The following is a 101,389-nucleotide window of genomic DNA, read 5'->3' as shown; positions in this document are numbered from 1 at the left end:
TCTGACTGCCCTGGGACAGCCATGCTGTCTGCAACCCAAACATTCTGAAGACCCTGGAGGATGAGAAGTATGTGGAAGTGCTCATTACAGGCGTGAAGAAGCTGTCCTGGAAAGAAATCTTTCAGCTGTAGCTGCTTCCAGCACAGATCAGAACCACCCAACCAAACCCTCTCCTGACTCACAAAATTATGATCAAAATAAAACGGCTATTTACGCCACCAAGTTTTGAGGTACTTTGTTACGTAACAATACATTAACAGAAAAGATTTTTCTTCTCAAAACTTGTGTTTGAAATTGTGTTAAACAGAGAGACAGTGGCATACTTTGCTCTTAGGGTGTCTTGAAGTAGATCTCTGATAAACAGGGTACTTTATTTCAGGCCTCCACCCTCACAGGTGTCAGAGTAGGGCAAGTTCTAGGATGGGACACATGAATCAAGAGCCATCACGCTGAGAGGATCCAAAGGCTAACACTTAGGACCACAGGAGAGCCAGGAAGAGCTTGGGTACAAGGTCAGAAATGAAGCAAGACAGACAAACTCAGACAGCTAACATTTGCTGGACACTGACCATGTCAGGAATATATTATAGCCCCCCCCACTACTATCCCAGGTTACTCTGATTACTCACATTTCATAAATGAAGAAATCAAGGCACAAGGAAGTTAAGTAATTTCACAAAGTCCTACAACAGGTAAATGGCAGAGCCTGGATTCATCTGGCCCAAAGCTGGTACTCCTGCTAGCCACTCACCAGTATGGCTCCCAAGAGCCAGGGCCAGGTCACTCAGAGGGCAAAAACCAGTTCTTGAAGAATGCAGTTTTCATCCGAGAGAGGGTTGGCAATCCTCCAGATGAGGAGCTAGGCGAGGTGACCCCAGCTGACAGGACAAAGGGTGAATCCCCGGTGATGGAGGTGAGTATGGGCCTTTTGGAGACGCCCAGTTGCAGCTGGAGAGGTGAGTGTCCATCGTGAAGCCTGAGCCAGTAGGGCACCCGGGACTGAGGCACACACCTGCCTCATGCATCCCCGCGATCATCCACCAGGCTTAGGCCGCTATCAGCCCTCAAAGTCAGCCTCCCACAGTGGAGAGCTGCAGATACAGGTTCAGCACCTCCTCCACCAACCTCATGTGATCCTAACCCAGTAGAGCTTGTTCGTGGCTCCATTTCTGACCGAAAACCCTCCTGTGGCCTCGCCCGCTTCTGGTGACTTCTCCCTCCTCCCGGCACTCAAACCATGGCTTCCCTCCAGGTTTTCTGGCTAAGCATGCCGTGCCCTGGCCCTGACTCCATGGTCTTCCTATGATTCAGGGCTCTGGCTTCCTGCCCAGGACCCCACCCTCCCTATGTTCTGCTCCTCCCAGCTAAGGCCCAGAGGAGAAAAGAATGGGAATGTTTACCTCAGAACTACTAGCTTACGAAGACCCTGCACCCTTACCACTGAACCAACAACTTGGGCCTTCTGGTTCTGTGAACCCAGCTACTGACCCAACTACACCTGCAGAACATTGTGGATACATAGTGACCCATGAAGCTGCAAGCAGGGGATCAGCCTGAGTAGCTGGTACTCCATCAGGGAATTGGCTCCTCACTGCAGAACACACCCAGCAGGTCATAGCCCACAGCCCTGAAGTCTGCCTGTCCTACCGCATCTCGAGGTTGCGGGTGTTCAAGCAAACAGGCTTGCTCAGAAACAGGCTTGCTCAGCAGATCTGATGCCTAGAGTCCCAAGTCTTTAGCTAACACTTGCTTCCCAAGCTCCAGCACATGAGCTTTAGTTCAGTCCAGAGTCTACGCCCATTTCTACTTACTAGGAGCCCTTCCAGCGTTGTATGACCTCTTCAGCTTCAGTCCCCTCATCTGTGACATAGGGAATAATGCATGGTAAACACCTAGGGCAGTATCAGGAACACAGCTGATGAACAAAAACAGGAGCCATTGATTCAAAAAAGAATCATCAACAGATGCTTAAGTTAATGAGTGAAAGTTTGATGAAGAACAAGATAGCTATATAATCTTAAAGATGTTGTTGTTTCGTCAACTAAACCATGTCTAAATCTTTTACGACCCTGTGGACTGTAGCCCACCAGGCTCCTCTGTCCATGGAATTCTCCAGGCAAGAATACTGGAGTGGGTTGCCATTTCCTTCTCCAGGGGATCTTTCTGATTCAGGGATCAAACTCGCATCTCCTGCATTGGCAGACAGATTCTTTACCACTGAGCCACTTAAGCCCAACTTTAAAGTATCTCTACACAAATTACTTATTAAAGGGAAAATAATCAAGAGAGTGAAAAAACCCACAAATGAGAGTAAATATTCGCAAAGCATACATATGACAAGGAGTTAATATTCAGAATAAAGAACTATATTTCTACAACTCAACAACAACAAATGCAATTCAAAGGACTCAAATAGACATATCTCCAAAGAAGAAATACAAGTGCTCAATAAGTCCATGAGAAGATACTCAACATCACTAATCACTGGGGAAATGCAAATCAAAACTATAATGAGATACCACTTAAAACCCATTAGGGGAGCTATCGTTAAAACAAAAGCAAAACAGAAAACTACGTATGTTGGCCAAGGATGTGGAGAAACTGGAATCCAACTGCATAGCTGGTGGGAATATAAAATGGTGCTGCCACTGTGGAAAGACAGAAAAGTCACTGTGACAGTTCTTCATAAAGTTAAAAATTGAACTGCCATATAAATCCAGCAAATCTACTCCTACATTTATACCCAAAAGAATTGAAAGCAGAGATTCAGATACTTGTACACCAATGTTCAGAGGCAGAAAGAACTGAAGTGTCCATCAATAAGTAAAATGGATCAATAAAATATGATATACATACAATGGAATCTTATTACCTGCTACAACATGGATGTAGTAAACACTATGCTTGGTGGAATAAGGCAGACACTGAAAGACAAATATTTTATGATTCCACTTGCACTAAGTACTCAGAATAGGCAATTTCATAGAGACAGAAAGTAGAATAGAGGTCACCAAGGGCTGCAGAAAGAGGGGTAGTGGGGTGTATTGAGGTAATAAAAAATGTTCTCAAACTAAACGGTGGTGATGGCTGCACAACTGAATATACTGGGTTGTTAAATTTAAAATAATAAACTTTATATGTATATTTTACCATCATTTTTTAAACATAAAAGGTGCTCAGGTCTGAAGCAGTATGAAGTCCCTTTGAACTCTCTAAACTGACTGGTGAGGGCTTGCTTGACAGTGCCCCACACTGAGAAGACACATGTGGGATAGAGTTAAAATTGAGCAGAACAGGAACAACAGACAAAGAAAGAGAGGTCTAAATCAGGGTCTTAAAGGGCTCGGCAGTAACATTTGGGGCTTGTAGGCTATGGAGTCCACGGTGCAACTTCTCAATTTTGCAGGTTTGGCCTGAGAATACCCATAAACATACATAGATGAACGAGCAGGGCTGTGTTCTAATCAAACCTTGTTTATGAAAACAGGAGGCTTCTGCCAATCCTTGGTCTACATAAAAGTGCAGGAGGGGAAGAGGGTTGGCAAGGCATCATGTTTTTGAATATTATATGAACACAACAAAGAGGGAGCCCTGTGAGGTTAGGGAAACCATCCTGAACCACACAACTCCTTCTAAAAGTTCCAGGAAACTAATGTCATATACAAATAAACAGCAGAAAATTACTAAGGTCAAATCTCATTCAAAGTTATTATTTAAAAAAAAAGAAAAAAAAAGAGAAGTATAACATTTCTGTAAGATGAGACCACACCAGAAATATATGCATATAAAATAGCTCTAATTACAATCAACTATTTTAAAACCAGTGCTCGCTTCGGCAGCACATATACTAAAGTATTTTAAAACCAGCTAAACATTAATAAGAAATGATACATGACATGAAAGAACCACGGTAAATGAAATTAGAAAAACTCATAAGAGTTATACTTTACTCAAAGAAACACTTAGAAGTAAAAGGGGGAAAGATTAAGACTAAATTAGAAGAAACACAAGACCAAATAAATGCAATTTTAAAATGCCTTTAGCAAAACAGGAGGAAAATTTTTAAAGAAATCACAGAAGACAGTAAAATGACTTGAATGAAAATGACAATATGGCAGATTAGCAAAGAAGAATTGATACAGAATATAGAAGCTTCTGAAGCAGAGAACTGAAGCAAGTGAACAAAATACAAAAAATCAAGAAAATATATATTAAAAAATCAAGGTATACATATCCTGGTATAAAATCAAGAAAATCTGTAAAAACTTCCAGGAATGTTCTCAAATTGAGGAAAAAATAACTAAAACTATATATACACCATGTATCCATGTATCTAAGAATACTTAAACAACCAATACCAAGACACATTCTAGTAAATTTACCAGACTTTCAGGAGAGAAAAAATCCTTTATGCATCCAGGGGGGCGGAAAAAGAGGCAAGTGGCTTATATGAGAAACAAAAGGAGGATATTGTCAGGCTTTTTAACACCAATGCTTGATGCCAGAAGAAAATAATAGAGTAACTGAGTATCTTAAATCCAAGGGAAGTAAAATGTGACTCAAAAGACTTTGTATCCAACAAAACTGACGTTCATATTTAAAAAGCACATGCTATTATCAACATGCAAGAGCTCAGGGAGGGCCTTCTGGAAAATGGCAGATATGAGCCCAAATCTTGAGTTAGAATCTGCGTACTGGAAGAAGGGGTACAGTATAAGCAGATGGCATAATATAAACAAAAGCATAGAGATGGGGAAACAAAGAATATTTTCAAGGATTGTTCTTTCTTTCACTAACTTACTCATCCTTCAAGTCTAAACATTACTTTCTCAGAGAACCTTTCCTGACCCTACCCGACTAGGTCAGGTTCTCTGTAACATGCTCTCTTAGCTCATTCTTGTTTCTAATTTGAACCACTGTTATAACAAAATAATGAATTGTGAAACTGGTCATTTACCATCTCCTCCCTTAGAACATAAAGCTTTCTGAAGGCAGGGACTCAGGATGACAGAGTCACATCATAACCCCACTGCCCAGCCCAAAGCCTTGCTTCACAGTCACTCAATGTGCTGAGTTAATGAATGGGTGGATCCACTTAGCTGGAACGGAGGGTTGTACACGAGACTACAAAAATTGGAAGTTTTACTGGGAACCAAATTGTGAATGACCTAGAAAGCTAGGGTTAAACACTTGGATTTTTCTTCTTCTTGCTTTTTAAATTTAAAAACAGTGACAATTTAGCAAAGGATATACTGGGGAATTAATTCTCTCATCCCTCACTAGGGTAGAAGCCTTGATAGCTGGTGTGCTCACACAGTGATTGACTGGGAGAACAACACCCATGATTTTATAAACAAGCCCTGAATAAATGGCAAGTTCTCTGAGGTGGGAGTGGGTACCATTTAAGCAAAAAGAGGCAAAGCAATTATTGGGTTGGCCAAAAAGTTTGTTCCATAATGTCTTATGGAAAAACCTGAATGAACTTTTTGGCCAAGCCAATATTTGGCTAAACCTCTAACAGTGAGTCAGCTTCATCTTTCAAGAGCTCAGTAGTACTTTCTTAAAAGATCAACTTCCCTCAGTGCTGTGTCTCCCAGAGTGACTACATTGGGTGTCAGTCTCTACGTCTGGGGACATAATTTAATTATGGACTATACCTTTAATAACTTTCAGAGGCCAAGGACAACAGGCAAATAAGCACAAATTTTTTTTCTTTTTAAAGAATAAAACAGCCACCCAATCAAAAACTGAAGCCGTACGGAAGGATATAAAGTGAAAAGCAAGTCGCACAGACTCTCAGCTCTCCTTCCCAGATGATCCTGGTTAAGTTCCTTGTGTAAATTTTTATTTCTAAAATGTGGATTATTAATGCAACAGGAGTACTACACAGTCCATATTTCTTATGAAGGTTCAATCTTCTAGATCCTGTTTGACTTAATCAGAGGCAAAATTCAGGTCCCAAATAAAGAAACTGAAAATTTTACTGAAATTCAACACAAAATTTAGATCTAAATAGATTCAACTTAAGGAAAAAAACCAAACTTAATAAGTATATATTAGTTTTTAGGTCAGATTTCATTTTATCTCTTACTACCCATGGTAAAATAAACTCTTCTTAGATTTTTTAAAATAGTGTAAGTTGGTAGTCACCTGGAAACCATTTACTAACTAATTAAACCCTAAATCCATGAAGAAAAAGTACCAAATGCACTCAAGGTCAAAATGAAACAAGGACATAAACACCTGTATGCCTTGACAAAACAACAGCTCCTGGTAAAATTCCTGATACTCAAGAGAGATTTAAAAATAAATGTCCTGTTAATTTCAATGTTGCCTGTAAGTAGATCTCAACTGATCCTTAGATGATAAGGTTAAGGTAAACATAACTGCCTACTGTGGGGGCTGAAATAACCTGGGAATTGTAAGAGGTGGGAAGTAATCCAATTAACAGAAGCATTGAAAATATGTGATCTTACAACAAAATGAGTACGAATTTGAAAAATGTCTATGGGCATTTTCTTCTCCAAATAGAGAGCAGAGTGAATATGGGGAATTAATTTTTAACAATACTTCTAGGATCTAAGGCAACCATATGTCTGGGGCTACTAAACTCTCCAAAGCTTGAATATTAACAAATTCCTTGCATGGTAATTATTCTAATATTTTAAATTAAAAAACTAACACAACAGTCAACAAATTCAAATTCTTATTAATCAGTCTCTAGTTCTTCATACTCCAGCCACAAAAAGAGCTACGAAATTGTGCCCTCTTTGTTTAGGGTTTCTTTTTTTTGGGGGGTGGGTGCCACAGCTTGCAGCACATGGGATCTTAGTCCTTACTACAGATGAAACCCACACCCCCTGCAATGAAAGCACTGAATCTTAACCCCTGGACCGCCAGAGAACTGCCCTTTTTAAAAGATGCAAACCATTTGCCCCCCCTGTGCAAATGAAGCTCACCTGGTTGCAACAGGCTGCACCTGTCACAAGGCAGAAAAGTGAAGGTGTTCAGAAAGGCAGGTGACACGGCCATTCAGTCTGCCGCTGCTGCTAAGGCGTTTCAGTCGTGTCCGACTCTGTGCGACCCCACAGACAGCAGCCCACCAGGCTCCTCTGTCCCTGGGATTCTCCAGGCAAGAATACTGGAGTGCCTCTTTCCAACTGCAGGGAGCTAGTGTCCTAACATTGAAGACTAACTAGTGAAACCACTAAACAAAGCCCATGCCAGTTAGAAAAGAAAACAGGGGCCTTTAGGCCTGATGAAGAGTTGTCCAGGCCGTTCTTTTATTTAGTTATTTTTAAAATATTTATTTGGACACGGGATCTTCGATCTTCACTGTAGCATGCAGGAATCTTTTTTTTTTTTTTTTCTGAGTTGCAGCATGTGGGATTTAGTTCCCTGACCAGGGATGGAACCTGGGTCCCATACATTGGGAGTGTGGAATCTTAAGCCACTGGACCACCAAGTTCCTAGGCCAATCTTTTCCTATGTCTATTGTTATTAAGGAAAAGATTCCTCTAAGGTGAGCCAAGCTCAGTGGCTCATTATAACTTAGAGCAACTATTTGCAGCTTCAAGAGTTGTCAGCCATGTAACAGGATTGTCCTAAGTCAGCTCTCATTCCAGCAGTGCTCTGCATCCCTGCTTGGGAAGCTCTGAGGGAAGCAGATGAAATTAATTAGGATACAGCCCATTAAAGCCAAGGCAAGTATTTTACCAGCTGTGTACAGAGACCTTCCCACAACCATGGCAAAGGCCACAGAAGAAATATTTTTACCACTGAGAGTTCCACAGTCCTTGTCCTTTTTGACTCACTCCTCCTCTCTTTAGCTCTCTGCCCTGACCATCTCAGCCAGTACACCATGTTTGTTCTCCCAGAGGCACAAGGATTTCTTTTAAGATTATTTTTGTGGTTTACCCAACTAACCGGGAAATGAGGCCTGTTGGGACAGAAGGTAAAATCAAATAAACAATCCTCTGAATGTCTGGGAAACGGCTGCTGGGCCTTCAACTTCAGGAGACACTTGGGCCAGCTGTGCTCTTCTACGCGGGGTCCTCCTCATCCATCGCCACATCGTCGCTGGTATTCTGCTGCTGCTCGGCCTCTGGCCCCGCGGGGAGGATGCTTGTGACGGTGTGGAGCAGAGCTTCAATCTGCTCCTCTGTCAGCCGTTCCTCACTCTCCTCCACCATCTGCAGAAGGAAAGAAAACCCTCCAGGACTTACAAAGAGCCTCACAGACTGAGCCCACCCTCCCCTCCCCATGTTGTTCCTGGTCTCGGCCCAGCCCCTCAGCACAGCGCTCAGGGGCTGGCTCCTGAGCCGCTCTGGGTCTCCAGGCCCTTTCCGCCTTAACTCCCCAGGAGGGAGAAGCCTGCTCAAATGCCAGGGTAAGCCAATGTGGCTGCTCCACACGAGTCAGTGAAAAAAGCAAGTTGCAGGTTAGCATCTTTTCTTTAAGAAAAAGCAAACCCTAACAGTTCTCTACCCATCCACATACACACAAAATACGCTACATATACAAAGAAAACTCACCTGAGTAAAATGGCATTTTATATACACTTTGGGGTATCACAACCAGCACATCTGTTAACTTATGTACTGTATCAGCAGCTCAGTCGATGGCTGCCCACTATGTGCCAAATGGTTTGTTTACTGTTTCTAATCCTTACTACTATCCCACTGACAACAGCTCCTGGGCCTGGCACTGTGTCTTGCACTTCACACCCATTTTCTCTTTTAAACCTCATGACAAGCTCAGCAAAGGGCAGATCTAGAATCCCAAGCCAGACCTGTCCATCTCTGACTCCTACAATCTAACACGTACCCTGGGCCATGGTCATCTCCTGGGGATACAGAACAGGAGCCTGAGGAGTGATGACTGGGAAACAATCTCTCACTGCCCCATCAAAGATCCACTTATAGCCCAGTTTCTGACAGGCAGTCCTGGACATCTGAATGCACAGATGAGATCCGCACTTTCAAGCCTAACTCTAATCCTCCATGTTAATAAACACAAACACAATGTCATCAACCATCTTGTAAAAGCATCATGCAAGCAGTCCAGTTACTTAATCATGCTCACTTGCAGGCATTAGCCATCTGTCAAAACAGCTTTCTCAACTAAAGGTGTCCAGGGTCCTGTCCGATGGCATTTCCCAGTAACAGTCTCTGAAATCTGGCAACTAAGACCAAAAGGAGTTCCAGAAAGAAATCCTGGCAGATTTAAGTACAGCATGATGACAAGCTAGGCTTACAAGCCTCAAAAGGACTTCAGTCTGACTGCCTAGCTGCACAAACAACAGTGCAGAAGCTAAAGAAGCCAGGTGACATGCCCAAGATCAAAGTTCTGGCAAACCACTACCCTCTTCATTCACCTCAATCCAAAAATGTTTCCACAACTAGAGAGTAACACTGGGTATTCTAGAATAAAGATTCAGAGTGAGAAAAAAAAGATCCAGAGTGAACCAATGGAGCTACTTATCATTACGTTGTGAAGTAAAACAACTACACTTTATAAAGATTCAAAGGCTCCATGTAACTTTTCTACTGAAAAAGAAAAAACCCTCAAAAGCCCACTTTTAAAATCAGCCATGTAAAATTACAGTCTGTAAAAGGAAATATTCTAACATGCACTGCCTCCAAAGAATGAAGGGGGAGGAAGGAGACATATACCTGATTTGATAATTTAATCTTGAGGGAAAAATGATCTCCATTCGGGAGAACAATGTCTCCCAGCTCATGAATAACTGGCACACATAGTTGCTGATGAACTGTTTCCTGCCTCAGGTGAAGAATGTGAAAGAGACTGTTGCGAGACCAGTGACAACCTCCCATCATTATCAGCATTCCTTCTCACAATCACTGCACCAGAGCTTCTCAAGGCCACTGAACGTAAAGCAAGGACAATCAACAGACGGGTACAAGGAGGCTCAGCACCACAAGGAAACGGATCTGATCTCACAGCAAGCCGGGCAAAGTCTCTTGAGACTTCGAATCCCAGCTCCTTCTAGAACTCCATGGCCTCCAGTAGGACGTTTCAATCAACTCCTCTCTTGGAGACACTGGATGGCACACCAGAGTCCACTGGTTTGAAACGGTTTGGTTATATGAGTTCTGAGGGGTCTTTTTAGAAAACCAAACAGGGAGGATTTCCACAGGCCACCTTACTGCATCCAGTCTCCGGGTCTGACAGATCTGGTTTCAGCTAGGTGTATTCTTGGCAATAGGGCTGACAAGCTTTACTAACTTTTGGCCAAATTTGCCAAGAGCAAATGCTTTTATTAGCAAACAACCCTCAGGAACAATTATAGTCAGGAAATTTTCTTTCCCAGTCACAGAAGAAAATATGAGCTGTATTAAGCAAAATGAAATATAGACAAAAAAGAAACTTGCAGGAACGAAAAACTTACTAACCCCCCTTGGATCGCTAGAGTAAAAAATAATAACACTACTCTTCAAATTTTCTCTCTAACACAGAAGTAACAGAGTTCAAATAAAGAAATGCAAAGCAGTGTCTACATTCCAAAATATCAAAGGGTTCAAGTTGTTCAGAACATAAGGGCAAATGAAATGTAAAAAAAACAGTATCTGAGGGGAGTCAACATAAACGATAAATTTTTTATCATACGTGAAGATTATATTAGTTACCAAGGGCTGTCAGACTGGGCTGCTGTACTCCAAAAATGTCTCTCACTCTAAGTTGCCAAGCCTAACTTCCCACTCTGCTCAAAACAACTAAAAACCTAGTAACAACAGGCACTTCTAGCTATTTGACCCAGAACAGTTCACTTTACCTCTATAAATTTCAATTTTCTCTAAAGTAAAATTAAAGTAATGCCTATAATAAGGACCAAAAAAGGACATACATTTCAGTGTTTCATAAAGGAGGAAACTATATGATTCAAGCCTTTTCATAATCACTAAACTACAACAGGCACTGATGGTAGCGCTGATTAGGACCGTGGTCTGTGAGGTCCGGGAGTTCACAGTTCTGTAACTGCGAGGCCAGTGTAACTGTGAGGCCTGACTCTGTCAGGCCAGAGGTCACAAACGGTCCCAAATGAAGACACAAAAGGGCATGGCAGAAGTCTCGGAGCTGGTGGCCTCCCATTTCCTCACACACAGCAGGCAGGCAGCTGTGGATCTGAGGATCACAACAAACCATGGCTGAAGGATTAACCAGGATAATCGAAAAAGAGAAGCTTTTCGGCCTCCAACACCAAATCCTGACAGATGCTGGATGTTGGGATTACTTCTGGACCTAGGGAGAACACACGGCTGTAAAGCTAACATGGGGAAATTCTCAAGTTCTCTGCACCTTCCCATCTAGGGAAAACCTCATTTCTTATCCCTTTCTGGTGAGAAGAGACATTGCTACACACCTTGGTAAATGACTTACTACCCTTTATGGCCAGATCCCTGGCTGGGAAAAATCTGGCCAAAAAATGCTGGGAAACAACATAGACAGCTTTTAACAAGGTCTATCTACCTGTGGAAAGGAGAAGAGGATGAACATAGCCTGAAGAGATGTCAGAGACGTTTCTCCTCACCATGCAGCAGCACAGGGCTTAGAGGAAGGATAGGGCTTCTGAATCAGACAGACCACTGGGGCACTCACTAGCCGAGACTATGGTGAGGGCATTAAAGGTGATACACACAAAGTTTCTGGCACTGAGTCTGGCATAGAGCAGGCCAACTTAATAGCAGCTAATCCTACCAAGTACTAAGAGCCTTCTGCAGGCTCCAGGATGAGGTCACGCTAATCCTCCTCATCTCTTCTCTCCATCTGTCATTAAGCCATGAATAACATATGTTGCTGATTAAAGTTGGAGGAGACATGACATGTGATCTTTAACCCAGAGGGATGGGGATTATTTTCTTGCTGTTTTGTTTTTTTCTCTTTTCTAAGCTGAATTTCCAATATAGTCGAAAGCATCAGAATAATTGAGGGTATTAAAAAAAAAAAAGTATCTCTATTTAGCCTGAAGACCAGTTCCCCCTAAAAGGCACCCTTTATGGAAGGAATTCTTCTAATTTAATTTTGGGTGCATTTTAAAGGGTAGAAACAAAATGTTGAGAGGACAATTAAACTTTTAGTCAAAAAGTAAATATCCCAGGACTCTCTTAAAAAGGGTTTGGTTTTGTTCTTTTTAAGCGACTCTTAAATATCAGAGGTATTTTCTGCCATTTTCTTTCATATTTTTCTAAAGGAAATTTGACAAAGAGCTAAATACTTCTAAAAGTGACTTTGAAAACTGCTTTATTTTCATTTTATTAATTCTCCAGCCAAAGTTTTTCACTCGCAATTGAAGGGCCTGCCTAATATTTAAGAGCTTAACAGTGGCCTCCGCCAGGGACACGGAAGGAAAGTGCACCACACGGCAGGACGGCAACCGCTCAGCCTGCAGCCCTGGGCCTCTGCCTCTCATCCTCCTTCCATCACCTCTGCCATCTGCCCTGGCCTGTGTGCGCGTGCTCACTCACTCAGTGGGGTCTGATTCTTTGCGACCCCATGGACTGTAGCCTGCCAGGCTCCTCTTTCCATGGGATTTTTTAGGCAAGAGTACTGGAGTGGTTGCCATTTCCTCCTTCAGGGTATCCTCCCGACTCAGGGATCAAACCCACATCTCCTGTGTCTCCTGCACTGGCAGGCGGCTTCTTTACCACTGAGCCACCTGGGAAGCCCTACTGTGGCTTCCCCAATCCTAAAACTTAATGCTGTGCTTGTGGTTTAGACTCTCTAAAGTATTGAACGGTTACATGCAAAGGGAAACTAGATGATCACATGTGTGGTTTTAGAAAGCAAACTATGATTGTGGTATGGAAGATGGGCGGGCAGGGGCTGGACTGGAGGGAGGAAAACAGTGAGAAGACGACTGTAAGAGCTAAGCAGAGAAATAACGACAAGAATTACTGCAGTGCAGCACGGGGAGAAGAAAAAGCAAGAGGCGGGAGAAGGAAGAGAAGCCGGGACTGACCGACTAGGAGCTAAAGGGAAACAAATGACTTCCAGGCGTCTAGCTTGGGACACTGGGCCAGGAGGGTGAGAGCGTGAGCCTGCGGAAAGTGCACACATGCTCCATTAATCGAGAGAAGAAACAGAGGAAGAGGAGGTCAAAAGTGTGTGTGGGGCGGGGGCGGCGAAGGGGGAGGATAAACTCCACCAGAGCCATGCTGAATCTAACCCTACAGAGAAGCAATGGCCAGAACGGTGTAGGACATGGGGAGACAAAGAGCTGCCAAGTCAGATCCCCAAATCCTACAGAAGGATGACATTTCTCCAATCCTTCCTTTTCCCTAAGTCCATAGTAACTAGGATCAAACTGCTGAGGTTTCTTTTCACTTATAATATGGATGGTCTAGCAGTCTTTTTAAGTAATGACAGTTTCTGGCTTGTCTGAGGTCAGCCTTTAGAACCCATTTTACATCTCAAACCCAGAAACTAACCCATCCAAGTTCAACCCTCCTTCACTCACCAGCTGGATCTCAACAGCAGTCACAGGCCTGTGATTCAGCAGCTGAAGCTTTTCAGCTCTGTCAAAAGAAAAGTACAGAGCCTTCAAAACTCTTATACTCCTAAGGATTTTGAATCTTCACCAAGCAGTTTAGAGAACACTTTGTCAGATAACACATGGAAGAACAACTTGGAACATGGCCCCCAGTTTCTTTAACTGTGAAATGAAAGAATGAGAATAGGAGAGTCCTGGATCAGTGACTCTTACTCAAGAGCACAAACATGGATTAGAATCCTAAAGGGTCCGGAGGCTTGGGTTATAAGAAATGTAACAGACAGTACCGCTGCAGTTTTAATAAATTGTATTTGGGAAATCAAGTTAATTCAAATTATAGTAAAGATTGACAAAATCATCTTGGTTGTTCATCACTTACAAATGGTTGAAAATTCCTTTTTGAGGTTAAGACTAAATGTTACTCAGACTTGACCTGTTATCTTAGTAAACAAAACCAAAGACTCTAAGGAGGCAGGAGGTAATACACGGTAGTATAAGACAAAGTTTTCTGCCCTCAAAGAGCTTATAATCCAGTTGGGAAAAGAAGACAAATAAAAGCAAATTTTAACAAAAGATTCACAATGAAGACACCAGTTATCTGCCACAAGACAAAATATAGCTCATTGCTGCAGGGGTGATTGAAATGCATGTACTCTCAAAGATGACAGAATTTGTGAGAGGTATGCTCAAGAGGGAGGGGACATATGTATACCTATGGCTGGTCCACGCTGATGTACTGCAGAAACCAACACAACATTGCAATTATCTGTTAACTAAAAGTAAATAATGTTTTTTTTTTTAAAAAGCTAGGACTTGGAAAAAAGTGGCTTCAATGATTGCCACCCCCGTGCAGGTGACAATTTCTGCATTTCTCTCTCTGACCCTGGAGCTCTACAGCTTCCTCTTTTGAATTCAATTCAATAAACATATTCTGGAATAAAGTGATGAATAAGCCACAATTTCCAGAGTCAGGTGTCTGGGGAAGCAGTAGTTACCCAGTTCTCCCTAAGCCTTGGTTTCATCACCTGTCAAACAGGAATGACTACAATACTTACATGTCTCATGAGGAGGTTACAAGAGACAAAAATTTTACCATTTAGAGTGAGAGTGGCAACCACTTATTGCTTACTTTCCATATGGCAAGCACATTTAACCCTCAGACTTGACGCTGAGACGGTAAAGAAATAATTTGTCCATGGCTACCCAGCTAGTAAATGGCAGAGCTGAGACTGCTATCCTAGCTTATGTCCGGAACCATCTGCTTCCAAAAGTATTCAATGTTCATAAAGACGACTCACACAGTCATTTCCCCATAAACGGAAGCAGGATTAAGGCAATGCTGTCAAGTTCTACCCCTCACAAGCCCCCAGACATGCACTCTAGCCTTGAAGGAGGGCATGGCAGCCCACTCCAGTATTCTTGTCCAGAGAATCCCATGGACAGAGGATCCTGGTGGGCTATAGTCCCTAGGATCACAAGAGTTGGACATGACAATGCTTTCTTTCTTTTTCAGAGAGAAGTCTAGGGCTCTTAAGGATTTTCTAGGCAAAAAGGATGAGAGGAATGGGCAGTCAGGGCAGGAACAGCACATGCAAGCATCCAGAAGAACAAACATTCATGGAGTTTTAGGAAATGGCTGCAAGAGAGGCTGTGGGACTCAGGTTGAAAGAGTCAACTGGGACAAGACCACAAAGGGCCTGCACTACCAAGATGCTACTCTAGAGACACTGGAGAGCAACCAAGAAAAGGAGGGGACTTGCTGGGTCTGGAAAGCCTGGGAAAACGGAGGCAGAGACACTGTATAAAACTCCCGGATGAGAGAAAACAGAGCTGAGTACTTAGGTGGTGGCGGCGGCAACAGCAGGGATGGCAATGAGAGTCTTGAGCTGCTCCTGGTCACCCTCAGGCACAGTCAACAGGCCCTGACGACCGCCTGGGCTGGGGGTGTGGGGGGTGAAAGGAAGGGGAGAGCTAAGGGTTCCTGTCAGGTGTTCAGCCTGTCTGGAAATACTGTATTAACTGAAATCTGAATTTGAGTTTGTGGTACTTTGGCAGCCACAATGAAGAACTCACCCAACACTTTCTCTAGTCTTAGTTCTAGTTTGGTCTAGAACTGGAGAAAAAGATCAGAGCCGGCTTTATTATGAAGGAGTTATGTGAAACCAGGAGAGTGGATATCACAGTCCAGAGGCCAGCTGCGGAGGAAGTGAAGCCCCACGGCAGACACTGTAAGGCACCTCTACTCCCGGGGCTGGGAGAGAAGGCCGCACAGGAGAAAGCAAAAGTTCAGGACAGAGGCTATCATCAACAGTGTCAAATGAGGAAGAGAAGAAAGTAGGGTGATGGTAGAGAAGTCACTGGATTTGCCAAAAAGGAGGGCACTGGTGGCCTGGTCAGGTAGCTCAGTGGAACGATAGTTACGGTGACAACTGTACTGTGAGGACTGGGGAGTAACTGTGGAGGAAACTCCTTTTTCTTTGTAAAGCAATTCCATCACTTTATTCAAATCTTCCAAATAGTCTTTGGTCTACACTTTTAGTATAAAAACCCCACAAGATAGATGTACCACAGTACAGCTACAGACATACAACACAAGTTCCGCAACAGTCAAATATAACATGTAGAGAGCACAAAATTTAGGTGAACTGAAATTATAAGATAAAGCAAAATCCAATTTTGGAAAACAAAAATTAAAAGATTAAGGATCCCAAAATATTCTTAGCCCTAATGAGCTTTCACTGGACTCAAGTCATTTTGGAGGGAGGCGTTCACAATGTGACCCCATTAACCCAGCTTAGGAATTCTTGGGAGCCATGAGTGGCCACACCAGGCACTCTGACAATAAATGGTAACCAGTTTGTGATTTGAAAACTCTAAAAATTTGGCTCTAAATTAATTTTTCTCTAAAGTCACCAGGCTTTTGAAAGGCATCCTTCTTGTTGTCCTCATATTTCAAACTGTTTTCAGTATGGTTTATGTTGATATGCTTTGATATCAGACAAAGCTCAGTTTTTCTGGCACCAAAGCAAATCTGGGTTTGGTTCATGGATATGGAGATGGTCTCTGAAGAGGGTCCAAAGGCACTCTCCGCTTCTGTCTAAGGAGATCCAAAGTAGAAGTAGTGGAGTTGGTGCTCAGGGCACAGAGCGGGTCTCGGAGGATCCTTGTGAAAGACTAGGTAAAAGATGACAAAGGAGCTTCCCTGGCACTCCAGTGGTTAAAAATCTGGCCAGTCAATGAGGGGTGCACAGGTTCGAGCCCTGGTCTAGAAAGATTTCACACGACGCAGGGCAACTAAGCCCGTGTTCTGCGAAACGAGAAGCCCAAGCACCTAGAGAGGAGCCCCCACTCAACACAACTAGAGACAGCTAGTGTGCAGCAACGAAGACCCAGTGCAGCCAGAAATAAATAAATTTTAAGAAAGACAAGCGGGGGAAGTGCAAGCAGAGAAGGAAATGGGTCTGACTGCTTTCTGTCCTGCACCACAGAGTCAATGGAGACCGCTGGGAGGGAACACTAGACTAGGGTTAAGGGTGGGATTAGGGCAAAGGGTGGAAAGGAAAGGGCAGACAACCAATGTGTTTCATTCGTAACAAGCAATATAAACAAATATAAATCAAAGACTTAGAGGAGATTAAAGATTAACCAGAATAATCTGGCAACTTTAATTAGAAGATCGAAGTCCTCTGCAAACCTAATGTCATGTGTTATTACTAAAAGCAAAAACCAGTATGGTACAGTATTACTCCACAGGAACTAAAGGAAGATCCCGAGGGCTGCATCAGCCACATTCATTTTATTAACAGGTACCTCCTTCACCTCAACCTTCAGGGAGGTACTGCCACCACAACATACACGCCCCCTTATTAAGTTTGAAAAGTGACTTAATGTTCGGGCACCAGAAAGATACCCCAACAACATGTGTCTAAACCGCAACTGCAGGTTAACGTGACTAAAGAAGTTACATTATAAGAAGCTATGTGATGTCTTTTGCTGGCACAGAGGTGGCCTTGGTTCCTCACCAGATGGTGGAACCACCCTCTGAGCAACCCATGGAGAAACTTCCCGTCTGCTGAATTACAAGGACCCAGGCTCCCTTCAGGACTGCAAGCTGAGCAGCACGGGGCGGACTCTCTGGCAGTGGAGGAGGAACGCTGCCAGCAGTAGCCTCGGTATCGAATCTGGCACCTGAATGATACCCTCCTCTCACTGGCACGAAGCCATGGGGACTGTGGAGCCTAAAGGGCCAACAGTCACAGACTAGGCCACAGGCAGATACCACGAGGTGCCAGGAAAAGCAGCGGGCACAGCGGGGGCTGGGGCAGCCCCTGGTGCATAAAGGTCAGACGACAGACCTCGCAGCAGGCAGGTCAGGCAATCAGACCAACCAAGCAAGTTCTCTGCTCTGCACCCCAGGAGCTGAGCCCAGCTGAAGTCAAGTCATAGGACCACATGAACTGCAGGCACCATTTTCGGGGATGGGGGTTCCAAACATTCCCCAGACTTCAGAGGCTCATTTTTATCATCTCTACTTTCTCTCCTTCATTGAATTCACTGTACTTCAGCCCCTGCCCCAAATGATCACCAAAACTGTTCTCATTTGAGGGCCCAGAGAGCGCCACACCAATCACTCTAGAGGGCTTCTCTGCCCTGCCCTGCCCTGTCTCTGTGGCAGCCAGCACTGCTGGTCACTCCCTCCTTAAAACTACCCGCCCTTGCAGCTTCCACACACCATTCTTCCCTGATTCACCTATCTTTCTATTCCCTCATCTCTGTCCAGGTTTCCTCTTCCGGTTGCCTCTGTGGCATTCCCGTGGTACCATCTTTCATCCTTACTGAGTTCTTTATCCAAACCTCACAATCTCATCTGCTGTTACAGGTTAGAACCAAGAAATTCATGTCTTAATGCAGTGAGAGCTGATCTCCAGACCTTTGTAACCAACTGCCACCTGAACACCCCAGACATACCTCAAACTCAACCTATCCCAAAGCAATCTGACTACCTTTCCCAACAAACCAGTTCTCTCTCCATACCTCTCATCTTGGTGAAGAGCCAAATACACAGGCCAGAATCATCCTCGACTCCTCCCTCTCACCCACGGCCCATATTAAGACACCAAGAATTACTGATTCTGTTCCTTTCAAGGTGTCTGTCCCCAGCCCCACCCTCACCATTTCTACAAGCCACTTCAATTCTTCTTGGCTAAAGGGCAAAGGCCTCTGTCCTCAAGCGTCTGCCACTTTCAGTCTACCTTCATTCTTACAAACAAAGTAGATTTTAAAAGATAAAACTCTGGTCATCTCATCATCCTGCTTCTAATCTTCCCACTGTCCGCACAGTTTTTAAACTTTTTTAGTTCAACCTTCAGAACCCACTGAAATCTGGTGCTTGTCAGTCTCTCTAGGTTCAGATGCCTTCATGTCCCCTATGCATTCATATTCCAATTAAATGAAACTGCAAATATTACATAGGAACTACTTCCTGATTCCAGGCCCTAGCATATCTTGTTCCCTCTGCTCAGAAAGCATGTGCTCACTTATATCTAGCTGACTATTACCTTAAATGAAAACCCAGTGTCACCTCCTACAGGAAAAATGATACACTCAAATTCTGACACTTCAGTGTCTCTCTGCTATGTCCCAACTGCCACAGCACTTACATTGTAGCTATTCATCTTTGAATAGCTAACGAATAAGACAAACCTGGCATGAAATAAATATGAGTTGAAAAACAAAGAGCTAGAGTAGCACTGACTTGCAGGAGACGTTCCAGAGAGGAACTGTTGGGACAGTAGGGAGATGAGGGGAGAGATTCCAGGCTCTCTAAGCAGACAGAGTAACCACATTCCAGATGTTAGTGAAACCTGCACTCATCTATCTACTTTGAGCTTTGCTGCCTCCAGATTACTCTTGGACTTTGACACCCAGAGTCAAATAAAACATGGTTTCTATCAAACCCTCAAGAACTTTAGCAGTGGAGGTTTTTAAGCAAATTAATGGAGCTCCAGTTTGTATTACTAGAACAGGGTCACTGAGGGGCTATTATCTTGAATCTCCTCTTCCTGAGAAAAGGATAAGAGAAATACTCTAGCAGAGGATATTCAGAAAAAAGAATTAAAGAGTATTTCAGCAGTTTCTGTTACACACGTGATTCCTGTCTTAAAATGCACTGGCTAGCACAAGTGATCCAAGTCTTGATAGTACGTGGCAAGCAGCCCCCTGAGTCATAAGGCACTGAGGCCAAATGAATTCCAATGGGCTGCAGTTTGCCTGCTTCCAGAGGAGCCAGACCCAGCTACAGTGAAAGGAGCCTGCAGCCCCCTCTACTGGTTGTTTTCAGAACAACACTGCCTGGAGCTTTTGCAAGGGTATATCTGTTAGAACCCAGGCACGTTCACGAGTCTCAGGAAACAACCTTAAGTGAAAAGCAGGCACTAAAGGGTCAAGAAGGAGTTTACAAATCCGGTGTTCATTCCCCTCTCCACCTTTTTTCTTTTCTTTTCCCCTAAAGCTCATATGTAGGGAAAATCAGAGAGAGGCTGTGCATGCCTAGGGAAAGAGGCACACTCAGAAAAGACCTGAGAAGACCTTGAGTTTATACCTCAAGCTGATTCTCAGCACAGAAACAGCCCACTACAATACAAAAACAGTAAACACTAAACAAAACTCAGAAAGCCTAGGGAAAGGAAGAAAATCTGACTTTGAGCTACGATTTTATTAGATCAAATATCCAGTTTTCAACAAAGAACTCACAAGGTAAACAAAGAAACAGCTAAGTATAGCCCATGCAAATACATAAACAAATTAACAGAAAATGTCTGTGAAAAAAACCTGAAAGTCTACTAGACAAAGGCTTTAAAACAACGTTCTCAAAAATAAATAAAACATTAAAGATGCTCCAAGAATTAAAAGATGTGGAGAAAGTCAAGAAAACAATGCATGAACAAAATGGAAATATCAATAAAGAGACAGAAAGAAACAAAAAGAAATTCTGGAGCTGCAAAGCACAATGACTAACATGAAAATGACTAGAGGGATTCAAACACAGATCTGAACAAGCCAAACAAAAAATCAGTAAGGATTAAAGAGAAGTGAATAAAGCCTAAGGGGTTGGTGGAACACCATGAAATGAACCAACATACACATTTTGGAAGTCCCAAAAGGGACTACGTGACCATCAAGAGACGAATGGTTAACGAAGATATGGTGTGTACACACACACACACACACACACACACACACACACACACTATGGAATATTACTCAGCCATAAAAAGAATGAAATAATACCATTTGCAACAACATGGATGGACCTAGAGATTATCACACTAAGTGAAGTAAGTCAAAGACAAACATTATATCACATGTTATATCACACATTATATCACATGTGGAATCTTAAAACAAAAAAAAATAAACTTATTTACAAAACAGAAAAAGACTCACAGACACAGAAGACAAACTTATGATCACCAAAGGAAGGGAGGGGTAAATTAGGAATTTGGGGTTAAGAGATACACATTCACTATATACAAAACAAATAAACAACAAGGACCTCTTATACAGCACAGGGATCTATATTCAATATATTGCAATAACCTATAATGAAAAAGAATCTAAAAAGAACATTTATATAGATAGATAGATAGATGGATAACTGAATCAATATGCTGTACATCTGAAAGTAACACAACACTGTACATCAACCACACCTCAGTTTAAAACTTACGTTGTCTTTAAAAAACAACAATAAAAACAAAGCCTTAGGAATATGCAGAAAAATTATCAGAGTTCTAATAGCTGCGTCTTTGGAGTTCTGGAATGGAAGGAGGAAGAGACTGGGGCAGAAAAAAACGTTTAAAGAAATAATGGCCTAAAACTTCACAAACTGGGGTAGGAAATAAAAATTTACATAACCAAGAAGTTCAGCAAAGATAAACTTGAAAAAAAAAATCATAATCAAATCATTCAAAGACCAAATATAAAGAAAAGGATTGAAAGCAGTCACAGGACTTCTTTTTTAAACTAACATCTTTCAAGAGCTGAAAGAAAAGATCATTCAACCCCAGATAACTATCCTTCCAAAATGAAATAATATATATAACATTCCCATTTGAAACAAAACTAAGAAAATTGTAGCCAGCAGGCCTGTTCTAAGAGAAGTGAGAGTAGAAGCTCTTTAGGCTGAAGTAAATGCTAAAAACTAAACATGAACAGGAATGAATGATGAGCAAAAGAAATAGTAAAATTCTAGGTAAACATAAAAGACTATTTTTATCCTCTTAATGTTCTTTAAAACATATATTGGGTTGGCCAAAAAGTTTGCTCTGGGTCTCCCATAACATCTTACAAAAAACTGGAACTAACTTTTTGGCCTACCCAATAGTGTTGGTGAGCATGTGAAGAAGTAAGAACCCTGTGCATTGCCGGTGGGAATGTAAAATGGAGCAGCCACTATGGAAAACAGTATGGTAGTTTCTCAAAAAATGAAAAATAGAATTAACCTAAGATCTAGCAATTTGGCTTCTGGGTATATACTCCAAAGAGCTGAATGCTGAATCTCCAAGAGGTATCTGTACACTTGTGTTCAACAGCAGTACCATTATGCCTAACAGCCAAAAGGCAGACACCACCCAAATATATACACTAATGGATAAATGAATAAACAAAATGTCATATATACATAAGACGGAAAAGTATGCAGCCTTCAAAAGGAAGGAAAACCTGACACACACTACAACATTAATGAACCCTAAAGACATTATAAATGAAATCAGCCAGTCACAAAAGAACAAATACTGTATAATTATCCTATGAAGTACTTAAAGTAACCAGAGATACAAAGCAGACTGGTGGTTACCAGAGGCAGAAGGGAGGATGGGGAGTCACTGTTTAATGGGTATACAGTTTTAGTTCTGCATGATGAAAAACCATCCTTTGAATGGACAGCAGAGATGGTTGTACAACTGATTCTATCTAATGCCACTAAACTGCACACTTATAAATGGTTAAAAACAGGGCTTCCCTGGTGGTCCAGTGGTTAAGAATCCACCTGCCAATGCAGAGGACGTGGGTTTGATCCATGAAGCAGAAAGATCCCACATGTCTCAGGGCAACTAAGCACATGTACCACAATTACTGAGCCCACGCACCTAGAGCAACAAGAGAAGCCACCGCGGTGAGAAGCCCACACACCACAACAGAAAGTAGGCCCTGCGCAGAGCAACTCGGAAAACGCCTGTGCACAGCCACAGAGACCCAGCACAGCCAAAAACAAACATGTTTTTTTTAAAATGATTAAAATAAAAATACCACAATATTAAAAAATATTCAGATTTTGTGAAAAGACATACACTGTATGATTCTATTTATATGAGGTATTAAGAGTAGTCAAATTCATACAAACAGTACGGCGGTGTCAGGGGCTAGGTTAAGTAGGAAACGGGGAGTTGTTTAATTGGTATAGTTTGTTTTACAAGATTAAAAAGTTCTGGATGTTGACTGCACAACAGTGTGAATACTATACTTAATATAAATGATTTTTAGACTTAAAAGTGGTTGAAATGGTACATTTTATGCTATGTTTATCACAAAAGTAAAACTATAAATAAACATACATAAACACATACAGGCACACATTTGAAAAACATTTGTCTTCATAGAGAAGAGAAGCAAGGGAGAAGGGCACTCGTTTACTGACAATGCATCAGCTGTGTGCCTGAAACAATACCAAATGTTTCCTCCAAAAGAAAATTTCTGATTATTCTGAATGAATGACAAATGCCTTTTTTGGATTTATCAGCTGTGTTATTAATTCTAAAAGACTAGGGCTAGTTTTTTCTCATGGAAACTCCTGCTCTAATTCTTAATGATGCTTTTAATTTCTACAAACTTAACTTATTCAGGAAAGTCATCAAGAAAGTAACTGGACACAAGAAGAGCAGACAGAATATTATCAAGCCATTTTTGCCCCACAAACACAAATGTCCAATGACTTAATTCACCAACTTGATCAAAACCTCGTAATTTGTAAATCCCATTTTTCAACCAATTTAGTCTGAATGTTGAGAAGAGGTTAAGAGACAGATTTGGAGGAGATTTTTTGAGATTAAAAAGCCCACTGTGTTCTATTTCTGGCTCTAGAAGGATCCCAGGGTAAGCCTCAGTTGTCTTATATACAATCCTAGGATCCTACTATAAAAGTGCACTGTGTATTGATTATTAATTCAAAACCCAACTAAATATAAATACACAGTTGTGAAGGATGACTTTTGCAAGCTATCGTTTTCATTATATGTCAGTCTTTTCCCACTTAAGATTATTTTTACTTACTTGGTCAACTTGTGGCTTTTCATTGCTGTCAGAAATTCTCTCACAATCTCAGGACTCTGGTGCTTACATGGTGTTTTTGATATGTATTTTAATGTCTATGGAAAAAAAGGAAAAAGCAAGCATAAGACAAATAGCTCTGAATGAACCATAGATGAACTAAATAAAGTAAAAGAACATGATTGATAAATGAACTGTAGGATTCTAAACACATAATTAAATGAACAAAATCAGATGGGAAGGAATGGTGACAAAAGTGTTAATTCCCTTATTTTCCTTAAAAGAGATTATGATGACTTAAGGCAAGTTTTTTAATGTCTTTGAAAAGATAAATTAAAAGATAGTTAAATCCAAATCTTTATAAAACAAAATGAAAACTGAAAGCAAATAAATAACAAGAAAAAATATATTAAAATGACAGATACAAAATCAAACATATAACAGCTTAAATGCTCTTTTTTAAGAACAAAGCTTAAGAATGGGAGAGAATGCAACAAACTATCAATTGGATATTAAGATTATAAATTACTTTTGATATTTTCTTTATACATTTTGGTACTTTCTAAGTTTTCTACCATAAAAAAGTATCACTTCCGCTGTAATAAAGAATTTGTCTCTGCCAAAACAGATGATCTGGACTTTGCCCTCTGCTTCCAGGAAGTAGTCTTCATACGCCTGGAACATTACACCTAATAGGAGTATCTTTGTCTGGGAGCCTGACGTCCTACTGCATAGTCTTAATAATAAGACTGAGAGTAGGGGCTTTGGGTCATGCAGTATCAGCCGACCTGGAGGCTGACATGAACTACGCAGGCAATCAATCATTCAATCATGCCTAGGTAATGGAGTCCCAATAAAAACTGGACACCAAAACTTGGTGGAGCTTCCTTGGTTGAAAATGTTCTGAGTGTATTAACACACACCGACTTCGAGAGAGGCATGTTCTAACTCCACATTAGAGAACAATGAAAGCTCTGCCTATGATATTTCTCCTGGCACCTGCCCCAACTGCTTTGTCCCTAGGCCAATTTTAATCTGTATCTTTTCCTTGTGATAACCTATAACTGAATATAATAGCTTTTAGCAAGTTTTATGAGTACTTTCAGTGAATTATTGAACCTGAGGGTTCTCTTGGGGCGCTCTGACTTGCAACTGGTATTAGAAGTGAGGGTAGGTTTTTGATTATTCCCTCCTCTAAACTTTGCAGTTGGCCAACACTTGCCCAACAACTTGGCCAACAATTGCCCAAACTCTTTCCACTTCTATAAACAGAATAAAAACTGAGTTACAGTAAAACTACTCAAATCAGATAATGGATAGTCATGATTCGGTGGCCAGTCAGCAGCAAGATAAACCAACCCCCTTCAATAGTAGTTTGGACAGACCCTCTGGAAACGTAGACTTACTTCATATGTGATAGTATTCAAGTTCTGTTGCCCAGAACTGTGTTTATTCTTTCCACTTTCTTTACGCTGCTCTTTCAAATCAGTTAGTAACTGGAACACCTAGGAAGAGAAATACAAAAAATTTTCATAAATAAATTTGAGAAATGTATCTATTCCAAGGTCAATGATCTTGAAGGATAAATAGAACATCTCTTTCTTCTCATAAACCCTCCCCCAAACTCTTGCATTAGAGCAAATGAATCCGAAAAGCATTTGACTTTTTAAAGATGTTCTTTTATCTAAGTCAAACAGTACAAATTCATTTGTTTACATAAACTATTTCAAGTGTTTCCTATCAATATAAACCATAAAACTCTAAACAAGGTAGGCAGAGTGAGAACATACCTTAACACAGTAAAGGCTGTACATGACAAGCCCAGAGCTAACATTGTACACAACAGTGCAAAGCTAAAAGCTTCTCCTCTAAGATCAGGAATAAGACAAGGATGCCCACTCTTGCCCCTTTTATTCAACTTAGTACTGGAAGACCTAGACAGGGCAATCAGTCAAGATAAGAAATAAAAGGCATCCAAAGGGATGTAAAGAGGAAATAAAGCTGTCATTATTTGTACATTACATGGTATTATTTATAGAAACTCCTAAAGACTCCACCAAAAAACTGTTAGAACTAAGAAGTGAATTCAGTAAAGTTGCAAGATACAAGGCCAACATACAGAAATCTGCTGTGTTTCTATACACTAATATAAAAAAAACCAAACAATTCTAATCATTATAATTGCAACAAAAAGGACAAAACACCTTGGAAAAAATTTAACCAATGAGGCAAAAGACCTGTCCAGTGGAAACTATAAGACACTGATGAAAGAAAAAGTCAAGACACAAATAAATGCTCGTGGATTAGAAGAATATTGTTAAAGTGTTTGTACTAACCAAAGCAAACCAGATTCAGTGTCAGTTCAGTTCAGTTCAGTTCAGTCACTCAGTCGTATCCGACTCTGTGACCCCATGAATCGCAGCACGCCAGGCCTCCCTGTCCATCACCAACTCCCGGGGTTTACTCAAACACATGTCCATCAAGTCGGTGATGCCATCCAACAATCTCATCCTCTGTCATCCCCTTCTTCTCTTGCCCCCAATCCCTCCCAGCATCAGGGTCCTTTCCAATGAGTCAACTCTTCGCATGAGGGGGCCAAAGTACTGGAGTTTCAGCTTCAGCAGATTCAGTGTAATTCCTATCAAAATTCCAATTGCACATTTCACAGAAATAGAACCACCCTAAAATTTGTATGGACCACAAAAGACCCAGAATAGTCAAAGCCATCTTGAAAAAGAACAACAACGCTAGAGGCATCACACTCCCCGATTTCAAACTATATTACATAGCTATAGTAATAAAATCAGTACAGTACTGGCCTAAAAGAAATACAGAGATCAATGGATAGAGTCCAGATATAAATCCACACATTTACAGCTAACTAATTTATGAAAAAAGAGCCAAGAATATACAATGGGGAAAGGACAGTCTCAGTAAATGGTGTTGGGAAAACTGGACAGCCATACAGAAAAGAATGGAACTAGATCACTACATATACCATGCACAAAAATTAACTCAAAATGGATTAAAGACTTGATTGAAGATCTGAAACCACAAACTCCCAGAAGAAAACACAGGCAGCACGTGCCTTGACACTGGTCTTGGCAATGAATCTTGGGATTCAACACCAAAAGCTAAGTCAACAAAGGCAACAATAAACAAGTGGGACTACATCAAATCAAAAAGCTGCTGTGCAGCAAAGGAAATCATCAGCAAAATGCAGGCCACTGAACGGGAGAAAATTTCTGCAAGTTATGTAGCTGATAAGAGGTTAACATTCAAAATATGTAAATTCATACAACTCAAGAGCAAAAAAATAAATAATCCAATTTAAAAATGGGAATTTTCCCAAAGAATATATACAGATGGCCAACAGGTACACAAAAAGATGTTCAACATCACTAATCATCAGGGAAATGCAAACCAAAACCACAATGAGATTACCACCTCACACCTGTTACAACGGCTATTATCAAAAAGTCAAGAAATAAGTATTGGTGAGGATATGAAGAAAAGGAAGCCATTAAAAAAAAAAAAAAAAAAGAAAAGGAAGCCATTGCATATGATGGCTGGGAATGTTAACTGGTGCAGACACTACGGAAAACAGTGAAGGACTATCAAAAAACTAAAAACACAACTACCGTGTGATTCAGCAATTCTACTTCTGGATAACTATCCAAAGAAAACAAAAATACTAATTTGAAAGGATATATGAAGCATTATTTATAAAATCCAAGGTAAGGAAATAACCTAAAGTGCCCGTTTACAGATGAATGGATAAGGAAATGGAAAATGTGGCATATATATGTGTGTGTGTTGGTGTATATATATATAGATATATGCACACATACATACCAACAGAGGAATATTATTCAGTCATAAAAAATGGAATCTTGCCAACTGCAACATGAATGGAATTTGAGGGCATTATGCTAAGTGAAATAAAGCAGAGAAAGATAAATACTCTATGATCTCACTTACATGTAGAATCTTAAAAACAACAACACAAAACCAAAAATCAAGCTCAAAAACACAATGAACAGATGGATGCCAGAGATGGCAGGGAGGGGGACAAAATAGATGAAAGTGGTCAGAAGTTACAAACTTTCAATTATAAAATTAACAAACCATGGGGATATAATGTACAGCATGGCAACTCTAGTTACTACTCTTGCATATTTGAAAGTTGCTAAGAGAGTAAATCTTAAAAAGTTCTCATCACAAGAAAAATGAATTATATAACTATGGTGTTAATTAATTACTTATTGTGAAAATCATTTTGCAACATACACAAATATCAAATCATTATGTCGTATGCTTGAAACTACTATAATATATTTGACTGTAACTGAATTAAAAAATTTTTCCTAAAACTTTTTTTTTAAAGGATCTTGCTTCTTCTCTAGCATGAAAATCTATTTTACTTCTGGAAAAGAAAAATTATGAGGCAAGTGATAAAAGTGGTTTACCAAAAAGAAAAAAGGGAGGGGGCGGGTAGAAATGCTATAGAACTTTTGGTAGAAATGCTATAGAACTTTGCAAGTAAACTTTCCCCACAAGGAAGAAACACATGTGTATTAGTGCTAAGAAGGGTCAGGAGAGGAAATCTATTTTGGAGATTATGCCAGAAAATTGTGAGAAGCATAGTATCACAGACATAGTAATGACTAGATACAATGCAACCTGTCCCCTGCCTGTCGGTCCTTTCAGAAATAGTGGCTTGAGACCCCATTAATGCAATGTTCCCAAATGGATAAAACACTAAACACCTTGTCCAGAGATCTAACTGGACAAGGAGATTTCTAAAAGCCAATGGCTTGACCATTTTCTTCCTGTTATGAGTAGAACCCATTTAAGATGAACCTTTAGGAAGGAAAGAATATGGCCCACTGTGTTAATTCTACTACCTTCTACATATATCACACAATGAAGACTTAAATCTCCTCTAAGTCTTCCTGAGTTTAGACCCTGACATAAAAAAAACTGACGAATATATGAATTGTTCTTTCTGTACCCAGAGTTAACCTATCAGATGGTTTTGCTATTACCCAGGTATAATAGAAAGTAGGCAGAAAGAATGTTCTCTCTCCTCTGACCAATCTTTTTCCTTCCTTCCTTTCTTTCCCCAGCAACCCAACCCTCAAGCCCCCAAATTCCAAATCTGTTAGTTCCTACTAATTACTCATAATGGTGAGTCAACTAAACTCTCACTTCCAAAATGAAGGTGTTAATACATACCTATGAGACCATTATGAGGATCAAATAACTTACAAAAGCATTTTACAGCTAAAGAGTGTTAATTTGGAAAAGGCATACATTTTTTAATGGAAAATTTTTACAAACAGACACAGTTCCAAAACAGATGTTTCCATCCTATGAAGGCAACCCAAATGAAGATCTAAAATCTCTGGCATTTGGAGATGGTTGCCTACATGAACTTAAAGCCTTCTCAGCTTTCCTGAATTACTGTGTGTGATTTACCAAGCTAAGAGTGTTCCAAAGTCCACTAGATGGTGCCACCTCTCTTATTTTAAATGGCAAATCCAAATGAATTCAGTCATTTCTAACCAAAACTAATTGAGCAGCCTTCAGAAGCTGAGGGCAAACAATTAGAGAGGAAAACACAACAGTCTAAAGCAATTTACCTCATAGTTACTGAGCAGCGCAGCATTGGCATCCTTCCTGCAAAACAAAGTAAACTGTCATCAGTCAGGGTTCACGTCCCTTTGTGGGATTTTTTTTTTCCTTTTTTTGTGGGAATTAAATATATAAAATAATCCCTCTGTTAAGATTCAGTAGTCCAGTTCAGAAACCTGGGGACTACAACCCCAAATTGAGAAATGTCCGAAATCTCACTGGTTTAGCTGGCGATGCACAAATTCAGAGCAAATTCTCCTCTTTAAAACTGAGGTATATCACAAATCCATCATCAGGCAGGTTACTAAAATATTCTGCTTATCCATGGTCCAAGTAGGCAGAAGTTAAGAGAAGCCGGACATCTAGAGGAAGTTAGTAGTAGGAAGAAACCGTGGGCCAGACCATAGGAGTAGGGGGATGGCAATAAACAGAGGGTGCTAGAATTCGCTGGAGAAACAGAGGGCCTCCTCACCCCACAGCCCTGTCCTCTCTCCAGCACCATCTGCCTTCCACCAGCTATCGACATTTTGGGCAGCCAAGTTTTCCTGCTGGATCACCAGAAATGAGACCCTTAACAGTAACATCACTCCTGGAAATCCCAGCTGCGTCAGGAATCCTGCCAGATAGGCACAAAACTCCCAAGGTGTTTATCTTCACTGTCGACTCAACAGGCAGAGTTCACGTGTAGGACAGTGGTCAAAACCCTGACCCCTGTGCAACTGTGAATCAAGGCAAAATGTCACTTTCACGTATGAATGAGCACAGCAGTGTGACTCGATTAAATGACCACTGATCCATTCTACAGTATCACATCAAAAAGCACATACTGTTCTTAACAGTATGCACTGTTAAGAATGCAGTTTTTTTTTAATTTAAAATAAAGCTTACTTTACTAAACAGTTGGCAAAAACCTTCCCTAGTGTTTATTTCTTCTTTTTTTTAAAAAAAAAAAAGAATGCAGTTTTATTAGTAACAATTAAGAATTCAGTTTTGATCTACTGTATAGCACAGGGAACTATATTCAATATCTTGTAATAATCTATAATGGAAAAGAATCTGAAAAAGAATATATATGTATGTATAGCTGAATCACTTTGCTGTATACCGGAAACACTGTAAATCAACTCTACTTCAATTTTCAAAAACCACAGTTTTGAAATCAGACACATCTGGGTTCATATTCCAGCCCTGCCACTTACATGAGTTTTAATGAGTTAATTATCACCCCCCTAAGCATCCCCATACAAAACAAAAAGTGAGGATAAACTAGTACCCAGAAGTATAGCCTAGATTCTAAATCCAGCTCCATTGTCCATTAGATATATGAATCTGGGCAAGTTATTTAATCTTTCTACGCTTACATTTCCTCATCTATAAAACGGCAATTATAGTGCCAACCCCGTAAGATTGTTATAGGATTGAGCTGAAACATAAAGTACCTGGAACACAGTAAGTGCTCAATAAAGACTATCTATTACCACTTCTACCTGTGCTACCACCACCACCTCTTCCTACTTCAAAAAGCTGTTCTAAGGATCAAAGTGAAGTCGCTCAATTGTGTCCGATTCTCTGCGACCCCACGGACTGTAGCCCACCAGGCTCCTCAGTCCATGGGATTTTCCAAGCATGAATACTGGAGTGGGTTGCCATTTCCTTCAGAAAACAACAAATTTTAAAAGTGTAACAGTTTGTGGTTTACTAGGATCACCCTAAAGGAAAGCTGTAAGACATCATTTCACTTTAATTCTCATTAAAAAGCCTGTGATGTAGGAGCTATTATGATTCCTTCCTTATGGATGATGAAACAGGTACAAAGATTAAAAACCATGCTCAAGGGCACACAGTTAAAAAAAAAAAAAACTAACTGAAGTGGACAATAACTATGGGATTGTAAAAAATAAAACTGGATGGAAATCAGTAATACAGAATCAATTCACCAAGGAGTTTGTATTTGACATAATGCACAACAAAATATTACTGTCTGTTCTTAAACTAGGAGATGGGCTGTAAGGTGAAAACAAGGACACAAAATTTCAAAAACATGGGACAAATAGATGGGTGGTTTCCCCAGTCAACAAATAAAGCAAAACAAGCAAGAGGTTGACACAGCATTCAGCCGAGACCTCAGGTCATCACACAGCGCTGTCAGCACAGTAATCAAATCAGCACAAGGCTTACCAAAGGTTACCAGTCATTCAGCGGAGCCAGGACTTCATCAAGCGCGGCTTTGCGCAAATGACCACAATGGCATTCATGTCACAAAGAATGTATTTAAAAGGAACCTGACACAGGAAGGATAGTGCATAATTAGGGGCCATGACATGGTTTATTTAAAACTGGAAATGACAAGTCAAGCCACGTGTCATCCTTGACTACTTAATCAGGAAGTCAGTCCAAGAGCCTTCCTATGATCTTTGCTGGAAATTGAATTACAACTCCCTATGTGCCATTCTGGGGTACCAAAACAGCCCTGCCTGGAACAGGGTGGAGAAGAATTACAAATGCTATTCTTCCTCAAGACCAGTGGACCCATCCCAGGTAGCACCGTGACAAGTTCATGTCCAAGCCCCGGCCCCTCCTCGGTCACGCAGACTATTTCAGGCCCTGGGAAATCTGTCCTGGCTCTTCACGTACTGCCCCACTGCCCAAGTCCCTGCTGTTAACTGAGAGAATCCCGAGAACATCTCCTGTCTTCTCTAGAGTCAACATACAAAGGACAGGTGCTCCCTTCCAGGTGTATCGTCATGAACCTGTTTTGGGGCTAGGAGAACAATGGATCTTTAAACAAATACTGCATCTTGCACTCTGGTGGGCACAGCTGATTCATCCATTGATATTTTATTAGGAAGACAGTAATAATTTTTTTTTACCCAGCTAAATACTAATGGAGTAAATGCAAAAAACTTCATTCCTTTAGTCAATAAAATATCGGGCTTCCCTGGTGGTCCATGGTTAACTCTGCAATTCCACTGTAGGAGGCACAAGTTTGATCCCTGCTCAGGGAAGTTTCACATGCCAATCGGTGTGAAAAAACAAAAAAACCCAATGAATATAGTGTCTGTTTTTATTAAGTCCTAAATGAATTGTGTGTATTGGGGAACTTTTTTTTAAATGCAGTTTTTATCCTGAAGAAGTTACTGTAACCACCACTAACTGGCAGGATGCTGAGAACAGGATATGGTGAGATTTGAGAGACATCTTAACCAAGTTATCTAATTTAACAGCACCAATGATGAAGAGGTGATGCACTGAGAAGGAAACAGGCCTCAGAGCAATCCAGTCAAAAAGTGGTTAATTTAAACCTAGTTAAGAGGATATAATCAGACAAATGCAACCTGAGGAACCTTCTTCAAATCCACTGGCCCAGATTCTTCAAATCTCACTATCATTTGTCCTGATACCAATGTCACAAAAAGAGGCTAGGAAACTGTCTTAGAGTGAAAGAGGTTAAAGAACCCTGGCAACAAAGGCAATGTGTGATTCTTGACTGGATCCTAATCGATGTTTTCCTAAATCTAGCTAAAACATTATCAAGACAACTGGTGAAATTTTAATATAGATTGCATTTTAATAACAGTGGTTACATTAGCACTGAATTCCCCCAGTGTGACGATGGTGTTGCAGATACGTAGGAAAATGCCTTTTAAGACTGATAACATGACACAGCTATAATTCTGAAATATTCAGTAGAGAGTGAGAGTGAGTGTGTGTGTGTGTGTGTGTGTGTGTGTGTGTGTGTGTGGAGAGAAAATGCATGCATACGTGGTGACTCTAGGTAAAGGACATACAGGTACTTGTAATGCTCTTTTTTGCTACTGCTACATGGGTTTAAAATTTCATGAGGTAAAAAGTTGATAAAAATGGAGATGTAAAACTAAAACACTCCAGAAGGTTTTTTTAAAAAAGACATCAGTATAAATTGTAATTAAGGACCCTCTCTTCCAATTTTTTTTCCCTTCATACTCTATTGTAGGACTTAGAATAGCACTGATATTACTTATATTTAAAGCAAATATTGCAAGTGAATTTTAAAGACTGTGTGAATCTAGACTTACAGGACGGCAGTCACTTAAGCTCCTTAATGAATTAGCTGACTTGCTATTTGAAATTTAACCTGTAAAATCTGCTTAACTTGCTGAGTCAATTTAATGGACACAAACAACTACTCTGGAAAACCAAATACTGAATAAACAGAACAAAATGATCTATTGACAGATGTTCCTTAGAAGCACACACGCACAAAGAAATCCAAGCAAACAGTGCCCAGTAACTGTCACACACGCTCTTACAGACACAATGACGAACGGAATTGCTCAAATTCTCCTATGTTTAACCTATGTTACTGATTCAAATCCTGTTCTGAAAAACTAAACTCTGCTCCAAGAAAACTAAGCCACCTTCAAAGTCAATGAACAAGTTAAAGCGTAGCATTCACTTGGGAGCTAGCAAACAAATTATCCTCTTTCCAGCCCTGTTAATGGAAAGGACCTCTTAGCTAATGTCTTTAAACATCAGTATTTCCAGTTGAAAGATGAAAGAAATTCTGATACTCTTTCAAAAAGATGATACAAAAGAAAGTCCATTTTCCCTAACTCTGTATCTTAACTTCAAGAATACAAGGATGAATACAAAGTTTTCCAGGCATATAAATAACCCAGAGGCATTAGACAAAGTCAGTCAAACAACAAATACCTATGTATACAAATACTTAATCTTGCTATTAATATTTGGTATCCTTTTATCTGATGTGATGGTGAAAAAGTTTTCATTTTTAAACTCTACCTTTCAACCAAATAAAGCATAAATATTCCTTAACCTTAAAAAACTTCTAGTGTATATTATACGTATCATTCACATACACTAGGTAGTTAGGGAAAAAAAGTAAAAACTCATGGGAGTCTTCCATCCATGCGTCCTCACTGCAGGTCCTAGGACTGCCTGGTAGAGGTACAATACATTTGCCCTCTCAGAAACTCAGGGGTCTCCTGAAGATCCTGAGGACCACACTGTCAGAGATCACACCTCATACTGGAGACCAGGCAAGATCTGAAGTTAGGCTTCCAGACCATCCCATTCCAGGGGCCCTGCCACCCCCAAACCACATGCCTACCTCAGAAAACCACATTTTCCCAAAACTGCTAGCCACAAAATTCTTGACTGATCAATGACTTCTTAGAAGTTGTGGGCAGGTTACTAGAGGAGAAAAAATTCTTGACTGAAATCATTTCACTTAGGAAAATCAGAAAATCGATATGCTAAGCAATCAAGAAACTAGCTAATTAATTTATATTAATTTAACTTCTTAAACTAATGAAGTACTATTAATTACTTCACTCAACAAGTACAGTTAGCCCTCTGTATCTGTGGATGTGAAACCCACAGATACAAAACTAGTAAATGCAGAAGGCCGACTATATTTACTAAAGGCCTACTGTGTGCCAGGTGCGGTGCTAAGTGCTAGGTGAACACACACTGGTCCCTGCCTTCATGGTGCCTACACTCTCACGAGGAAGACAAAACACTAGACAAGTAAACATACATCTATTATTGTAACTTGTAATTATTTAAGGGGAAAATAAACCAAGGTTCTATGAGAGACAAAAAGCAGGACTTATTTCAGAATTACCAAAGAGGAAAAACACTGAAAAAGGATACTCAACCTGAGATGTCAAAGAGGTAAGAAAAGGGCAGAACAGGAGGGAAAGTATACCAGGAAGAAGGAACAGCAAAGCAAAGGCCCGGAGGCAGTAACGGGCTTGGAGGGTTACCCGTTACTTGCCTACCAGTGCAAAGTGTGTGTGTTCAGGGGAGGGCATGTGACAAGAGACCACGCTGGTGAGTGCGTGAGGTTAAACAGGGTCTTGTGGTCCTAGTAAGAAATGCAGATATCCTGTAAGCACAACAGAAAAGCAATGAAGGATTTTTACACAGAGAGTGATTTGATCTAATATTTTAATTCACTTTGGCTGCTGTGTGGAAAGAGAATGGAGGGGACAGGGCAAGGGTGAAAACCAAAGGCTATTGTCTAATCCAAACCAGAGAAGACTGACAACAAAATTAGCAGTGGGGACAGTGAAAAGTTATTGCATTCAAAATTCATTCTGACGTTGGAGAGGACAGGAGTGGCCAATGGGCTGGGTTTAGCGGTGAGGAAACAGGGCTCGATTTCTGGTCAAGGCAAGTGTATGGCTAAGAGAGAAGGGCTGGAAATACATTCTAGGGAATTATTTTCATACTGATGGGTAAAAGGACCAGGGGAGAAAGTATGGAGAGAAAGGGTCCCAGGACTGAGCCCTAAAATGCTTCAACATTTAGAAGCCAAGCAAGGAAGGGGGTTCCAGGATAGAAGACGGAGACGTAGTCCTGGAGGCAGGAGGAAATCCAGGAGAGCATGTCACAAAGCCAAGAGTTTCTGTATCAATTACTGCTAAGGGATGGAGAGAAAGCTGAGGCCAGAAAATCAACTTCTGGGTTTGACAAGATAGGTAAATCTACGTAAGACCCATTTCTGTAGAGCAGTGAGGATGGAAACTCAAAGAATGATGGAAAGAAATAGAGTAAACGATACTTCTAAGAAGCTTTCTGGTGACAGGAAACAGAAAAGGAGCCACAGGCAGACAAGATGTGGGGACGGACAAGGGATTTTTTTCTACTCAGCAACTTTTACCTTTATTCATATGCATACCAAGTATTAATTTGGAAAACTCAGCAGTAGCCACAGAACTGGAAAAGGTCAGTTTTCATTCCAATCCCAAAGAAGGGCAATGCCAAAGAATGTTCAAACTACTGCACAATTACACTCCTTTTACATGCTAGCAAAGTAATGCTCAAAATTCTCCAAGCTAGGCTTCAACAGTACATGAACCCAGAACTCCCAGATGTTCAAGCTGGATTTAGAAAAGGCAGAAGGACCAGAGATCAAATTGCCAACATCCACTGGATCACAGAAAAGGTAAGAGAATTCAAAAAAACCATCTACTTCTCCTTCAGTGACTATGCTAAAGCCTTTGTGTGGATCATAACAAACTGTGGAAAATTCTTAAAGAGATGGGAATGCCAGACCACCTGACCTGCCTCCTGAGAAACCTGTATGAAGGTCAAGAAGCAACAGTTAGAACTGGACATGGAACAACAGACTGGTTCAAAATTGGGAAAGGAGTACGTCAAGGTTGTATATTGTCACCCTGCTTATTTAACTTATAGGCAGAGTACATCCTGTGAAATGCCAGGCTGGATGAAGCACAAGCTGGAATCAAGATTGCTGGGAGAAATATCAATAAACTCAGATAAGCAGACACCACCCTTATGGCAGAAAGCAAAGAAGAACTGAAGAGTCTCTTGACAAAGCTGAAAGAGGTGAGTGAAAAAGCTGACTTGAAACTCAACATTCTAAAAACTAAGATCATGGCATCTGGTCCCACCACTCCACGGCCATTTTTATAGCTCTTGATACAGATGAGTCTTCAAAAGAACTGAATCAAGTTATATTATCATCAGTAGTGTATGAGAATGACTGCCCCTGCCCCCTGGTCTGGCCATACTTTTAGCATTTTTAAAAATGTGTATGTGTGAAATGAAGTCTCAGTGTCACCCACTCATAAATTACTCCAGGTCACCATCCAGCCCTTTTCACCTGTCCATGCCTGCCTTGGCTTCCCAAGTGAGTCACAGCGAGAGGACCAGGACTGCCTCCATCCATGGGGAGAGTTTGGTAAGACAAGGGATCTTTCTTAAGACAGATAAATTAAAACAGGTTTGTATGCTGACAGGAAACGCTTAGTGAAAAGGGAAAAACTGATAATGGGTTGGACTAGAGTAATATACTTGCATGTTTTTTCAAGTTTCATATTAAATCCCATTAGTGGACTGCAAAATCAATTTAGTGGGTTAAGATTCTATTTTAATAAAAGAGAAGACAGTATCAGAGTGTATGGTATTGTTTTAGGAAGCTTTCATTTACATAGACCTACTGTGCTTTTTTTTTAAGCCTGAAAAACACTAGTACATGTAGACATTAAACATGAGGCACAAAAACAAAAAGGAAAATATAAGTATTAATCAGTGCCAAAGAACACACAATATGGGGATGACTATAAGCTAACATAAAGGAAATCGACCCTGACTATTCACTGGAAGGGCTGAAGCTGAAGCTCCAATACTTCGGCCACCTGATGTGAAGAGCCGACTCCTTCGAAAAGATCTTGATATTGCAAAAGACTGAAGGCAGGAGAAGGGGACGACAGAGGAGGAAGTCGTAGGATAGCATCACCGACTCAATGGACATGAGTTTGAGCAAACGCCGGGAGATGGTGAAGGGCAGGGAAACCCGGCGTGCTGCAGTCCATGGCGTTGCAAAGAGTCGGATACGACCGAGCGTCTAAACAACAAAATAAATTAATGTCAACCATGGAAAAATTCATTACACAATAGGCGTAAAAACTACCATTTGCACGCGGAACAATGAGCAGACACGGAAAAGGCTATGCGGAGTTAAAATTGTTAGAATGGCTTTTACCCTCGAGACACACACACACACAGGGCTAAACACACAAACTTCCCATCAAACTCGGAGAGCACTTCTTCTGACTAAGGCTTCCCCAGGAGCCCACGGCCCCTAAACAAAGCTCCCCCCCAGGATTTACCCATCTTTCCTCCTGGTACCTCCAGGCCGGACCCGGGGCTTTATACCTCAGTCTCGGTTCCGACACTGATCCTGGCTCCCCACGGTGACCCTTGCAACAAGAGTGAGTGGATGAGGGAGGGAATAGGCACTTAAAGGCAGCTGAGCCAACTGACTCGCGACCCCGCGACCTGGGCACGCGGTGGGAGTGGGCGCGAAGATCAGCGAGCCAGAGCGAGAGCCCCTTCCTCACGGCGCGCCGCGACGAGAGGTCGCCCCAGGCCCACGTCTCCCGGCTCCCAGGACCGAGACGTCCCGAGCTGTGAACGTCGGTCCAAAGCCGGCTACGCGCCCGCGAACCACTTACACTTCCATATCGCCTCCGCCTCTTCTCCTCGGGTCATCAGCACACGCCAAGCTCCCGGCCGCCTCGCCGCGGCTCCCGGCTCCACGCCGAACACCCTGGAGCCGGCTCCGCGCGCCGCGATGCACGCCGGGATCGCCGCGATGCACGCCGGGAGCCTGGAGGACCCCCGCGGGGCCGCGAGCTGGGCGGGCCCCTCTTAGCCGTTTGAATCCCTGCGCTCTTCGCGTGGCTCGGAATCAGAATGTTAAGCGTTTGCGAGAACATTAAGCTCACGTTTTCGTTGTCTAGTTTGTACAGAAATAGTATTAACTTACTTTAGTAAGTTACCAAAGACATAATCGGATTAGCAGGTCTTTCCGGCGTTAAAGACCCCTCGGATGGTAGCGATGGCGCGGGGCGAGGCGGTCCGGGGCTGCTGGAAACGCAGTATTTCAGGACCTGGGTGCTGGGTACGCGGTGTGTTCCGAACGAACCGTTTATGAAAATCCAGTGAGCTGCATGCATAGGTGCACTTTTCTGTATGTGTGTTATACTTGAATAAAACATTCTGAAAGGGGGGGGGGCGGGAACAAACCTCAGCCTCCTTCTATTTCCCATTCATCGGAATTACTTAGCAGGGAAGTGTAAAGAACCTTAATGAGAAGCACAGTCTCCGACCTTTCGGCCTTTCTAGGCATTTGCTGAAAGGGAATTATCCGATACTTGAAGAAGGATCAATGTGTAACGATAATGTTCCTGAGATAGAGCGTAAATACTCAGCAATGAGGAATTGATCAATCTTGTTTCACGCATACAGTATAATATATGTAACATGAGAAATCATGTAGCATAATTTATATGCTGGGGAAATGCTCAAGATAGGATTTTTAAAAGATGGAAAATGATGTGGTATGACTAGTAACTTAAGGAAAAATAAGCATGGGGGAAAAATATCTAAGAGTATTGGCGCTAGAACCACCTAATCTACTAAGTTTTGTGCTCTTAAAAAAAGACATCAACAGAACCATCAGTGTCTATTATCTTCTGGATTTTTGCTATGTTTGAAATATTCCTTTAAGACTGGAAGGAAATATGCCAAAAATGAGAATGACAGGTGTCTTTTGTTTTTTTAAGATGCTATCTTTTTAAATTTTATTCATTCATTCATTCATTCCGCCTCTCTGGGTGTTTGTTGCGACATGCCGGATCTAGTTTCCAAACTAGGGATGAAACAAGAGCCCTCTGCACCGGGAACATGGAGTTTTAGCCACTGGACCACCAGGGAAGTGGGCGGTTGGTGTCTTTAGACAATGAGTCAATTGCTAATCTTTTCCCACTTTTTTATAGTTATAGCAATTACCATTTACTAAACATTCTCTTTGCAAGGTTCTTGGTAAGTGCTTTGCTATTCCATGATTTTAACAGTTAACAGTGCAGGCTTTCCAAGCAGCCTGTGATTCTATTTACCTCCATCACTTTCTTAGGGGTAACCTTGGGAGTAACCTTGGTAGTTTATGTAACTTCTTCTAATCTTAATTCCCTAGTGTATAAGTCATGGATCTGTTAGATATCTAAGGTGCCTAGCACATACTGAGTGCTCAACAAATAATAATTACTGTGACAGTACAGTCATGACACTCTATTATGTAGTTTCCTTTGTTATCCAAATTTTACTGCTGAGGAAACTGAACCAAGCTTGGAGAGATTATAATTTACCCAGAGTCACTCGTCTAGGCCTGTAGGGACTTAAACCCAGGCAAATCTGAACAAATACATGAAGGGTATTAAATTGCTAATAGTGATTAATGACTGGATAAATGTAACACACAGTATTAATACAATGGAATACTATTTAACAATAAAAAGGAATGGAGTACTTATACATGCTACAACATGGATGACCCTCAAATACATGCTAAGTGAAAGAAGCCAGACACAAAAGACAACATATTATATAATTCCATTTATATGATATGTCCAAGAAAAGGCAAAAAAAAAACATTTAGAGAGGAAGTGGATTGGTAATTGCTGCTTAGGGTTGGGAGAGGCTAGAGGTGGTGATGGGAAGCTGATGAGTACTGAGTTTCTTTGGAGAGATACAAAAATGTCCTAAAACTAGATTGTGGTAATGGTTGCACGTCCCTGTGAATTTACTAAAAAAACAAAGTTTTTTAAATAGGTGAATTGTAAGATATTTGGATTATATATCAATAAAGTTGTTAAAATGGTTTTTACTGGTATTTGCCTGTGACACCTGCATTGGAAGGGAAGTGAGGGGAATTTTTAACACTTAACTTTACATATTTGCAATTTTTAAAATGTCAATATACATGTTATTTTATTTTACTTTTTTACATGTTATTATAAAAACTACAAAATAGAAAAAAAAATTTTTTTGGCCAAGTCACATGGCTTGTGGAATCTTAGTTCCCTGACTGAAGATTGAACCCAGGGCCACAGCAATGAAAGCACTGAGTCCTAACCACCGGACCACCAGGGAACTCCCTACAAAAGTATTTTTAAAACAATTAATTTACTTTAAAAATCAACAAGTAAATAAAATGTCAACCCAAACCCAGATAGCCTAATTCATATGGAGAGTCCCCATTGTGTTATTCACTCAACAAACATGTACTGATGGCCCACTGGGTAGTGATTATACAAATATGAATGATACACACCTCCTGCCCTGGCTGGCTGCCAGCCTAGTTGGGAACGAGCTCTGGACATCAATAACTACAATACCCTGTGTTTAGACGCTATGGAACAGAGGAGGGGATGACTAATGAGGTGGAGAGGCGTCCCAAAGCCAGGGGTGTTTGAACTGGGAGCTGGGAAGAACACACAAGTCCAAGGCTTCAAGGATGGGCTTCCACAGAAGAGGCCTCTGAGGGCCCCATGATAAGATGGCTAAACTTGTTTCTCCAACAGATGCTCCTCTAAGACTTTGGGGGCCATATGCAGCCACCCAATCTATCCCATGGGGACAGCCAAGTAGTCAGGAGAGAGGCCCAATCCCAAGGGAAGACTGCCCAGAAGGAGACTGCATGAAAAGGTAACCCAGGCAACATAGCTGAAATTCCTGCCTGGCCTGTCCCCACTCAGAGCCTCCCTGCAACATTCCTAATTTGACGCTGCCTATGTTCTCTCCCCCCGCCGCCAAAGCACGTTACCCTAGAAAATAGTTTTTGTTTTATTTTCTTAACAACTCACTTTTTAGGCAGAGGTATTAAGTACTGGATATACAAAGGGCTAGAACATGAGCTAAGCTTCATGTATGTCCTCCAAGGAGAAATATCCTGTTGAATATTAAAGCGTTCAGGTTTAGAGCTCAGAAGAAAATCAGAGATAGAGTTAGTGAAGGTTTGAGTAGAAATTGAAGGCTTTAAAGTGAAGTCACCCAGGGAGAGTCTAGAATACTAAGATTTGCTAGCTGCCAGATTTACAAGCTGCCAGAGAGCTGATCTGAGCCTTTCACAACTGTACACTCATCAAATCCTCACTAAATCTCCTTCAGGATATGTACCAGGTGTTAGGTACCTATCATTAGATACCTATCATTAGGTACATATGTAGGTGTTACCATACCAGGTATGGTGTTAGCATGGTCTTGTTAGGTAGTTAGAATACGGAAAAGGAGTCCAAAATGGCGGTGGCTAAAAGACCTGGAAGGGAAAGCCTGTGAAAATAGAACAAAGGAAGGTCGGAGAACCTGAGTGAGAACCTCAGGTAAAACAAACAACGCTCCTGCCTAAGCCCAATTTGCATAGGACAGGCCCAGGGGGGAAAAAAAAAAAACATATAAAAAGAGGAGCCAAAGCCCTCTTCTCTCTCTCTCTCTCTCCCACTCGATGGGGCGCTCTTCTCTTCCCGTCTTTGAATTGACGTGCCCTCATGCCTCGAAGATGGATTTTCCTGCTATCATCTAAATAAATAGAGCTGTAACACTGATTTATTTAAGAGCTATAACACAGTCTGTCCTCCGAGAGCTGTGACCCTCCAAGGGGCTTTAATGTCCGTCACTCCAAATCTTTGTTGTGACGAGACAAAGAACCGAGGAGCTTACACTCGCCTGACAGTCTCATTCACTTCTCTCAGGAATTTCTGAGAATTAAGCACTATGATCGGCCCGACTCACAGAGAGGACAGTGAAGCTCACAGAGTGGTCAGGAAGTGTCCGAGCCAGGATTCTCACTCTTCTCTGGTCAACTCCAACCCCGCCTGTCTCCTGCCAACATTAGGGATTTCTCCCTGTTCTACACTAAATTCTTCCAGACCCTTTTGCTGTACCAATGTGGACATTTCAGGGGAGAGAGATCAGACGAAGTTTTCACTCTCCCAAGGACGGTAAATTCCATATGGCACTCAGCTCTCAGCTGAAAATGGGTATGATTCATTGTCTGAACAGTCCTGGACCACCCAGCTGGCAAAAAAAAATGAACACAGATTTGCTTGGGGTCAAGGCTCCCCAGATGGATGCTGCCTGCACAGAACACAGGCTTTGTGGTCATACTCCTGAAGGTCATTCTCAGCTCTGCTACTTCCTAGCTGGGTGTTTTGTGACTCCCAGTCTCAGTATTCTCATCAGCAGAATGGGAATAATTATAGCATTGACCATAGAGGGTGGTTGTGAGGATCTAAGTACATAATCACTATAAAATATGTTCAGCATAGATAGAGCCTGGGACACAATTAGAAGTCAAGAAGTATTAGACAATTAGAAGTCAAGAAGTATTAGCTATCATTGTCATTTTGTTTGTTGTTCTATTTATATACTGGCAATGCTTCCGGCTATCTCCAAATTTCTTCCTTAACCTTTTCTTCCCTCAGGCGGGAGCCAGAGCTTTGGATTTCTGCAGATGCTCCAGAGATGTCATGATCTAAGAATGTTTCCTTTCCCTCCCAGTCTCCCTCTTTTCCTGGGAGCATACAGGAGCCCAGAGCTAGGCATCTAGATCAGTGGGGAGTCTTTCCAACACTGGCTGCAATATTGATGGATGAGAGTAGGAAGACAGGGAGGGAAGGGTTTTCCAGGCATAGGGAACAGCATTTAGAAAACCTTGCAACAGCTTTATGCATTCTAGGAACTCCAAGTAATCCCACACTTTAGTGAGGGCTAAAAATCTTCAACCCACGAGGTATTCCAGCTATTGGTCCAAACCTTCTCAGTTGACTTTCAAGGCCGTTTACAAACTTGCCCCAACCTACTTCCCACTTCTCCTCCCCACCCCCATCCTCAAGCCCCAACCCTTTGTTATAGCCACTCTAATGGTTTCCTGTTCTCCAAGCAGATCTTTTACTTTCTGGCCTCTGGCCTCCAGAACTTTGCCCAGGCTGCCCATCCCCTAAAGGGAATGTTCTAACCCCTCCCCTTTTCGCTGAGCTAACGACTCAATGAACAGGAATTTGAGCAAACTCCGGGAGATAGTGGAGGCAGAGGAGTGCTGCAGTCCGGAGTGTTGCACTCCACGGGGTCCCAAAGAGTCAGATTTCGCGACTGAACAACAAACTCTCATCTTCCAAGACCCAACTCAGAGGACATCTCCTCCAGAATGTAGAACTTCCAGAGCAGAAGTTCGAGGCCCCCTAATCCCTAGAACCCAGGCTATCATTTCTGTTGAATAATTAATGTCAAGGAAATCTTTCCTGAATACTCCAAGATAAACGCCCCACTGCGCTGCCCCGCTGCACACCTTGTCCATGCTTTGTTATGAACTTCTTGAGGCAAGCATCATTTCTTATGCTCATTTCTTTTTCTTCAGTGTCTAATAAACTGTACCTACCACACAGGAGGTGCTGAGTATGAGTTTGTTGAATGAATGAAGAATTGGGCGTGGCTTTTCACCTTCCACGTCCAGTGAGCCCGCCAGGCGCGGCCCAGAGTCTTTACCTCTACCCCTATCCGGGATCTCCCTCCAGGGCCCGGAACAGTCTGCAGCCTAGAGCACCATCGCCCAGGCCCCACCCTCCCAGTCCCTTACGCTCTCAGTGGGGCCGCTCAGCCCAAATCCGCTCCGGAGACGGTTCCGCCCACAACCAGGATTGGAGGGAGGAGGCAACGCCCACCTGGCGGGACAGCCTGGGATTGGTGAGCCCGCCGATGGGGGCGGGGACAGCGCCGGGCCGCTGTTGACGATTTCCCAGCCAGAAAAGCCCAGCCCAGTGGCTGGGCAAGAGACTCGCGGCGCGCCTGGGCGGCGTAAGTGTGCGGCGGCCGGACTGGCCCGACGGGCGGGAGCGGAGGACGCAGACGACCCGGGAGAGCGCGCTGTGCGCTGCCCACGTCCGCCTCCTCCACTGACTGCCCTTCGCCAGGCGCGGTGCCCCAACCCGGTGCCGGACCTGCCCGGGGGACCCCGCCCGGTGGCCTAGGAGGTCGTCAGTCCCGCCTTGTTTTTTAGACCCGGAGGACCTAGGCTCCCGGAGGACAAGGAACCGCCCAACATGGCATCGGAGGTGAGAGGGCCCTCGGGGGCGCCCGTCCTCCAAGCCTCCAAATGGGGACGAGGGGCGCCCTGGGAGCCAGCCGGGGCGTGACCTGCGCCTGCCGCCCTGGGGTACTGTCCTCTTTGGGTCCAGGCAGTGGGTACCCCCTGGCGCACCTGCCAGAGCCCGGAAGAGAATTTTGTCCCTTCTTCCTGGTGTCCCCACCGCCATCTGCTCTCCCCCGTCCCTCATCCCTCCCCAGCCTGTGTGGCAAACCCACCAACGCGCACTCCTGCGGAAAGCGGCTCTGACCTCACCTGACCTGACAGCGCTCTGGGCCTGGCGGGGAAAGGTGCCTCCCACTCACTCAGCCTCCCCACGTCTTCACTGCTTTCTTCCCTCCCACTCACCCCTCCCCCCGCCCCACCCCTCCCGTCCTGCGCCCCTCCCCGGCCTTAGCAGCTGTCCCCGCGCAGCCAAGGCCACCGCACTCCTGTGTTTGTTAAGAGCCAGGAGGCAGGGAATCGTGTGCCCTGTGGCTCCGGTGCCACTGGCCTCTCCCCCTCAGAGCCAGAGGACTCCTGGGTTCTCTCCCTGACCGAGTGGCAGGAGTCTGGGGCACAGATCCCTTTCCTTGGGCCTCGATTTACCTGGCTGATGGGGAGAATATTAGCTGTCTGCTTCCTCTGTGAGGTACCGGATGGTGAGGTCATTGCTTTGAAACTTTCAGGTAAAAGGGGCTGTTTGCTTGATGCCGAGAAGGGAACCCTGGGCCTGGGAAGCACAAGGTGTGGGTTCCAGACCCCTCTGGCACCCATTAGCTGGCAAGTCACTTCCTCTGTGGGCCTGTTTACTGAATAAATGGGTTAAGACTGTCTGCCCTGCTAGCTTCTGGGTCATGGCAGAGGGCTAGCTTCTGGGTCATGGCAGCCAAACAGACTTGGTTTCTGAAGCAGTCACTCAACCGCCCTGAGCATATTTCCTCATTTGTAAAATAGGGATAACTTCATAGAGGGTATAACGGCATCTGGAAATGCCTAGCACAGGGCCAAGCAATAGTAGGTGTTAATAAACTGTGGCTAATGACATTAAGAGGGATAACACTGGTATTTCCTATGTGTTCTAAATTGACTATTGCTGGGAATTCCCTGGCAGTCCAGTGGTTAGGACTCCCAGCTTTCACTGCTGAGGGCTAGGGTTCAATCCCTGGTTGAGGGAACTAAGATCCCACTAGCTGCATGCTTGGCAAAATTAAAAATAATAACAATAGCTGTTGCTCTTTCATCTCAGCCAACCAACGTCCCTGCCCCCTCACCCCTCACATCCTTCTGGCCCAACTGTGCCCTGGTTCACAGCAGTGCCCTCTCCTGCCACCTCACCCCTCCCTCGGTGTGCAGGTGGTGGCATCTCTCTCTGACATCCCCCTGGAGTCCTTTTACGCCTGCCAGCAGGGTAGGAGCTTGGCCCCAAGCTCCACTGCAGAATGGGCTGCCTTCAGGAGACCAGGGCACTGGGCGACCTCTGCTTGCCCCAGGCTGTCCTGTGGGTTGGCACTAATTGGTTTGGCTGCAGCCCCAGTTGTTAAATAGCTGTTATTACTAACAACCCATGAAGGGAGTCCAGGGCCCTGCTGGGGAGGGGATGCCAGGTGACGCCTAGCTGAAGGGCAGCCTGGCTCTGCATCCTGAATGGCTGGCCGAGGCCCTCAGGCCCCAGTGGTGAGGACTGGGGCCCCACATGGTGCTTTGCTGGAAATCTGGGCTTGGCTGGGCAGCATGAGGGCGAGGGGCGGGTCCAGCTCACAGGAAGGGCAGAGACTGCATCTGCAGAGCAGAGTCCTCTGGCAGCTGATGTTGCTGGGCACTGAAGCGTCAGCTCCCAGCCTGGGGTGGTCGTGGAGGGTCCAGGGGGACATGCAGAGAACAGGAGTGGAGCTAAGGCACACCCTAACCCCTGGTAGTCCTCGGCCCCTCCCTCAGTAATATCTAGAATTTACTGAGTACCAGGCACTGTGCTGTGTATGCAATTAGCTTAATCTAATTGAAAACTCACAACAACCCCACCAGATAAATACTATTATTATTCCTATTGTGTAGAGGGGCAACCCTGACATTAGAGAGGTTACATAAAGGCCTATGGTTAGGTGGCTAACAGAAGTCTGGGACATTGCAGGGGGACAGAGGAGAACATATGTCCTCAGTGGCCACTGTAAACCACCCCCGCAACAGAAAAGATGCCAGTGAAGTAACATGCCCCCTTCCACCCCGGACCACTCTGCTCCCATCCTTGGCAAACTGGGGTGTGCCCCTCAGGGGTTCTGCACCCTCTCCCCAATCTGTCCCATGTCCTGGCCTACACCCTCTGCCCCATCCCTCTACCCTTGACTCCTGGGACTCAGGTCAGCTAGTGACCTCCTATAAGGCCAGTGATAATGGGTGTATTGGGGGTGCCCTCCAGAGGTAAGGTGAGTTGGGACCTTAGGTCCCTCCCCAGGCGTGGGAGGGAGATACAGCTCACTGGAGACTGATGGAGCCCCTTGGGTGCCTCGTTACCTGTCCCTGCAGCGAATGTTCAGAACAGCAGAGCCAGCCGAGAGGCACTGGTGGAGTGAGTGTGGGGTTTAGAGCAGGGCTCTGACTTCCGGTTGCAGGGCTGCGGTCCTGGCTCTGCCATGCTCAGCAAGGACAAATTACAGAGCTTCTCTGGGCCTCAGTTTTCCCTCTCTGTAGGAGGACAGGATGGGTACCCACTTTGCACGGTTGTGGTTGGTGTGTGCCAAGCAACGAGAACGGTGCCTGGTACACAGTGAGAATGTGATGTATGTTACCCGGTATAATTGTCACTGTCCCTGATACATCAGAGCTGGATTCTAGAGTGACTTCTCACTTTGGTCACTGGCAGTCAGGGTCCCAGAAGTTTGCCTGTGGTCTCAGGGTGCCTGCCACCATCTCCCCAGAGCAGTGCGCCATGATGGGAAAGAACCCTAACTTCAGTGTCCAGTCATGTTCCCACATTCACCCCCTGAGTGACTCTGGGCAAGTTCCTGACCCTCTCTGAGCCTCAGTTTCCTTATCTGTCCAGTGAGAATAACCCTGCCCACTAGCTCCCACTGCCATCAGACTGGCTAACTCTCCTGAGGGCTCTTTGTGGGAGGCATTGTTCTCAAGGCGGGAGGAGATTAATCGCTTCTGCCCTTCTGGCCAGAGCGGGAAGCTATGGGGTGGCCGGTTTGTCGGCTCAGTGGACCCCATCATGGAGAAGTTCAACTCATCCATCACGTACGACCGGCACCTCTGGGAGGTGGACGTGCAAGGCAGCAAAGCCTACAGCCGGGGCCTGGAGAAGGCGGGGCTCCTCACCAAAGCCGAGATGGACCAGATACTCCATGGCCTGGACAAGGTACTCTCCACACTCCCAGGCCCACCCCAGAGCACGCCCCTCACCCCTTGCCATGGACCCAGGCTTTCACCAAATCCCTGAGTACAGGCTGCAGTAACATCCTGAGATGACAGGCTAGGGATCTCTGCTGGTAGTGATCAGGTGCCTAGAGAGGTGCCCTTCAACCACGTGCAGGGCTGACCGTCTCTCTTCATCCCTCAATGCCCCTGTGCTCCTGTGGCTCCTGAGAAAGGTGTTCTGGACCTGAGATACTCCCAAGGGAGGAGTGCTGCCAGGACTCAGCTGCCAATGCCCACCCTCCTGACCCACTGTGTTGCTGCCATCTCTGCAGGTAGCTGAGGAGTGGGCTCAGGGCACCTTCAAACTAAACCCCAATGATGAGGACATCCATACGGCCAATGAGCGGCGTCTGAAGGTGCGACACCCACTGTCTCATCCCCTACCCCTCCCCTCTCTGCCTTGCCTGGGGCCACTTGGAGCATAAACACCACCTCTGTTCGCTTCATCACTGGGACCTCAGAGCAGGAGGCATCAGCAGAGATGGCAGAGACTGGGCAGATCTGGGGGACCCCAGGCCAGGGAGGGAGGGTCACAGGCCAGGGAGGAAGTGCAGCTGCCTGGGCTAACCCCACTGGGCTGTGAGCAGGCAGACCCCAACTGCATGCCTCCCTCCACTCCCAGGAGCTCATTGGTGAAACCGCGGGGAAGCTGCACACGGGACGAAGTCGGAATGACCAGGTGCCGCCACCTCCCTGACCCCCCACACCCGGGGCCTTCCCAACCTTGGGGTTCCAGGGAGCAGAATTAGGGCTGAGTCCCTGAGTGCCAGCTCCTCCTCCCCACAGGTGGTCACTGACCTCAGGCTGTGGATGCGGCAGAATTGCTCCACGCTCTCAGCCCTCCTCTGCGAACTCATCAGAACCATGGTGGATCGGGCAGAGGCGTGAGTCCCGGGGTCACCAGGTGGCAGAGAGGGCCAGGAGGGCAGCCAAGGTCTCTGCTCCCCCCAGATGGGCAGCCCGAATGCCAGACCTAAGTGGTGGGGGTGAAGAGGGCAGGGGGGCCAGGCTCTGGGTTACTGGGAGCCCCAGAACTCCTGGGCCAAGTGAGGCAGAGCAGCCAGCAGAGGGCCATTTCTTTCAGCATCGCCTACCCTGAGCTGGCCCAGCTCGACAGGCAGGAGAGCTCACCCTTTGTGGATTCACAGGCTGGAGGCTAAGGCACCAGGCAGGTGCCCTGAAGCCTGAGGAAGGGACTGGCTTGCTGGGGCACCAGAGTCCCTTCTCAGCTGCCTGAACCTCAGGTCCCCTGTCTCTGCCCAGCAAGGCAGGCAAAGGACAGAGCTGAGGGCTGCCTCCCACTGACCTCATCCCAAAGCTGACATGACTGCTGAGAAGAGTCTACTTGTGTCAGAGACGGGGTTGAGCCTTCCTTGTCCCAACTCCTGGTGACCCTGGTTTCACTGACTTCACAACTAGGGGAAAACAGGGGCCCAGAAATGTCATCCTGTGGGAGACAGGTGTCGGGAGAACAGGGAGTGACTGCTGATGAATGAGGGTTTCTTTCTTGGGGTGATGGTACACTTTAAGTGGGTGATTGGTATATTAACTATATCTCAATAAAGTCGTTAGTTTTAACAAACCAGAACCATCACCCACAGCACCTCTGCTACTGTGCAGCCAATGATAAAGTGCTCCCAGCTTTTCTGGGCTCCTCCAGGGCTCCTCTCATGCTCACAGACTCAGCCTCTCACTGCCAGTGGTGCCGACCGTGCACCTTCCTCCCTGCCCTGGCCCCTGCCCAGATCTGCTGCCAAGGTGCAGAGGCGGGAGCTGAAGGTGTGATCTACATCTGGTCCTACACTCACCCCCTGGAGGCCCCATAGCCACGACCCAGCACACTGCCTGCTTCCCAACCTTCACTGACACCATGTTTGTCTTGGGGAGGTCAACAGGCAGATCCTTGGCGGGCCTGCCCTGCTGTTCCCGAGAGGGGCCCAGGCCTGCAGGGTCCCAAGTGTGACAGGCAGGCCTCACCTGAATCTTGAGAGCCCCTCAGACACCCTGTCCTTGCTTTTCCCCGCAGGGAACGTGATGTCCTCTTCCCAGGGTACACACACCTGCAAAGGGCTCAGCCCATCCGCTGGAGCCACTGGATCCTGAGGTCAGAGGGGTCATGATGGAGATGCATGATGGAGGATGTGATGAGGGGGTGTGGCAGAGGGGAGGGGCCAGGCCAGGCTACCCTGACCCTCTGGCCTCCTGGCCTTCCACAGCCATGCCGTGGCTCTGACCAGAGACTCTGAAAGGCTGCTGGAGGTGCGGAAGCGGATCAATGTCCTGCCCCTGGGGAGGTGAGCAGGGTCCAGTGCTCTGAGAGTGGGGTGGGGTTCCTGCCACCTACTTAGCATAGTCCTAGGGGTTCAGCAGAAGAGGAGGAGCCAGGAAGGACAGAGGCAGACAGGAAGCCAGGCGATCAGCCTCCCTGCCCAGGGTGGGAAGGGGACCTCAGCTCTAAGATGAGGAGGACAACAAGTGTGTCAGAGAAAAGCCAGGGCTCTCTGGAGAGCCAGCCAGCTTTGTTTCCCCACCTGAGGGGACAGGTGTCTGGCTCCCAAGCCGACCAGGCTCTGGCCCTGGCAGCCAGCACTCAGCATGCATGTGCGTGTGTGTACGGCCAGGGCCCGCCTGCGGGAGCGCTGGTCACTCAGTACCCCACCCACTCTGCAGCGGGGCGATTGCAGGCAACCCCCTGGGTGTGGACCGGGAGCTGCTCCGAGCAGGTGAGGCACCCTGCCCCTCCTTTCCCGGGAGGCAACCCTCAGCACCTGCCAGGTCGCACAGACACACACCTAGAGAGGGCAGGGGTCTGGGTGAGGCTCTGGTCTGTTTCTGTGGACATGAGGCTAGAGAGGCCTGGGGAGGCCATGCTAGGGGCGCGTGGTGCCGGGGAGACTCAGGACTCCCGCCTCCCTCCTGGAGCCTGTACAAGAGACCTCCCCAACTCCTGCCCCTCCCTACTCTGCCTCCCTGGGAAGGGGTCCAGGGGGAGGTGGCTGGGCAACCTGGTTCAGGGAAGGGAGAAGTCCCCTCCCAGCCCTCCAGCCCAGCCCTATTGCCTTCCCTTTCCCACCTCGCTCAGAACTGGACTTTGAGGCCATAACTCTCAACAGCATGGATGCCACCAGTGAGCGAGACTTTGTGGGTGAGTCCTGGAAGCCAAGCAGGAGATTCCGGTTCAATCCCTAGGTCGGGAAGACTCCCTGGAGGAGGAAATGGCAATCCACTCCAGTATTCTTACCTGGGAAATCCCATGGACAGAGGAGCCTTCTGGGCTGCAGTCCATGCTTCCTGCCACCCCCGTATGGCCCACCTGGAGCCTCTCCAGGCTGGGTGAGCAGCAAGACAGGCCTGGTGAGCAGACAGCTTGCTCTCGCTTTTCTCTCACAAGCCGAGTTCCTGTTCTGGGCTTCACTGTGCATGACCCACCTCAGCAGGATGGCTGAGGATCTCATCCTCTATGGCACCAAGGAATTCAGCTTCGTGCAGCTCTCAGATGCCTACAGGTGAGGCTGTGCCCACCCTCACCCAGCTCTGCACCCCCTGCAGGGCTCGCTTCCTCCCTACCCCCACCCCGGGCAGAGCTGCCCAGCAGACCAGCCAAGTGGCGTGGGAGCCCCTTCAGCCCCAACATCTCTGTCTCCAGCACCGGAAGCAGCCTGATGCCCCAGAAGAAAAACCCAGATAGCCTGGAGCTGATCCGGAGCAAGGCGGGGCGAGTGTTTGGGCGGGTGAGCCAGGCAGGGAAGGGGGCATGGCCTCAGCACTGACCCGAGGGTCCAGAGGGAACTTCCCGGACAGGCTCTGAAGTGCTCCCTCTCCCCACAGTGTGCTGGGCTCCTGATGACACTCAAGGGACTTCCGAGCACCTACAACAAGGACTTACAGGTTTGGGACCCACCTGTTCTACCTCACACACCAGTTCTCGGGGTCCTGGCTCATCCGGGCAGGGGCACCACAGAATTGCCACCTCTCATTGTGTACACCCAGCCCTTGTCCACCCTGAGAGCTCTCTCTCCCTCAGTGCGGGGTTATGAGGTGCTGTGTGTTCCTAGTGGGAGGCAGTGGGGGTGCCTCCATGGGGACCCAGCTCCTGGGCCCTTACTTCCTGCCACATGTCTCCCAGGAGGACAAGGAAGCCGTGTTTGAAGTGTCTGACACCATGAGTGCCGTCCTCCAAGTGGCCACTGGCGTCATCTCTACCTTGCAGGCAAGATACACCTCTTCTCCCCGAGGCTCTTGAACTTGGGGGTGGTGTGCCAGGAGGGTGATCTTGAGAGAAGGCAGGGGTGGGTGGGTCCGGAAGACATGGGGCAGAGGGAGGGGGTATGTGCTTGGTCCTACCCTGGGAACAATGAAGAGACACACTTAAGCTGCTGCAGGAGAATGGAAGTGGGTTAGATCCAAGGAGCCCCCTCAACTGACCCGACCAGATTTCTTTTTTAACCACTTACTATGGGAGAATTCAACCTACAACAGTGGAGAGGATGTATGATGACCCTTGGGTTTCCCCAATGGCACAGCAGTAAAAGAATCCGCCTGCCAATGCAGGAGACCTGGGTTGGGAAGATCACCTGGAGGAGGAAATGGCAACCCGCCCCAGTGTTCTTGCCTGGGAAATCCCATGGACAGAGGAGCCTGGCAGGCTACAGTCCAAAGGGTCACAAAGAGTTGGACACGACTGAGCATGCACACATGCACACACCCCTACATAGTAACAGCATTCCACTTAAACAGCAATCAGCTCATGGCCATTCTCGATTCAACTATCTTTACCCACTACCTCGTCCACCATTATTTTTAAGCAAATCCCCCTCATATGATTTCATTTCTAAATATAGTTCAGGGTATGTCTCTAAAGTAGTGGTTCTCAAAGTGTGGTCCCAGAACCAGCAGTATCAGCATCACCTGAGAACTTGACAGACCTGCAATCCGAGGCCCCTCTGCAGACCCGCTGAATCACAGGCTCTGGGATAGGCCACACAATCTATAGTCTAATCAATCCTCCAGGTGATTCTGATGCATTCTAAAGATCAGCTAACACTTATCAATAGTTAGGAAATGGTGGCTCAAGCAGACAGCAGGACAGGGTGGGTGAGAGGGGGTCTGCCCAAGGCAGGGGACATCCTGACTGAGCAGGATGCGCCTGGAGCGGGCAGTTCTAGAACCCAGGGCCCCCGGCTTCACTGCCGGCCTGGCCTGCTGTCCCCAGATTCACCGTGAGAACATGGGACGGGCTCTGAGTCCTGACATGCTGGCCACTGACCTCGCCTACTACCTGGTCCGCAAAGGGGTGAGTGTGGGGCAGCCAGGGTGGAGGGGTCAGGGGACAGGGATGTTTCCCAGGCCAGGGTTGGGGGGCCATGGGGGCGCCAGCACCCCATCAGAACAAGGGATGGAGAAAGTTGAGTCAGCACCACCCTCCTACCCGGCTCTCCCAGATGCCATTCCGCCAGGCCCACGAGGCCTCCGGGAAAGCCGTGTTCATGGCCGAGACCAAGGGGGTCGCCCTCAATCAGCTGTCACTGCAGGAGCTGCAGACCATCAGGTGCGCCCCCACTTCCTGTCTTTCCCCCCATCTGCTGGGAGGCAAGCCCAGGCCCCCTGAGACTGGGTTGGCCGAGAGGTCCTGGCCCACCTCCTCCTTCCCCCCCAGCCCCCTGTTCTCGGGAGACGTGAACCACGTGTGGGACTACGGACACAGCGTGGAGCAGTACGAGGCCCTGGGGGGCACCGCGCGCTCCAGTGTCGACTGGCAGATCGGCCAACTGCGAGCTCTCCTCCGGGCACAACAGGCCTAAAGCCCTCCCCACGCCTCTCCCAAATAAAGTGAGTCCTAGAGGAGGCTGTGTGTTTCCTGCCCAGCCTGTCTGTCTTAGTGGTGAGCTCTGGCGGGTGGGGGTCTGTTGAGAGCACAGTAGAGGCCATCAGGGATAGACTCACGCATGCAGAAGGCCCAACGGGGTCTCACCGGCGCCTCCTCGGCCCTGCGCAGTCCCCGCCCTCACCGCCCCGGCGAAGGCCCCGCCCCTCATACCCCCCACCACCGCCCCGCGAAGGCCCCGCCTCTGTCACCGCCCCTGCACAGGCCCCGCCCCCGTCACCGCAGGGCCTCACAGTGATTTCCAGCCTTGGGTGTCTAGGCAGCACAGGCCTCCTTGGATCCGTGGGGGGACCTGATGGGCTTGGCTCACCCAGTCAGCCCCTGTCCATCCCCCTTCCTTCTGGGGCCCTCCCTAGGCTCCCCTGCTCCCATTCTCCTCTGGGTTAACGCAGCCCTTCCCTGGACCATCAGGCAGCACTGCAGGGTGCCCTGTAACCTTCTTAAAGGGAATGCGCTATCTGGTAGCAAAGTTGGTCATCCGGATAGTGAGTGATGCCTGGCGATAGGTGAGCTCCATGCATGGGTAAAGACGACGCTTTCTCCACCCTGGAAAATAATGTACAAATTCACAGGCACTGACCTTGAGGTGAGGCCCACAGACAGGTGGTGCCGGAGGGGTCTGCCCATGCTGTGGTGAAGGGAAAGGATGGTCACGTTGAGGCTGCAAAGAGCCTGAGATGAGGTCTGGCACATGGTCAGTGTTCAATAATAGCGATCCCCAGAGCCAGCAGAGATGCAGAGACCTCTTCTATTAATACACAAATCTCACCAAAATCCTGATAATAAAACATAAATTTCAGACATTTCTTAACAACAAAGATAAGCTAAACACAAAGTATGAATAAGTCCTCCAAGTGAGTCTGGGAGCAACGAAAAGATTTTGTAAATTAAAGAACAAAAACCCTGGCATTGGGGGACACTACACCAAATTCCCAAAATGGTCAAAGCTATGGGTCACAGCCTCTTCTAGAGCAGTGTTTCTCAAAGCCGGGATTCCTGACTATTATCATCATCATCTTCAAACTTGTTAAAAATCAAATTTTCAGTCCCCACCAAGGCCTGTTGTTCTTCAGTCGCTAAGTTGTGTCTCTTTTGTGACCTCATGGACTGTAGCCTGCCAGGCTCTTCTGTCCATGAGATTTCCCAGGCAAGAATACTGGAGTGGGTTGCCATTTCCTTCGGCAGAGGATCTTCCTGACCCAGGGATTGAACTCACGTCTCCTGCTTGGCAGGAAAGTCTTTACCACTGAGTCACCTGAGAAATCCCCAGCAAGACCTACTGAATCATTCTGGGTGGGGTCCTGCAATCTGTTTTAACAAGTGCTTCAGGTACTCCTGATGTGTGCTCAGGTTTGAGAGGCACTGATCAGAGGATGAGATGGCTGGATGGCGTCACCGACTCGATGGACATGAGTTTGAGTAAACTCCGAGAGTTGGTGATGGACAGGGAGGCCTGGAGTGCTGCGATTCATGAGGTCGCAAAGAGTCGGACAGACTGAGCGACTGAACTGACTGACTGACTGACTGATCTTGTTACACAAAGCTGCTGCAGACCAGCAACATCCTCACCCAGGGCCTGCCCTGATCTGCTGACTCAGAATCTGCAGTTTAACAAACTACCCAGGTGACTCCTGTGCACACTTAAGCGTCAGAAATGCTGATTTGTGGGTAAACAAGGATTTATTTTATAGTACAGGAAACTATATATTTGGTAACTTGTCATATCCTATAATGGGCTTCCCAGGTGGCTCAGTGGTAAAGAATCCACCTGCCAGTGTAGGAGATGTGGGTTTGATCCCTGGGTTGAGAAAATACTCTGGAAGAGGACATGGCAACTCACTCCAGTATTCTTGCCTGGAGAATCCCATGGATAGAGGAGCCTGGTGGGCTACAGTCCATGGGGTCACAAAGAGTCGGACACAACTGAGCGACAGCATGCATGCAATATCCTATAATGGAAGAAAATTTGAAAAAAATACATATGTATGTGTATGTGTGTATCTGAATCACTTTGTTGTATACCTAAAACTAGCACAGTACTGTAAATTAACTATATTTCAATTTTTAAAAATAAAAAAAATAAACCCAGAGGGGTCAAACAAACAAAATTGTAGGACTAAAAAAAAAAAAAAAGTGCTAATCTAGAGAATGCCTAAAACCTAGTTTTCAAAATGAAGGAGGGGCTTATGTCCATCCAACCAGACAGGATTAAAATAACTGTGATGCGCTTGCCACAGGGAGAGTGGGAATACACCGAGGCAGGAAGTTGCTGGGACACCTCCCTCCATCTCTCTCTACTGCCTCCATTGACGGGGGACACCTCAGCCTGAATGGAGACTGTTTCCAGGTGATCCTGTTAAGTTCTTCCTTAAGTGAATTGCATTCAGCCTCTTGGGGCTTCCCACTCATGAGCCTGGCCAGGTGTGATCCGACCTGACCAGAAAGAATGGCCTGTCCTAGCTCAGGGAGAGCAAGGGTTTGTGCAGCTTTTCTCCAGACTCTGTACTAACTGCCCAGGTCTGCCTCTTCCTGTTCTGCTACCAACTGGCTACATCCTTTCCTCTTGTCTATTTTTAATCTCGGAAGCTGTTTACACCAAAGCTCAGTGTGACCTTATATTGATTTCCTATTGCTGTAACAAAGTACCCAAAAAATCATGGCTTTAATAAAAATAACACTATCTTACAATTCTTGAAGTCAGAAATCTGAAGTGGGTTTTGTGGAAGCAACACTGTATGTCAGCAGGGCCAGGCTTCTTCCAGAGACTAGAGGAGAATCTCCTTGTCTTTTCTAGTTTCTAGAGGCCACATGCATCCCTTGGCTTATGGCCCCTTCCTCCATTTTCAAGGCCAACAACGTAACACGGCCAAATCTCTCTTGGATCCTCTGCTTCCACTGTCATATTGTTATTTATTTATTTTTATTGACATATGGCACAGTGGTAAAGGATCCACCTGCCAATGCAGGAGATGCCAGTTTGATTCCAAGGAGGGGAAGATCCCCTGGAGGAAGAAATGTCAACCCACTCCAGTATTCTTGCCTGGGAAATCCCCTGGACAAAGGAGCCTGGAAGGCTACAGTCCATGGGGTCACAGAATCAGACATGACTTAGCAACTAAACAAAGATAGTTGAATTACAGTGTTGTGTTAATTTTGTGTTAATAGTTGTGTATACTTTGTGTACAGCAAAGTGACTGTACATCTATATATACAACATATATATACATTCCTTTTCATATTATTTTCCATTATGATTTATCACTGGATATTGAATATAGTTCCCCATGCTATACAGTAGGAATTTATTGTTTTATTGATTCTACATATACCAGTTTGCATCTGCTAACCCCAAATTCTCAACCCAAACCTCTCCTACCCACTTTCCCCTTGGCAGCCACCAGTCTATTCTCTATGTTCCTGATTCTATTTCTGTTTCATAGACAGATTCATTTGCATTGTCATATCTTTTGACTGACCTTTCTGCTTTTTTATAAGGACCCTTGTGATTACATTAGAACCACCTGAATAAACCAAGATAATCTTGTCTCAATATCCTTAACTTAATCACATCTTCACTTTTTATCATGTTAAGTACCAGGGATTATTAAGTACCAGTTGCAAGTTCCAGGGATTATTAATCAGCTTACTACATTCTGTCTGGTTCTCAAAGATTTATGTCTGTCCCACATGCAATGTGCATTCACTCCATCCCAAGATCCCCCAAAGTCTCAACTCATTACAGCATCAGCTCAAGTTCAAAATTTCATCTAAATCTCATCAGCTCAGAAGTCCCATATCTCATCATTTAAAATGGGTATGAATGAGATTTTGAGTATGACCCATCCTGGGGCAAAATTCCTCCCTATCCATGAACCTGTGATCGTGGTGAGGATTAAATGAGTTCATACATAAAAATTCAAGAAATAAGAGGACTTCTGTGGTGGTTCAGTGGTTAAGAATCTGCCTTCCAATGAAGGGGATGTGCGTTTGATCTCTAGCCAGGGAAGTGAGATCCCACATGCCTCAGGGCAACTACTGAGCCACAATTACTGAGCCAGCGTGCTGCAACAAAAGATCCCCATGTGCCTCAGTGAAGATCACACATGCCACAATTAAGACCCAAGGCGATCAAATATATATTGAAAAAAGCCTTTTAAAAAATTCTAGAAATAAATTATCTGCTACTAAAATATGCTGTTTCCCAAAACAGGAACAGGATAATGGTTACAGACATTTCATTTAAAAAAGACAAAAGGCTCAAAAATATATAAGCAACTCCTTCAGCTCAATTCCAGAAAAACAAATGACCCAATCAAAAAATGGGCCAAAGAACTAAACAGACATTTCTCCAAAGAAGACATACAGATGGCTAACAAACACATGAAAAGATGCTCAACATCACTCATTATCAGAGAAATGCAAATCAAAACCACAACGAGGTACCATTACACGCCAGTCAGGATGGCTGCTATCCAAAAGTCTACAAGCAATAAATGCTGGAGAGGGTGTGGAGAAAAGAGAACCCTCTTACACTGCTGGTGGGAATGCAAACTAGTACAGCCACTATGGAGAACAGTGTGGAGATTGCTTAAAAAACTGGAACTAGAACTGCCATATGACCCAGCAATCCCACTCCTGGGCATACACACCGAGGAAACTAGATCTGAAAGAGACACGTGCACCCCAATGTTCAGACTTTTGGACTCTGTGGGAGAAGGCGAGGGTGAGATGTTTCGAGAGAATAGCATTGAAGCAAGTATATTATCAAGAATGAAACAGATCACCAGCCCAGGTTGGATGCATGAGACAAGTGCTCAGGGCTGGTGCACTGGGAAGACCCGGAGGGATGGGATGGGGAGGGAGGCTGGAGGGGGGATCGGGATGAGGAACACATGTAAATCCATGGCTGATTCATGTCAATGTATGGCAAAAACCACTACAATATTGTAAAGTAATTAGCCTCCAACTAATAAAAATAAATGAAAAAAAAAAAAAAAAAAGGGAATTCCCTTGTGCTCCAGTGGCTAAGACTCTGCACTCCCAATGCAGGGGACCTAGGCTCAAACCTTGTTCAGGGAACTAGATCCTAAATGCTTCTACTAAAAGACCTGCATGCTTCAATAAGATCTAAGATTCTGCATGTTGCAATTAAGACTTGGTACAGCCAAATAAGTAAATAAATATATAGTTTTTAAAAGTCTCTGGGCTTTTCTTCAGGAAGGGAGGACAAAATAAACTTATGGGTTTGCCAATCTAATGTTCTGCTAATCTTGAAAAATACTGATTCTGATGAATTTTGGTATGAAGCAGAATTGTAGTTAAACACATTTAACTTAAAAGCATTGAGAGGCAAAATATCATATATTACATAATTTATATAAAACATCCAAGTTAGCTAAATCTGGAGAAAAAAATAAATTAGTGGTGGCTTAGGGCCGACTGGGAGGGGCAGAAGGATAGATAACTAAAAGGCACACAGGGTTTCTTTTTGAGATGATGAAAATATTCTGAAATTGGTCATAATGATGGTTGTACATATACATGAATATACTAAAGTCCATTTAATTATATGCTTTAAATGAAGGAATTAATTATGTGAATTATATCTCAATAAAATCATTTAAAGACATTATAAATCAACTATACCACAATAAAAATTTTTAACAAACTGTTTAAAAAATAAACCCTATGATGCTCTTTGCTGAATCTACCATAAGAAGACTATTTTCAGCAACTGAACTGTCGACATTCCAGAAAACATCGACATCACTCAGGAGGGACACACTGTCTTTGTGAAGGGCCCCAGAGAGATCCTGCAGACTGACAACAGCAGGATAGAACCCAGCCTCCTGGGAAGGAATAGGAAGGGACTCGGGTTAACAGCGGAACAGAGAGGAACCAGTTCCAGTTCACACAGTCTCTAGCCCAACACAGCATGTGATCAAGGGTGTTCCACTGGGCTTCCATCACAAGACAATGTCTGTGTATGCTCACTTCCCCATTCAAGCCCTTATTCTGGAGAGCAGGTCTCGCTGAAATCTGAAATTTCTTAGATGAAAAATCTGCAGGGCTCATATGAGGACAGGGATTGCTTATTGGGTATCTCATGCCTTGAAAGTGATTTGCATTGACCTTAAATCAGATTCATCTGCTTTGATCCAACAAGCCACACAGTTAAAAAATGAAGATATCAGGGACTTTCCTGGTGGTCCAGGCTAAGCCTCCATGCTCCCAACGCAGGGGACCCAGGTTCTATCCCTGGTCAGGGAACTAGATCCCACATGCCACAGCAAAGTTGAAAGATCCCATGTAGAATACTGACCTAAGACCTGGCACAGACAAATAAATGAAAATAAATATTTAAAAAAATAATAAAAATAAGAACATCAGAAAAATCTGGATGTTATCTATGAAAAAGATACCAGTCTTCAGGCTGTCAATAAGATCTAAGACTACTAAAAGATTCACCTGAACACTTTGTTGCTGGGACGGACAAATATTTTTCCATGTTTCTAGTGGTCCCAGACTGTCCTCCTCCCTTATTGGGAAGAAATTTCTCCGTGCCTTCAAAATCTTGCAGCTACTGCAGTCCTGATAGAAGATGCTATAAAACTCTCTTCTGGGGGCAAACTAACTATTTTTGCTAGCCACCAAGTGAAACAACTCCTAAATGGGAGAGGCCACTTATGGATGTCTGATCAAAGAATCTTCAGCTATCAAGTAGTGCTGATGGAAAATCCAGGTCTCACTATATCCCCTCGTGAGGTTCTTAACCCAGCCACCCTCCTGCCTACTCCCGAGGGCTCTCTCCCCTTTCACTCTTGCCTAGAAACCTTGGCCCACTGGACAAAACCCCGAGAGGGATTGTCGGAAGACCCTCTGACCAATCCTGAGGAAATCTGGCACACTGATGGAAGCAGCTTTGTCTTGGATGGAAAAAGAAGAGCCAGGTATGCAGTAGTCTCCAATTTTGAGACCATAGAGGTTAAACCTTTGCTACCAGGTACTTCAGCCCAATTAGCTGAGCTCATAGCCCTGACTCAAGTTTTAGAACTGGGAAAAGGAAAAAGAGTAGCCATTTACACTGACTCCAAGTATGCCTTTCTGGTGCTACACGTGCAAGCTGCTATTTGGAAAGAAAGAGGCCACTTGACCATCCGAGGGTCCCCAATCAAATATGGTGATCAAATCCTTAGATTCTTGGAGGCAGTCCATCTGCCCGCTGAGGTTTCAGTCTCCCACTGTAAAGGACACCAAGAAGGGAGCACGGAAGTGGCACGAGGGAACCAAGCAGCTGATCAGGCAGCTAAGAGAGCAGCATTACAGAACCATGACTTAATAGGGTTGGCCACCTTAGTTCCACAGACTAATTTGCCAGAAACTCCTGCATATACTGAAGGTGAGACTCTTAAAGCTAAGAGTGAGGACTTTCAAGAAGATCATATGGGGTGGTTCCAAAAGGAGGGACTCCTTTTTCTGCCTAGGAACTTCCAATGGAAGTTGGTTAACTCCTTACATGCCACCACTCATTTAGGGGAAAAGGCCCTCCAAAGATTACTAGAAAGGTCCTTCAGAGGAACAGGCCTCCAAACGACTATAAGGCAAGTGGTCTCCTCTTGTCCCACTTGCCAATTAAACAACCCCCAAGGAGCTCGAAGACCCCAGCTGGCCCAGCCTGTCCAATGACGTGGGACCTATCCAGGAGAGGACTGGAAGATGGACTTCACCCAGATGCCAGTTTCTCAAGGGTATGAATACCTATTAGTCATGATAGATACATTCACAGGATGGATTGAAGGCCTTCCCACCTGGACTGAGAGGGCTGAGGAGGTGGTAAAAAAACTGCTCCATGAAACCATTCTGAGATTTGGTCTGCCCAGGTCATTACAAAGTGACAGTGGGACATCATTTACTTCTAAGGTCCCCAAAGGGCTCTAAAGCATTGGGCATTACTTATTATCTCCATTGTGCCTGGAGGCCTCAGTCTTCAGGAAAAATAGAGTCAACCAATTCTTAAAATCAGCGATAAAAAAGATAACCCAGGAGACCTCTCTGGGATGGAAGGAGACTTTACCAATAGCTTTCCTCCACACCCATGTTTTCCCTAAGGAACAGGTTGGTCTTCGTCCTTCTGAGATGCTATATGGGGGACCTTTTCTTTATGTCAATGTCCTCTTCCTAGATCCAGAGTCTCAGACCCTCCAGTCTTATACCATGGTCATTGGTCAATTCCAAATGGATATACGCTTGTGGGGGGTCAACGAGGACCCAAAAGATTCTAAGGAGTCACTGCTATATGCCCTAGGGACTCAAGTCCTAATTAAAGTCTGGAAAGATGGGTCTCCAAAGGTTCAACTCCAGGCCACATGGAAGGGCCCCTACCCTGTAATACTTTCTACCCCCACAGCAGTCAAGGTACCAGGACATGGCTCCTGGATTCACTACTCACGAGTCAAGCAGTGGAAGAAAACAGAAGAAGACACTCAATACACCTGTGAGCCCCTGGGAGATCTCAGATACCTATTCAAAACTACAAATGAGTGCCATTCTAATGAACACCCCCAAAATCTAGTTTCTGGAGATAAGATTTCTCAGGACAGCTCTAAAGAACCAACACAACTTGGCAGGGGTTGTACTCCAAAACAGACAGGAGATAGATCTTCTGATCCCTGAACAAGGAGGGACTTGAGCCATCCTAGCGATGGGAATCTGGAGTTGGCTAATGCCCCTACTAGCCCTTGTTATGCCATATTGCTGCTGCTTATGATTGCTCCATGTATTATCTATTATCTAACCCATTTTGTCTCTGCCCAGGTCAACAAGATACAACATTCAATGCCAGTTCAACAAGGATATAGGAAATTACAGCGGACCATGGAAAATATTGTCCTTAGATGGACACCGCTATAAGGACTCTGAGGCTTGAGACTAGCAAGAGGCGGAGGCCCAATACCCCTCGCCGTTCCAGTTCAGCAGGAAGTAGCCAGAAAGACCTTGATGCCCCTATTCCCAAAGAATTGGGCCTCCCATCTCTTGAGGGGGGAACGTTAGGTAGTTAGAATAGGAAAAAGGAGTCCAGAAGGGTGGTGGCTAAAAGACAAGGAAGGGAAAAGCCCATGAAAATAGAACAAAGGAAGGTCCGAGGACTGGAGTGACGACCTCAGGTAGAAAAACAGCACTCCTGGCTGGCCCAATTTACACAGGGCAGGTCCAGGGGGAGGAAAAAAACATATAAAAAGAGGAGCCAAAGGGCCAGGGGTCTCTCTCACCCGCTCGTGTGTGCTCTCTCGTGCTCTCTCTCTCCTCTTCATGTCTTTTGGGTCGGCATGCCCTCACGCTGCGAGGATGTATTTTCCTTTTATTTTCTAAATAAAACGGAGCTGTAACACTGATCTGTCCGAGAGCTGAGACATGTTCTGTCCAAGGGATTCAACATCTGTCGCTTCAAATTTTTGTTGTGACGAGACAGAACCGAGGAAATTACACACTGCCCTGACATTTCATAAGTAGTCTCAATTCTACATTTTATTCAGATAAGAGCCTTTAAATCTATTTTATATGACCTGGAGTGGTGTCTATCCTCTGTTGCTATAGAAAGAGGAAATTCCTGAAATTTTTTTTCTCTTGCAACATTCTCAAGACTCAATACCTGCTTCCCATTAGCACCTACAGAAAAGGAAGACCTGGGGACCTCAAAACCTGGCCTACAGAAAGGAAAAAGGCAGATGCTAGTTCTAAACCAGAGGAGTAAGGGACATGTAACTTCTTCTTTGAGGCACCGGATAGAAGTTAGCACCCTTGGTACTTTCCTGATGATCCAGTGGCCAATGGATCCCATGGTCCCAATGCCAGGGGCCGCGGCGGGGGCGTTTGATCTCTGGTCAGGGAACTAGATCCTGAATGCTGAAACTAAGACCCAGTGCAGTAAATAAATAAAAAGAAACATTTAATTAATTTTTTTTTAAAAGTTAGCACCTTCAGGTCACCTTCTCACCTCTCCCTGATCTACCCCTGACAGTTCTCACAATCTGGAACAACCCTGTCTATTTCCTCCCAGGAATGCCTGTGGTAGACTGAATAACAAAGCACTGCCATCGGCATCCCCAGGAGAGGCATCCCCCACTCCCAGTCCTAGCAAGCCAGGCACAGCTGGGCACGAGCTTTGGCCAGATCCAGCCATGCTGACATGTATAGCTCTGCTCTGTCCATTTCAATGACTGGAGAGTAACCCATTGTGTGAATTACACCACACAAAGGTGTTGATTTCACCCTTTCCTTTGAGCATTTAAGTGGTTTCCCGTTTTCACTTTACCATCAGCACATTCCTCACATGCCTCCTGACCTTTGGCTCACACATGATACTTCCCCCAGGTGTTTCCTCAAGATGGAGCTGCTGGGACTTCCCCTTTTCGAGTTTCCTGTCCCTTTCCCTGTTCATCTTCCCCAGGCACTCTCCATGAGGCTGTGCACACTGGTATTTTTAGTCCCAGCTACTCCACATGAACTGACTCATTTGAAAAGACCCTGATACTGGGAAGATTGAAGGCAGGAGGAAAAGGGGACAACAGAGGATGAGATGGTTGGATGGCATCACCGACTCAATGGACATGAGTTTGTGTACACTCCGGAAGTTGGTGATGGACAGGGAGGCCTGGCGCGCTGCAGTCCATGGAGTCGCAACGAGTCTGACACGACTGAGCGACTGAACTAAACTGACTCTACATGAAAGCTAAAGAAAATCGCCCAGCCACCAGTCCCTCCCTGGACTCAGCCCTGGCCCGCGCCTCTCCCCTTTGACCACCTCTGCTTGTGTCTGCTTCACAAAGAGGTCTTGCTAATTTTCATCTTGACTAGCTCTTTCTGAATCCTTTCTCCTTATGTGTTTCATTCATCTTCATGGTATGTCTAAAGCATGGAGTCATGATGCTATTTGACTGTAAGTCTGCCCTAAGCGACTTTTCTATGCATCTCCCCCATCCCTCAGTACACTTCTGTTACTGAGTCCAAGCTCTCTCTACTCACCACACACTAGTCCAGTTAACAGAGAGAGGTGTCGAGGCAAGGAATACAACTTTACCGGGAAAGCTGGCTGACTGACAAGATGGCAGACTAATGTCTCAAGATAACCATCTTTATCAGGGTCTGGATGCCAGGTTCTTTTACGGAATGTGGGGGGAGGGGAGGATTAAAGTAAAAACACCATTAATCTTGCAGCTATCTCTTAGAATGGCCAATCTTAGGGAGGGGATGAGTTAATTTCTTCCTTCCTGTAGCCATCCACAGGTGGACAGGGTCCTGAATAAAGGTGTTTCGGTTTAACATTCTGGCAGAGGGGCTGGGTTCCCTGAGGCAGGCTATTATGTATGGACAGTATCCTTTTACTGAACCGAAGCAATGAGAAGCAAAGGTTAAAGTAAAAGAAATAGATCTAACATGGAGTCAGTTCTTCCCTGTAACTTTAATACTGGTATTCTTGCTCCTGGGCCCCAGAAATACCTTCCCAGGCTTGTCTTGGAGGCTGCATAGTTCTTTCTCCTGTTCTCTGGGTCATGTTCCTAAGCTTGGCTCAGATGCCAACACTTTTGTTTCCTGATGGGACAAAACTTCCTCCTGGGATAGCAGCTGTCGACCCCATTTGCAGTCAAGGACCTGACCTGGAGGCCTGGCTGCCTGGCATGAGCCAAACTGTGAGTCTGGCAGCCAATCCTCCTTTCATAACCACAGTGACATGGACCTCGCCTCATAAGTGAGAGCATACAGGGTATCACTTGGGTAAAGGTGATCTGGGACCTTTAGAGTGCTCCCTGGATTCCTACTGCTTGATGGCATTAGTAACAGCACACTCTCCCCCTCCCCCTGCTCCCAGCAGAATTTCTGCTAAGAGATTCTTACAGGCTCTGGAAGAAAGTAAAGTGGACCTATTTGTTCTCTGCTACAGATGAGGAAACTGAAGCTGAATTGAGAGTCAAGGTGAAATGACTTGCTCAGGGAAACATACCCAAAGCTACATTGTCCTTTTTTTCTTTTTTTTGGCACAGCTTGCAGGATCCTGTGGGCTTCCCAGGTGCCTCTTAGGGGTAAAGAACCCACGTTGCCAATGCAGGAGACATAAGACATGGGTTTGATCCCTGGGTCAGGAAGATTCCCCTGGAGTAGAGCATGGAAATCCACTCCAGTAATCCTGCCTGAAGAATCCATGGACAGAAGAGCCTGGTGGGCCACAGTCCATAGGGTTGCAGAGTTGACATGACTGAAACAACTTAGCATGTATACATGCACACAGGATCTTAGTTCCTTGACCAGGGATTGGAGCAGGGACCTGGCAGTGAAAGTGCCAAGTCCTAATAACTGGACCACTAGGGAGTTCCCTACATTTACCGTTGTTGACGGCACATCATCCAGAAGACTTTTTAATGTTTAGAACAGAAAATAATAGAACAAGCTCCGCTTAGTGGTGAGGTGCGTTACCACAAACTTCCGTTCCGTTCAGTTCAGTTCAGTCACTCAGTCGTTTCTGACTCTTTGCGACCCCATGGACAGCACTCCAGGCCTCCCTGTCCATCACCAAATCCTGCAGTTTACCCAAACTCATGTCCACTGAGCCGGTGATGTCATCCACCATCTCATCCTCTGTCATCCCCTTCTCCTCCTGCCTTCAGTCTTTCCCAGCATCAGGGTCTTTTCAAATAAGTTGGCTCTTCCCATCAGGTGGCCAAAGTATTGGAGTTTCAGCTTCAACATCAGTCCTTCCAATGAACACTCAGGACTGATTTCCTTTAGGATGGACTGGCTGGATCTCCTTGCAGTTCCAGGGACTCTCAAGAGTCTTCTCCAACATCACAGTTCAAAAGCATCAATTCTTCGATGCTCAGCTTTCTTTATAGTCCAACTCTCAAATCCATACATGACTACTGGAAAAACTAGACACACCTTTGTTGGCAAAGTAATGTCCCTGCTTTTTCATATGTTGTCTAGGTTGGTCATAACTTTCCTTCCAAGGAGTCTTCTAATTTCATTGCTGCAGTCACCATCTGCAGTGATTTTGGAGCCCCCCAAAATAAAGGCTGCCACTGTTTCCACTCTTTCCCCTTCTATTTGCCATGACATGATGGGACCGGATGCCATGATCTTAAGTTTTCTGAATGTTGAGCTTTAAGCCAACTTTTTCACTCTCCTCTTTCACTTTCATCAAGAGGCTCTTTAGTTCTTCTTCACTTTCTGCCATAAGGGTGGTGTCATCTGCATATCTGAAGTTATTGATATTTCTCCCAGCAATCTTGATTCCAGCTTGTGCTTCATCCAGCCCAGCATTTCTCATGATGTACTCTGCATATAAGTTAAATAAGCAGAGTGACAATATACAGCCTTGATGTACTCCTTTTCCTATTTGGAACCAGTCTGTTGTTCCATGTCCAGTTCTAACTGTTGCTTCCTGACCTGCATACAGGTTTCTCAAGAGGCAGGTCAGGTGGTCTGGTATTCCCGTCTCTTTCAGAATTTTCCACAGTTTATTGTGATCCACCCAGTCAAAGGCTTTGGCATAGTCAATAAAGCAGAAATAGATGTTTTTATGGAACTCTCTTGCTTTTTTGATGATCCAGCAGATGTTGGCAATTTGGTCTCTGGTTCCTCTGCCTTTTCTAAATCCAGCTTGAACATCTGGAAGTTCATGGTTCACGTATTGTTGAAGCCTGGCTTGGTGAATTTTATGCATTACTTTACTAGCATGTGAGATGAGTCCATTTGTGCAGTAGTTTCAGCATGCTTTGGCATTGCTTTTCTTTGGGATTGGAATGAAAACTGAACTTTTCCAGTCCTGTGGCCACTGCTGAATTTTCCAAATTTGCTGGCATATTGACTACAGCACTTTCACAGCATCATCTTTTAGGATCTGAAATAGCTCAACTGGAATTCCATCACCTCTACTAGCTTTGTTCACAGTGATGCTTTCTAAGGCCGACCTGACTTCACATTCCAGGATGTCTGGCTCTAGGTGAGTGATCACACCATCGTGATTATCTGGGTCATGAAGATCTTTTTTGTACAGTTCTTCTGTGTATTCTTGACACTTTAATATCTTCTGCTTCTGTTATGTCCATACCATTTCTGTCCTTTATTGAGCCCATCTTTGCATGAAATGTTCCCTTGGTATCTCTCATTTTCTTGAAGAGATCTCTAGTCTTTCCCATTCTATTGTTTTTCCCTATTTCTTTGCACTGATCACTGAGGAAGGCTTTCTTATCTCTCCTTGCTATTCTTTGGAACTCTGCATTCAAATGGGTATATCTTTCCTTTTCTCCTTTGCTTTTCACTTCTCTTCTTTACAGAGCTATTTGCAAGGCCTCTTCAGGCGTCCATCTTGCTTTTTTGCATTTCTTTTTCTTGGGGATGGTCTTGATCCCTGTGTCCTGTACAATGTCACAAACCTCCGTCCATAGTTCATCAGGCTCTCTGTCTATCAGATCTAGTCCCTTAAATCTATTTCTCACGTGCACTGTATAATCGTAAGGGATTTGATTTAGGTCATACCTGAATGGTCTAGTGGTTTTCCCTACTTTCTTCAATTGAAGTCTGATTTTGGCCATAAAGAGTTCATGATCTGAGCCACAGTCAGCTCCCGGTCTTGTTTTTGCTGACGGTATAGAGCTTCTCCATCTTTGGCTGCAAAGAATATAATCAATCTGACTTCAGTGTTGGCCATCTGGAGATGTCCACGTGTAGACTCTTCTCTTGTGTTGTTGAAAGAGGGTATTTGCTATGACCAGTGCGTTCTCTTGGCAAAATTCTATTAGCCTTTGCCCTGCTTCATTCTGTACTCCAAAGCCAAATTTGCCTGTTACTCCAGGTGTTTCTTGACTTCCTACTTTTGCATTCCAGTCCCCTATAATGAAAAGGACATCTTTTTTGGTTGTTAGTTCTAAAAGGTCTCGTAGGTCTTCATAGAACTGTTCAACTTCAGCTTCTTCAGTGTTACTGGTCAGGGCATAGACTTGGATTACCGTGATACTGAATGGTTTGCCTTGGAAACGAACAGAGAGCATTCTGTCATTTTTAAGATTGCATCCAAGTACTGCATTTCAGACTCTTTTGTTGACTATAATGGCTACTCCATTTCTTCTAAGGGATTCCTGCCCACAGTAGTAGATATAATGGTCATCTGTTAAATTCACCCATTCCAGTCCGTTTTAGTTCTCTGATTCCTAAAATGTCAACATTCACCCTTGCCATCTCTTGTTTGACCACTTCCACTCTGCCTTGATTCATGAACCTAACATTCCAGGTTCCTATGCAATATTGCTCTTTACAGCATCAGACCTTGCTTCTATCACCAGTCACATCCACAACTGGGTGTTGTTTTTGCTTTGGCTCAGTCTCTTCATTCTTTCTGGAGTTATTTCTCCACTGATCTCCAGTAGCATATTTGGCACCTACTGACCTGGGAAGTTCATCTTTCAGCGTCCTTTTTTTTTTTCTTTTTTGCCTTTTCATACTATCCATGGGGTTCCCAAGGTAAGAATGCTGAAGTAGCTTGCCATTCCCCTCTCCAGTGGACCACGTTTTGTCAGAACTCTTCACCATGACCCATCCATCTTGGGTGGCCCTACACAGCATGGCTTAGTTTCATTGAGTTAGACAAGGCTTTGGTCCCTGTGATTAGATTGGTTAGTTTTCTGTGATTGTGGTTTCTATCTGTCCACCTTCTGATGCCCTCTCTCAGTGCCTACCATCTTACTGTGGTTTCTCTTACCTTTGATGTATCCCCTTCATAGCCTGTCAGAAAATCTGCTAAATACCTGACCTGTGCTCACAGTTTTCATTGGCTTGACCCTTGGCACAAATAAGATTAAGGAGAGAAGAATCCCCACTGGCTTGGGGAACAGCTACTGGGGCTCTGCAAATAGTGTCTTTCGGACATACCGAGGAGTAGCCTCCCTAGAGTCCCTCAATTGTGCCTACTGCCACTCGCCTGTTCATGGGGGGTTTGAGGAAACAAGAAACGAGAGATTGTAAAGGAATTCAGATTTTGTTAGGCATATGTTCTTCCAGTCATAGGAGCGAGGACCTCCTACCTTAACTGGAGGTCTTCTGGAATCTGAGACTGAGCTATATGAGCTTTCTGCTGAGTTTGTTATTAGCTGTCCCAGTTTCCAGCACACTGGGCTTGTCACTTCCCCTGCACTGGGTTTTCTTTGCATTCAGCTACCACCATAGGAGCTTTCGCTGAGTTGGGCTCCTGCTGTGTTAGGCCTCCTCCTTGGGGGGGCCACGCCAAGGTTGTTTCAGCCAGGTTAAATCCGAGCCACGGCACCAAAGATGTCAAGGGAGTGTGTGATTTCCTCAGTTCTGTCTCGTCACAACAAAAATTTGAAGCAACAGATGTTAAAGCCCTCGGACAGAAAGTGTCTCAGTTCTCAGACAGACCACGTTACAGCTCTCAGCTCTCAGACAGATCAGTGTTACAGCTCCATTTTACACCTCAGTTTTATTTAGAAAATGAAAAGAAAATACATCCTCGAGGCATGAGGGCATGCCCACGCAAAAGACACGAAGAGGAGAGAGAGAGTGCGGGTGAGCACAGGAGAGAGATAGACCCCCGGCCCTTTGGCTCCTCTTTTTATATGTTTTTTTTTCCCTCCCCTTGGGCCTGCCCTATGTAAACCGGGCCAGCCTGGAGTTCTGTTTGTTTTACCTGAGGTCCTCCTGTGGTCCTCGGACTTTCCTGTGCCCAATTTTTGCTGGCTTTTCCCTTCCTTGTCTTTTAGCCACTGCCCTTCTGGACTTCTTTTTCCTATTCTAACTACCTAACATGAAAGTTCTGCCCAGAGTTGAAACTTATTCTATCTCCTGTTACTAAAAACTGTTCTTGTGGATGAGATACTGCCACATGCAATAACATGGAGTATCTCAAAAACATGGTACTGAACAAAAGAAACAAGACACAAAAGGCACAGCATATCATTCTATTTATGTGGAATTCTAGAAAAGCCAGATCTACTCTGTGGTGACACTGCTGATCAGTGGTTGCCTGAGGCCAGGGGTGGAGGCAAGACAGACTGGGCAGAGTGGTGGAAAAGTTCTTTTTCCTTTGGTTGCACCACATGGCTTGCTGGATCATAGTTTCCAGAACAGGGATCAAAACTGTGCCCCCTACAGTGGAAAAGCCAGGGATGTCCAAAAGTTCTGTATTTTGATGGTGCTGGCAGGTAGTCAGGTATACACGTTTGTCAAGCCTTATCAAACTGTACCCTTAGAATAAGTGTGTATGTCATCATTTGTAAACTACACCTCAAGAGAATTTGTTTTAAACAACTGGGAAAAAAAGTCCTTGCAATTATTTCTACAAGGTGAGGAAGGGTCTTTTCAGACACTCAGACTTGTCTTTAGATCTTGTAAAAATAATCTTTAACTTCCAAAATATTTGTTATTTTAATTGGTTGTTATACTTGATCATTGTGGTCCTGGTTCTGACACTAAAATAGTAATTGATATTTCTAGTGACATCCCTGTATTCCTAAAATACACACACACTCTAAGGATGAAAGCTGGCAGTTCCCTATTCTCTATGTATGTATGAATGTGTAATGAAACCCATGACTGTGCAATTCCTTGTTTGAACATGAGTCTGAATGTCTTTGAGAGGTAGTAGAGCAGAGTGACTAACAGCATAAACCTCTTACCAGATTCAGATTCTACCTCTGTTCCTTACTTAACTTTTCTGTGCCTCAGTCACTCTAATTCTAACATAAGAATAATTACAGTTTTTGTTGAAGTGAATGAGTTAATTCATGTAAAACACCCAGGTAAGTACCTGGCATGATAGTCAGGCTAGTTATGCTGGAATAACTAACAACAATCTCAGCTGTTTGAAATAGTAATAAGTGTGTATTTTTTTTTGCCATTTTATATATTTATTCAATTAGAAATTACCAGGTTTATGGTGCACATTTCTCAAATAAAATTAGATTATAATCATTAGCATGATTTTAAATATGCTAATTTATAGGTAAAGTAATGCCAAAGTTAAATTTGAGACATATCATTGAGAAGAACTGGAAAAAAATTTTGAATTTATAAAAATGCAAGTTCTACTCCTTAATTTTGCTACAGGTTTTTCTCTGATCTTGGTAAGTCACTACTTCCATTTGTCTTTGTGTTCCCATCTGTAAAACTGTGGTCATTATACTTGACACTGCCTTTCTTTTTTTTTTTTTTTAATTTAATTTAATTTTTTTTCCATTTATTTTTATTAGTTGGAGGCTAATTACTTTACAATATTGTAGTGGTTTTTGCCATACATTGACATGAATCAGCCATGGATTTACATGTATTCCCCAACCTGATCCCCCCTCCCACCTCCCTCTCCACCCAATCCCTCTGGGTCTTCCCAGTGCACCAGCCCCGAGCACTTGTCTCATGCATCCAACCTGGGCTGGTGATCTGTTGACACTGCCTTTCTTAAGAGGGTGTTATGAGGATGAATAAGGTAATGCATTGTGGTAGAAACAATAAAGGTTTATATCTCACTCATGCCACACACCCATCAGAGGTTGGAAGAGAGGCATTTATCACCCTAAGTCACTCAGGAATTTAGGCCAATGGAAGTTCCATTTGGACACATGCTTCTAAGATCACAAGGCAGGAATAAGGGATGTGGCAGGTTAGGCACTGGCTCTTAAATTTTCTGTTATCTAAATCTCCTCAGCGGGAATTCCCTGGCAGCCTAGTGGTTCAGACTCCATGCTTCCACTGCAGGGGGCACAGGTTTGCTTCTTAGTTTGGAAACTAAGATCCTACATGCCACAGCAAAAAAAAAAAAAAAAGAACCAATCAAGCAATCAATAAAGCTCATTTGGCAAAAACAGTCATATGGTCACACCCAACTTCCAAGGGGCATGGACCAAGTGTTTAGAAAAGGGCAACATCAGAAAAACACTTGGTGAAAAACACTAAAGATTACCATGGTTAACTATTATAATTCAAGTTTAAAGTAAGTATAGGAGAACTCAATGAGGAGGTAACATTTAAGCCAAGACCTGGATCACAGAGAAGAAGAAACTATGAGAACATTGCATGCAAAGTCCACAGAGCAGGAACGGGCTTGAAGCATGTGAGGAACAGGAAAATGACTCATATGTTCGGAAAATGGTGAATAAGAGTGAGAGGTGGCAGGGCTGGGACACGCAGGTTCTTGAGGGTCATGGTAAGAAGTCTGAATTTTACTCTAAGATGTACTGGGAAGTCACTGGAGGATTTTAACCAGATAACAAGGTGTAATTTTTATAAAGACCCTTCATTCTGCTTGCTCTGAGGGATGGGCAAGCATGGAGGAAGGGAAATCAGTTAAGAAGCAACAGTCCAAGTGAGAGATGCCTGTGGTCTGGACCAGCAGAGCAGCAACAGAGGTGGAAAGGAGCAAACATAGTCAGGATCAGTTTTGGAAATAGACCTGATGGTTGGCTTGCAGAGGGTGAGGGGAGGGAAGGAATCAAGAATGACTCCTAGGATTCCGGCCCAAGAAGCTGAGTGGCTCTTGAGGCGTAGATTTCTTCTGGAGTAGAAGCTGGTGGTAGTAAAGTTTTCTGAATCAAGAGTTTTAATTTGTCCATATTAATAATGAGGTGCTTTTGATATTTCAGGGTTGATACCAGGTAGTCATTGTTGTTGTTCGGTCGCCAAGTCATGTCTCATTGTTTTGAGATCCCATGAACTACAGCCCGCCAGGCTTCTGTCCATGGGATTTGCCAGGCAAGAACACCGGAGGGAGTTGTCATTCCCTTCTTCAGGGGATCTTTGTGACCCAGGGATTGAACCCAAGTCTCCTGCATTGGCAGGTGGGTTCTTTACCACTGAACCACCAGGGAAACTGATCATGGAGGTAGTACTTCAGTACATGAATTTGGAGATCTGTGGAGTGGAAAACGCTGGAGACATGAACTTGGGGATTGTATAAGTGTTCTACTGCTGCGTAACAAGAAACCCACAAATCTAGCAGCCTACAACAACAAACATTTATTATCTCATGGTTTCTGTTGGTCAGGAAATTGGGAGTGGCTTAGCTGGGTAATGTGGTTTGGGGTCTCATAAAGTTGTGGTCAAGATGTCAGCTGGAATGGAAGTCAACTGAAAGCTTAATGAGGGCTGGAGAATGGTTCACCCACACAGCTGTTGGCAGGAGGCTTCCATTTCTCACCCTGTGCCACTTCTCTAGGCTGCTTGAGAACATGGTAGCTAGCTTCCCCTGAAGCATGCGATCCAAGAAACAGCAATAGACAGAAATTATACAATGACCTTGTTTTGGAAGCAACATACCATCAATTCTGCCATTGTTCATCTCACATAGACCAACCCTCATATGATATGAGAAGAGATTATAAAAAGATACAAGTTTCAAAAGATTCTCTTGGCATATAGTGTACTAAGTCATGGAAATGGATGAGTTAATATGGTGGGGTGACGACATAGAACAGAGAACCCTGAGACACTCCCAACATCTGAAGATGGGACAAAAGAGAGGGAGCCAGAAGAGGAGGCAGAGAAATGGCCAGTGAGGTTGGAGGAAAAAGAAGAGGATGTAGCTTCATGGAAGCGAAGGCGCTTTTCCTTGAACAACCAAGCCAAAGGTTACCCAGAGTAAGATTGCAAGGGAATTTGGATCTAAGAACACATGATCATGCCAAGTACTGGGTTGGCCAAAAGCTTCATTCAAGCTTTTTGGAAAGATGTTAAAGAAACTTTTTGGCCAACCTAAATAGTTTCCATGCAGTGTTAATCCTGTTTGGAGTAGGTTAAGAGTAAAGAGGATGGAAGAATCTGGTGACCCAGAACATAGAAAATTCTGATAAACTGTGCTGTGGAAGGAAACTTGGGATGAGAGACTGTGCTCCATGATGGATGATTCTGGGATGTGTTGGAATACTTCACAATACTGACTTAATGGGATTCCCTGGCTGTTAGACAGTAAAGAGTCCAACTGCAGTGAAGATTCCCTGGAGAAGGAAATGGCAAACCACTCCAGTATTCTTGCCTGGGAAATCCCATGGATAGAGGAGCCTTGCGGGCTACAGTCCATGGGGTCACAAGAGTTGGACACGACTAAGTGACAAACATTGGACATCACATTTAGTGATTCAATAGCAGGGCAAATAGTGTCCACGCCAGAGGAGGGCTCACTGTCAGAACAAGTCCTTGCCCGGGGGAGTTTTGTCACTGTTTCTTCAGGCCATTCCACTCTATTGACAGCAATTTAACACACTATTTTGTTTGGAAGTATCAGACTTTCCAAAACAAGATGCACCAGCAATGCTAAGATGTGAGCTGATATACTGGGCTGTGAGTTCACAAAATAGATACAACCTCTGTTTAAGGTACTGGCACAGGTTTGTACCCTACAGACACAGGCATTGGAATAAATTCTATTACATGTATCTTCCGGAAAAGAAAACAGGGTGTGTATATACATATGTATGTATAAAGTGAAGTGAATGTCACTCAGTTGTGTTCAACTCTTTGTGACCCCATGAACGCTGCAGTCCATGGAATTCTCCAGCCAGAAAACTGGAGTGGGTAGCCTTTCCCTTCGTCAGGGGATCTTCCCAACCCAGGGTTTGAACCCAGGTCTCCTGCATTGCAGGCAGAATCTTTACCAGCTGAGCCTCAAGGGAAGCCCATGTATAATGATGAGAGCATATTCTCAATTACCGAGGCTATTCTGTGTAAGGAATGATCCTGCATTATGACTACAGATCAACAAGCATGAATTATCAGCTTGGAAGTGTACTTATCTGTAACTTCTAGCCTTGTTTCTCCTCCACAACCCATATACATCCAGTGACAGTGTAGCAAGCGGTCATCTCTGGCCCTGCACCTGGGCATCAGGATAGCGGGTAAGCAGGCTGGCACAGTGAGTAGCAGGCACACCCCTGGAAGGCTCATGACATTGGCCGACTAGTGACAACTTTGCAGGGGCCATGGAGGTGCACTGGAGGGGGATACAGTGGTGAACAGTGCCCTGCACACCCTGTCTTGGAAGGTGGCTCCACTCCACAGTTAAAGGGGGCAGGGGATGAAGTGCTGCTTCTGGTTACTATCTAGGAGGCTGCCAGGGCTTCCACTTGATCTTCGTTAATACTCCAAGGCAGTTCCAACATCCCCCCTCATTTAGTTCACCGTCACTGTGATGAAGATTGGAGGAACCTTTCCAGGAGTGTCATAGGATTGAGTCCGCATCTCCTTTCCAGAACATTACGTCCTTAGTCCCAGACCAGTAGGCTCACCCATTCTCAATAAACCCTCCTTATCTAGCTTTACCTCCACACTTCGGTCTCACAGACTGACCTCTGCTCTTTCACACACTTGCCCTTGCTATCAGGACATGTGCGATGGCTCCTGCAATGCTCCATGGTTGAGCTCTTTGCTCACAGTGGTACCTCCCTGCTCATCCTGTGCTGAGACCTGACCCAGTTATTGGCCTGGGGCCAGATGGGAGGAGGGTTGCGATCTAGAGGAGGACGTCCTGTGAGGCAGCCTCCTCAGGTGAGATCCTTTTTCTTAAACCAAGTTGTTTATGTATTTGTCTGCTCTGGGTCTTAGTTGTAGCATGTGGGATCTAGTTCCCTGACCAGGGATTGAACTCAGTTCTCCCACATTGGGAGCGTGGAGTCTTGGCCACTGGACCAGCAGGGAGGTCCCCTCAGGTGGGATCTTCATTTGTGGTTTCTGTCAAAAGGAGGCCACTCTCAAGGCAGGTAGGGCTTCTTTAACTGGTTAGAGGATTCAGGTAAAGCTGGGGTTCAAGAGGTTCAGGTTCAACCACCCCAAAGTCCACATCAGTTCTGCTTCTCAGTCCTTCCCTATGAGCCTCACAAGACTCACGTCATAAGCTCTGGCATCTTATGGTTACATACCCGGCCCAGTTTTCAGTAGTTTTCCTACAACTGCAGGAGATAAAGGTCTCTGTAAACAGCGCCATGTATGCCTTCTGGCTCACTGGGCCCTGGATTACTAGTTGGCTGGAGATAGCCTGTCATTCTTTTTCTTGAAGTGTCTCTGGGAATTTAGCAAACCCAGCCAGCTTAAAATTACAGTCCTTAAAATTAACCTTACTCACATTTCATTCCAGTTCTATTGCCTGGCCTATTATTTCCTCTTCCACCTGTACCTTATCTCAATTCATAACAGGTAATCTTAGTGATTCCAGTGTTAGGGCACCTCAGGAGCTACGGCCTCCACTCACTGGACTGACAGTAGGGCCCTTGTTGTTGAATGACTGGAAAGGTTGACTAGCTCCAGAATCCTGTTCTGAGGGTTAACTTCCCAGAGCCACTTCCAGTTGGGTTTTCTTGAAAGCAGAGCTGACGACAGAGGCCTATAATTACTATTGTTATTTTGGCCACCCTGTGAAGCATGTAGAATTTTAGTTCTTCAACCAGGGATGGAACCTGCATACTGGAAGGGCTGAGTCTTCCCCACTGGACCAACAAAGAAGCCCCAGGACAAACGTCTATTCCATGGAGGCACTGATGTGGCAAATGTGCCCTGAAGTATGGTAGCAGGAAGAGGAAGATAGAGAAGAATGAAAACCTTATATCAAAGTGCATAATCAAGGTCACATTTTGATAGTACATAGTATCTGCCAGATTTCCATTCTATTGCAGGAAAGGCTGAAACACTTATGCAATGGTTCCTATCTCTCTTTGAATGATGATGTCTCTAGATTATTACTACTCATTTCACCTCCACTTCTCAGCTCTATTAAAGAGGCAGAATTGAGCCATTCAGAGCCAGCAGGCGGTGAGCCTGTTTTCAGGGGTTTCAACTCAGTTCAGTCGCTCAGTTGTGTCCGACTCTTCGCGACCCCATGGACCACAGCTTCCAGGCCTCCCTGTCCATCACCAACTCTTGGAGTTTACCCAAACTCATGTCCATTGAGTTGGTGATGCCATCCAGCCATCTTATCCTCTGTCATCCCCTTCTCCTCCTGCCTTCAATCTTTCCCAGCATCAGGGTCTTTTCAAATGAGTCAGCTCTTCCCATCAGGTGGCGAAAGTATTGGAGTTTCAGCTTCAACATCAGTCCTTCCAATGAACACTCAGGACTGATTTCCTTTAGGATGGACTGGTTAGACCTCTTTGCAATCCAAGGGACTCTCAAGAGTCTTCTCCAACACCACAGTTCAAAAGCATCAATTCTTTGCCGCTCAGCTTTCTTTATAGTCCAACTCTCACATCCATACATGATTACTGGAAAAACCATAGCCTTGACCAGACAGACTTTTGTTGGCAAAGTAATGTCTCTGCTTGTTAATATGCTGTCTAGGTTCATCAAAACATTCCTTCCAAGGAGTAAGCATCATTTAATTTTCATTGCTGCAGTCACCATCTGCATCTCCAAATCAATTGTGATTTGGAGCCCAGAAAAATAAAGTCAGTCACTCTTTAGGTTGTTTCCCCATCTGTTTGCCATGAAGTGATGAGACCAGCTGCCATGATCTTAGTTTTCTGAATGTTGAGCTTTAACCCAACTTTTTCACTCTCCTCTTTCACTTTCATCAAGAGGCTCTTTAGTTCTTCTTCACTTTCTGCTATAAAGGTGCTGTCATCTGCATATCTGAGGTTATTGATATTTTTCCTGTCAGTTTTGATTCCAGTTTGTGCTTCATCCAGCCCAGCATTTCTCATGATGTACTCTGCATGTAAGTTAAATAAGCAGGGTGACAATATACTGCCTTGACGTACTCCTTTTCCTATTTGGAACCAGTCTGTTGTTCCAAGTCCAGTTCTAACTGCTGCTTCCTGACCTGCATACAGATTTCTCAAGAGGCAGGTCAGGTGGTCTGACATTCCCATCTCTTTCCGAGTTTTCCAGTTTGTTGTGATCCACACAAAGGCTTTGGCATAGTCAATAAAGCAGAAATAAGATGTTTTTCTGGAACTCTCTTGCTTTTTTGATGATCCAGCAGATGTTGGCAATTTGTTCTCTGGTTGCTCTATGCCTTTTCTAAAACCTGCGTGAACATCTGAAGTTCACGATTCATGTATTGCTGAAGCCTGGCTTGGTGAATTTTGAGCATTATTTTACTGGTGTGTGAGATGAGTGCAATTGTGCAGTAGTTTGAGCATTCTTTTGGAGAAGGCAATGGCACCCCACTCCAGTACTCTTGCCTAGAAAATCCCATGGACGGAGGAGCCTGGTAGGCTGTAGTCCATGGGGTCGCTAAGAGTCAGACATGACTGAGGGACTTCACTTTCACTTTTCACTTTTATGCACTGGAGAAGGAAATGGCAACCCACTCCAGTGTTCTTGCCTGGAGAATCCCAGGGATGGGGTCGCACAGAGTCGGACACGACTGAAGTGACTTAGCAGTAGCAGTTCAGCATTCTTTGGAATTGCCTTTCTTTGGGATTAGAATGAAAACTGATCTTTTCCAGTCCTGTGGCCACTGATGAGTTTCCAAAATTTTCTGGCATATCGAGTACAGCATTTTCACAGCATCATCTTTTAGGATGTGAAATAGCTCAACTGGAATTTCATCACCACCACTAGCTTTGTTCGAAGTGATGCTTCCTAAGACCCACTTGACTTCACATTCCAGGATGTCTGGTTCTAGGTGAGTGATCAGATTGGTCACTGGTAATTGCATTTTCAGGGAACTCAGCTTGTACTGAAATCAGAGGCTGCCAAAGGGGATAGGACACAGAGCACCAGAGGCATCTGCTATATACCATGTGGTCAAATGCTCCCATTCCCCTGAGGACTTTAGAAGGGGCTCTAGATAGTGAGGAGCCCAAAAGCTTAAGCTTTTAGCTTCAGGCTTTAATCTGCCTTTGGAGGAACTCAACGTTTGTTCTGCAGACAGGATAAACTCAGGGAACTCACGTTCCCCTGAGGGGAACGACTGAGGCAGTCAGCCCTCCACACAAGGGTGTATCCTCCTTCCCTGGTCCCCCACTACTTGCGGAGTTCCAGTGTCTCTCAGGCACATCCTACCTGCTCCTCTGGCTCTCCAGTATTCCATGCGTGAAATGAAAGGCAAGCACGAGCCTTGCTGTGGGCTTTACTGGGATCTTGCTGAGTTTGAAGGCGGTTTACATGTCAGTTGTCTCTTAGATAAACTAGAGTGGGGGAAAAGCCTGGAGTTAGCAATTTGTAGACAGGAAGCAAAGCCCTGGGTGGGGAGGGGTGACTTTAGTTACCTGTCAAGGAAGAATCCCTTCCTCAAGACCATTTCAGATTTTTTAATAGTTCACCAGAGAGTAGATGACTTAGCCATCTGCTGGCTAATGCAGGCAAGTCCTCTGACAGATCTTTAAAGGAAACGTCTGGGGACTTCCCTGATGGTCTGGTGGCTAAGACTTCATGCTCTCAATGCAGGGGGTGGGGGTTTGATCCCCAGTAAACGATGAAGATCCCACATGCCACAACTAAGGCCTGGCACAAATAAACAAAAAATAAACATTAAAAAATAAGTAAGTAGAGGAAAGTCTCAAAAGAAAAGCAGCAACTACAGACCTGAGCCCATGAGAGATGGAACTCAGTAACTCCCCTGCATTGTTGGCGTGGTCTCCCCTTTCTGAGTGTGCAGACGCATCCTTAGGATAGAAAGAGTCCATGTGTGCCCACCTTCACGAGCAGCAGAGAGGAAGTTGGTTTCATTCCCATCAGGGTTGGTGGCTAGGGAGGAGAAGATTCTCCCAAGGGTGAAGTGGGTGGTGGCAGCAACTGAAGAGAAAAGGAGAGACAGGCGTGGAGAGGTTCCAGAAGAAAAGCTATAGAATGGTGGGTGACCCCTGCGAGAGTCAGGGTGTGGTTTTAGAATGGCTTTCATGCTGAAAAACTGGGGGAGGAGAGCTCAATTCAGAAAAATTGGGAGGACAGGGATTTCCCTGGCAGTTCTGTGGTTAAGACTCTGCCTTCCAATGCAGGCGGCACAGGTTCAATCCCAGGTTGGGGAACTAAGATACCACATGCCACCAGGTGCGACCAAACATTAAAAAAAAAAAAAAAGAAGGGTGGGGCGGATAGAGAAAAACAGAGCTTGGATCTGGTAAAAGAGCAAATTTAGAATAAATGGGGATGATGAAAATTAGAGGAGATGGTAGGCTGGGAGGAATCTCAGAAGTCTTGGGTAACAGAAAATGAAAAGAACCCAGAACATGATCCAGTAAATGAGTCACCACAGGTAACGGAAAGGTAGATAAAGTCAAGGTGGTCACAGAACAAAGGCCCAGGATGGGAAGGCCACTGACAGGGACAGGAGGTATGATGGAGAGGGGACCTGAGCCAGGGACCAAATTGCTCAGTGAATCTGAGGCCTATGCACATGCGGAGGGAATGAACCGGAGGCCACGGGATGTGAACATAAAGGTATCTGGAAAAACAGAGAATTCCTTCATGATTTCATGGTTCAGACTCTGCCCTTTCATTGTTGAGGGCCTCGGTTCCATCCCTGGTTCGGGTTCTAAGACTCCAAAAGCCACATGGTGCGGCTAAAATTCAATCAAACAAACAAAACTCTGAATTGATCCCTGAAGAATGAGAGTGATGGGGGAGAGGGAAGAGTTAGCTAGTCAGGGCAGAAGGGCTTCCAGACAGAGGGAAGGTCCTAAGCCAGGGCCCAGAAGCCAGCAGGAGCATGGTGTTCTGGAACTCAGAGCCAGGGATCAGGGGGACCAGTCAGACCACAACAAACTATACTAAGGGGTCTGCATTTATCCTCAAGGAGATGGTGACCTGCTCATTCCTCCTCTTTGTCCCCTCTACTCATAACATAGCGTGTCTTAGGGCGACTCTTGGGATCTGTTATCCACCTGCCCTCCTTTCTTTGGTGACCTCATCCATTCTCACTGCTGGAAACTCCCAACATTTCATCTCCAGATTTAGTTTATGCACGGCTGCAAAATAAAGGGGTAAGGAAACTGGCAAATGGACTTCACCCTTCAGGGTCTGGTTTTCAGGGTCATGCATTCAGAAACCAACTTTTCTCTGATCTCTATCAAACAGTAGAAAATCAACTTTCAACTAATTATATACAGGTTGACTCTCAAATGGAAAATCAGTTTGTTAATTTATAGAAGCAGATCAACCTTTACTTATTTGTGCCCATTTGTAAGCTTTAAAACGGTTATTGTTTTCCTTCTTGGTGGTGCTAATGGGAAAGAATCTGCCTGCCGAAGCAGGAGACACAGGAGACGAGGGTTTGATCCCTGGGTCAGGAAGATGCGCTCGCATTAATATGGCAACCCACTCCAGTATTCTTGCCTGGGAAATACCAGGGACAGAGGAGCCTGGCGGGCTACAGTCCATGGGGTCACAAGAGTCGGACATGGCTGTGTGACAAACATTGGACATTGCATTTAGAGATTCAAACAGCAGGGCAAATAGTGCCCATGCCAGAGGAGGGCTCACTGTGAGAACAAGTCCTTGCCTGATGGGGAGTTTTGTCAGTGTTTCTTCAGGGCATTCTGCTTTATTGAGAGCAATTTAGTACACTACTTTGTTTGGAAGCACCAGACCTCCAGAACAAGAAGCACCAGCAATGCTAAGGCAGAGCTGATACACTGGGGTGTGAGTTCACAGAATGATACAACCTCTGTTTAAGGTACTGGCACAGTTTTGTACCTTAGACACACGCATTGGAATAAACTCTATTACATATACCTTCAGGAAAGGAAGACAGGGTGTGTGTGTATATACACATGTACGTATAATGACAAAGTGAAGTGAAAGTCGCTCAGTCGTGTCCGACTCTTTATGACCCCATGGACTCTACAGTCCATGGAATTCTCCAACCAGAATACTGGAGTGGGTAGCCTTTCCCTTCGCCAGGGGATCTTCCCAACCCAAGGATTGAGGCCAGGTCTCCTGCATTGCAGGCGGATTCCTTACCAGCTGAGCCACAAGGGAAGCCATGTATAATGATGAGAGCGTATTCTCAATTACCGAGGCTATTCTGTGTAAGGAATGATCCTGCATTATGACTACAGATCAACAAGCATGAATTATCAGCTTGCAATTGTACTTATCTGTAACTTCTGGCCTCGTTTCTCCTCCACAACCCATATACACCCATTGACAATGTAGCCAGCGGTCATCTCTGGCCCGGCACCTGGGCCTCATGGTAGTGGGTGAGCAGGCTGGCACAGTGAGTAGCAGGCACACCCCTGGAAGGCTCCTGACATTGGCCCGACTAGTGACAACTTTCCAGGGGCCATGGAGGTGCACTGGAGGGGGATACAGTGGTGACCAGCGCCCTGCACATCCTGTCTTGGAAGGTGGCTGCACTCCGCAATTACAGCGGTGGGGGGATGAAGTGCTGCTTCTGGTTTACTATCTAGGAGGGTGGGATGGGGGGCAGATTGGGGTGCTGCCAGGGCTTCCACATGACCTTCGTTAATACTCCAAGGCAGTTCCAACATCCCCCCTCATTTAGTTCACCGTCACTGTGATCAAGATTGGAGGAACCTTCCCAGGAGTGTCATAGGACTGAGTCCAGGTATTTCCAGAAGGTTATGTCCTAGTCCCAAACCTGTAGCCCCACCCTCTCAGTAAACCCTCCCCGTCTAGCTTTACCTCCACCTTGGTCTCACAGACTGACCTCTGCTCTCACAGGCTCACCCCTTCTGTCAGGACACGTGTGGCAGCTCCCGCAATGCTCCACGGTTGAGCTCTTTGCTCAGAGCAGTGCTTGTACCTCCCTGCTCATCCTGTGCTGAGACCTGACCCAGTTAATGGTCTGGGGCCAGAGGGGAGGAGGGTTGTGATCTAGAGGAGGACGTCCTGTGAGGCAGCCTCCTCAGGTGAGATCCTTTTTCTTAAACCCAGTTGTTGATGTATTTGTCTGCTCTGGGTCTCAGCTGCAGCATGCGGGATCTAGTTCCCGACCAGGGATCGGACCTGGTTTTCCCACATTGGGAGTGTGGAGTCTTGGCCACTGGACCAGCAGTGAAGTCCCTCAGGTGTGATCTTCATTTGTGGTTTCTGTCAAAAGGAGGCCACTCTCAAGGCAGGTAGGGCTTCTTTAACTGGTTAGAGGATTCAGGTAAAGCTGGGGTTCAAGAGGTTCAGGTTCAACCACCCCAAAGTCCACATCAGTCCTGCTCAGTCCTTCCCTATGAGCCTCATAGGACTCACGTCATAAGCTCTGGCATCTTATGGTTACATACCGGGCCCAGTTTTAGAAGTTCTCCTACAACTGCAGGAGGTGAAGGTCTCTGTAAACAGTGCCAAGTAGGCCTTCTGGGTTCACTGAACCCTGGATTGCTAGTTGGCTGGAGACAGCCTGTCACTCCTTTCCCTGAAGTCTCTGGGAACTTAGCAAACCCAGCCAGCTTAAAATTACAGTCCTTAAAATTAACCTTACTCACATTTCATTCCAGTTCTATTGCCTGGCCTATTATTTCCTCTTCCACCTGTACCTTATCTCAGTTCATAACAGGTAATCTTAGTGATTCCAGTGTTAGGGCACCTCAGTAGCTACGGCCTCCACTCACTGGAGTGACAGTAGGACCCTTGTTGCTGAATGACTGCAAAGGTTGTCTTGTTCCAGAATCCAGTTCTAAGGGCTGAGTTCCCAGAGCCACTTCCCAAGAGGAAAAGTTAAAATTTTACAAAACCTCCTTCTCCTCCTGCCTCTATAACTTAGCTTTCCCCTTGCAAAGTCTAGGTCACGTAGGTCATGTAGTCTCAGAAAATCAGGACTTGCAATACTAGGAACTGGAGCTTATCTCACTCACCCTTGTCCTGCTGTTTGTAATCGCCCAGCCTCTGCAAACCTGCTTAATCAAGCCTGTCCAGGTCAGGCATCCCCCTTCCTATCTTGACCACTGTTCTTGCACACATGAAACCCCTCAGTTTAAACCAGCCTATTAACAACTAGTGTTGCCCACTATAGTCTGTCTATAAAGACTCTGTAATCCCTTTGTGTAGGGCTCAGAGCTTGGCGTGTTAACTCCTCTGGGCCTGCTGGCGTAATAAACCTGAGTTCTCCAACTCTCCGAGTGTGGTGCTTGGTTTCTCGAGTACTGGTTTCTGCAACATTTCTGGAGGCCCCAGCGAGATTCCAACCATGCCGGCCCCTTGAGCTACCAGACTGGTGGTGGGCCACGCTGAAGCGAAGCAACTCCGAGAGGAAGGAGGAGGCGTGCCCCCTGATGGTATTCCGGGTTCTCTTTTAGACCGGTGTTCTGATTCTTCATTGGGCAAGCCCCAACTGGACTCATTGGAGGGACGGACCAACTCGCCAGGAAGGGCCACAGGATAAGGTAGGGCTCCGGGGCCAGTCCCCAGGCAGGAACCTACCCCAACGGGTAGAAGAGGAGACTGATCACCTCCTTGGGTTCCCAGGAAGGGAGCATCAGAAAAGGAGACCTGGGGACTTGGGAGGAAGGGAGGCATCTGAATGATAACCTCATTGGGGCTCCCAGGAAGGGAGCAACAGTTAAGAAAACCTGGGGACTCAGGAGAAGGAAGGCATTGTGATAGCCTCTGAATGATTGTTGAGTTGTGTGCTGATTGAATGGAGAGAAATTTTTTGGAAACTACAAAGCCAATTCTTTTGGCATATACAATAAAAACAGCTAACTTGTTAAAAGGCCTGCCCAGGGAAAAGCTTGAAGTTAACCCTTCCTGTGTCCTTGAAATACACAGCCAGCTTTGCCTGAGACCTTAGCCTTGGGAAAATTAGAACTTCAAGCAAAGAAAAAAAAGGGGGGGTCAAAGAGATATTTTAAATCTCAAACAGAAAACTATAAGATCTCTGTCAGTCTGTCTGTCTGGATTTATGTATGTCTCAGTTAATGTCTTTTTTCTGACAATATTGTTGAAGTGAAGTTGTAAATGAGTTCTAATTTAATTGACCTAAAGAAAAGTGAGTGCTTATGAATCAAACAATACAATACAATACAAACAATACAAGAAAAATTAACTAAATAAATTTCAGATTAATATGAACTGGAAAATATTCAATATTAAATACCTAGTATTAATGTTTGTTTGCTTATCTAATAAGAAAGTAGGATGTATGTTTTTAATAAAGAAGATATAAAAAATAAAATTGCATTTTATAAAGGGAAAAGAAAGTAGGTCTGACTTACAGGTGGCTGTTATAGAGAGTGATTATAAAGTTTCTGGAAGCTGGAGTCTGAAAAAAAAGTTTTGTGCATGGTTAGGACTAAGTTTAAAATAAATTTAATTACGTTTACCTAAATGAGTTTAAAGTAAGCTGGTGCAAAAATTTAAATTTGGCCTTTCTCTCTGTTAAGAGGACATACTTTCTTCAGATGTTGAACTGCTTTTAATAATAGATTTAAGTTTTTTTTTAACCCCTCAATTGATCTGTTCTATATTTACCTTTAAAATCTTTTGTTAACTATGGCTACAGTGTTAATGCCCTCACAATGAGTTCTCCAAAAAAGAAAAAATTACTTTGGTAAACTAAATAAACATTATTTAAGATTATGGTACATGTAGACAAAGCTCATTCTGCTTCTACAAAAAATAATCCCTCATAGTTAGACTTTTGCTATCTTGATGTCCTTAAAACATGGCGATAGTCTGCTCTTAAATCAGGAAATTAAAAATAAACAACAGCTAAAAATTAAACAGCCAGGGCTATGGGAAATCCAAGAGGGCTGCTTGGCTTTTCCCAGCTCCCTGCCAGACCTCATTTTTATTTGATGGGTTAAAGCCTTACCTGGCTACAGTGTTAATGTCTTCAGAATGAGTTCTCTAAACAAGAAAACATGTTTCACTAAATATTATGTTCTAGTTTTGTTAATTAAGGTCTGTGGTTACTAAGATTCTGAGATAGTTCCTTGTTATGTTATATTGCTAAAAGGTTTAATTAAGTTATTAAAAAGGACACTCTTAAGATGGTTTCTAAAGCTTATCTCAGTAACCAGTCTTTGGATAAAGCTCAGATGCTCCATGAGGTACAACCAGCAGATTAACACCTGGCTACAATTATTTAACTGAGACAGATGACCTGGGGTATACCAGGCTATATGCAATGAAAGCTGACTTAAATTCTTGCTTGTGACCTTACTAATAACTACTAGCTATATTATTGTCTATGTAGCTTGTTTCAGAAGATTATTTCTTATGTCACCAAAGGTGTGGCTGAGCCTGTGATAAAATGCTGATATGCAGTTCCATATGAGATCAATAACTGTAATAATGTAACTCTAGATGTGGGAAGAAGCAACAAGAGGTAATATTTTCCTGGACCAGGAGGTTAGTAAGACAGGTATGGTCCAGAGACTTTTGCTACTTACAAGGCCTGGTCTAGTGACAACACATTGAGTGGCCTGTCAATGGAATCTTTGTAGACCTGGGAATGAGCCTTCCCAGCACCATGGGACACAATGACCTTGAAATGCCCCAAAATATGGTCAAATATGGCTATGAAGGGGCCCTGCTGACTGGAAGCTGGCCCTTGCCAGCTGCCTCTACAAAGATTAAATCATGACTACTATAAGATGTTGACCTTCAACACCCCCTTGAAAGGACTTCAGGGTGGAGACAAAAAATAAGGCACTCTGCTCTGGGAAAACCCAGAAAAACAGGCCTTCGATAGTCAGATGTTTTCAGATGAAAATTTTTATGAGTCCAAATTCTTGCATCTTCTCATGCCGAGAGAAACACTAATGTCGTGAACCAATGTCTGGACCTGGTTCTCCTAGCTAGCGCCTCAGCAGCACTCCTACTTCTACTCATCTTTGGGCCGTGTATCTCTAACTTTCTTGTTAAGTTTGTTTCTCCAAGCAGTAGTATGACAAGCATATCCCCCGGCCAACGCCCAGACAAAGCTAGAACAAGCCGCCTTTTTCTGTGGACTCTCACTGGCCTCCGTAAATGCACCCCAAGGTCCTCAGGCTGCTACTCTCCCTTTGAGATCTCATACGGGAGACCACCCCCAGTGATAAAAAAGCTCAAGGGAGATCACCAACAACTAGGTGGCCTGGAGATGTCCCAACACCTCCAGGTCCTGGGAAAGTCTTCTGCCATATTGCCCAAGAAACCTGAGAAAGGACACCCATTCCACTGGGCAACTGGGTTCATCCCTATCAGCCAGGAGATGAGTTATAGGTGTCATCCCTTGGATCCACCACACCAGAGTCAAGAAGGCAGCAGCTTCCTATAATGAGGACACCTGGAAAGCAGTTCAGGATCCCAAAACCCCCTCAAGGTCTGGTTCCAAAAACAACGACCCTGACCCTCGAGGGACTCTAAGCCCTGCTCTAGGCACCCCGGGAGCTGACTCGTCGATGCATGGCAGAAGCTTGAGGACTCTTCAGCCTCGCTCCAGCCACGCTCCGGCAGCTGGCTGGGTGGTTAATACACGGCTGAAGCGTAAGGATCCAGCTATCAAAACATCAATGGATTTTCATTGTCAACCCTGTCTACCCCCGATTGCTATTACTTCTGTGCTCTTCGCTACAGGACTAGCTTTAGTTGCCCCCCAGGGCTGGGATTTCGGTCAGAAGCTACAGTTAGCTGTCTGTTATCTCACTGTAGTGGGAAGCCTCATTCTTATTAAGTGTCTCTTATGACCTAGTCTCCCTACTAACTAAACTGCCCCACAGTATAGCTGACCCCCCCTTCACAATAGGCTCAGTTGCTACAGCCGTGACAACCCAGAGATGGGGAGAAAAAGCTGGTGTTCAGTTACCTGTTAGGTTCAGGCTGCTTGGCAGCCTTTCGGTGTCCCTTGCTGTAACAGACGGTACCGCCCCATCATGGCCTTTTCTTTGTTTGTGGGACAGATGCTTACTTATGTCTACCTGTCAATTAGATGGTATCTGCATCTTAGCTTTCCTCACTCCCCAGATGAACATTGTCCCTAACAACCAGATTCTCATCATACCTCCGGCAGCACATACGTGGTCAAAAAGAGCCATCCAGTTTATATCCCTACTAGTTGGTCTGGGACTCACGGCTGGGCTAGGTATGGAAATAGGAGGAATTGCTTCATCAACCACCTTTTACCATACACTATCCAAAGACTTCACAGACGACATTGAGAGAGTGGCCAAATCTTTAGTGGCCTTACAGGAGCAATTAGACTCCCTGGCTGAAGTGGTTTTACAAAACAGGAGAGGGCTAGACCTACTGACAGCAGAAAAGGGAAGACTCTGTCTCTTCTTGAATGAAGAATGCTGCTTTTATATAAACCAATCAGAAATACTCAGGGACAGGGCCCAACAGCTAAGGGAACAAATCATAAAAAGGAGAGAAAAACTAGCTAATTCTTGGGGTAATTAGAGCAATATCTGGAGTGGGGCATCGTGATTTCTCCCTTTAACGGGTCCTCTCTTCATGCTCTTTGCAGCACTCTTGTTTGGCCCTTGTATTCTCAATGCAATTACCCGGTTCATAACCTCTCAGATTGAATCCATAAAGTTACAAATGGTAATAGTTCAATACAGCCCCCTAAACGATGGGGAGCTCTGAGTGTCCTACCAAAAACATGAGATGACGCTTTCTACAACGAGTGACAGAAAGAAGCATCAAGAGGGGAGAATGAAGAGGAAAAGTTAAAATTTTACATAACCTCCTTCTCCTTCTGCCTCTGTAACTCAGCTTACCCCTTGCAAAGTCTAGATCATGTAGGTCACATAGTCTCAGAAAGTGCGGATTTGCACTACTAGGAACTGGAGTTTATCTCACTCACTCTCGTCTTGATCTTTGCATTTGCCCAGGGCCTGCAAACCTGCTTAATCATGCCTGTCCAGGCCAGGCATCCCCCTTCCCATCTGGACCAGTGTTCCTGCGCATGTGAACCCCTTAGTTTTAACCAGCCTATTAAGAGTTAGTGTTGCCCACTATAGTCTGTCTAAAAAAACCCTGTAATTCCTTTCTTCAGGGCTCAGAGCTTGGAGTGTTAACCCCTCTGGGCCCGCTGGCGTAATAAACCTGAGTTCTCCAACTCTCCGAGTGTGGTGCTTCGTTTCTCGAGTACTGGTTTCTGCAACACTTCCAGCTGGTTTTTTGAAAGCAGAGTTGAAGACAAAGCCCTATTATTATTATGGCCACCCTATGAAGCATGTAGAATCTTACTTTTTCAACCAGGGATGGAACCCATACCCTGTGTAGTGGAAGGGCCGAGTCTTCCCCACTGGACCAGCAGAGAAGCCCCAAGACAAAGGTCTATTCCACGCAGGCACTGATTTGGAAAATGTTCCCAGAAGTATGGTAGAAGGAAGAGGAAGACAGAAAAAATGAAAAGCTAATATCAACGTGCATAATCAAGGGCACACATTGATCATACATAATGTCCCTATTGCAGGAAAGGCTGAAACACTTATGCAATGGTTCCTATCTCTCTTTGAATGATGATGTCTCTAGATTATTAACACCCATTTCACCTCCACTTCTTAGATCTATTGAAGAAGCAGAATTGAGCTATTCAGAGCCCGCAGACGGAGAGCCTCTGTTTTCAGGGCATTGCTCATTGGTAATTGCGTTTTCAGGGAACTCAGCTTGGACAGAAATTAGAGGCTGCCAAAGGGGATGGGACACAGAGCACCAGAGGCATCTGTTGTACCACGTGATCAACCACTCCCATGCCCCTGAGGACTTTAGAAGGGGCTTTAGCTAGTGAGGTGCCCAAGAGCTTAAGCTTTTAGCTTCAGGCTTCAATCTGCCTTTGTGGAGGAACTCACGTGTGTCCTGGAGGGAACGGCTGAGGAAGCCAGCCCTCCACACAAGGGTGTATCCTCCTTCCCTGGTCCCCCGCTACTTGGAGTTCCAACGTCTCTCTCCAGCACATCCTGCCTGCTCCTCTGGCTCTCCAGTATTCCATGCGTGAAATGAAAGGCAACCGGGGAGCAGCAGTCTTGCTGTGGGCTTTACTGGGATCTTGCTGAGTTTGAAGGCTGGTTCACACGTCAGGAGTATTGTTAAATAAACTAGAGTTGGGGGAAAAGCTTGGAGTTAGCAATTTGTAGACAGAAGCAATGCCCTGGGTGAGGGGGGTGGGGGGAAGGGGTCTTAATTAGCTATCAAGGAAGAATCCCTCCCTCCCTCAAGACCATTTCAGATTTTTCAACAGTTCACCGGAGAGCAGATGAATTAGCCATCTGCTAGCCAATGCAGGCAAGTCCTCTGACAGATCTTTAAAGGAAACGTTTGGGGACTTCCCTGGTGGTCTGGTGGCTAAGACTTCATGCTCCCATTGCAAGGGGTGGGGGTTTGATCCCCAGTAAATGATGAAGATCCCACATGCCACAACTAAGGCCTGGCACAAATAAACAAAAAATAAATATTAAAAAATAAGTAACTAGAAGAAAGTTTCAAAAGAAAAGCAGCAACTACAGACCTGAGCCCATGAGAGATGGAACTCAGTAAATTCCCTGCATTGTTAGTGTGGTATCCCCTTTCTGAGTGTGCAGACGCGTCCTTAGGATAGAAAGAGTCCATGTGTGCCCACCTTCACGAGCAGCAGAGAGGAAGTTGGTTTCATTCTCTTCAGGGTTGGTGGCTGGGGAGGAGAAGATTCTCCCAAGGGTGAAGTGGGTGGTGGCAGCAACTGAGGAAGAGAAAAGGGGACATAGGAGTGGAATGGTTCCAGAAGAAAAGCTATAGAATGGTGTGTGACCCCTGCGAGAGTCAGGGTGTGGTTTTAGAATGGCTTTCATGCTGAAAAAGTGGGGGAGGAGAGCTCAATTCAGAAAAATTGGGAGGACAGGGATTTCCCTGGCAGTTCTGTGGTTAAGACTCTGCCTTCCAAAAAAAAAAAAGACTGCCTTCCAATGCAGGCGGCACAGGTTCAATCCCAGGTTGGGGAACTGAGATACCACATACCACCAGGTGTGACCAAACATTAAAAAAAAAAAAAAAGAAGGGTGGGGAGGATAGAGAAAAACAGAGCTTGGATCTGGTAAAAGAGCAAATTTAGAGTAAATGGGGATGATGAAAATTAGAGGAGATGGTAGGCTGGGAGGAATCTCAGAAGTCTTGGGTAACAGAAAATGAAAAGAACCTAGAACATGATCCAATAAATGAGTCACCACAGGTAATGGAAAGGTAGATAAAGTCAAGATGTTCACAGAACAAAGGCCCAGGATGAAGGCCACTGATAGGGACAGGAGGTATGATGGAGAGGGGACCTGAGCCAAGGACCAAACTGCTCAGTGAATCTGAGGCCTGTGCACATGCGGAGGTATGAACCAGAGGCCTCGGGATGTGCAGATAAAAGTATTTGGAAAAACAGAGAATTCCTTTGTGATCTCATGGTTGAGACTCTGCCCTTTCACTGTTGAGGACCTCGGTTCCATCCTTGGTTGAAGAACTAAGATTTCAAAAGCCACATGGTGTGGCTAAAACACAAAGAAAAATCTCTGAAATGATCCCTGAAGAATGAGAGTGATGGGGAGAGGGAAGAGTTAACTAGTCAGGGCAGAAGGGCTTCCAGACAGAGGGAAGGTCCTAAGCCAGGGCCCAGAAGCCAGCAGGAGCACGGTGTGTTCTGGAACTCAGAGCCAGGGATCAGGGGGACCAGTCAGACCACAACAGACTATACTAAGGGGTCTGCATTTATCCGCAAGGAGATGGTGACCTGCTCATTCCTCCTCTTTGTCCCCTCTACTCATAACATAGGGTGTCTTAGGGCGACTCTTGGGATCTGTTATCCACCTGCCCTGTGATCTTCGGTTACCTCATCCATTCTCACTGCTGGAAACTCCCAACATTTCATCTCCAGATTCAGTTTATGCACGGCTGCAAAATAAAGGGGTAAGGAAACTGGCAAATGGACTTCACCTTTCAGGGTCTGGATGTCAGGGTCATGGGTTCAGAAACCAAGTTTTCTGTGTCCTCTTATCAAACAGTAGAAAACCAACTTTCAACTAATTATATACAGGTTGACTCTCACATGGAAAATCAATTTATTAATTTATAGAAGCAGATCAACCTTTACTTATTTGTGCCCATTTGCAAGCTTCAAACGGTTATTGGTTTCTTTCTTGGTGGTGCTAATGGGAAAGAATCTGCCTGCCGAAGCAGGAGACGCAAGAGAGAACAGTAGATCCCTGAGTCAGAAAGAAGCTCTTGGATGAAAATAGCAACCCACTCCAGTATTCTTGCCTGGGAAATCCCATGGAAAGAGGAGCCTTGCCGGCTACAGTCCGTGGGGTCACAAGAGTCGGACACGGCTGCGTGACAAATATTGGACATTGCATTTAGAGATTCAATAGCAGGGCAAATAGTGTCCATGCCAGAGGAGGGCTCACTGTGAGAACAAGTCCTTGCCTGAGAGAGTGTTGTCACTGTTTCTTCAGGTCATTCCGCTCTATTGAGAGCAATTTAGCACAACTTATTTTGTTCAGAAGTACAAGACCTTCCAGAACAAGAAGCACCAGCAATGCTAAGGCAGAGCTGATACACTGGGGTGTGAGTTCACAGAATGATACAACCTCTGTTTAAGGTACTGGCACAGTTTTGTACCCTACAGACACAGGCATTGGAATAAACTCTATTACATATACCTTCCGGAAAGGAAGACAGGGTGAGCGTGCATATACGTATGTATGTATAATGATAAAGTGAAGTGAAAGTCGCTCAGTCGTGTCCGACTCTTTATGACCCCATGGACTCTACAGTCCATGGAATTCTCCAGGGCAGAATACTGAAGTGGGTAGCCTTTCCCTTCGCCAGGGGATCTTCCCAACCCAGGGATTGAGGCCAGGTCTCCTGCATTGCAGGCGGATTCCTTACCAGCTGAGCCACAAGGGAAGCCCATGTATAATGATGAGAGCATATTCTCAATTACCGAGGCTATTCTGTGTAAGGAATGATCCTGCATTATGATTACAGATCAACAAGCATGAATTATCAGCTTGCAATTGTACTTATCTGTAACTTCTGGCCTCGTTTCTCCTCCACAACCCATATACACCCATTGACAATGTAGCCAGCGGTCATCTCTGGCCCTGCACCTGGGCCTCATGGTAGTGGGTGAGCAGGCTGGCACAGTGAGTAGCAGGCACACCCCTGGAAGGCTCCTGACACTGGCCCGACTATCAACAACTTTCCAGGGGCCATGGAGGTGCACTGGAGGGGGATACAGTGGTGACCAGCGCCCTGCACATCCTGTCTTGGAAGGTGGCTGCACTCCGCAATTACAGCGGATGAAGTGCTGCTTCTGGTTTACTATCTAGGAGGGTGGGATGGGGGGCGGATTGGGGTGCTGCCAGGGCTTCCACTTGACCTTCGTTAATACTCCAAGGCAGTTCCAACATCCCCCCTCATTTAGTTCACCGTCACTGTGATCAAGATTGGAGGAACCTTCCCAGGAGTGTCATAGGATTGAGTCCAGATATTTCCAGAACGTTATGTCCTAGTCCCAAACCTGTAGCCCCACCCTCTCAGTAAACCCTCCCTGTCTAGCTTTACCTCCACCTTGGTCTCACAGACTGACCTCTGCTCTCACAGGCTCACCCCTTCTGTCAGGACACGTGTGGCAGCTCCCGCAATGCTCCACGGCTGAGCTCTTTGCTCAGAGCAGTGCTTGTACCTCCCTGCTCATCCTGTGCTGAGACCTGACCCAGTTAATGGTCTGGGGCCAGAGGGGAGGAGGGTTGTGATCTAGAGGAGGACGTCCTGTGAGGCAGCCTCCTCAGGTGAGATCCTTTTTCTTAAACCCAGTTGTTGATGTATTTGTCTGCTCTGGGTCTCAGTTGCAGCATGTGGGATCTAGTTCCCGACCAGGGATCGGACCTGGTTCTCCCACATTGGGAGCGTGGAGTCTTGGCTACTGGACTAGCAGGGAAGTCCCCTCAGGTGAAATCTTCATGTGTGGTTTCTGTCATGAGGAAGCCACTCTCAAGGCAGATAGGGCTTCAGCTGGGGTTCAAGAGGTTCAGGATCAACCACCCCAAAGTCCACATCAGTCCTGCTCTCAGTCCTTCCCTATGAGCCTCATAGGACTCATGTCATAAGCTCTGGCGTCTTATGGTTAAATGCCGGGCCCAGTTCTCAGTAGTTTTCCTACAACTGCAGGAGATGAAGGTCTCTGTAAAGAGCGCCAAGCAGGCCTTCTGGGTTCACTGGGATTGCTAGTTGGCTGAAGATAGCCTGTCATTCTTTTTCTTGAAGTATCTCTGGGAACTTAGCAAACCCAGCCAGCTTAAAATTACAGTCCTTAAAATTAACCTTACTCACATTTCATTCCAGTTCTATTGCCTGGCCTATTATTTCCCCTTCCACCTGTACCTTATCTCAATTCACAACAGGTAATCTTAGTGATTCCAGTGTTAGGGCACCTCAGGAGCTACCGCCCTCCACGAACCAGAGTGACAAGTAGGGTACTTGTTGCTGAATGACTGGAAAGGTTGTCTAGTTCCAGAATTCTGTTCTAAGGGTTGACTTTCCAGAGCCACTTCCAGTTGGGTCTACTTGAAAGCACAGCTGAAGACAAAGGCCTATTATTATTATGGCCACCCTATGAAGCATGTAGAATCTTACTTCTTCAACCAGGGATGGAACCCATACCCTGTGTAGTGGAAGGGCTGAGTCTTCCCCACTGGACCAGCAGAGAAGCCCCAAGACAAAGGTCTATTCCATGCAGGCACTGATTTGGAAAATGTTCCCAGAAATATGGTAGCAGGAAGAGAAGACAGAAAAGAATGAAAAGCTAGTATCAACGTGCATAATCAAGGGCACACCTTGATCGTACATAATGTCCCTATTGCAGGAAAGGCTGAAACACTTATGCAATGGTTCCTTTCTCTCTTTGAATGATGATGTCTCCAGATTATTAATACCCATTTCACCTCCACTTCTCAGATTTATTGAAGAAGCAGAATTGAGCCATTCAGAGCCCGCAGACGGAGAGCCTCTGTTTTCAGGGCATTGCTCATTGGTAATTGCGTTTTCAGGGAACTCAGCTTGGACAGAAATTAGAGGCTGCCAAAGGGGATGGGACACAGAGCACCAGAGGCATCTGTTGTACCACGTGACCAACCGCTCCCATGCCCCTGAGGACTTTAGAAGGGGCTTTAGCTAGTGAGGTGCCCAAGAGCTTAAGCTTTTAGCTTCAGGCTTCAATCTGCCTTTGTGGAGGAACTCACGTGTGTCCTGGAGGGAACGGCTGAGGAAGCCAGCCCTCCACACAAGGGTGTATCCTCCTTCCCTGGTCCCCCGCTACTTGGAGTTCCAACGTCTCTCTCCAGCACATCCTGCCTGCTCCTCTGGCTCTCCAGTATTCCATGCGTGAAATGAAAGGCAACCGGGGAGCAGCAGTCTTGCTGTGGGCTTTACTGGGATCTTGCTGAGTTTGAAGGCTGGTTCACACGTCAGGAGTATTGTTAAATAAACTAGAGTTGGGGGAAAAGCCTGGAGTTAGCAATTTGTAGACAGGAAGCAATGCCCTTGGTAGGGGGGAGGGCAGGGGAAAGGGGCCTTAGTTACCTGTCAAGGAAGAATCCCTCCCTTCTTCAAGACCATTTCAGATTTTTCAACAGTTCACAGGAGAGCAGACGAATTAGCCATCTGCTGGCCAATGTAGGCAAGTCCTCTGACAGATCTTTAAAGGAAACGTTTGGGGACTTCCCTGGTGATCTGGTGGCTAAGACTTCATGCTCCCACTGCAGGGGGTGTGGGTTGATATCCCTAGTCAGGTAGGAAGATCCCACATGCCACAACCAAGTTCAGTTCAGTCGCTGAGTGTACAACTCTTTGCGACCCCATGAATCACAGCACACCAGGCCTCCCTGTCCAGCAGCAACTGCCGGAGTCTACACAAACCCATGTCCATTGAGTCGGTGATGCCATCCAACCATCTCGTCCTCTGTCATCCCCTTATCCTCCTGCCTTCAATCTTTCCCAGCATCAGGGTCTCTTCAAACAAGTCAGCTCTTCGCATCAGGTGGCCAAAGTACTGGAGTTTCAGCTTCAACATCAGTCCTTCCAATGAACCCCCAGGACTGATCTCCTTTAGGATGGACTGGCTGGATCTCCTTGCAGTCCAAGGACCTCTCAAGAGTCTTCTCCAACATCACAGTTTAAAAGCATCAATTCTTCGCTGCTCAGCTTTCTTTATAGTCCAACTCTCACATCCATACATGACTACTGGAAAAACCATAGCCTTGACTAGATGGACCTTTGTTGACAAAGTAATGTCTCTGCTTTTTAATATGGCTGTCTAGGTTGGTCATAACTATCCTTCTAAGGAGTAAGCATCTTTTAATTTCATGGCTGCAGTCACCATCTGTAGTGATTTTGGAGCCCAGAAAAATAAAGTCAGCCACTGTTTCCACTGTCTCCCCATCTATTTGCCATGAAGTGATGGGACCGGATGCCATGATCTTAGTTTTCTGAATGTTGAGCTTTAAGCCAACTTTTTCACTCTCCTCTTTCACTTTCATCAACAGGCTCTTTAGTTCTTATTCACTTTCTGCCATAAGGGTGGTGTCATCTGCATATCTGAGTTTATTGATATTTCTCCCGGCAATCTTGATTCCAGCTTGTGCTTCCTCCAGCCCAGCGCTTCTCATGATGTACTCTGCATATAAGTTAAATAAGCAAGGTGACAATATACAGCCTTGACGTACTCCTTTTCCTATTTGGAACCAGCCTGTTGTTCCATGTCCAGTTCTAACTGCTGCTTCCTGACCTGCATACAGGTTTCTCAAGAGGAAGGTCAGGTAGTCTGGTATTCCCATCTCCTTCAGAATTTTCCACAGTTTATTGTGATCCACACAGTTAAAGGCTTTGGCATAGTCACCTGGCACAAATAAACAAATAAATGTTAAAAAATAAGTAACTTGAAAAGCAGCAACTACGGACCAGTTCCCAGCAGAGATGGAACTCAGTAACTTCCCTGCATTCGTTAGCCTGGTCTCCCCTTTCTCCCTGTGTAGCCGAGTCCTTAGGATAGAAAGAGCGTGTGCCCGCCAGTCAGGATGGCTGCTATCCAAAAGTCTACAAGCAATAAATGCTGGAGAGGGTGTGGAGAAAAGGGAACCCTCTTACACTGTTGGTGGGAATGCAAACTAGTACAGCCGCTATGGAGAACAGTGTGGAGATTTCTTAAAAAACTGGAATTAGAACTGCTATATGACCCAGCAATCCTACTTCTGGGCATACACACCCAAGAAACCAGATCTGAAAGAGACACGTGCACCCCAATGTTCATCGCAGCACTGTTTATAATAGCCAGGACATGGAAGCAACCTAGATGCCCATCAGCAGACAAATGGATAAGGAAGCTGTGGTACATATACACCATGGACTATTACTCAGCCATTAAAAAGAATTCATTTGAATCAGTTCTAATGAGATGGATGAAACTGGAGCCCATTATACAGAGTGAAGTAAGCCAGAAAGATAAAGACCAATACACTATACTAACACATATATATGGAATTTAGAAAGCTGGTAACAATAACCCTATATACAAAACAGAAAAAGAGACACAGATGTACAGAATTTTGGACTCTGTGGGAGAAGACGAGGGTGGGATGTTTCGAGAGAACAGCATCGAAACATGTATATTATCTAGGGTGAAACAGATCACCAGCCCAGGCTGGATGCATGAGACAAGTGCTCGGGCCTGGTGCACTGGGAAGACCCAGAGGAATCGGGTGGAGAGGGAGGTGGGAGGGGGGGATCGGGATGGGGAATACATGTAACTCCATGGCTGATTCATGTGAATGTATGACAAAAACCACTACAATACTGTAAAGTAATTAGCCTCCAACTAAAAAAAATAAATGGAAAAAAAAAAAAGAAAGAGTGTGTGCCCACCTTCACGAGCAGCAAAGAGGAAGCTGGTTTCATTCCTGTCAGGGTTGGGGGCTGGAGAGGAGAAAATTCTCCCATGGGTGAAGTGGGTGGTGGCAGCAACTGAGCAAGAAGAAAGGAGAGACATGAGTGGAGAGGTTCCAGAAGAAAAGCTATAGAATGGTGGGTGACCCCTGCGAGAGTCAGGGTGTGGTTTCACAATAGCTTTCATGCTGAAAAACTGGGGGAGGAGAGCTCAATTCAGAAAAATTGGGAGGACAGGGATTTCCCTGGCAGTTCTGTGGTTAAGACTCTGCCTTCCAATGCAGGCGGCACAGGTTCAATCCCAGGTTGGGGAACTAAGATACCACATGCCACCAGGTGTGACCAAACATTAAAACAAAAAAAGAAGGGTGGGGAGGATAGAGAAAAACAGAGCTTGGATCTGGTAAAAGAGCAAATTTAGAATAAATGGGGATGATGAAAATTAGAGGAGATGGTAGGCTGGGAGGAATCTCAGAAGTCTTGGGTAACAGAAAATGAAAAGAACCCAGAACATGATCCAGTAAATGAGTCACCACAGGTAATGGAGAGGTAGATAAAGTCAAGGTGGTCACAGAACAAAGGCCCAGGATGGGAAGGCCACTGATAGGGACAGGAGGTATGATGGAGAGGGGACCTGAGCCAAGGACCAAATTGCTCAGTGAATCTGAGGCCTGTGTATATGCAGAGGGAATGAACTGGAGGCCACGGGATGTGAAGATAAAGGTATCTGGAAAAACAGAGAATTCCTTTGTGATCTCATGGTTGAGACTCTGCCCTTTCATTGTTGAGGGCCTCCGTTCCGTCCTTGGTTGAAGAACTAAGATTCCAAAAGCCACATGGTGTGGCTAAAAAACAAACAAAGAAAAATCTCTGAAATGATCCCTGAAGAATGAGAGTGATGGGGAAGAGGGAAGAGTTAACTAGTCGGGGTGGAAGGGCTTCCAGACAGAGGGAAGGTCCTAAGCCAGGGCCCAGAAGCCAGCAGGAGCACGGTGTGTTCTGGAATTCAGAGCCAGGGATCAGGGGTACCAGTCAGACCACAACAGACTATACTAAGGGGTCTGCATTTATCCACAAGGAGATGGTGACCTGCTCACTTCTCCTCTTTGTCCCTTCTACTCATAACATAGGGTGCCTTAGGGCGACTCTTGGGATCTGTTTTCCACCTGCCCTCTGTTCTTTGGTGACCTCATCCACTCTCACTGCTGGAAACTCCCAGAACTTCATCTCCAGATTCCGTTTAGTGCACAGCTGCAAAATGAAGGGGCAAGGAAACTGGCCAATGGATTTCACCCTTCAGGGTCTGGTTGTTAGGGTCATGGGTTCGGAAAATAGGTTTTCTGTGTCCTCTGATCAAACAGTAGAAAATCAATTTTCAACTAATTATATACAGATCGACTCTCACATGGAAAATCAATTTATTATAGAAGCAGATCAACCTTTACTTATTTGTGCCCATTTGCGAGCTTCAAATGGTTATTGGTTTCCTTCTTTGTGGTGCTAATGGGAAAGAATCTGCCTGCCAAAGCAGGAGACACAAGAGACAACAGGTTGATCCCTGAGTCAGGAAGATGCCCGTGGATGAAAATGGCAACCCACTGCAGTATTCTTGCCTGGCAAGTCCCATGGAGATAGGAACCTGGTGGGCTATAGCTGGTGGGGTTGGAAAGAGGGGGACACGACTGAGGAACCGAGCGCGTGTCACACACACATACAAAAGCAAATCAACTTTACTTATTGGTGCCCAGGTGCTAGTTTTAAGAAGATCATTAGTTTCTTTCTTTTTTTTTTTTTAACATGGACTATTTTTTTTTTTTTTAAATTTTGAAGGCTTTATTGAATTTGTTACATTATTGCTTCTGTTTTATGTTTTGGTTTTTGGCCTACAGGCAGGCGGGATACTAGCTCCCTGACCAGGGATCAAACCCACACCCCCTGCATTGGAAGGGAAGTCTTAACCACTGGACCTTCAGGAAAGTTCCCACTGTTTTCATTCTGATTATAAAATTAATGCATGTTCATGATAGAAATTTTCAAAAACTCAGAACATATGAAGAAGAAAATGGAAATCACCTGTAACACTGATAATAACAGTTCACATCTATCTACAGCTGTGTGGATTTAATTTTAGCACTACTAGGATCACACAGTATAAACTTTTGCATCTTACTTTTTCTTCTTTTTATATTGTAAGCATTTGGGGAAAAAAAATCTTTAGGCCTTGCCAATTCTTGCAATTTATTTATTTGTACTGTCCCGGGATCTACTTTGTTTACAGTGTCAAGGTCTAAGCCAGAAGGTTGCTTTGGTGAACTGAAATCAGAGCAAAAATTAATAATTTAAAAAATCAAGTAACTGTAGGAACAAATGCACCCAGGCCAGGATCCTGGTACCATAGACTCCATCTCCTTGTATC

At 45.0% G+C, this 101,389-nt stretch overlaps 2 protein-coding genes across 8 annotated transcripts; one reads left to right on the top strand and one right to left on the bottom strand.

Annotated features, from left to right (window-relative positions):
• Nucleotides 1-7,261: 7,261 nt before the first annotated feature.
• Nucleotides 7,262-96,870, bottom strand: LOC122701676 (CGRP receptor component). 5 transcript variants are annotated; one of them, XM_043914880.1, is made up of 10 exons: nucleotides 96,616-96,870; nucleotides 96,276-96,521; nucleotides 91,637-91,735; nucleotides 90,870-91,115; nucleotides 54,791-54,986; nucleotides 29,485-29,521; nucleotides 25,246-25,344; nucleotides 23,843-23,937; nucleotides 13,478-13,535; nucleotides 7,262-8,192 (listed from the first exon to the last, which is right to left on the bottom strand). In XM_043914880.1, the coding sequence occupies exons 5-10, from the start codon at nucleotides 54,901-54,903 to the stop codon at nucleotides 8,043-8,045; spliced, it is 552 nt and encodes a 183-aa protein (XP_043770815.1). In that variant the 5' UTR covers nucleotides 54,904-54,986; nucleotides 90,870-91,115; nucleotides 91,637-91,735; nucleotides 96,276-96,521; nucleotides 96,616-96,870; the 3' UTR covers nucleotides 7,262-8,042. The 5 variants fall into 5 exon arrangements, with proteins under 5 accessions (XP_043770815.1, XP_043770818.1, XP_043770816.1 ...); XM_043914883.1 differs by lacking the exons at nucleotides 13,478-13,535; nucleotides 90,870-91,115; nucleotides 91,637-91,735; nucleotides 96,276-96,521; nucleotides 96,616-96,870 and adding an exon at nucleotides 80,197-80,637; XM_043914881.1 differs by lacking the exons at nucleotides 90,870-91,115; nucleotides 91,637-91,735; nucleotides 96,276-96,521; nucleotides 96,616-96,870 and having other exon boundaries at nucleotides 54,791-55,185.
• Nucleotides 44,541-56,594, top strand: ASL (argininosuccinate lyase). Of its 3 annotated transcripts, none has more exons than XM_043914877.1 (17): nucleotides 44,541-44,641; nucleotides 44,844-44,898; nucleotides 48,073-48,267; nucleotides 48,599-48,682; nucleotides 48,949-49,005; nucleotides 49,113-49,210; nucleotides 50,353-50,430; nucleotides 50,543-50,620; nucleotides 50,910-51,049; nucleotides 51,409-51,471; nucleotides 51,718-51,832; nucleotides 51,973-52,057; nucleotides 52,155-52,214; nucleotides 52,453-52,536; nucleotides 53,539-53,619; nucleotides 53,768-53,874; nucleotides 53,983-54,170. In XM_043914877.1, exons 2-17 carry the CDS (start codon nucleotides 44,887-44,889, stop codon nucleotides 54,125-54,127), a joined length of 1,482 nt encoding a protein of 493 aa, XP_043770812.1. In that variant the 5' UTR covers nucleotides 44,541-44,641; nucleotides 44,844-44,886; the 3' UTR covers nucleotides 54,128-54,170. The 3 variants fall into 3 exon arrangements, with proteins under 3 accessions (XP_043770812.1, XP_043770813.1, XP_043770814.1); XM_043914878.1 differs by adding an exon at nucleotides 56,448-56,594 and having other exon boundaries at nucleotides 44,597-44,898; nucleotides 53,983-54,155; XM_043914879.1 differs by having other exon boundaries at nucleotides 44,599-44,898; nucleotides 50,997-51,049.
• Nucleotides 96,871-101,389: the final 4,519 nt, after the last annotated feature.

This window comes from Cervus elaphus, chromosome 10 (genome assembly GCF_910594005.1).
Source record: "Cervus elaphus chromosome 10, mCerEla1.1, whole genome shotgun sequence".
NCBI lineage: Eukaryota > Metazoa > Chordata > Mammalia > Artiodactyla > Cervidae > Cervus > Cervus elaphus.
The sequence above is the reverse complement of the archived record's forward strand: the minus strand, read 5'-3'. Positions and strand labels throughout refer to the sequence as shown.

Coding starts and splice junctions, on each gene's coding strand:
- ASL (XM_043914878.1), top strand. Junction 48,268..48,598: donor TACTCCATGGCCTGGACAAG/GTACTCTCCACA, acceptor CCATCTCTGCAG/GTAGCTGAGGAGTGGGCTCA. Junction 49,211..50,352: donor ATGGTGGATCGGGCAGAGGC/GTGAGTCCCGGG, acceptor TTTTCCCCGCAG/GGAACGTGATGTCCTCTTCC.
- LOC122701676 (XM_043914880.1), bottom strand. CDS start 54,903: ATGTGCCAGACCTCATCTCAGGCTCTTTGCAGCCTCAACGTGACCATC. Junction 23,938..25,245: donor TGAATACTATCACATATGAA/GTAAGTCTACGT, acceptor TTTTTTCCATAG/ACATTAAAATACATATCAAA. Junction 13,536..23,842: donor AAAAGCCACAAGTTGACCAA/GTAAGTAAAAAT, acceptor TTCTTTTGACAG/AGCTGAAAAGCTTCAGCTGC.